The sequence below is a fragment of the Bos indicus genome, chromosome 23 (assembly GCF_029378745.1).
Source record: "Bos indicus isolate NIAB-ARS_2022 breed Sahiwal x Tharparkar chromosome 23, NIAB-ARS_B.indTharparkar_mat_pri_1.0, whole genome shotgun sequence".
Classification (NCBI taxonomy): Eukaryota; Metazoa; Chordata; class Mammalia; order Artiodactyla; family Bovidae; genus Bos; species Bos indicus.
The window spans coordinates 16,469,236-16,572,026 of NC_091782.1; the positions used below are offsets into that span (position 1 = coordinate 16,469,236).

At 42.5% G+C, this 102,791-nt stretch overlaps 4 protein-coding genes across 27 annotated transcripts; 3 read left to right on the forward strand and 1 right to left on the reverse strand.

The window, feature by feature from the left end:
* Nucleotides 1-9,199: 9,199 nt before the first annotated feature.
* Nucleotides 9,200-22,004, forward strand: APOBEC2 (apolipoprotein B mRNA editing enzyme catalytic subunit 2). The gene is made up of 3 exons (XM_019985693.2): nt 9,200-9,484; nt 18,218-18,781; nt 21,602-22,004. The coding sequence occupies exons 1-2, from the start codon at nt 9,354-9,356 to the stop codon at nt 18,759-18,761; spliced, it is 675 nt and encodes a 224-aa protein (XP_019841252.1). The 5' UTR covers nt 9,200-9,353; the 3' UTR covers nt 18,762-18,781; nt 21,602-22,004.
* A 2,072-nt stretch (nt 22,005-24,076) lies between these two features.
* On the reverse strand, nt 24,077-29,974 carry OARD1 (O-acyl-ADP-ribose deacylase 1). 7 transcript variants are annotated; one of them, XM_019985700.2, is made up of 6 exons: nt 29,774-29,974; nt 28,881-28,960; nt 28,396-28,540; nt 27,297-27,355; nt 26,204-26,316; nt 24,077-24,694 (listed from the first exon to the last, which is right to left on the reverse strand). In XM_019985700.2, exons 2-6 carry the CDS (start codon nt 28,917-28,919, stop codon nt 24,592-24,594), a joined length of 459 nt encoding a protein of 152 aa, XP_019841259.1. In that variant the 5' UTR covers nt 28,920-28,960; nt 29,774-29,974; the 3' UTR covers nt 24,077-24,591. The 7 variants fall into 7 exon arrangements, with proteins under 7 accessions (XP_019841259.1, XP_019841254.1, XP_019841253.1 ...); XM_019985695.2 differs by having other exon boundaries at nt 29,709-29,974; XM_019985694.2 differs by lacking the exon at nt 29,774-29,974 and adding an exon at nt 29,589-29,727.
* A 190-nt stretch (nt 29,975-30,164) lies between these two features.
* Nucleotides 30,165-54,283, forward strand: NFYA (nuclear transcription factor Y subunit alpha). 10 transcript variants are annotated; one of them, XM_070777946.1, is made up of 11 exons: nt 30,398-30,705; nt 36,267-36,354; nt 37,441-37,588; nt 39,182-39,268; nt 42,007-42,153; nt 47,087-47,218; nt 47,425-47,530; nt 48,652-48,818; nt 50,142-50,315; nt 51,316-51,417; nt 53,686-54,283. In XM_070777946.1, exons 3-11 carry the CDS (start codon nt 37,514-37,516, stop codon nt 53,737-53,739), a joined length of 1,044 nt encoding a protein of 347 aa, XP_070634047.1. In that variant the 5' UTR covers nt 30,398-30,705; nt 36,267-36,354; nt 37,441-37,513; the 3' UTR covers nt 53,740-54,283. The 10 variants fall into 10 exon arrangements, with proteins under 10 accessions (XP_019841248.1, XP_070634049.1, XP_019841247.1 ...); XM_019985689.2 differs by lacking the exons at nt 30,398-30,705; nt 36,267-36,354 and adding an exon at nt 30,165-30,328 and having other exon boundaries at nt 39,182-39,265; XM_070777948.1 differs by lacking the exons at nt 30,398-30,705; nt 36,267-36,354 and adding an exon at nt 30,165-30,328 and having other exon boundaries at nt 39,185-39,265.
* A 2,861-nt stretch (nt 54,284-57,144) lies between these two features.
* On the forward strand, nt 57,145-96,500 carry LOC109577377 (adenylate cyclase type 10-like). Of its 9 annotated transcripts, none has more exons than XM_019986293.2 (32): nt 57,145-57,442; nt 58,696-58,800; nt 61,361-61,399; nt 62,191-62,334; nt 65,293-65,498; nt 65,776-65,866; nt 65,963-66,051; nt 66,799-66,990; nt 67,375-67,496; nt 70,453-70,529; nt 70,633-70,822; nt 71,316-71,371; nt 72,091-72,244; nt 72,405-72,594; nt 73,777-73,863; nt 75,619-75,890; nt 76,444-76,580; nt 77,470-77,595; nt 79,788-80,054; nt 81,143-81,472; nt 85,258-85,321; nt 86,852-87,071; nt 87,411-87,536; nt 89,610-89,782; nt 90,363-90,519; nt 92,765-92,969; nt 93,057-93,153; nt 93,622-93,740; nt 94,005-94,122; nt 94,563-94,761; nt 95,260-95,464; nt 95,975-96,500. In XM_019986293.2, exons 1-32 carry the CDS (start codon nt 57,160-57,162, stop codon nt 96,037-96,039), a joined length of 4,905 nt encoding a protein of 1,634 aa, XP_019841852.2. In that variant the 5' UTR covers nt 57,145-57,159; the 3' UTR covers nt 96,040-96,500. The 9 variants fall into 9 exon arrangements, with proteins under 9 accessions (XP_019841852.2, XP_070634038.1, XP_070634041.1 ...); XM_070777937.1 differs by having other exon boundaries at nt 87,480-87,536; XM_070777942.1 differs by having other exon boundaries at nt 57,434-57,543.
* Nucleotides 96,501-102,791: the final 6,291 nt, after the last annotated feature.

Below are 102,791 nucleotides of genomic sequence, written 5' to 3' on the forward strand. Positions count from 1 at the left end.
TAATTACACTGTAATATAATATATAATAATTATATGATACAATATGCATTAGATATGTCATACTACTCTTTCCATTTCTATAATTAATCTTAATTAATTATATTAATTACACCAATAACAATATAATATATACTACAGTAATACAATACATTATGCATTATATATGTCATACTAAGACCTTAAGTCATTATATCTGATAAGATTATAGATCTTTTTTATTTTTGCCTTCTTATACTATTAGGTTTTACATCAATTAATCATTATTAATAAGAAAACATGTTGAAAAAAGATGTAAGCCTCAGTGCTGACCAGTGAATTGAGGAGGAGTTTTTTGTCCAGCCTTGTCTCTTACTTCTCTTTCTAAACCTTCCTAATGGCTTTTTAAAATTTTCCTCTCTTCCGTCCTCTTGCTTTCTTCCCCTGTTGTCTCAAAGCCCTGATGGTGGCAAGAAGTGACGGCCCCAGGGCTGCCTCCCTAAATCTTAAACAAGGCCAGCTGGAAGGCCCAGGTGCCTTGTGTAAGGAGCTTTTAAAAATATCAACCAGACTCTCTAGGGATGCGCCTGGGCACTGGTGTTTTTAAAACTGCCAGGACTTCCTCATGTGTAGCCCACCTGAGAACCACCACTGAGGGTGTTCCAGAGCCACCTGGAAGCTTATTAAAAATGCCTAGGGACTTCCCTGGTGGTCCAGTGGTTAAGACTCCATGCTCCCAATGCAGAGGGCATGGGTTCAATCCCTGGTCAGGGAACTAAGATCCCACATGCAGCCAAAAGATAAAAAAATAAAAATGCTCAGCACTTCTATCAGCTGCTCACCAAAATTAGAGAGCTCCAAGCACGGATGGTCTTTCAGGGCTCTCTTTACTGTGACAACCTTAGATCCTGAGAGTTGAGTTCTGGGTCTGGGACAAAATGTATCCCCTTGGTGGGGGCCAAGGACCACACAGGGGGAACGTTTTGTCCTCCGGACCACAATGGCGGAGGACATTATCATTTGAGAAGGAGACAGGCTGTTCCTGGAGCTCACCAAGGAAGGACAAGCGAGAAGGAATCTCCTCCTCCCCGCCTCCTCTGGGCATGCTCTGCCCAGCGAGGCCCGTGGGTCGCCTGTGTTCCACCCGCCCTTGTGTCCCCAGCCCCAGTGTGGCACAGGACACAGAGAAGGCATTCATTTATCTTTGATTGATTAATTGATTAAGTAAAGGAACACATTGTCCCATTAAAAGATAATGCTGACCAGCCCCCCACCAACACCTGCCCCTGACCCTGGACCAACTGAAAAAGCCTCTCTTTGCCGGGAGGGAATGGCATTCATTGGAGAAGGGCATGGCAATCCACTCCAGTATTCTTGCCTGGAGAACCCCATGGATAGAGGAGCCTGGTGGGCTATGGTCTACACAGTCACAAAGAGTCGGACACGACTAAAGCAACTTAGCACGCACAAAGGCATTCATAGCTGTTGAAACTTCTCAGGTGGTTCTAATGTGCGAGCAGATTGAGAACAGCTGCTGTGGGGGCGTTGCCTCTCAAAGTGCAGCCTAGTGACCTCCTGGAGCCCTGGTTGATGGCCTGGACTCCAGCCTTGCTCCAGACTCACGGACTCAGATCAACTTGAGAAATGAGGGCCCACAGATAGGGTGCAGTGGTTTGCAGGTCCGACCTTGGAGACAGATCAACCTGGGCTTGAGCACTGGCTCTGTCATTCATTAACTGATAATCCGGTACAACTTACTGCATTGTCTATGCTTCATTTTCTTCATCTGTAAAATGGGGACCTCAGAGAATCTGAGGAAAGAGTGAATGCATCTGGCACAGAGGAAATGTTGCCCTAAGAGGAGACCCCGGGAGGCCACCTGTTTAGTGAGCACCTGTGGTTCTGACTCACATGCCAATGGGGACCCACTCTGCCCTGAGACCCCCGAAGTATTTCCCAGACTTCCTAAGTGCTGGGAGGCTGAGTGACCTTCCCCACGGGTCTGTGGACCAGCCTGACCGGTGCTACACGCACAAAATAGTGAACTCTTTATTGCACAAATGTGTGCAATAAATGTGACACATGGATTTTGACTTCACCTCAAACAGATTTTTTTAAAAGCTGCTTTTAGTTGAATTGAAAACTCCATCGATCCAGGTAACTATTTAAATTTATCAATGATCAAAGACATGCTCAGGGGCCACACTGCATGGGCTCTTACCCGTTTCAACATATGGACCTTCCAGAGATATTTGTCATTGTCTTTACCATCACCATCTCATGTAGGCATTATAGATACTTGCTACCAACTGTATTGATGTTGCCAACTAATTCTAGAAATTAAACTGGTTCTCTAAGAAGATGCACCATGCTGCTCATGTGACTCTAACCACCCCAGAACAAGTGGACACCGCAAGCCCAGAGGTCTAGATGCCTCCAGTTTTGGATTTTGGTCCTAGAAGAAAGCTCAACTTGGGCAGTGTCCCAAGCCCTGGAATAGCCTGACTGCCTGGCAAGCCATGAGCCAAATAAAGGGCTTCCTGGCTTTGTGCAAAAACAGCCAGAAGGGGCAGGATCTCCAACCTCAAACTTATCCTCTGACCCAAAGTTGTCCTTAATATCCTCCTCAGCACTAGCTCCTTCATTTCTGAACGGGAGTTCTGATCCCTGCCGCCCCCCTCACCTCCCCACCTGCCTGGCCTCTCGCCCTTCCTCTACCCTGCCTTCCAGTTCTGAGAACAGCCTGGAATACACACTGCCCTTGGCCCCTCCTCTCTCGTTACCTAGAGTTGTGCCTAAATAGAGTCGGAGTTGTTTTCTCCCTTTGGCAGATGTGTCCCGGGATTCCGCGGTCCGACCCACGTGTGTGTGCTTCTGTGTCCTTGGGCAGTGTTTTCCCATTTGCCTCTGAGCAGAACATGGTGTCTGAAAATGATTCACTTGGTGGGTGGGGGAGAGACAAGCCTTTCACCAATGTCTGGAGAGGTGGGGAGCAGCTCCTGGTGAAATGGCAACCCCAGGAGGCAGGGCGATCTCTCACTCTGCTGTATCTTCATCCTTTCTTTGCTCCCCAGTCCCTTTCTCCTTCCTCCCTTTGCCAATGTCTGCAGAATGGGGATACACAGTGGCAGGTGAGGTGGGCAGGCTGGTAGGTGTATGTTCAGTGGACAAATGTTGGTCCTGTCCTACGGGCAGGTAGAGGTGATGCTCTAGTGGAGGCCTAAGGCCCTCAAGTACGGTCAATATCAGGCCAGGGCTCCAAAGTCTTGCTTCCTTTGTGCTCCACCCATTCTATCTCCCAGGGTTCCCATGTTTCAGAGTCTTTCCAGAGTTCCCTTTTCTTGTAGTTTCAGAAAACAAGCACAAGATATTTTTGTTTTAAAGCTTTCTTGCTGATCTTCATCAGTGACGAAGTTACTCATCCAAACAAAGCCTGACTTTGGCAGGCATCAACTCAAATCTGGACCGCCGACCTCCACCCTCATGCAGAGTCCAACGAGACCCCTTCCCCCAACCTAGCTTTCAAGGACCCTTCATAACAAAGGCCCCCTCTTCTAGCCTGCAAGCTAGGAGAAGCCCTGTTTGTCAAACCAGGAGCCTCGGGGGTGTCTGTCAGCCTCTTTTGGCCCTCTGGTGTCTGTATCCCTGAGGTCCCCTCAGCCTGCCCAGAAATGACCTGTGTGGAGAAGCACCCAGGGAGCTCCTTCCTGCCCCACCTGCACCTACTCCAGCACATTTCCAAGGGCGGAAAGTCTCCTCTGAGAAGTTGATTGTTAAGTTTATCACTTTCTCCCAGTAGGTTTTGTGGCCCTGCAAACACCCTTTCAAAGGGGAATACTATTAGTCACCTAATGGGCACGATTCTAATCAGATCGCTCTCCTCAAAGACTCAAAGAGCCAGCCAGCCCTGGGGGCCGGGTGGTGCCGGGAGTGGCCGCTGCAGTGGAAGACCGAGGTGACCAGGACTAAAGTCCCAGTTGTCACCATTTTTCCCCAGGGCCATGCGTCCTGCATGGCCAGCCAAGCATGGTGTCCTGCCCAGGAGAAGACTGGAAACTCCATCCTGCCCTGTGTGATTTGAGTTCCTCCTCCCTTCCCAGGGAGCCTCAGACTCTGGGAGACTGGGGCCCCCTCGCTGTACCCCGCCAAGGCTCCGGACACCCCCTGTTGTTTATGTCAACAGAGCAGTTGCCAGCGGGGGCAGGCTCCTGCCCACCAGGGGGTGCCTCGTGCCCGTGGCCCGTTGTTTGTATAGCTCGTCTCGGTAGTGACCGAGGGGCGGGCACACCCAGGCTGCGTCTCTGGGGCAACGCGCTGTTGGGGTGCCAGCTGTCTCTGCACATAAAGCATCCATTCCATCAGCGGACTCCCGAGGTATCTGCTTTCACAGAGTGAGAATTTAAACCTTCCCCTGGTGAGGTGGCTATTTTCCATTAGCCCCCTCGCGGCCTCTCTACTCCCTTCCCAGTGAGGGCAGCTCGGCTTCTGGCCGAGACCCGAGGAAGAGCCGTGCCTGACCCTGCTACCTCCTCCTCAGCGCCTCCTAGGACCTCAGAAGGTTTCCTGAAACGACCATGGGAAATAGGGCCAAAGAGGCAGGCCCGGGGCCTAACCCAGCTCCTCCCAGACACGGGGGTGGGGCTGGGTCTCAAGACAGCGTGGGAGAATTCCCTCGGGGGTTTCCATTCCCACTCACCTGCTGTCTGCTGTCTCTATACCTATACCCCCTACACACTCACACACACACACACACACACACACACACACACACACACACACCTCATACACAAGTTGCTCCCAGAGCTCAGTCTCCCTCCAAGAACACCTTCTCCCCCTGGTCCCCTCTTGCCCCTCCTCCCTCAGACCCTGGCCTCAGGGGTCCTGGTAGCAGTTGGGACTGAAAGGTGAAGGACTTAAGACTCTAGAAGCCCAAAGCTCTGTTCTCACTAGCTGTGTGACTTTGGGCAAGTCACTTAACCTCTCTGATCTCAATTTCCCCCCCTCCCAATAAAATGAAAGAAATACTAGTAGCTACCCCAACATCCTTAGGAGGAGTAAATGAGTTCATTTATGTGACCTGCTTAGAACCCCATCAAGCCCCAGGGAGGGTTGGGCTGGTGTCAGCTCTCACACGACTGAATTCCAGGCTGCATAACATGGTGGGAAAAGCTTGGAACTTGGAGGCTGACAGACTTGAGTTCAAGTCCCAACACCCTGCTGACACCACTGAAATAAATACTCGTTTCTCATTTTCCTCCTCTACAGAAGCGGTTTATTGATAGAAACATACCCAAGAGTGCTAACACGGGGGAGTTGGGGGAGTGCCCACACTAAAAAGAGGACAGTGGCAGCTGCAGGAGGAGGGGTCCGGCCCCTGGCACCCGACCCCCCAGATTAACTGCTGTACTCTGGGGCCAGCCAGGGAAACTGGACTAGCTTGGAAAGGAAAGCCAGGGACAAGGCAGGAATGTGGGCCCCTAGGAGGTGCCATAAATAGCCAGAGGGAGTCAGAGGGCCTCCAGGGAAGGGGGTGCGGGGGAAGGAGCAGTGGGAAAGGAAACTGTCAGTCATCAGTCCAGGGAGGTCCAGGGCACTCTCCCCAGTGTATAGATATGGCAGGGGTGAGGGATCGCGTCTTCAGAGAGGAACACGGACCACCTCCTAACATCACTCAGAAAATTTCCACCACACGTTCATCCCCACACTACAGGTCTTTGGGAGCAGCCCTGATTCCACATTTTCATCCCTTTGGCCATCCTGGAATACGAGCAATAACTCAGCCTTTGTCACAGGCGGGGACACTGAGGACCATCCAGAGATGCTAAGTGATTTGGCCAACATCATCACACAGTGAATCAAGGTCTGAGACGGGGATATAAACGTGGATCTTCCCCTCTCCCAATCTAGGACATACATGCGTGCGTGCGTGTGTGCTAAGTCGCTTCAGACATGTCTGACTCTTTGCAACCCTATGAACTGTAGCTCGCCAGGTTCCTCTGTCCATGGGATTCTCCCAGCAAGAATGCTGGAGTGGCTTGCCATGCCCTCCTCCAGGGGATCTTCCCAGCCCAGGGACTGAACCTATGTCTCTTAGGCCTCCTGTATTGACAGGCAGGTTCTTTACCACTAGTGCCTGCTGGGAAGCCCCTAGGACATACACTACAGCCAAAATATAAGATGATAGCTCATCAGTTGGTAAAGAATCCACCCGCAATGCATGAGACCCCAGTTCGATTCTTGGGTCAGGAAGATCTGCTAGAAAAGGGATAGGCTACCCTCTCCAGTATTCTTGGGCTTTCCTTTTGGCTCAGCTAGTAAAGAATCCGCCTGCAATGCGGGAGACCTGGGTTCAATCCCTGCGTTGGGAAGATCCCCTGGAGAAGGGAAAGGCTACCCACTCCAGTATTCTGGCCTAGAGAATGCATGGACTATACAGTCCTGGGGTCTCAAAGAGTCAGACACGACTGAGTGACTTTTACTTTCACTTTCACCCTCAGGAAGGAAGTCTTTCCCACAAGGGAACAGCGAGCTGAAAGGATCCCTCTCCCCACCTTCCCTGCTGCAAGACATTTTACTCTTCCTTAGTCCAGTAGCTGCAGCCAGAAGTGGGAGATGATGCTTTAGAGATGTATCCATCAGAGCTAGCTGGGCGCGGCCCTGGAAATAAGAACATAAGCTCAGAAGACCTGGACTTATCCTCGTGTGATCTTATACAAATCACCTTTCTGAGCTACAGGGCTCTAACCTGCAAAATGAAGACAATAATACACACCCCTGTGAGACAGGCATGAGGACCAAAGGTGATCATGAGAGCCTGAGTGCCCGAATGCCCCCAAAGCTATTAAGACTGGGAGCCGCCCCTCGTGGGGCAGTACCTCATTCATGTCCGTATTCTTGGTGTTTACTCCAGGAGTGTCTGGCTCTTAGAAGCCCTCAATAATTGCTGATCAAATAAAAGGACGAAGTGATCTCTTTGCATTTAAATGTTGGTTGTTTGTGCGATGCTAATTATAATAATAACGTGTGTTTGTTATTTATCAGCTATCACCGCCTTTTCTCTGAGGACACTCGCACTACTATCACTATCCTGTGCCTTACATCCCCTGGAAAAATGCCTGAAAGAAAAATAATAACTTCTGTACAAGAATGCCAGAATTAGTAACAAGCCTAATAAGGAAGGTGACCAAATAGTCTCTGTACTGGGGCACTTTGGGAGTGACTGGGGAGCCAGTAACAATTATACCTGGACAACAGATATAAACTATGACAGATCAAAATGCTTGGGCCTCTTACTCATAGGGTGCCATGCTGCCCAGAACTCTCTGGAGGAGAGAGCCCCAGATCCTCCCAACCATGCTGACTCCTATCCTCTAATTAGACCATGGAAAGGGTCCCCCACCTTCTCATCACCACCCCGCACTAGCTCCGGGAGCTATGTTCAGACTAGTTCCCCAACATTCTTAGGTTCCTCATTTTCAGCCTCTTGGTGACTCTGACCCTCACCTTCTGTTGCCCTGAGAATGTTTGCACTCCCCTAGACACAAAAACCCATGGCCCCAGCTCAGCACCCACCATGTGCGGATCAAAATTCATCCAGTCCCTCCTGACACTGCTCCAGCTCAGGGGCTGCTCCAGGGGCCCCAGTCAGCTTTCATTAGTTTCAATAGGCTTCTAACAAGTCCTTCTGCTTCTGCTCTTTCTCACCTTTGCTCTGTTCTCAACAAAGCTGCCTGGGTGAGCCTACAAATATCTGTCAGACCATGTGACTCATCTGTTCAAAGACAATATCTTCCTATCTCACTCAGAAAAAGCCAAGGTCCTTAGAACAGCCCCTAAGGCCCCAACGTACTTGTTCAGTCGCTAAGTCGGAGCTGACTCTCTGTGGCCCCATGGACTGCAGTACACCAGGCTTCCCTGTCCTACACTATCTCCTGGAGCTTGCTCAAATTTGTGCGCATTGAGTCGGTGATGCCAGCCTACTTAGCCTTTGTTTATCTCTCTGGCCTCACCTCCTAAGACTCCCAAGCCACACAAATGTCCTTACTTGGTCCTGAAACACACCAGGAATGCTCCCACCTGAGGACCTTTGCATCTGCTCTTCTGCTCCTTGGAACACTTCCCCCTTAGATATCCCTAGAATTATTTCCCTCAGCCTTTTCAGATCTTTTCTCAATTATTTCCTTTTCAAAGTTGTTCTCTGGCCATCCTATAAAAAAAGTGTCACTCTGTCCCCCTTCTCTGCCTTTTCTTCCTAGCACTACCAAATAGACCATGTATATTACTTACCCTGTATATTGGCCAACCCCCTCACTCCATGAGGGCAAGGATTTTCCTTTGTTCTGTTCTTTGCCATGCCCCAGTAACTGAATCAGCCCTTGGCATATAATAGATGCTCAATAAATATTTATTAAACAAATAAAGGACCAAATGAGAGGGAACACACACAGCAATTGAATGTTTGGCCTCAGGAACAAAAAGTCCTCATTTTAATCCTGGCCCTGCCGCTTTGGGGCTGATGACCCCAAACAGGGCCCTTAACCTTTCTGTGTAAAATGGGGATAATCCACATGACCTCCTAGGATGGTTGAGCGCATTAAGTCCGATGTCACACAGAAAACACTAAAGTCACTGCCTGGGCTATTTCCAGAACTCTAAGCTTAGTCAATGGCAATATAGTTATTTCTGGAGGCTCCCAGTGGATGTGATGTTGCATTAGGCATCATTATAGGCAAATCAGCATGCACTCCCTTTGGGTAACAGTTCACAGTGTCTTCCCCATTGGCAGTACTTATCCCCCTCACCCCATCTCAGGACCCTCCTTCCCTGAACCCAAGTCCCCCCAGTCAGGCTGGCCTGGGTCCCTTTCGACACAAGCCTTGTCCCGCTTAAACCTCTGAGAGAGCTCCCCTTTGAAAACTCACCCACCCTAGGTCCCTTCCGCAATCTCCCCAGGCGAGCTGGGTTGGGGAGAAAGAAGAGAAAACGGTTAGGGAGAAGAGAAAGAGAATGTGAAGACCTGTGTAAGCCGGTGCAGGGGGCAGGGGTGCAGGCCAAGCCATCCCCACCTGCCAGCTTCCTGTCTCTGACTTCTGATAAATAGGGGACACCGATGGCCAGATTTTCCATTCCCCCCCATCCCCTCACCCGCCGTCACTCAATTAAAAAAAGACAGAGCGAGAGAAGCTGGGGGAGGGGCCTCTGGCTATAAAGCCTGCGGGCCAGGGGCTGAGCGCACTCGCCTGGCCTGCCCCATCCTTTTCCCATCACCCCAGGCAGATTTAGCTGCTGACAGCTGCTTGGGACTCTGCCGCCAGGCCTTGGCCCAGACCCGCCGCCTCTCCCCTCTTTCTCATTGACTCCAGAGCCTCAGCCCCTCCATGGCTCAGAAAGAAGAGGCCGCGGCGGCCGCGGAGCCCGCCTCCCAGAATGGCGAGGAGGTGGAGAACCTAGAGGACCCCGAAAAGCTGAAGGAGCTGATTGAGCTGCCGCCCTTTGAGATCGTCACCGGGTGAGAGCTGGGCCTGGGCTGGGCTCCTGCTCCCTGGCACGAAGCAGGCGGGACAGGCTGGGGGGCCTAGGATGGTAATAGTAGGGGTCAGGGTCACCACAGCCTTGAGAGCCCACTGGTGTGCACCACGCGGGAAGCAGAAGCAACACGCTCTGGGCTTCTCAGAGTGACACCTCCGATCAGCGGAGGTAAAACTCGGGAATCGAGGACCCTGAGAAGGAAACCAGCCCTGGGGCTTCCTGGTGTTGAGGCGTCACCTTCCTCTCTGGGTAAAAGCAGTTTAGTCCCGGCGAATTTGGTGAGATCATGGGATACCGCCAGCACGTTTCAATACGGTCCCAGAGAACCTCCTCCTTCAACTTCTGTCCCTGCTTCTGAGTGGGCCTCTCCTCTGCCCATATGTCTCTCTCTCTTTCTTTACAGCTTCTCCCTGAAGTAGAAGAGCCTAAGGCAGGAAAGACAGATCCATCCTTTCCCAAGCTAGAGTGAGAAGCAGTCTGTTTTTCTTGCTGCATCATCTCTGAATCTCCCCAGGGGCTGAGATTCGCATCCACCCCCAGGGAAAAAGAGAGGTTACAGGCCAGGCAACACAGGCCAGGCCGGAGCTTCTGGGCAGGGGAGGTGTTCCTTCGCCCTCCACCACAGCCTGGAGGGAGCAGGACCTAGAGCAGAGAATGCTGAGGCTCCAAAGAGGGTCCCCCTGCCTTGTCTAGATGATGCCACCTCCAGGAATGAAACAAGGCAGTCAGCCTCCTCTTCTCTCCCTGTCCTTTTGGCAGAAGATTCTGCTAAATTCCTGAACAAAGACTAAGAAGGGAATTTGTTGTTGTTGTTGTTGTTGTTTAGTCATTAAGTCATGTCCGAGTCTTTGCGACCCCATGGACTGTAGCCCACCAGGCTCCTCTGTTCATGGGATTCTCCCGGCAAGAATACTGGAGTGGGTTGCCATTTCCTCCTCCAGGGGATCGTCCTGACCCAGGGACTGAGTATGTGGGGGCATAAGGATTCTTTCATGGGAGTCTCCAGCAATGCCCACAGGCAGAGGAGGGGTCACAGGAAGAGAAATTCCAGGAAGAATGGAGGCATGATGCCTTCAAGGGCAGAAGGAACCCTGGAGGTGATTGGGACTTGCTGTTTGAAGCTGGGCTAGTGTTTTTCCAGTCCTGGCCTGGCTGCAGTTTTTTCATTTGGAACCTTAGGAAGTTGTGCTACTTGATTCCCAAGTCCCCTTCCGGCTGAGACATTTTCCGGTTTCTAAGAGAACCTGAGGGAAATGTATCCTAGTTCCTGAGGCAAGGCTTCAGGGAAGAGCCCCTGAACTTGCTCTTGTCCGTGGCCAACCGAGTAATGTCACCCTCATCCCAGGATTAAAGGAGCCACAGGGCACAGATTAATATAGACACAGGGAGAGCTTAGGGGCCGCCAGGCCAGGAGAGTCCTCCATTCCAGTGGCTTTTTATGGAAAGAGATCCTTTTTCTAACAGCTAAGTATGCTGGCCCATGCTGGCCTTGGTCTGTCTCTCTCACACACACAGAGGCACACCCACTCTGTGCTGTGCTGTAATCTCCCCGGCACAGGGGCAGGGGCAGTTCAGAAGAGAATTAGAGTATGTTTGCTGAGTTGAACATGCTTTGGGAGCTCAGGGTAGTGGGTTTTGAGAGATTAAATCCTCTGATGTCACGGACAAGCGTCCGGGGGTTTATGATGCCAGCACACCCGAGCTCATTCCAGCCTCACTGTGAGGCTGAGAGGAGCTGTATCACCATCACACTACAGCTGGAGAGAGTCAGGGAGGCCCAGGCACGCTCCGAGACCACAGAACTGTAAGAGGCACGCTTTCTGACTCCAGCCTAGCGTCCTTCTCACTGGTCTCCCGAACAGAGCTCCCACCTGTCTCCATCCTCCAGGTGGTGAGGTGCAAAGGCTTCCTGAGCCAAGGCTCCCTAGTGAGGCACAGGAGGCCACTTTCTGGACACTCTGAGAGCAGTTCAGGAGGGAGGTGGAGCCCTTCATATTTCCCGGACACAAGGAACAGCTGTGATGATCTGTCTCCTGGGCCCCTGCGGGTAAACAGACAACTTAAAATAGCCCTGAGGTGCGGCTGTGTCTGTGAGGGGACAGGCCGAGGGAAAGCTCTCCTCTCCTCCGCTCTCCAGGTGTCCTGGCATCAAAGGGCCAGCAGAGCCCAGCCTCCCCGGGGGAGGGTCTCATCACACTGCTCTTTAGAACAGGGCCCCAGACTAGAACAGCAGACGGCTTTTGAGCAAACAGTCTGAGAGCAGGGGCACTACCAGGTACGAATAAGGAGAAATGTGCCCACTTGTCATGATTCTGGTGGGAATAGGGCACTTGGGATAGAAAGCAGGGAATTCCCAGGTGGCCCAGGGGTTAGGGCTGGGCACTTTCCCTCCCGAGGGCCCAGGTTTAATCCATGGTCAGGGAACTAAGATCCTACAGGCTGCGTGACTCGGTCAGAAAAAAAAGAAAGAAAGCAGACTTAAGAACATTAAAAATGATGTGATAGAAAATGCTAGCAAAAGGCCTATAGCAGCAGTGGTGTGCCCAGGCCTGTTCATGCCTCAGCTGAGAGCCCGTTGGACTCATCTCTTACCACATCTGTGTCCACTGACTTCCTGTTGGTTTCTTGAAATCTCCACAGTGGGTGTGTATACGGGAAAGCAGCAAATGTTAGAAATCAGGGCTTTACAAAAAAAAAAAAAAAAACACTGAGAGAGAGAACCCTCTGAACAGGAATGGAAGGGCAGAGGAGGGATGTGCTTAAAAGGGGAAGAACTGAGGCCCAGAGAAGGCACCATCCTTCAGTACCAGGTTTAATTTTCAAAAGTCGACCATTGTCCAAAGAGAGGTGAGATTACTCAGTCTGTCTTTTGGATAAGGAAACCAAACTTCAGAGGGAGAGATAATTTGCCCAAAGCTAGTAGGTGAAGTCAGGCTTCCCAGGTGGCACTAGTGGTAAAGAACCTGCCTGCCAATGCAGGAGATGCAAGAGACTTGAGTTCGATCCCTGGGTTGGGAAGATCCCCTGGAGGAGGGCATGGCAACCCACTCCAGTATTCTTGCCTGGAGAATTCATGGACAGAGGAGCCTGGTGGGCTACAGTCCATGGGATTGTAAAGAGTCGGACACAACTGAATGGCTGTCACCTCATAGCTGATTAACAATGTTGTGAGTTTCAGGTGGACAGCAAAGGGACTCAGCCATACATACACATGTATCCATGGTCCCTCAACCCCCCTCCCATCCAGGCTGCCACATAACACTGAGCAGAGTTCCCTGTGCTATACTGTAGGTCCTTGTTGATTATCCATTTTAAATATAGCAGTGTGTACACATCGACCCCAAACTCCCTAACCATCAGGGAGAGCTTCTTGAGGGGAGAAGTTCCAGATATATTAGTAATATATATACAAAGATCCAACAGCACTAGGCTCACAAGAGAATTCCTCTGGTTCTCTTTTGCTTCTGAACTCAGCTTGCTTGAGGGAAGCTCTGGGGCACCTGAATGGGTCGGTTCCCCATCCCTCCATCTCAGCTGCAGCTCTGCCTGGCAGCACCCCTTGCTGTGTGTTTGTCTTTATCTCTAGTTATGTTCTGTATGATTTTACATGAAGCTGAACCTGCTATCAAAGGGGTTATTCTGGAACAGAGATAAATGGCACAGGCAGTGAGTCTCCTTTCAACCACTTCTTTAGCCATCAGTCGTTTACTCCACCCACGTGAGGAGAGAGAGGAGAAGCAGGGTTCAGAGAAGGGCTGGGCCAGGAGTCGGGGGCCTTCAATGCCACTATTAATGCTGTGACTGCTCGCCCCTCACCTGGACTCCTGAGCAGACTGCAAAGGCTTGTTTCATAAAGGACAGAAGATGGTCACGGACTCTGGTCTCCTCTGAGGGTCAAGGGAAGGTGGAAGCCTATGTGCAGGATGGCATTCCTCTGAGAAACAGGACGGACCCAAGAAAAAGGGCGGGCCCAGGGCTTGCGGAATCCCGTCCAGAACTGCCAGTCAGGAGCCAGCAGCCCATCAAACACCTTCTTAGCTCCAGGAAGTCTGGCTGTTAGAACTCTGTTTCCCCACATTCCTCCTTCTGACGATGCCTGCTCTGTAGCATCCACTTCGAAAAGTGGTCTGAGAAAGGGGAAAGGAAACTCAGATTGGCAATTCTGCCTCTTTCAAGTAGGTCATGAAAAGGTCTAGTGAGCAAAGTGGAAATGAGTCATCACTTAATTACTTGTGAGTAGGTTTACTGCTCCATGGATTATTTGGGGGGCAAATGTCTAATCTCAGAGGAGCTTCCACTGCCCTCCAAGTTGCTTGCCTTCACTGTCTAGATTTAGGAAATGCAAATGTTTTTTAATGTAAAAGTGAGGGGGAAAAAAATAATATATATATATATTACATTGAGTCACATATCTTCTCCATCAAGCAGTTGTCCCTCTTTTTCTAGATATAAGGATTCTTGGTTTCCAGCCTAGAGAACTGCAATGTCCAGAAACCCAAGTCTAAGGAGATGAAGTGTGAATAGTCTTGTTTGCAGAAAGTATGAGGAAATGGTTCCTAAGGAGGTGCTGAAGTTGGCAGGAGGGAGTAGGAGTTATGCTGTTAGTTTCTGTGCTTGAAGAAGGGACTGGGCCCAGGTGAAGAAATCTATTATCAGCATCTGTCTCCTGGCCACCACTCCAACATACACTCACACACACACACACTCAAACACACATACAGACTCACACTTCAGCAGGAAAATATCTGCTGGGATTGATAGCAAAGAAGTATATGTAAATATGGTACTGGAGCATGTCATGCTACTAGGAAATAAAAGATGTGTGTGATTATCTACAAAGTCACTGTCACTATTTCTGTCTTTCCACTAGTGGGTATAAGGTTATTTAGTCACTCTGTCATGTCCGACTCTTTTGCGACCTCATGGACTGTAGCCCGCCAAGCTCCTCTGTCCATCGGATTTCACAAGCAAGAACACTGGAATGGGTTGCCATTTCCTTCTCCAGGGGATCTTCCTGACCCAGGGATCGAACCCATGTCTCCTGCTTTGGCAGATGGATTCTTTACTATTGAGCCACCAGGGAAGCCTAGTGGGCATAATAGTGTTGACTTACTTTGTGATTCTATAACATAACCCAAGATGACCACGTTGGCTAGCTCTCTGGAGAAATTTCAGACCACTTCTGCTCTCCTGGTGGCCCTCCAGGACCTGGCTGTTGCAGTCTGAAAAGCCCAAAGAACCTCATTCAACCTGTATGCTCCTTCTAGAAAAACCAAGAATTCCACTGAGAAGCCAAGCAGGCTCAGTCTCTGAACAAATCCCAAGAAAGACTGGGAGCCGAGATCTTCCATGACTTTCCTTTGCCCCTTAAATGCACTTCCCTTTCTGAGGTACTGGGTCCAGAAAGCCCTGCTGAGTGACAGGGCAGACCATGAGGCTGCTGGCCCCAGGAGCTGGAAACCGATATTTATGGAGAGGTGAATGTTCTTCCTCTCCATTGGCCTTCCCATTTCTCTGGGTCCTTTCCTCTTGCCTAAAGAAGAGGAGGACAGACTGAGAGAAGCATCAATTGTAGACCATCCAGCCAACATGCAACCTCACACTGGGCCACACATGTCTTCTTGACTGGGCTGTACTTGGCAAAGTTGGAGCAATACTTTTCAGTTTCTGAAAGGAAACCTAAGGGACCACATAGGAAGCTACTGCTGAAGCCCCCAAGCCAACCAAGCAGCTATGAATCCTTCCAAAACCTTTACCTGTGAATCCATCCTACAGGTGGCTCTGGATTGGACTTGGGGATGGTTAGGAAGGGTGGGGGTGGGGTTGGGGGTGGTCTGGCACTGATTAGAGAGGGGGAAAAAAAACGTTTCAGCAAGAAAGGTAGGCTCCGTGCTTCTCAGGAGGAAAAAAAGCCACTCTAGGAAGTGAAAGGATCATTTAGCAACTTGCTAAGTTGAGGAGTGGCCTTCTGGGGTGAGTTTACCGGGGAAGAGCTCAGTGTAAGTGACTTCCCAGCAGGGACTGAAAGAGGAGAGGGGAATCATCAGGCCATCCTTTCTCCCCAAATGTTAAGTAAATAATAAACACATTCAACCAGGGACAGAGGGACTTAAGAGAGCTAAAGATAGTACCCGAAGGAATCCCGGGGCTGGGGCCCCAAACACATCCATCTCCACAGTGGAAACTTAACCTGACAGCAAGGCACATGGAAACCTGGGTGGGGAAAATTTGGTGATGGGGGAGGGGACAGCTGCAGGGAAACAGCTCACATTTACTCAGCTCTTTGGCACCTGCTACTTATCACTAAGAAGCCAAGGCCCTGGGATACCAGGGATCCCCCTGCAGCCCAGGGAGTTGGGTGACCTCTCTGGGGGGAGGGAAGGAGTGTAGGGAAGAAAGAGCAGAGCTACTAGTTGGGGATCCTCTGGGGCAACCACAGAGATCACATTTTTAAAAGGTTTTTGTTTTATTTTTGTCTGCACTGGGTCTTCATCAATGCATGTGGGCTTTCTCTAGTTGCAGCAAGCAGGGCTTCTCATTTCGGAGGCTTCTCTTGTTGTGGAGCACAGGCTCTAGGGAGCAGGGCACAATAGTCACATCATGAGGGCTTAGCTGCTCCTCAGCATGTGGAATCTTCCTGGAGCAGGGATCGAACCCATGTCCTCTGCATTGGAAGGCTGATTCTTAACTGGTAGACCACCAGGAAATCTGAGATTACATTTTTTAAAAGAAAACATTCAGCCTCTCCAGCTGGTACTCATCCCCTCCTCTCCTTCTGACCTTTTCAGTCTCTCTTCTTACAGCCTCTTCATTCTCCTTGGCCTTCAGTTCAGTTCAGTTCAGTTCAGTCACTCAGTCGTGTCCGACTCTGCGACCCCATGAATCACAGCATGCCAGGCCTCCCTGTCCATCACCAACTCCCAGAATTTACCCAAACTCATGTCCATCGAGTTGGTGATGCCATCCAGCCATCTCATCCTCTGTCATCCCCTTCTTCTCCTGCCCCCAATCCCTCCCAGGATCAGGGTCTTTTCCAATGAGTCAACTCTTCGCATGAGGTGGACAAAGTATTGGAGTTTCAGCTTTAGTATCAGTCCTTCCAAAGAACACCCAGGACTGATCTCCTTTAGGATAGACTGGTTGGATCTCCTTGCAGTCCAAGGGACTCTCAAGAGTCTTCTCCAGCACCACAGTTGAAAGGCATCAATTCTTTGGTGCTCAGCTTTCTTCACAGTCCAACTCTCACATCCATACATGACCACTGGAAAAACCATAGCCTTGACTAGACAGACCTTTGTTGGCAAAGTAATGTCTCTGCTTTTGAATATGCTATCTAGGTTGGTCATAACTTTCCTTCCAAGGAGTAAGCGTCTTTTAATTTCATGGCTGAAATCACCATCTGGCTTTCAAACCTGCACAAATCTTCCCTATTTTAGAAAAATATGCATATACAAACAAGACAATCTTCAATTCTGATGCTTGCTTCTTTAGCTTCTCTCCTTTTTTTCTTACTTTATTATTACCAAACTTTTTGAAACACCTGGCCTTTTTCTGCTGCTTTCATTTGCTAATCATCCACCTCCCCTGGAAGCCACTGGACATATTCCTCACCAAGTCTGGTGCCCTAAGTCATCAAGTGGGCTTCCCAAATTTCAGACTTTTCCCCAGCTTCACTCTCTCTCCCTAAAGTCACCCCTGTAACTCTTCCATGGACCTGTTTCCTTATACTTTTCTTTCCTCAGGAACCTGTAACAATGGTCTATTGACTTCCGAGTCAAGGCTAAACTTTCAAGAAACTTCACCATGGGTCCTTACTCCACCTCGTCATTTTCAGCAGTCTTCTACTGTTCTCAGCTGTCTTATTTACACCTTTTCTTCCCAGCTAGAATCTAGCTGGTAGATTATAAGCATCTAAAGGACAGAGGCTAAGTCTTTTATGGTTTTGAAATGTGTCAATACTACACAAGTTAATTCATATCCAAGTACCCTGAGATAGCCTAGCCTCAAAAATAAACCTTCTTGGACACTTACATGACAACCATTCTTTCACCTGAGGGAAAAGATGACATGAGAAAGTCCTTGGGAAAGCCTGGGACCGCACATTTTAGGCCACCCCTTACCTGAGATGCAATATCCCTGAGTGACAAGGAGAGATTATGAAAGCATGAAATACTCTGCACAATCTTTGCCTTGCTCTGTCATGAGAATTTTTACATGCTTGCTCCTTTGTAATACTATTTGGACACTGCTTTTCAAACCTGGCTACTTATTTGAATCATCTGGAGCATTTTTTTTCAATACTGATGCCCAGGCCTCCTCCACATGTTCTCATTTATTGGTGTGAGGCACCAGCATGGCATTTGTAGCTCCTCCAGTGGATTCTAATGTACAGTCAGGTTAGAGAGTCACTGATTTAGAACTCTGAACATATGCCGTGTGTTGGGAGTGAAGGTGTGTTTGAAGATCTGTGCTAGTGTGGTGTCCAGGATGCACACCTCACTCCACATTCTCTCTTCTCCTTTAGATACACCATTTGAATTCTTTCATGCCTTTGTCACCACCATTAGCATATAGGCAAGGCCCGTTTCAGTGGGGAGAATGAACCTGTCCCCGGGGGGATTGATCTTGGAAAGCCACCTACTCCAGGCGAGTCCTAGAACAAGAACTCATTACCCACTCTCTTTCCCTGTGCCTTTGTCTCCTTGACCCATAGGGAGCGACTGCCTGCCCACTACTTTAAGTTTCAGTTCCGGAATGTGGAGTACAGCTCCGGCAGGAACAAGACCTTCCTCTGCTATGTGGTGGAAGCGCAGAGCAAGGGAGGCCAAGTGCAGGCCTCTCGGGGGTACCTGGAGGATGAGCACGCCACTAACCACGCGGAGGAAGCCTTCTTCAACAGCATCATGCCGACCTTCGACCCCGCCCTGCGCTACATGGTCACCTGGTACGTGTCCTCCAGTCCCTGCGCGGCCTGCGCGGACCGCATCGTCAAGACCCTCAATAAGACCAAGAACCTGCGCCTGCTCATCCTGGTGGGGCGGCTGTTCATGTGGGAAGAGCCTGAGATACAGGCCGCTCTCAGGAAGCTGAAGGAAGCCGGCTGCAGACTTCGCATCATGAAGCCCCAGGACTTCGAGTACATCTGGCAGAATTTCGTGGAGCAAGAAGAGGGTGAATCCAAGGCCTTTGAGCCCTGGGAGGACATTCAGGAGAACTTCCTGTACTATGAGGAGAAGTTGGCGGACATCCTGAAGTAGGCAGCTAGGTTCAGCCTCACGTGAGTCTGTTCACTGTCAACTTGGGTAGGTCAGGTGGAATGAGTGGTCTCTTTGATTTTCCTTTGAAAGGATTTCATTTTTTTGGTTTTTTTTTCTGGTTGGTGATAACATTCTTAGATCCTTCCTTTTCTCTTTCCTCTAAATTCCTCTTCCTAAATCCTTTCTCTCCTACCCTTTTATATCAAACTGACTTTCTCCATAACTTAGAGTGCTCAAGGGTGATAGAAATCCAAAAGCTTTTATTAGACTCAGTAACTTTCTAAGATGAGGATGGTACAAGAACCTGCACGTGTGTGTGTGCGCACGCGCACACACGCATGCTCAATCGCCTGGTCATGTCCACATCTTTGCGGCCCCATGGGCTGTAGCCTGTCAGGCTCCTCTGTGCATGGAATTTTCAGGTAAGAATACTGGAGCTGATTGCAATTTCCTACTCCAGGGGATCTTTCCAACACAAGGATCGAACCCTCGACGACTCTTGCATCTCCTGCATTTAGCAGGTGGATTCTTTACTACTTCACCAGCTGGGACGCCCACAAGGACCTGTTACTGAACAGCAAAGATATTTCAGTCCTCTGACAAGTCCCCATGTCCACCTGTCCAAACCTATAAACTCTAGACACCTTCTAGACACTCTGCCCCCACCCCATTTGCAATCTTACCATTCTATTTTTCCTTTAATGCTGGTTTTTCATTCCTACAGGGGCATTTTTTCCCCTCATTTTTGGTACTTTTGAATGTCCTTGAATGAATTTGTATTGAACTCTTTGTGAGGAGAAGGGAGGCAGAGAAACTCATGTTTTCAAACAAATGGTTCTGCTTCGAGGGAGACCAGGAATTGCTGTGTGAACATACAATGCAAGAACACTTCTCTTATGTTGAGAAGACCTCAGCAGAACTTGCAGAAAAACGATGAATTCAGGAATGGAGATAATAAAGCAGCAAGTTCTGCTATAAAGGAATGTTTAAAGGGTTAAAAAGATGTGTGCAAATTAGGCAACAGCTCAGAAGTAGCCTCCTAACAGGTATCAAGACGGGATAGAACTGGAAGTAAAGATTAGCTACTTAAGCAAATAATTAGGACACAATTAAGGCCAATTCGACCTCTTGCTGAGGGTAAATTAGACTCTTTGAGAGAAACAGGCCAATTGCCCTCAGGAAAAGAGGGTACAGGATCTCCTACTGTCTCCTTTTGAATTTGGTCTGATCTAGTTTGCTCCCACCGAAGTGCTATGTATGACTAAGTCCCTTTACAAGACCTGAGTTACTGATCAAAAATTTCCCTTACCAGAGAATAAAGGGTCTTCACACCCTCTTATCCAGCTTTAATTCTGGACACCTCACAGATTAATAAAACATGAAAGCAGCATGCTTCCATGAAGGTAGTGCCTCTCAGTCTTAATACAGAGATGTTGCTTCATGGACATGTTCTGGAAACATCAATGTTCCAGAGCCTGATGTTGGCAGGTCTGTGCACACAGGGTGTTGGACCATTCTCCAGCTGAGCATTCGCCAATCCATGAAGTCACAGTTCTCAGCCATTTCTTACAAAAAAAAGCAGGACCCATTCACTGAATTCAGTGAGACCAAGGTCAGACAGTGCCATGTGATACCTTGCTCACCTAAAATAAGACACCACTCAAGAGCGGTGGATAGTAATAATACAAAGATTTCTAAAGGTGACCTCTGAAAATACAAAAATTCCTTGAAGATTTTATTAGTGTAGGGACTAGCACTCATAAACCCTACATAAATTGTGTAGAATGACAACTGACAGCCTAATTTTAACTCTAGTATACTTTCTTCCTAAAGATCTTGTAGTCACAGGCCACTTTTTCCAGCTGCCAAACTAGCAAGACCTGAGATGAGTTTGTCTTACCTATTAAGTCAAATAATAGCTAAATCTGCTATAAAAATTAAGCATTTCAAGGATTAAAAAGCTTTTAATTTTGGATAATTGAGAGTTGCCTCTTATGCTGATCTAAATCAACATAAACAGATAAATCAGTTTGAGAGAAAAATCCACTTCTAAGTCAAATTATTTTTTAATAAAATATTACTGGACATGTTCCACATTCTAAGCCTCCTTCCATTAGTGTACATAATTGTATTATCTGGACCCATTAACATGCTTCCCTGTACTGTTTGAGTTGCTCATATTCCTGAAGGGAGAGGTTAAAATGTACCAAGTTTAAAAAAAAAAAAAAACACTGGCATGAAATCAAGTTGTCATCTAAAAGCCCCAAAGAACTTTGCTTAATTAAAATACTCTCAAGAAACGAGCATTTGTTAAAGAAAATGTGTCTGATATGTCTTCTTCCATCTTTTGAAAAAATGACAGAATAGGATTTAACCATATAGTTAAAGCAAGATAACATAGTTAAGCTTCCCAGGTGGCTCAGTGGTAAAGAAACCACCCACCAAGCAGGAGATATGGGTTCAATCCCTGGGTCAGGAAGATCCCCTGGAGAAGGAAATGGCAATCCACTCCAGGATTCTTGCCTGGGAAATCCCATGGACAGAGCAGCCTGGCTGGCTAGTCCATGGAGTTGCAAAGAGTCAGACACGACTTGATGACTAAACAGCAGCAGCTGCAACATAGCTGAAGCAGATCTCTTCTGGGGCTTTCTCTGTGTGAACCACACCAAAATATAAATGAAACAAATCCAATCCTGAGTAAAACAGAAATCACAGGTGACTATGGAGAAATTCAGGCATTCATTGAGGAAGGAACAAAGAAACCCTAACTCAAAAAGAACACTCTTCGTCGTTTGGGGCCAGCAGGGCTCTCAGTAACATTGCTTTGTTTCCTCACAAAGGTCTGCCTGCTGCCACCGAGAGACAGCAATGACACATGTGGTCATCTGGAACATGCCCGACTTCCTAATACCGCTTGGAGCTGGACAACATTTGACACCAACCAATCACACTGCCGAAGGCCCTCTGAGGACTCAAAATACACTTACGCTGTAAATCCCTTAAGCTGTACCTCTCTCTCTAAGGCTGCTCTTGGGAAACAAGAAAGTGAGTTGTGAAGAGAGAAGTGGCACCAGGCTCCATGGGACTGAAGGTCCATATTATTCCCCTAGTTGGGCTTAGGGCAGAGAGCCTCAGACCCAAAGTCTGAACAGATCTTTGAAACATGTCTAGAAATGCATCTCATGTTAAGTTGGGATTTTTTTTTTTTTAAACAGCAACATTAATAAAAGAGGTGGCATGGTCTTTCTGTGACCAGGTTTTTTAAGGAACTAGAACATTCAGAAATTATAGACGGTGAGCAAATTCCAGAAACAGGGATGTCCCAGGTTATGAACCAAGCCACGTTTTATAAAGTGGAAGAAAGGCTTAAACCAGAACTTGCCAGGGCTACACAGAATGTACCAACTCCCATGCAGACTTCACACATTTGTCTTGACCTTCAGAAAATACTGTCTCAAGATTACTTCTAAATGAGTGGCTTTTCTCTCCTCTGAAAACAAGGAGTATGGCAGAGGATGAAACAAAAGGCACAGGAAACCTGTTCCTAAGGAATATAAACATCCCAATTGCCAATCCATAAGCAATTAGCTCCTTGATTAAAGAGGAAAGGGCGAGAAGTAGGATTTAAATGTTTGGATACACATAATGTAGGGATAGTCTGTGCGTCATACTTGATGGCGAGGGCAGGATGGTGTCTGAAGTCTCATTTCTTGTCTGAGTCCTATGTAAAAGCAAAATTTCACATGTGAATTTCTGGGTGTTTGCCAAACTCTAACTAGGTTTCCAGGAATAATGTGTCCATTCTGATTATCAGGTCATACCTCCTTTCCCCAGGCTTCAAGTGTGATAAGTCATTGGAATCTGACCCCAAGACTATCTGCAAATGACAGGGCACTTTATCACATCCCTGCGGAATTCCACTTACAGCCAGACCTTCACAAGACTAGGTTTTGTTAAGAGAAATGTGAACGAGGCTCATACTCCATGAAACAAATTAACCCTAATCCTAGAAAACCAATGTTTCGACCCAGTGATAACATTTATTTGCAGAGTTAAGCAAAATACTTTAATTCTAAGTTTCCTCTTACCACCCCACTCTCCTTTTTTGTACATTTTCTTCCCTTTCAACCTCACTGTGTGTCTGTGGACAGAAACAAAGCTTCAAGAAAAACCTTAGTCTAAAAGTTTGACAGTGAACTTGCTCCCAGCACTGCCCCTACCCCAACAACATAGAGAACTTATCTGTTACACAGAGATACAGAAGAAGTCAAATACTTTTTGAAACTGCTGCCTCATATCAGGCTGCCACGCAATAACAACACAAGTCTAAAGTACAAAGATTACATTTAACCAGTGCTCTCCTGGTGTTTCAACAAGCCCCTTCTAAAATCCGGTTCTTTTACAATTGGGAAAGCATCAAGTCCTCTGACAGACCAAGAATTCATTCTATGAAGAAAATCAATAGGCCTGTCTGATCTCAATACCACAGTAAGAGAACAGAGGGTGGAAATAGTCTCCTTGTTTCCCCACACCTCTGATACTGCAAGTGAAGTCACTCAGTCGTGTCCGACTCTTTGCAACCCCGTGGACTGTAGCCCACCAGGCTCCTCCGTCCAAGGGATTCTCCAGGCAAGAATACTGGAGTGGGTTGCCATTTCCTTCTCCAAGGGATGTTCCCGACCCAGAGATCGAACCCAGGTCTCCCACATTGCAGGCAGACGCTTTAACCTCTGAGCCACCAGGGAAGCCTGATACTGAACCACTGGCTAAAATCCATGAGCCTTATTCTTCCACCATGGAAATCAAGAGTGGACATAGTGCTGCTCTGAACTTAGAAGGGAACAAATTTTCTCTTTTCCATCCTAGCTGGACACACGTCAGAATCCTCTGGAGCTCAAAAACACAAAACCGGCCATTCTCCCTCACCTCTACCTACCAAATTAGAATTCCTGTTTAAGAGGGAGTGGACCTTTATTTTAAAGTGATGTGTATGGATTTTGTTGATAACTGTAGATTGAGTCATTCATTAGTTCACACTAAGAACTTTGCCAGGTATTTCACGTATGTTATTCTGTTTTATGACTGAATTCAGACAGGTTTAGTCACAGAAACTATATGGTGGACAGGAGAGAAAGAGTTCAGCACAAGGAGATTCTAAAAGCCTGCCTTTCCAGTGTTCTTGCACATTCTGATGTCTTCTCACCTTGCCACTCTTCCTACTGGGCCCTCTTTCAGATTAAGTTACACGTGAATCCTCCATTAGCCAAGCACAGAACAACACAGACATGTGCAAAGAACCTCACTGGAGCTCCACCCCCGCTCAAAAAAAGATATTTATTTTTCCATTTTTGTCACCACAAATTCCTTGTAAACATAAAACTTTGGTAATTTAAACAAAAACCAAACCCATGATTCTCTCCTAGGATCAATTTGATGCCATAAGGATAATACTAAGTAAGTGCACAAATGACACAAGATGCAAAATTAACTGAAAACGGTCATCCTTCCAGAAATTTCTCTTAAAACAGCAGGGAAAAGCAATGCTGCCACCTAGTGGCAACCCAAACCAATCACATGGCATCCCCAGCAAAATGGGTCCTAGGCCCAACATTTGGTCCCTCCCCTTACCTTCCTGAAAAAGAAAAATTCCTAGCAACAAGAAACCCCTCCTCCAGAGTCCCATTCAATCCTGAGAATACAGCAACCCAGGTCTGGCCTGTAACACAGACTACTTCACAAGAAACGGTCCTCTGACCATTTTAAGGTCAGTTTGCTCAGTCCTGTGGCCCAGGTGATGCAGAAGGTAGACACATCCAAAATGCTCTTCTGTTCAGAGTGTGTACACAGTAATTCTGATGTCTGTTGCCTCAAAGACCTCCTCAATTATTGCGGATACATTTTCCCATTGCAGACGATCAAGACCACATCCGATCCTGAAAAAGACAAAATATCTCCACTGGTTGTGATTGAGGAAAAGGCTCCTTCCCTCTTTCCCTAGGCTGCATCCACCCAAAGCCAAAGATAGCATCTGGTCTCACACCTATAGGCAACTATGGTGGGAGTTTAGAAGTTAACGCCTATTGTGAGTCACCTAAGGCTGTTTCCTAGACGGCCCTAACATCCAATAGCTGTCACTTCTCTTTTGCCAAATAAAGTACCAATTCCCAGTTACTTCAGGGTACATTTAGAAATACGTGTAACTCTGCCGTGAGACAGAAGAACTCACTGTTTCTACTAGTGAAAACTAGCCGTGGGTGGATGGGAAAAGGTTGGTATTTTTAAACTGTGTTAGTCACTCAGTCGTGTTTGACCCTTTGTGACCCCATGGACTATAACCTGCCAGGCTCCTCTGTCCATGGGGATTCTCCAGGTAACAATATTGGAGTGGGTTGCCATGCCCTTCTCCAGAGGATCTTCCTGACCTAGGGATCGAGCCTGGGTCTCCCACACTGCAGGCAGATTCTTTGCCAACTGAGCCACCAGGAAAGCCCATTTTAAAAATACACTTATAATAACGGAATGTTAAGGAAGATAACTGGGAAATGCCAAGCTGATTGTAATTCCAATCTTCCTGACACCCTGGTGAGAAACCTCAATCTGCCCACAAAACTACTACCTGGCAGCTTTCTTCCAAGATGTTACTTTACTGATCCTCAATATCCACAGGGAAAAAATAAAGGCTTAAAATTGATAATTTTATATTAATGCGTTAAGTACCTGAAAAAACTGTGATTTAAAAAAAAAAAGTTTCTGGTACATAAGTCGTGAATATATTACAGACCAGTGTAAGATGAGGGATCAAGTAGCCACATTTCTAACTCAGAGCTTGGAATAAACCTGCATGCATGGTCAGTACTGACTCAGAACTAGTCTGTCAGGAAGAGAAGGAATCCCAAGCCTATTCCTGAAAAAGAAACAAAGAGGATACTGAACCCCCAACATCAGTCCCTTAAGTTCCCAATATCTAGGGTATAAGACGTTACATCAGCAACAGACCCTTTGGCTACTATCCATGCTGAACATAAATAAGCATGCAGTTTACAAAGCAGTGATAACCTACAACTTTGTTCACACAGAATGAGCAGGTTTGGGACACCTGAAGTGGCTCAGAGAGAAATCACAATTGCTCAGTCCTGATTCTTGAGCTGTACTAGAGGATGCCTAGAATTCAACAAATAGTGGTGAACAACAGTTCCTCCCTACTAGGCGGGCTGAGGAAGACCTGTGTTTTAATCATCCTGATTCATTCAGCCCAAGCTAAAAGATGGGCATGCCTTGAGCGAAGATCTGACAACTGGTTTACTGATGATTTTTAAATGTTTTGAAATTTGTCCACCTTTAAGACTACATTGGGTTAAGATAAGCTTTTAAGTCATTTCTCTTTGGGTAAGACAGTAAACCCCACCAATCAAGTCTTCATTTAGGGCCTTGGATTTCCTTGCCTTGGCATGGAAAGGTCGGTGACTCCATTCTTCAGACAATGGGACTTCATAGCCTCTAAACTCTTCCGTAAGTTTTCATAAGTTGGCTTGTGTGAAGCCCTTTTCTTTGTAATCTGAGTACGAAGAACAAATTCAAATTTCCATTAGACCAAAATGAGGGGCAAAAAACATCATCATGTTCTCCCAACATCACGATAATTAAAATAAATATACTTTTATAGACTAGTCTAGATAACAAATGTCATACAGTCTCTTCCAGTTATGGGAGCCCCTCAGGAATCCACTGAAGAGAGCCAGAGACCCAGACACTGCCTGTTCTCCTAAGAAACCCAGATTAGCAGGTGTGCCTATTGTCTATTGTTTTTAAGCAAGGTAGGTGAAAGTTCTTGTGCCACTTCCAAGAGATAAGCTATGTATCTGTAACAAGGAAGAACCCATAGCACCTAAAAATTTCCTGTTAGGCTTATTTATTTACAAACAGTGCTTGCTTTTTATTTCCCTATAAAAGCACAGAAACTGGTAGCATTCCAAACAAGACTGAAAGTCACAGTAGCCTTAAGGACAGCATCCCCACTTTGTGTGCTACCCAAATCAAGCTTGTAGTGAGTTGGCTCTAAGTCATCCAGCAGCATCACCAAGAAGCTGCACTCCTTCACAGGTCAAAGACCACTGGGACAATGGAAGAAATCCACATGGAGGAAGCAAGCAGGAGAGGAGCAGAATATTACCTGGCACTGCATTTGGTAAGGAAGGATGAGAGAAAAACTCTTTTGAGCAATCGTCTCTTGGGACTTTATTGTCTGTATTTCACTACAACAATGAAGGAATTAAAGCAAGGGAAGTATCCCTAACTTTCGCACATCATGTAACAGGTCTTTGGTAAATATCCAACTTTTTCCCACGGAGTTGGGATGCAGCCTCATGTTTCTAACCCAGTGCACCAAATAGCCACCACCTCTGGATCTGAGTCGGCATGAGGTCAGCTTTTGACATTTTTGGTTGTCTATAAAGAAACACTGTGATCAACATAAATGCAGCAAAGCCCATCTGTTTGCTAATACTTAAAACTTACTGAGAATTGGCCCCATCTTACCAGGTAATATATATATCGCCCATCTCTCTTCAGAACAGCCACTTCTCCAGACTTTTTCTCTAAGAAAAACAGTTATTTAATAGTAAAAAAAACAAATACCAAAACAGTGATCTTCATTCTTAGATTTTTAAAAGATCTTTATAGATCTGAGTCTACTTCATAACTGGAATTAATTTTCAACTCTGAAGAAACCTTTGATCCTTATCAGCCTTCTTAAATACCATATTCCTTAACTTCCAGTTTTCCTACTGTTTTAGGAAATCATGTTTTCAATCATGTTTTCCTCACATTCCACCTTCAATCCTGCTACATTTTCAAATATCCTTTCTTGTTCTCTTAAAAAATGTTAATGTCTACTGCCTTGAAATGTTTTACAATGTACAGCATTTTTCACTTGCCAAATGTGTATTTAATAATTATATTTTTACATACAAACAGCTAATGTGTTAAGCATTATGGGGGAACATAGATGTATTAACATTAAAAACTAAATTATTTAACAGTTTCCAGTCAGGAGAACTGTGTAGTGTTTTGAAACAAATACAATACAAAGCAGTAAGAAGTTGCTTTCTTTATGCTGGGAGTGGAATCACCAGTGGCGACTGATTCAGTAAGCCTGGACTGTGGTCTAAACAACTGTTTTCAGAAGCTCCACCTCTGATTCTGGTACACATTTCTGCTTTACAATCACTGGGAGCAAGCAACGGGAAGTGTTTGTAAGGAAAAGTTTTAAACTCTTTGAAGCATAAGCACAGTATGGGCTAACAGGGAAGCCTGAATGCCAGGCTAAAAGCTGTGGACTTTGCTAAGCATGCCAGAGTTATTAAAGGCTTCAGACAAATGGAGTCATATTATTAAGAAACATTTATGAAAGAGGGAGAAGAAATTTAAAACTTTTACAAGAACTCAGGTTTGGTGGGCCAACCCAAACTAGAGATCATCTCTGTAGCAGAAAAAACTTAATCTGCAGAGTTAAAAGGGCTCGGTAGTTAGGAACCCCATCTGTGCATATATATCCTGTTTAAATTATTAAGCTTAAAAGGAGCATCAAAAGATGGTCTAATCAAGGCACGTGAGTTCAGCTGCTTTCAAAACTCACGTTGATTCAACAGTTCCTGCACTCCTCCAAATTTCTTCTTGAAGAGGACAGCTATCCCAGCGCCCATTCGACAGTCCTCACTGATACAATGCACTAAAGAGTCTGTTTGGGGACATGCAAATAGGTCTCCTTTCACGTAAGTAATCTAAAATGTGCAAAGAGAAAGAAAACTTCTGTTACATATAGAAATATACTAAGCTACTTTTTTTCCTTTACTGTGCCCACCACCACCACTACCTCTCCCCCCCCATCCCTCCTTCATTTAGAAGACAAATTTTCAGAACTTAATGAGTTATCTAAAACGAATTAAAGCATGTACAAAGTAATGAGTGGGCTCTGCCTAAGATTGTATCAGCCTTTCTAAAATAAATCAACAGGAGAGAAAAAAAGACAATGCAATTACTAGTTTAATTAAAAAGTGTCTGTGCTTTGACCTCAATCATTCTTAATTTCAGTTCACCAATAAGTTAATAGTTGTTACGCACTCGGCTTCCTTCTGAATCTTCATTAGGGCTGCCAGCCATGATACTGGGTCGCTATTTCCAGAACTTAAGTGTTTCTTCAGCTATAAAAAGAGAGTAAAAATGCTTAGGCAGCCCAAATATATTACATTCACACTGCCCTGACCACCCACGTACTAACTTTTCCCCCCCACCGTTTATTACTGAGTGTGACTTCTCTAGAAAGGAACGCAAAAATCCTCGGGGCAAGGAGAGGAATAATGCCTGGGTTCGGAGGCGGCCGTGACCCGATTGCATTTCGCGCTTCCCAGGAGCGGAAGAAAGGCAGTCCTAGGACCCGCCTCCTCCTTTCCCCGAGCCCGCGCCGAGCAAGGCTGATTTAGGACAGTCTTTTCTCTGAAAGATGCAAGAGTACTTCCCCATTGGGTCTGGCCCAGGGACAAAAAGGTGGGACTTGGCCACAGTCAAGTCGCCAACTAGAGAGTGTACCGGTCAGGCGGAGTGTACTGCCAAGGCGCGGGCAGGGGTGACAGGAAGGCGGCCCCTTAAGGAAGGCTCACCCACATCTTTTTTGGGGGGTTGGGGGGACTAGGGGAAGAAGTAGAGAGGCCTCCCATTCTCTGTCTCCTACCCTAGGGGTGATCAGCCAGGGCGTAGGGCCTGTCCCGGGATCCCGTGGGAGGAAGCGAGGAGGCTCGCTCAAAGACCCAACGTACCCCCGTTACCCTTCACCTGGAAAGGAGTTGGCCGTTACGAGGTCCCGCCCCGCGGGGAAGGGCTCTGGTAGGTGGGTAACAGCGGACGAGCCCACGATACGAAGCCAATCCCACCACAGCCTTTAATTGCGCGTACCTAAGATGGCCGCCCACCATCCGGGAGCCGGGCGGAAACGAGCCCCTCTAGCTAGCTAGCCGAACCTGCACTCTTTGGTGATGGCCGCTGAACTTCCGGCGGTGAAGTCCGACCGCCGCCGCCGCCCGGGCATGCGTAACGAGACAGCCGAATGCAAGTTGGGTAGAGCGGCGCCTGCGCATTAAGTCCCAAGGGGTGTGTCTTCAGGGGCCGCAAAGAAGAGGGAGGGCAGTTGGCAAAGGAGTTACTTAGCGCCTGCGTGGTGCTAATGTTCAGGGCGGCGTTTGAGTGGAAGGGTCTGGCGCGCCTGGAAGGCGCCTGCGTATTCCTTTGGCCGGATGGGAGCCAATCAGGAAAGTGGGCGTGGCTAAGGCACACGCCTGCGCAGTGCTGCTTCTGCGGTGGTGGGGCGTCCCCAAAGCTCGGGGTAGGGGGCGTGGCCTAAGAGGCGCCTGCGCGGAGGCAGTTGGAGGGAGGCCCGATTCCCCTTTGTTCGACTTCGCCATTTTGCGAGGCAGCGGCAGTGGCGGCGGCAGCGGCGGCTGGAGCCTCTGATTGGGTTTCGGGGTCCGGTACTGGAGCCAATCAGCGCGGGCAGCGAACCGGGGGAGCGAGGCACGGTGAGTGTGAGGAGCCAATATCCAGCGGCCCAGAGCCGGCCCCAGCGCCCCGATTGGCGGGTCTTGCTGACCACTCAGGAGAGGCCCAGGCGCCTGTCGAGCCCCGGGAGTCGAGCTGAGTCTAGCCGAGCGGGGTGACCTGCTGCCCCGGACCAGAGCCTGCGAAGCTCTCCGGGGCACTCCCCACCGAGGCCTGCAGGGGGCCGCCCCGCGAAGGGATGGCGCCCTCGGGAGCAGGCATCTCGGGACCCAGACCCGCGCAGGGTGCCAGGGCCAGTTGGGGATGCGTCGCTGTTCTCCCCGACCCTTTGGCCCAGTTTCTCGGGCCCCAGACCAGGGGGTGTGGGGTTTACCTGCCACAAGGCCCCTACGTTCAGGTATACACCCACTCGGGCCTAGGCAGTTTCCTCCTGGTCTTTCTGGCCTCACAACTTAAACCTGCCCTTGCACTCAACACGCGGCGGCCCCCGGGACGGGAAGTCTTCCCCCCGCGGGGCCCGCGTACCCCTCCCCTCCGTGAGCGGGTCTGTCCTGTCTGCAACCCTCCTAGGTGGGGAAGGAGGACCGGGGAAGACGTGCGCCGTGGCCACCGGGCCCCGCGTGCAGCGCGGAGAGGGGACCGGTCCGCCCCCGCCTCGGCACTCTGCGGGCCCGCCCCCGCCGTCCCTCTGCCGGAGGGGTGGGGGGCGGGGAAGGGGTACGTTAGTGCGCCCCCTCCTCGGACCCCGCTGTGCCCCTCCTCCTAGCGCACTCCCGGGTCTCCGGTCCCGACGCCGTTACCACCCCCTTTTGGCTCGTCATTTCCTCTCTTCCCCGCCCCGATCGCCGGGCAGAACCGCACACCTCCGTCCTGGAGCCTATCCAGGCGGTGTCCCTTCCTTGCCCGGGCTGTAAGCCCCTGTCCTTTCGGTGCCTGGAACCTCGCTCTTAGAAGATTGCGAGCTCTGTGCATTCCTTTCCCCCGAGGCTGCACAATTTGCTTTCATTAGTCTTATCTGTTGTTGCTCATCTCGTGGATTCTGTAGGAATGTACAGTTTCTTTTCCTTTCACCTTTCTGTGTCATTTCGAACATGTCAGACTTCACTCGTTAGCTTGGTTCACAGCCATCTCTTGGTTTGTTTTTTTTCCCAGTATGTTGACGTTTTCTTGGGTATTTATAGAAACTTAACAGTCTTCTGGGGTTTTCATTAGGGTGAGAGGAAATCTCCTTTGACAGCCAAGTATCGAACAGTTTGTATAAACCAGGCGTCCATCTGCCGCGGGGAGAGTGATTAGCGGTCGATGAGAACCTTCCCAGCCTGGTGGAGATTGACAGGTGAACAGGTGATTCATCTGTCAGGGTTAGTGCTGTAACGGGGCCAAGTTCAATTCTGTGATGTGTGAGCTAACGACAGCCTCGGTGGAAGGCCAGCATTGCTACACTTTTAATTGGCCTTGAAGGATAATGGGATTTCTTTGGGGAGGAAAGAACGGAAGAGCATTGCTCACAAAGAGAAGAGCATGTGCTGAGGCGCCAAACTTTGCTGTGTGTTCGGGGGAAGAAGAAAGTATAGGGCAGTGGGCATTTGTGACAGTTCAGTAGGTTGGGAAACGCAGTTGGTAAAACCACTTGTATATTTTGCTAAGGGATTTTTCGGAAGCAGTTATTTTGTGGAGATTTCAGAAGAAGTCTAGAAGCACTTTTTTTTTCCCCCCAAGTTTGGAAAAATAAGTTACTGGCCTATGAGATTCTGCTCCACAATAACAACTGACTTTGGGGGGGAGGAAGGGAGATTTTTCTCCTAGGACTTTAAAATTTTTTACTCAGGTGAAGCACAGTACGGCAGTCCTTGTTACATACAGTCAGCCTTTAGTATATGATGCCTATTTTTATAATCACATTTACTGAAGTCATATAACTGGTAAGTTTCAGAAAGCTACTTTAGTGCTTTTTCCACTACTAAAAAATTGGGGACACTTTTGTTTTCATTTTTTGCCATGAATTTTTTATTGTTGAACTCATTTAAAAAATTGATTTGTAAAATATCTGATAGATGGGGCACTATGATTTAGATATTTTTTTTAGAACGTTTACATTTGCCTTTGGAGAGGATAAATACCTTGGGACTTAAAAATGGTAGTATGTGTCACTTTAAAACCAGCAAACATTTTTGCTAGACTTCTTTCTAATAGACAGTTATTGTCTGGTCATATTATTGCTAAACCCCTCTAGAAACCCTACTTATTTGTAAAAGAACTTCCTTGCCTGGAATTTTGAGTACAGTAATCTGACCTTTAGCTTCTCTTGACATGTGGCCTTTTAGCCTGCTGTTTTATATGTGGAAATTTTTCTCTTTGTTTTTATGGTATGTCTTCATTTGGAGCACTCCATTTCCTTCCACTTGGTCACGTGTAGATCGTACTTGTGCTTAAGACCAGGTCTGATGCCACATTTTTTTAAAGACTTCATGTCTGTCCCCAATTTCTGTCCTTTAAATTCTTTTGTTCGTTTTTTTCCTTTAGGGATTGCGTACAGATTTTTACTCCTTTACTAAATTTAAAGACTATCTGAAGTTAAAAACATATAGTTTTCCTTTTATTTCTAAAACCTTCAAGACAGTGTTTGACAGGTGGTCCATCATTAGTGGAGATTACGCAAATTCGGAACTGCAATCCAGAAACCTTTTGGATGATGGGGATACCAGATAGCTCTTTGTTCTCTAGTCTTCTATCAAACATAGATCAGGACCTGTTTGTTGTGAAGTCAATTTAGTGGACCAATGCTGGTAATTTTTTATAGTAGAATAGAGAATACCACCATTCATCTTAAGTTATACTTACAAAGATCAGTCATGAAACTTTTAGTTACTTTTTTAAAGTATGTTCTAAGTGCATTTGTGATAGAAAATGTGTTTCTTACTGTGAGCTGTCAAAAAGTTTAAAAACTGCTCTTCCAGTCTTTGCCTGGTAGTGATGATCAAATATGATAATTCTGCAGGATTTTTCACTTGTTTATTAAGATTGAGTTTCTGGTTGAGTTAAAATGTGTGTTGGTCCAAAACAAATGGATTTCTAAGTAGTTCGCTGCGTTTCAGGTTCTGTACCTTGAAGTGAGGAGGAAGAGATTTTCTTGCTAACCAGAATAAACGTATGTTCTTTCTGTCTTTGAGGAAAAGACATTCAAACTTTGAATTAGGAGCAAGAACTAGACAGACTAAATCCGGCTGACTTAATTCTGTCAGAATGTGGGCAGAAAAGCACTTCAGGAAAGACGATGTCAGTTATATTGCAGTTCTGCTAACTGAAGCCCACAATAATGGGAACATATGGCTTCACAGAAGCTGGTGGCGACCGTTCTTCACCATTGGCAGTCTAAATATCATGCTCCAAGCTGAATCACTCCCTCATTAATATATGACAAGAAATTGCTGTTAAGCTTGAAACCCCTTCTGTTTTGACCCATCAAAGTATAGTGGATTTAAATGTTTTTAAGTTGTAGCATTTGTATTATGAGGATAAACTAGTTAAAAAGAAAACCTGCATGACATTTTATCAATCATTTCTTTGCACTTCCAGTATGATGTAAATTTCTGGAAATTAGGGGTCAAGGGAAAAAATCTCACACAGGAAGGGGACTGAAGGTGGAGTGGGTTGTTAAAATACAGAGGACATTGCTTCCTGATCCTTATTTTATTAATCAACTCTTTTGAGATATAGTTTAGACATAAAGGATAATCATTTTAAGTGTACGTTTTGATGGATTTTGATAAATTTATACACAAATGCAACCACCACCATAATGAAAATATAAAACATTTTATCACCCCAGAAAGTTCCACATTCTCTATCCCAGTCAACTTCCCTCTTCCACCTTTTCCATTTCCAGGAAACTACTGATCTGCCTTCCGTCTCTGGATTACTGTTACCATCTCAGGGTTTCATATAAATGAAATCACACTACTCATGACCTTTAATTTTTAATTTTATTAGTTTAGAAACATAAATGCATTGTGTATATTGCAGTTAGAGACAAGATAGAATTTAGGAAAGACCATTCACTTCCCTGGAAAAGCCACTTAATCTGGCTGAAATTCTGGTTTTCTGTTCTGTTTCCAGAATCTCTGAGGAGCCAACTCAGTCAACCAGTTTAGAAGAGACATATAAAAACCAGAAGGCCGATTTGTCCATATGCAGTGAGAATTAACTGTTAGGTTTATTTGTGTTACTGATCATATCTGCTCCCTGTTGGCTACTGTATATGAATCCAAATTAAAGCTAGATGCGTGTTTGGTGAGCATTCCATTAGAGCAGGGGTGGTGAGATGAAGAACCACATGGCCATATATACTGTGGGGCTCAGTGGCATGGTCACCCTGCCACTCACTCACGGCTCTTACACTCTTTATACTCTGTACCGATTTGTTATAAGTAATAGACTTGATTGAGTTTTATTAGGTTTTCCTCCCAACATTTAGTATAAAATGTTTTAGATATACAGTGAAGTTGAGTTTTATAATAAACACCTGTGTGCCCGTCATCTAGAATCTGCTCTTAATGTACTGTACTTGCCTTTTTAGAGAGGTATCTGTATATATCTATGTTTAAACTTAACTTCACCCATCAGTGCACTTCTTCCTAAGTATTTGGGCGTTCACAAATACTGAGCCACTTAACAATCATGGTGGGTAATTCATCTCATCCACCATGTGTGGATTTGTGGGGAGAGGTACATTGCTTTGCTGCTATGATGTGCAGCTCATGTAATTCAATGTAACTCAAGTGTAACTGTCACTCAAATTTTAGAATTTATGGAGGCCTGGAGAAAAGTTTGGGAGAAGATTTAAAGTTTTTAAATCAAGCCTTTATTCAGGGTTCTCATTATTACTTCAGTTTATTTAATCGTGTCCTTATTTCAAAAAGGAGCTTTCAGCTGTTAAAGTGTATGAGAAGAGTAAATGTGGGCCTTGACTGCATATTTAATGATATTTGTTGCTGTTATTCAGTCGCTAAGTCATTTCCAACTCTGTGACTCCATGAACTGCAGCACGCCAGGCTTTCTTGACCTTCACTATTTTCCTGAGTTTGCTCAGCTCCTGTCCATTGAATCAGTGATGCCATCCAACCATCTCATCGTCTATTGCCACCTCTTGCCCTCAGTCTTTCCCAGCATCAGTCTTTTCCAGCGAGTCATTTCTTCATATCAGGTGGCCAAAGTATTGGAGCTTCAGCTTTAGCACCAGTCCTTCCAATGAATATTCAGGGTTGACTTCCTTAAGGATTGACTGTTTGGATCTCTTTGCAGTCCAAGGGACTCTCAAGAGTTTTCTCCAACACCACAGTTCAAAAGCGTCAATTCTTCAGTGTTCAGCCTTCCTTATGGTCCAACTCTCATATCAATACATGACTGCTGGAAAACCCAAAGCTGGCTTATATGGACCTTTGTTGGCAAAGTGATGTCTCTGCTTTTTAATTCACTGTCTCGGTTTGTCATAGCTGTTATTCCCAGGAGCCACTGTCTCAATTTTGTGGCTGCAGTCACCGTCCACAATGATTATGGAGCCCAAGAAAATGAAACATGACACTGTCTCCACATTTTCCCGGTCTGTTTGTCATGAAGTGATAGGACCAGATGCCATGATCTTCGTGTTTTGAATGTTGAGCTTTAAGCCAGCTTTTTCACTCTCCTCTTTCACCTTCATCAAGAGGCTCTTTAGATCCTATTCACTTTCTGCCATTAAAGTGGTATCATGGGCATATTGGAGATTGTCGATATTTCTCCCGGCAGTCTTGATTCCAGCTTGTTCTTTAGCCAGTCAGGCATTTCACATGATATGTACTCTGTATATAAGTTAAAGAAGCAGGGTGACAATACACAGCCTTGACATACTCCTTTCCCAATTTTGAACCAGTCCATTTTTCCATGTCCAGTTCTAACTGTTGCTTCTTGTCCTGCATACAGGTTTCTCAGAAGACAGGTAATGTGGTCTGGTATTCCTGTCTCATTAAGAATATTCCACAGTTGTGATCCAAACAAAGACTCTAGCGTGGTCAGTGAAGCAGATGTAGATTTTTTTTTTTTTTTTTTTTTTGGTTGGGGGGGGGGGGGCGGGGAATGGGGCGGAATTCTCTTGCTTTTTTTTTACAAAATTTTTAATGTTTGAAGTAATTGTAGAGACACAGTATCATTGTGATAAAATGATAAAGACAAAAGAATCCTTACTCTTTGGAGGCAGATGCTGAAGTATTTATGGAGCTATGAAGTAATAAGGTGTCTGGGATTTGCTTCAAAATATTGCAGTCCATGGGGTCACGAAGAGTCAGACTCTCAACTTGACGACTGAACAACAGCAATGCAGAGGGAGGGTGGGTGGAAAAATAGATGAGATATATGTGAAATAAGATTGACCATGGGTTGAAAATTGTTGAAGCTGGGTGATTGCTATGGGGAGTAGGTGGAACATTATAGTGTTCTCACTATTTGGGGTATATATTTGAAAATTTTCATTAAAAAAAGTTAAAAGTAACAAAGGGTGGGGTATTATCAGGCATTCAGATTCATGGCTGAGGAAAACGTAGATTCTTTTCAGAGAAAATAATACCCTTGATACGTAAAATTTTTTTCTTTAATCTGCAAATAGCATTTATGCCATTTCTATAATTCCTTTTTATTTATTGCTCTGGATTAAAGCCCAAACTCCTAAACCTTCTCTGTGTCTTTCTTACTTAACACTGATAAGCAATCTGTTGGACTTCAGATCTGGGTAATTACGAACTAACTAATAAATTCTAAAATTTTAGATTGCATATCACATGTAGTACAAATGTGTTACAAATTAAAAGCACAGTTCTCTAAAGTACATGTGCAGGCCTGAAGTCTGTGTTAAATGGGCCTTGTAAGAAAGTGATACTGTAGCTTAATGAGAATTTCTAAGGTGCAAGTGTTGCTCTAGTAGTACTGAAAGGGAAAGTTGCTGATGAGTAATGACTAAGCATTTTTAAATATGTTAAATAGCATTATCAAGATGCTATTTAACATATTAAATGTTAATATGTTAATGCATATTAACGATGGAATATCTCGGAGACCTTAACTAACACTCTCACTCTACTTTCTTTTCTTCCCTCTCTAATAGGAGTGCATCTGGCAGTCCTCTAGGGTCTCCAGAGTGACGCTGACTGTGGACAGGACTCTGATTTGGAGGGGCCATGGAACAGTATGCAGCAAACAGCAACAGTTCAGCAGAGCAGATTGTTGTACAGGCTGGACAGATTCAGCAGCAGGTATGGAAGTAAAACTGCTTTAAACAAAATGACAGCAATGGAGGTGATGATAACACTTCTCAGTTCTAGATTTGAGAGGCATCGGATCTTCTAGTGGGTCTGGTGATTTGTGCTGAAGTACTTTTTGAAGATTGGATTTATTGATATTTCTCTGATTTTCTCTGTTCAGAAGTCTATCCAGTCCATAACTACTTAGAATTTGATGTCATGGGTTCCCGGTTTAATAAACTGCCCCCTTTTATCTTAGTAGAAATCAAAAATACTTAGTCTGTTTTCAGATGGAGCTTTGAAGGGTGGTTTTGTTTTCCTGGATTAAATTTGGTTGTTTCTCTTATTGATTAAGCCAACTTGTGGTCTGGTAAGGCTTTGGCCTTACCAGATAGACAAACCAAGATAGCTTCTAAGAAATGCAGTATTTAATTTGATCCATCACAGTGTTTATTTTGAAAACTTTTAGTTCAGTATGAGGATAATAGGTATCCACACTTAAGGATAAGCACATATTAGAAAGGATTTCTGCTGCTGCTTTATTCCTAATTCAGATAGGTTGCTTTCTTGAATTTATACACAGATTACATTTTCTGATTATATATACCTGGGTTTGTTTTAGGAAAACTTCTCTTGTTTTTTCTCCCTAGAAGAAAATAAATTGATTGTGCATTGATTTGGCCTGTAGGCCAAAATTGGAAATGTTTTGTTTCCAAAATGGGACCTAGATAATATAGAAAAGTCATTAGTCGGGGGGAGGGAGTAGGTGGGCAGTGGTGGTTTTGATGGTGAGTTGTTCTATCTAATGACCAAAGGAAGGAGCTACTTTTTATTAAAAGAGATTAATTGTCAAAATTCCTTTGCTGGCTTTTCCTTCCACAAAACTACAGCTTCTTTCAGCTGCCTTGATAGAAAGGGAGATTCCACAGAGAACCCTCCATTCATTCATACCAGTGCCCTAGTGAGTGAATTCTTGGTCTGTCTGAAGTTACTACTAGGGGTAATAAAAATTAAGTTGAGTCTATGAATACATTGCTTCTAAGGTAGTCCAACTGAGTAGGAGTAATCCTAGTTTGGGGACATGAGAGCAGTGACCTCATGAAGATGTTTTTGTCTCATAGTGATTGCTTTATTCTTCCTTTCTGGTGATTGCATTCAAGTTCCAGAAGTTCTTCATTGTAGCTTCTAGGCTGCTAAAACCGGATGAACTATTTTGTTCTTGTGAACTCATTTGAGGAAATAAAAAGAACGTTAAAATAACTGCATGCAAAAGGATCAAATGCTTAATTTTGGAGGGAAGGACTGCATTAAAAATTTTTTGTTAATAATGTCAGGTACATCGATGTTTTTGAGTCATGGAAGTGTATTTGAGTTCTGCTCTGGAGACAGAAGACTGTAATCTGTAATTTATAAGACAGAAGTCTGTAATCTGTTACCTTCAACAAAAAGCTTCAGTATAGGGAGTCTCCAGTTTGAAAGTCCTGTGTAGGGTGGGGCTATTGAAAGAAGACCCTTCCTCTCCCACAAGAGGTAAGGTGATCTCATGTCTTGAACTATACATTTCCTTCCTGACACATTTCAAGCTCTTCCTGTTCCTGTTCTCAGCAGCAGGGTGGTGTCACTGCTGTCCAGTTGCAGACTGAGGCCCAGGTGGCATCCGCCTCAGGCCAGCAAGTCCAGACCCTGCAGGTAGTGGTGCTCTCTCTGACTCTCTGTAAGCACTGCATGGACTTCTCTCCTCGTGTCTGGTGCTGTTTGTCGTCGGATCTCACGGAGGGACGGCAAAGCCAGTTGCATGACTTTGATGCTGCTAACTTGTCCTTGAGGCTTATAAGATGCCAGTATCCTAATGTGTTGTGCTAAATCATGTAGTGACGCTGTATCAGTTTTCTGAAAAGTGCCATCTGGCTAGTATGTTTTGGGGGGATACCTGAGAACAAATCAGTGAAGAAATTCTTACAAGTGGCATTAGAACTGATTTAGAGCTCAGATTCTCTAATAAGATTGCATGGTAAATTTTCTTTGTATTACCATAATAGAGAAGAAAATGTATACATTTTACTAGGCTAGATTGTGCATTGTTAAAAGGACAACTCAGATATAAAATAATGATTGCATTTGACAAGATTGATCTAATCACTGAATCTTGTTAATCTCTGCTATCCTCTCTACTTTTCTTGGGGAAGTCGTGACCTTATTATTGGATCTGCAGAGATTGCCCCATAGCTCTTGGTTGGACAAAAGAGAGATACGCTGTCTGTAAATCTTAGGTATTATAGCCACTGTAAGAATTCCTGCTTAAACAATGCAGTTTCTTAACATTATGTATGACCAAGTTAAATACCTAAATTGGGATTAAATTTGGGCCAGTTCTATGTAAACAGAAGAAGCAAAACTCTTTTCTGTATTTATTAGGTTACTTTAACTAAAATGACCATATTTTTGAGAACATGGCAAAGTTCAAGTAGCCTGCCTTTTTTCCTCCTCTGAATGGAAATGAGTAGGACCTAGAATGTAGAACTGGCATCTCACTTTACTGTTAGTGCTGCTTAGCAAGCATCCTGCAGTGAACTCCCTTTTGTAGTCATTTCACTTTACCCTTTCAGCCCTACTCCCACGCCTGCCACTCTTAATGTTTGATGATATACAGCCAATTCTAAACATAAATTAAGCTGAAATAAGCTGAGTTTGTAGGTATTCCCAAACTATTCAAATCTCAGAGTTCAGCAGCTTGATACTCATGTTTTTCATGCTTGCTTCATCTTATTGATACATGAAACAGTATTGTCGTTAACCACTTGTGGCATGGGAATGTGACATGCTCCTAACTGTATGGCTTCTTGTCTGATGCATGTATCCTTGTGTCATCATATGTTGTAAGAACAGCAGGTTCCTTGGAGTCTCACATGGTTCATCATGTGCATATGTAGCCTGTCAGTGAAGGGAAAAGTGAAGATGATGGATAGCCAGAAGATTACAAAATAATTGCCTTAAAACTTGTTTCCTTCTTATGCAGATTTTAAAGAAATGGAAGCACTTTATGGAGATAATGGAAACCTTTCCTCTAGGGCTCTGATTATTTGTGGAGAACTTTAAATACTTCTTTCAGTTAGTTATGCAATAAATATTTTTAAAAATCTTTCCTAATAGAGCATGTAGAAGCATTAGTATAGCAAAGGGAATTTGATTTGGGATGGGGAAGTGAGGGGAGAAAAGCAGAGGAGAATCAGATTGTAAAGTCTTTAAAAAGTAAAGTGGAATTTGTCAAGGAGCAGTTTAACAAAACACAGAATTTGAATGTTCCTAAAGATTCCAATACGCTCATAGGGGTGGGGAGGGCTTAATATCTAATCTACTAATCTAGGACAGATTGATCTTTTAACTAATTACTGTTATTTGAACACACTTTCACTGACATTGAGAATGATTATTTCAGATATACAAATTTTATTTTGATCTGTTACAAATAGTTCCTCAAAACAAAGATAGAATCTGAAAGTTTTGGATTTTCAGCGATTCTGTTGAACATTTCAATTCACATCTAAAGTGGTTGGGTTTTGACTTTCAGAATGCATTCAGATAGCTAGACATTTTTATATTGGGACTCAAGATGTTACAGCACTTTCAGTGCCCTGGGTTTTAGAATGATCCATTTACTCATTAGAGATTGAAAGTTGAGAGTTTTTTGGTACTGTTGAAAATCTGTATAATTTTCATGCTTTTTAAAGCTAAAAGAACTATGCAGATACTGCAGGGTCCAGTGTGAGCAGTCCCGCCGCAAAAATTGTAAATTGACCAATATATTTCTAGGCATTTATACTAGTAGGCTCCTTAAACAACCACAGGACAAGAATTATCAGTGGTGAGGTAGAGGGTAAAAGGTATGTGTTTCATTTGTGCTTGAGAAACTGTAAGGAGGAAGGGTATTCTATATAAGCTTTTGGAGCTGCTTGATACCTCACCTGAAGTCATTGCCAGGTACAGTTTGATTTACTCCTTCCAAATTACTAAGAATTTGCAGTCCAACCACCATCAGCCCTCCCTTTCATTGCCTACTCTCCAGTCTTCACCTGAGACTATTCCTGGATATTGGACTAAAAAGGCAAATAGTCTTGATGATTTGATTAAATACTTCTCATGAGTTTAGCCTATAGTTGATGATAAACACTTTGTATCTATTGAGACTTCCCAAAGACTCTGCTTATACCCCATTTTATCTGACTTTTAAGTATTCAGCTTGGCACTTAGTTACAGATACTGTATTTTTGAAGAAGACTGCTTGAGGATGAGGACCTGAAATTATTTTCTTAGTGTCTCTCCTACTTTTTCCTCCTCTAGAAAGACAGCAGAGTAGTTGCAGTGATTGTCTTTAGGTAAAAATCATTTTGTGTCTTATGTTATTTCATTGTTCTTATTTTACTTTATTCTAGGTCCAGGGGCAGCCATTAATGGTACAGGTCAGTGGAGGTCAGTTAATCACATCAACTGGCCAACCCATCATGGTCCAGGCTGTTCCTGGTGGACAAGGTCAAACCATCATGCAAGTACCTGTATCTGGGACACAGGGTTTGCAGCAGGTGAGTGGTATTAAAAAACAAAAAAAAAGAATTTTAGAATATCAGGATAGAAGTTTTAAGAAATAAGTTGTTACAAATTGAAAATTGATATTGTATTTAATTGCTTCTTAACCTTCCTTTTGCATTTAGTTGCATTTAGTCAGTTTCCCACCTTTGTAGTGTCAGTAATAGAAAGCACAGCCATGGAGAAATAGGACGTTTCTGGTAAGGACTAAGTATTAGACATGATCTTGAATCAATGTAGGTAATATAAAAAGAGAGCTTGCTAAGTCATTTCAGTCAAGTCCAGCTCTGCAACCCTAAGGACTGTAGCCCCCCAGACTCCTCTGTCCATGGGTTTCTCCAGGCATCAGTACTGGGGTGGGTTTGTTACCAAAAGAGTATGGAGGGTCTGGCTGCTCACTACTCAAAAGCCAGTAAACAGGCCAGGTTGCTGGAAGGGACACAGGGAAGTTTGCTTTGTTTCAGATGCTGGCAACCAGGGAGGGGAAGGGTGGTGGACATCTGTCCAAAGTCCGACTTTCTCCCCACCTCCCTGCCAGTGGCAACCAGTGAGGCAAGAGCTTTTATAAACAGGAGGGGTCTACATGCAGGAACAGCACAGTCAGCTCTGACAGTCATCTTCAGATTGCTCTTCAGTGGCCCAACCACCATCATCTTCGTTGTTTTAGGTGTAGTTAATCTTCAGCTCCAGGGTCTTTGTTCCCATTTCTTTGTGGCCAATTCTTAGAATTGTGGCAGCTCATATCCTGGTTACAGTCTGGTCATCATGTAGTTAACTTCTCCACCTGGTGTTTTATTGTCTATAAGACAGCTCACAGGATATAGCTCAGAATATTACCTGTAGACCTTGAGAAAGAACAAAAGGTCCTTGACTATGCTTAATGACTACATTGCTATTATTAGTCTCCTTTGACTGTTTTCCTTTGTTTCCTCATTTCTCACTTCTCTGTTTAAACTTACTGTTTGACTCAAGTTTTCCACAGACAACAGGCAGGCAGAGGACATGGGTAGGGGCAAGGACTATGGAGTCCTGTTCCATTTCAGGTTGCCATGCCCTCCTCTAGGGCATCTTCCCAACCCGGGATCAAACCCACATCTCTTATATCTTCTGCATTGGCAGTCAGGACCTTTACTAGTGCCATCTGGGAAGCACTTACAAAAAGAGTATCTAGTTTAATAAAAGTCATCATCAATGTGTTCTTTGTTGGCTCTTCTGGGCACTGAGGGGGGAAATGTATAGTCTGCTTTGGAGATTGTTGTTTTGGGTCAGAAATATTATCCTTTTCATTTCCTTCCATGTTATTTATAACTTATCTAGCCAAGTGATGAAAATATTTCAGTCTAAGCCTATCACATACACCTCAAGCTATACTTACAGCAAAATTTATAACCTTGAATATTTTAAAAGAACTGGAAATAAATAATAATTTTTTTTTTTTTTTTTAGGAAGTTAGGACAAGAAGAAAATGAGCAAAAGATAGGTTAAAATTAATGAAGTAGAAAACAAAAATGTAAAAACTAAGTAAAAGCTGATTCTTTAAACAGACATGTAAAGTAGTTAGGTAAATTCACTGGAAAGACTGATTCAGAAACAGAAAACAAAAGTAAAATTACAGGCATTTTTATCTCATTGGCAGAAATTTAAAACACTGATTATATCCAGTGCTAGAATGGGTGTAAAGAAAATGAAGTACATTATTTTTGTTGATTTTCGAATTGTAAAGTCCTTTTGGAAGGTATCTCGCGCTTGAATATTTAAGCCTTTTGATGTACCTGTCCCACTTAGGAGAATCTATTCTGTAGGAAGAAAATATAAATATGTAGGAAGAAATATACAGAGACATTTATTGCAGCATTATACTAGCAAAAAAAAAATTGTAGCCTGAGTGTCTGTTGGTAAAGAATCGATTGAGTACATCATACTGTATTCATATGGTGTATTATGTCCTTGAACTTCCTCGGTGGCTCAGTGGTCAAGAATCTGCCTGCGATACAGGAGGCACAGTAGACTCGGGTTCAGTCCCTGGGTTGGGAAGATCCCCTGGAGAAGGGAATAGCTATCCACCCCAGTGTTTTTGCCTGGAGAATCTCACGGACAGAGGAGCCTGGTGGGCTACAGTCCATAGGGTCACAAAGAGTCGGATACGACTGAAGTGACTCAGCACACATTATGTCCTTGTTAAAAAGGATGAACTGTTGACTTTGGGGGAAGGGTTAATAATGAAGTATTTTTAGTGAGAAATAATTTACAGAGAAGTATATGCTTAAGTCATATCACCTTTGTGTTAATAACTAATAGCCAGATCCCAGTGAGTGTGTGTTTGTATATATATATATATGTTAATGACTTTTTACTAAAATTTTCTAAAGCTGCTTATATCTTCTGTGATTTCATTAATATCTTCATTTTTCTGGAGTAATGTAATATGAAGTGAAGTGAAGTTGCTCAGGCATATCTGACTCTTTGTGACCCCATGGACTGTAGCCTACCGGGCTCCTCCATCCATGGGATTTTCCAGGCAAGAGTACTGGAGTGGGGTGCCATTTCCTTCTCCAGAGGATCTTCCCCACTCAGGGATCGAACCCAGGTCTCCCACATTATAGGCAGACTGTCTGAGCCACTAGTTGAAAAAAAATTGAGCCATGCTTGATAACCAAACTTTTAAGTTTCGCATATTCCCTTGTAGTTTTGTGCACACCTCTTGGGCATAGTTGTATACAAGCATATAGTTTTATTGTTGTATTTTTGTTTTACTTCCTTTTATTTTTAAATTCCTTCATAATAGTCATTTTGATGAATCAGAATTCGTAATTTTCACTGTGTACTTAGAGATTTTTTGTGGTTTTTTTGCTTTTTGCTTTTATAGGTAAGGTTACTATAAATGTATTTGAATTTTATAGCTTTATTTTTTTCACTTGAATTTAATCTTAGGGGAATATTTTTGGGAGTGGAGGAATTGGTTGGGCAAAGGGTAAGGTCATTTTTAAGGCTATTAGCATATTTTTGCCAAGATAGAGTTGTAGTCAGGATTAAAAATAGTTTCTACATTTCTCCATGCATAAATGTATGAGTCTTTAAATACACTTCAGCGTGCGTGCTTGCCTCAATTTCACACTGCTATTTCATTTCTGTCCTTCCTCTCAGTGCCTCCTCTCCAGTCCCCCCACTTGGCATGCCGTCTTCTCTGTTGAATAGAAACAGTGGAATACAGAGCTAGGAAGACTGTATCAGGAATGCAGTGCCCTGAATTCATTTGCAGGTCTGCCATTAGACAGACTTTTTGCTCTCGGCCAAGTTCTTTGATTGTTGGTTTTCTCATTTGAAAAATGCAGTTTATATCAGGTGATTGCTAGTGTTCGTTTCAGCTGTAAATTCTGTGGATTTTGTAGGATTTTTGGCCTTTAAGAGAAGACATTGAAAAGATTATCTTATTCTCCTCACTCCAGGCAGCACTGTTAACTAATCAAACCATCTTGGAAAAATTATTTTCTGTTAATGTTGCATGACATGGCTCTAGGTATGATTCCATAGCCTTCCATAAAACACTTAAAATTTCAATCCATTTTTATTAGAGGTTACTTTAGTGTGTGTTTTTTTGAATAACCATGTCTTTTAGAAGTGTACTTCACCTTTTTTTGAATTGTACCTTCTGTTTTAGAATTCCAGTTAAACCTAGGCTCTCTCCTTAGATTAAGATCCATGGCGTGATATAGACAATGGAGTAGAGAGCCAAGTAATGGGAGTAGAGAGCCAAGAAATAGATGTAGGAATATTGGAAATTGGTATATAACAAAAATAATATAAAGTTTCAGTGAAGAAATGGTTCAAGAATGGTATCAAAAAGGAAAGTTGATCTCTACCTCATACTATATCAAAAATACTTGCTAGATAGATTACAGATCTAACTATAAAAAAAGCATACTTGGAAACTTATATTCTGTTCATAGGAATATTTTCTTTATGATGTGGGGTAGAGAAGAATTTCTTAAAAACCAAAAAAAAAAAAAACCCATAAAATTTTGTAACTTAAAAATTTGGTGTATGTCAAAATATATGGTAAAATAAAGGTAGAAGACATAATTTGGAGAAGATATTTTTAACATTTAATGGGGTTTGTGTCCAGAATACATTTTTTAAAATTCTTTATATGTGTTGATATGAAAGTTACGGTGGAATAGAAAAATGGGCAAAGAATATGAGTAGATAGAAGAGGAAACCCTATTGACCAATAATAGGTATTCCTTGCTATCCAAAATAGGTAGAAATAGATCTAGATAACCAGAGAAATTTCTTGTTTGTTTATTTACCAACATTTTCTAATTTAGTTTGTTAAATTTAAGTGTTGACTGCAGAGGTATGTAATACGATAATACCCCTTTCTGTACAAAATCTTTTAAGGATTTTATGTGTGTGTGTATTTATAGAATTCCAGCTGGAAAGTTTAAAAGTTACTTAATAATTTTTTTCAATATTTTGTTATAAAAAACATCAGACATAGACACAAGCAAAGAGAATGATACGGTGAATCCTCATCACCCATTTTAACACACAAACTAGTATTTTACTGTTTAAATCTATTTTCATCTATTTTCCCTGACTCAAGGATTATTTTGAATATATACATTACCATTTCATCTATCAAAAATACTTCAGGGTGTATTTTTAAGTGAATAAGCTTTTAGAAATATATTCCCAATGCCAGCAATATCATCTTTAATATCATCCAGTATCCAGACAGTGATCAAAATTCCCCAGTTTCATAAATGGAAAACAAGCTCTCTCTAATTCATAAGAGAGCAGAACAGGACTTGTGTTTTTTTTCCTCTCCAGAGCAATTCCTGCCTTCTAGATGAATTTGAGTAACTAACACTCCAGGACCAATGGAGACCAGTGTCAGCAGGGCGCTAATCTTGGTGTTCTCTTCTGCAGATACAGTTGGTCCCACCGGGACAGATCCAGATCCAGGGTGGGCAGGCCGTGCAAGTGCAGGGCCAGCAGGGCCAGACCCAGCAGATCATCATCCAGCAGCCCCAGACAGCCGTCACTGCTGGCCAGACGCAGGTAACTCCACTGTCTCTCCACGGCATCAACAGAGGAGCACAGCTGCTTTGGGAGGGTCAGACAACTGGGTAGAATATTTCACATGTAGTAGAAATGGGGAAGAAAACTATCACAAAAATGCCTTTTTCTTAAAAAGCACTGCGTGGTCCTTTTTTCTTGTGGTGTCTTTGGAATTATTAAATTGTGTCATGATTTGTTTCCTCCAGACACAGCAGCAGATTGCTGTCCAGGGGCAGCAAGTGGCACAGACTGCTGAAGGGCAAACCATCGTCTATCAGCCAGTTAATGCAGATGGCACCATTCTCCAGCAAGGTACGAATGCCCCGCATTTCTGTTGGACTTTTGGGGGCATCCTGTTCATCTTGAGCAAATGACTGCTTTAGAAATTTTGTGGTGACCTCTATACAACGTACTTTTAAAACAACAACAAAAATGATTTCCTTTAAGTGTCCGTTGATAGTTAGTTCCTTGTCACCAATATGTGACCAGTGTTGACTCCATCTGTAGGAGAAAACTACAGTAGCTGTTAAAGGCAGCCACTATGACCCTAGGGATTATATAAGATTTTTATTCTTTCTAATAACTGTTCTCTAAATGGAAGATTAGAAATACGGAGTTTCTTTCGTGGTAGAGAATATATCACTGCTGCTTTTTTTGTTTTTCCCCCTGGCCACTTCATTATTAATTTATTCCAGAAGACTTATATGACCACTGTGTATGTAGCACATTACTGAAAACAGTTTTCTTCTCAAAGACACTCTAGTCTAGTAAGCGAGACATGAATGTGACCAAATAAATACCGTGCAGAACCCTTGTTAGTGGTATGTCTTCTGTGACTGCAGGTTTGACTTGGGATTAAAATTTGGCAGTAGACAAAATCCAGTGAGTGCAGGCAGTGTGCTGTCCTATGACCAGAGAGAGCCAGAACAGGGATCGCTCAGAGAATGATAGACACATCCTCAAGTGCTGCTGTTGAAGTCTGGGGGCTTGGCATGCCTGGTTTAATTTTAAGATTTAGTCCTGTAGCTGTCTGACTCATTGTCAGTTTAGAGTAAACAGTTTTTTAAAAATCTGCATCCTGAAGCAGGTCATTTATAAAAGAACAGTGGCTATAGCTGAAGTCAGACTGACTTACAGAAAAGGAAGCCTCCAAAATATTTGGTCACCCATTGAAAACTTTTTCAACTCTGTATGAGTAGTTTTATCAGAACTAGAACCCATATAGTTACTAACATCTCTAAACTTGTGATTACTTGGATTATATACAGCAAGCAAGGCAGAGAATGGAAGAGTGCCTTTTCTCCCCTTGTGCTAAAAGCCCATGTTTTTCCAGGATTAATACATGTGTGCCAGATAGAAGAGGGACTAACTTTGTTCCCTTCTTTCTGTATACCTGTTTTTGTTTGTTTGTTTTATGTTTTATTTTCTTAAAGTTACAGTCCCTGTTTCAGGCATGATCACCATCCCCGCAGCCAGTCTGGCAGGAGCACAGATTGTTCAGACGGGAGCCAACACCAACACAACCAGCAGCGGCCAGGGGACGGTCACTGTGACGCTGCCAGTGGCAGGCAACGTGGTCAATTCAGGCGGGATGGTCATGGTAAGAAAACTGCTTTTTCATTTCATTGTCTGTAGTTTATTTTTCCACGTATCTTTGTCTTTGAAAATTTCTTCAGCTTGTATTTTAAAATCTCTCATGAAGCTCATGTATAATCCTGACCTCTTAAGACTGAGATTCTTAAGACACAGTGGTCTACTTTTACAATAAACATTACAGTAAACCATAACTCATTCTGTGCACCTACTGTGTGCCAGAGACTGTTCTACGTGCTAGAGATATAGCAGAAGAAAAGCAGATGTAAACATTCACTTTTCTGAAATCTTATTCATAAGTGAAATGAAGAGAGTTGTAGACTGCTAATCTTTGGGAAGTAGAAAATATACGGCCCAAAGTGGGTGAAACAACGTTCAGAATTAGAAAGGTGTAGTCAATGGAGAAGGCAGTGGCACCCCACTCCAGTACTCTTGCCTGGAAAATCCCATGGACGGAGGAGCCTGGTGGGCTGCAATCCATGGGGTCGCTAAGAGTTGGACACGACTGAGCGACTTCACTTTGACTTTTCACTTTCATGCATTGGAGAACGAAATGGCAACCCACTCCAGTGTTCTTGCCTGGAGAATCCCAGGGATGGGGGAGCCTGGTGGGCTGCTGTCTATGGGGTCACACAGAGTCGGACACGACTGAAGCGACTTAGCAGCAGTCAATAGAGAAACCAAAAAAAAGGTATGATGTAAATATATTGGGAAGAGGGGAAGGAGAGTTGACTGTAAACTCATATGTCAAAATAGTGTGTCAGTGAACAGTACCTAAAATGGGTAAGCTAAGAAAGAACAAGTATTAGAAACCTACACACAAGTGGAGGAGTCCACTAGAAGAAACCATGTAACCATGTAAAGTTGTTGTTATTGGGAAGGTAGTGGAACCGGATTTGTTCCGGAAAATGTGGGTTGAATTGTATAGTAAGTTAACAATTATGTAACTAAACGCTGCTAGCATCACTGGGTGGATTTGAACCTACCTTCCTTTGTGTTCCCTTGTGCTCTTTTACTGCCTGTGATTACTGTTCATGACCATTAGATGGCAGCAGACATTCTTAGAAAATGGAGCTGTGCGTGAACAAAAACCTGGACAGGGTTATATTGTTTCTCAGTGTGGGTCCTTGGCCCCCTATTACAGAATCATCTGGAACATTTGTTTAAAATGCAGGCCTTAAGTGTAAATGTTCTCCAGGAATCTGCATTCAACAAGTACCCTATAAAGGTACTCGTCATAGCATTCAGAAGAACAGGGACCAAGAAATTGTTTCCCATGTCCATACTTCATGTTACTACTTAACAAGCTCTGATTTTGCTCTTCACACAGATGGTACCTGGTGCTGGCTCTGTGCCTGCAATCCAGAGAATCCCTCTCCCTGGGGCGGAGATGCTTGAAGAAGAGCCTCTCTATGTCAATGCCAAACAGTACCACCGTATACTTAAGAGGAGACAAGCTCGGGCTAAATTAGAAGCAGAAGGGAAAATTCCAAAGGAAAGAAGGGTATGTATAACACTGGGACGGATACAGGATGAGAACAGCAGGGTTCTACTTTTGAAATAACCTTTTATGTGGTTAGTTTCCTGGAGTACCTTCCAGACTTTGACATAAGATAGCTGTTACCTTTTGTAATGGTACTTATTATTGCTATATGGAGCTGCAACTATAACATTTAAAAAATAACTACAACATAAATAGCATTTTATTGTTGTTGTTGTTGTTTTTAATCTTCCGTAAAGTCCAGATGTGGACTTTCTGTCCTGGTGGCTCAGACAGTAAAGAATCCGCCTCCAGTACAGGAGACCCAGGTTTGACCTCTGGGTTGGGAAGATCCCCTGGAGAAGGAAAAAGTGGTTACCCACTCCAGTATTCTTGCGTGGAGAATTCCATAGACTGAGGAGCCTGGTGGGCTACAGTCTGTGAGGTTGCAAAGAGTTAGACATGACTGAGTGACCAACACAAAGTGCAGAGACTGTTGTCCTGGGCTGTGGCAACCCTCAGGAGCATTCCCCTCCCATCTTACTGTGTTGATTGCTTAGTGTGCTGTCCGTAGTCCAAGATGACCACTGGGCTCTAGCCAAGGAGCAAAAGGAATAAGGAGACTTTCTTTCAGGGAAACATTCAAAAAGTTCCATAATCACATTAGCCAAAATTTAATTACATGGCCACACTTAACCTGAAAATAAGGCTAGGAAATGCCGTCTCTTTAATGAGACTGTACCAGCTAAAATTTGGTTTGTTACTGAAGCAAAAGGGAGGATATGTATTGGGGGGTAGGTGGTGATCACTGCTATATCTTTGGGGAATCTATTTAGTTATTACTCATTTGGCATTTACATTCTTGTGATAGTTACGATTAGCTGCTGTTTGTGTTTTCTCCAAGATTTCTCCATAATACAAGGTCATAATTGCCCCTGGTGGCTTTGATCACAGCCATTCTAAACTTTTGAGCATTGGAGAGCTCTGCTGCTTTTAGCTAGTAACTTGGTTTTTCTTGTTTTAGAAATACTTGCATGAGTCTCGGCACCGTCATGCCATGGCACGGAAGCGTGGTGAAGGCGGACGATTTTTCTCTCCAAAAGAAAAAGATAGTCCTCATATGCAGGTAAGAGGATTTATACCTTTTATTCTTAGCTTTGTTGCCTTGACTCTTCTTGGGTGGAAGCCTTCACAGTGTCCTCTTGCTATTTTCACACTAGGGTCTAACCAGTCTGTAAACTAGATGCAACATTGTGTATCTTAAAGTCCCTTTGTTTTTAAAAGAACTAAGGTCTTTGATCCAGTGGCCTTTTTCCTCTGTCTTTTCCAGTTACTACTATTAATTCCTTCTTGAAATTCTCACTTTTTTTGATTTTCAGAGAACAAGTTTATTCCCTAGTGTAGTAGTAGCAGCAGCTAACACTTAACTGCTGTGTGCCAGCCATTATGTTAAGCACTTTCATAAGCATTTTATCATTGAATCTTTACAACAGCCTTGACCCCCATGAGGTAAGAATTATAGTTTCTGTTTTACATTTGAATCTGAGGTTTAGAGGGGTTAAGTCATTTGCCTACAGTAAAATAGCTAATAAAATGGTACAACTGAAATTCATACCTAGGCTGTGTAATTCCAGAACTTAGTCTATAGCCATACTGGTTCTTACATCTAATTTCACTGATTGTATCTTATTGGCATTTCTAGTCAGTGTGTCCAAAGTAGAACTCTTGGTTTTTATTTTATTTTTAAACCTAAACCAGACATTCCTCTCAATAAGTCGCACGTCCCTTCACCCAATTATTAAAGCTAGAGTTGTCCACTTTTGAAGTCCTCTTGGTTTTAACTCTGTTCTCTGAATCAGCTTACTTTTTCCCTCCCAACTGCGGTCAGGCTAGTCTAACCCTCTCTGCTTCAGTGAAGGCAACAGCTGTCTGGTCTCCCTTCTTCCCCTCTGGTGCCCCCTCTAGTTCACTCTCCACATCTTAGTGTATGTATCACATCACATCACCAGCCTGCTGCCTTGCACGCCTGCCCTTTTCCATTTGCACGTACTGAAATCCAAAGTGCTTACCATGGCCAGCCCGGCCCTCCCTGTAGGACCTAGCTCCCGCCCACCTTTGGCTTTATTTCCTCCTGCTTCTCGGTCTTCATGCTCTTGCTCTACTGTTCAAGAACCTCTGTCTTTAAAATAGCTTGTCTGTAAAGCTTTTCATGCCATCCTTTTGCATGACTGTCTCCATATCTTTTACGTCTTGGTTTCAATCTGAGGCTGTATCCAGAGGTCTCTTCTACTCCATTATTTTCTCACATCTTCCTTTTGAGTGTAGTAATAATCATTTTATTTGTGTAACTGTGCAGTGGTTGTCTACTCTAGACTATAAGCTGTGTAGAGAGTCAAGAATTGTTGTTCCCCATTGTATTTAGCATAATACCCATTCAAGAATGAGCACCAGTAAAGTTTTGTTGACTAGGCTCCTCCCATTATTCTGTTCCTCCCATACAGAAGCTTTATTCTGAAGACCCATCACATTCCAGCTTTACTGTTGTCCAGTCCGTCTTTATAAGATAGTGCTTTTTTAATCTCAGTGCTTAGTGCATGGTGAGAACTCAGTAAATGTTGGTTATTGGTCTTCCTCTTTGATCAAGACTCAGCCTTTTGTCCTACCACCCCTAGAAATGTTTCAGCTTTTTCTTGGATCATGCCAGTTGAGGCTTCAGAGCCTCGGTGTGGAGGAACTGAAGGTGGTTGTTATGTAGTGGGTTTTTGTGTACATGGTAGCACTGCATGGCTTGCAGGATCTTAGTTCCCCGACCAGGGAGTGAATGTAAGCCACAGCAGTGAAAGCACCAGACCCACCACTGGACTGCCAGTGAACTCCCAAGGACTGATCTTCGTCTTGACGGTGCAGGTTTTTTGTAAAGGGCAGGCAGCAGGCAGACTTTAGTGGAAAGAAGATTAAGTCGGAGCCAAGAGATTTGAGAATTAATTCTTGCTGGGCTTGTCACTAACTTTTTTATTCTAGTCCAGGCTTCAGATTTATCTGCAAAATGAGTAGATTAAAGTAAATAAAATCCAATGTCCTTTCCAGCCCTGCCAAGGGCTCAGTATTTAAATAATAAAAATATACAATATCACTTGGTTTCTCTAGGTCTTTTAGCCACCTAGGGATCCTTAATCCTTAAGTGTGTAGAGCACAGCACAGGTGTTAAAAAAGTGAGATACTCTTCAACTCTGGAGTGTTCTGTCATGGAGTGCCAGGCCAGACTTGAAATCTTTTTCTAAGAATAAGTATGCAGACATAGTGTTTGTGTACTTCCCCTTGGTGATAAGTAGTGAGAGCCATGAATTCCCAGTTGCTTTTGCAAAGGACTTTTTTACTGTGCTTTCTTTTGTAGGATCCAAATCAAGCCGATGAAGAAGCTATGACACAGATCATCCGAGTGTCCTAACCCCAGGCCATGTGATGGAGCTGATCAAGGCCATATTCCTCACAGTTTCCCACTGTTCCAGGGAAAATGATCAACTCGCCGATGGGACACTGACGATCACATTCTGCCCTTTTCTACAGGACAGAAACCACTTAGTTTTTAATAAGTGGCTCAGTATTATAATTGCAAGGATGTCTGGCAAACTGAAGTTGCAAGCCTTGTCTCACCCTTTCAGTCAGGACTTATCTCAGACTGTTGCTGACATTGACATTTCATGGATTGGGATGATGCAAGGGACTCATGCCAGCCCAGCAGCACACGCACAGCACTTGTGTTGACTGGTGACGCCAGCCAGCCATCTGAGCAGAGGAGAGCAACCTTCTCAACCTAACTGCAACTGGGGAAGCTGCAGCCCATTACTTCCCACAGATTCTGAACAGTACCCATCCCTCTAATGGGGGATCTCAAGCTGACTGATGGACCTTTTCTATTCAGAGATGGTTTCCAGGCAAGGAAGCTCCATCTCATGATATGGAAACAATAAATTCTGAGATAATTCATCTAATCTGTGGTAATAATAAGAATCTCTTCTACCCAGATGATAGATTGGGATTTTTGGACTCCCGCCAAGAAAAAGCTAACTCTGGGGATAGATTGATAAAAGATTCAAGCACTAAAAACATAAATTGCTGGATCTCTTAGCTTTCACAAGGTGTGGTCTACTTGTCTGTCTGGTGACAGGTCATATCGACCATAGTTCTTGCTGAGGCTACTTGTAAGATGATTTTGAGGGTGCTGGACCTTGAAACTGCCTTTCCTTAGTAGAAAACAAAATTATACAACTTCTGTGCTGAAGTACTGAGGACATGTACAGTAACTCCAAAACAGCAAAACTAGAGATTTTCAATCATAGGCTTTGTGACAGCATTTGGGGAATAGAAAGGTTCGTATGTGTTTCAGTCCAGAAGGACAAAGAGTAGTATATATCCCTTGTGATGTCATATAGCATGATTCGCCAGTGGATGGATGCCTGGGATGGATCATTATAATGAAGAGAAGAATTTACATTTATGCTATAACCTTTTAACAAGCATGGAAAGGGAAGTCTGAGATTTGACCCTTGACAACTTCTGGAAAGCACTGTTCAGTCAAGCTAGCTGGGACATAATCCAGGTTGCCTGCTAGAGTGTGAGGTGGATGTTGGCTTCACTCCTGCTGTGCTTTGTGCTGGCCCAAGAGAGTGAACATTCTCATTCTTCCCGTGGCAGCTGATTCTTTGGTACCAGTTTCCGTTCGTTTCCCCTTTTCTCCATAGGTCTTGTGCAGAAAGGCTTTCACTTTGCATCCATGTTCTGGGGGTAAAGTACAGATTGGAGATAGAGATTCCTGCAGGGTCAGGAGCAGGGCTGAAGTCCCCAAAGTAGGCTGTGCCTCAGAAAAAAAAAATGTTTCTTTTCTAGATGTGGAACCCTGGGAGAACTAAGGTGATTTCAGAAGAGTTTTTGGGTTTTGTTTTTTTTGTTTTTTGGTTTTTTTTTTTTAGAAACAAGGAAAACTTTGTAATTCTTTCCAAGAACATTTGGTTTCAATTTCAATACCAAGACTAGGGATTGGCTCTTCCTTTGATATCACTCTAGCTGTATTAAGAGGGAAAAGAAATTAAACCCACCAAAGAAAACATCACAAAAGGAAATCAATGTAATGGTACAAAACAGAGGTACAGAGCTGTGCAGAGAAAGCAGGAAGTGAAGTATCTCCCTACTCCCTTGAGTCTACTCATCTGACCCTTTGGTGTTGACTTCATTTGGTAAGCCCCATCTTCAGATGACAGATTACTAAAAACAATGAGGAGTTTTTATCCTTTGGTTTTGTTTAGGAGTCTTCAAGATGCAGAGTTCAGAAGAAATTCCTCAGAACTAATTTCTAGTACTTAAGCCAACAACAGTTCTAAAATGCTATTTATTTGTGTCTGTAAGATTGTACATATACTACCAACCTCATACTGTTGTGGATTATTTTCTCACAAATTTGGGTTTGTTTTTTTTTTGAATGCTTCAGTTGTCATTTTGTCATTGCATTTCAGACAGCTCATGACCCTTTTATTGTCATTTTAGCACATAATAACCCATAAAGTTGGGGTGAGGTTTGGATTTTTTTCTTTGTTACTAGAAGTTTTTTTTTTTTTTTTAATCCTCTCCCACCTCTCCCCCCACCCACACCCCTCAGATACTCTAGAAGTTCTTTTATTCATTTGTCCTTGTGACTGTAGTGATGCAAAAAGAGTGAATGGATGAGTGAATAATTGGTTTAATACATAGTTATTTTAAGTGCTTTTTTTGGCAGGATAATTGTAAATGTATATATTTTAATTGCACTGGTACATTGAACATGTCAGTGTCTATACCACTGGACCAAAAGAGCATTTTTAGAGCATTCTTCTGGCTAATGGATGTCTGGTAATAATGTCTTGATTTTCCTTCGGGACTCAACTACATAGGAGGATTTGGGTTTTTTTCCCCCTCAGCAGTGGAAGAAGCACAGGTGATGGATCATTGATGTCATTTCAGTTGTTACTTTTTAAAATAAATATAAAAATGCTAAAAAGTGTCTTGAATTTTGAGGAGTCTACATCCCATAGGTTCTGGATTGTGTTTATTATGTATTGCAATCTTTGTAAACACATGTGCTCCGTGGACAGTGTGAAACCAGGAGCTGTGTGTTGCCCCTTCACCTCTTTTTCTGCCCTTTGGCCCTCCCACTCTACTGAGGAGATACTGCTGTCCCCTGTGGTTGATCATTTATTTGATATTCTCACTGGACGTGTTCATTAAGAGGCAGTAATTCCATGAGTAAAACTAGCCCTTTGTCACCAAAACAGCATTGACACATGTAGAACTAAACAGTGAAGATGTGGTTTTTAATTTCTTTATGCAGGAAAACAGATGCATTTCTGTGATTGTTAAAAATCTATAATATACTCATCCTTTTATTGCTTAGTATTTTAACAAATACGACCCACAGACCGGTAACCTCAAAAGTACCTTTTCACACAAAAGTGCGAGAGAAACAGCTCGGGAAATACTCCCATGATACCGAATGACCTGGCAGACAACAAAAACGGAAGAAAAGGACTGCCTGTGTTAAACAGCCTTAGTCTAACGGTATTAAAAAACCATTCTGAGTTTGCTTTCGTCAGATGCCAAATGGAATTCGTCCTTAGAAACTAAGATGACCCAACTTTCAATGCCGGTGAAATGAAAAGGACCGCCCTTTCGATACTTGTCCCAGTTGATCAGTTTTATTGTAGAAGCATTTTCATGTTTCAAACATTTTAAAACGTCAAGTTTTGCTCCTTCGAAGACACCGCCCAGTCCGCCTTCCGCTCCGCCTTCCCGCCCACCGGAAGCCGGAGCTAGCGCTAAAGCGCTGAAAAACTAGGGAATGGCCCCAAGTGAGTCCGCACTGATTGGTTGGTGGGAGGGACCAGTCAGGGCCGTCGTTGAGGATTGGCTACTACGCGGAGGGACCCCCGTTTCCGGTAACTCGACGGGCAAGCCCGCCGCCGCCATGGCAACCGCCAAGCGGCTGGCGGCGCCGCCTCTATGGCCAGTAGAGGCCAGGTTGGCGGCGCTGCTTCCCGACCTACTGGTCTTCAGGAATCCCAGGGGATCTGAACCCGAGCTCGCCACGGCCCAGGGCGTCCTCCTTGGCGTCCACGTGACGGGTGAGGGCGAAGGGAGACGCGTCGCTCTCCCGACCTGCTGGAGGAGTAGCCGTTAGGCTTCAGCTCGTCTGGGCCGCGGCGGTTACGGGCGTGGCCGCGGGGTGAGCTAAGGCGGAGTGTGTCTACACTTCTCGCCGCCTCCGCCGAAAACTAGAGGGCCATTTGCAGAGCAGGAGGACGCCTTTTCGGACGACCTGGCGTAGCCCTGGAATTCACTTCAGCGACGATGTAATTGAGACACAGAAAGGGGAAAGGATTTTTCAGGGTCATATGGCAGGCTTTGAACCCAAGTTATTCCCAACCTTGAGCATTTTCCATTAAACATTCTACTTCATCCAGTGATTCTATTTGCTCAGTTAATTCCTATTTTGAGTCTGTAAGTAAGTGCCCGCCATTGTTCTAGGAGTTAAGACCCAGCAGAGGGGATTCGCAGGTGGCGTTAGTGGTACAGCTTGCCAATGCAGGAGATATAAGAGACCTTAGTTTGATCCCTGGGTGGGAAAGATACGTATGAGGAGGGCATGGCAACCCACTCCAGTGTTGTTGCCTGGAGAAGCCCATGGACAGAGGAGCCTGGCGGGCTGTAGCCCATAGGGTTACAAAGAGCTGGACAGGACTGAAGTGACTTCATATGCGTGCACAACTGCTATGAGAGTCATTTATTTATATCATATTTATGGAGCTAAGTGTGTCACTGATATGAAAATGAGTGATTCGGGTGTCTGTCCTAGAAAAGCTCTCCATGAGTTTTCCATAAGGCTTTAATCCATTCTCCTTGTCAGTGGTTTCTCTGTCCCTCACGTGGGGCAGGGGGGAATGCCACAGTTTCCCTGGGCCAGGGAGCCTTAAGAAGGTGTAATGGGAAAGCACTAGCTGGATTTGGATGAGTCTTCACCATGGGCAGCTCCTGTAAACATGGGGGAGGGTGGCCCTCTGGACTCCCAGAGGGAGCAGCAACCAGTCTGGCCTTGAGTACTTGCTAAGCAACATCATGTTAAAAGATAATGAAATGACTCATCTTGAAGAGAAGGAAATGGCAACCCACTCCAGTACTCTTGCCTGGAAAATCCCATGGACCGAGGAGCTTAGTAGGCTACAGTCCATGGGGTCGCAAAGAGTTGGACACGACTGAGCGACTTCACTTCACTTCATCTTGAAGAGACCTTCGGTTTTACTGGCCTGATGTGTGGAGGGAATAGAGCCTAAAAGTTAGGATTTGCAGCTAACATAGTGATTTTTGCTTTGGTGGTCAGGGTTTACAGCATTAATGGACAGGTTCAGCCTGAGCTGCAAGTTGGAACATGACATGGACAGACTGGCCCACATCTTCAGTTATTACATTAGTGACATCGTGGAGCGTGAGTGACTATTGTGGGGGAGGAAAGAGGTGTGGTGCTGGGCCCCTGAGGGTTTGTAACAGAAGGGGACCTGGGGTACTTTAAAATGCACACTAAAAGTGACATCCTTTTAGTGTCATTCATCCTTAATATCTTTTGGTTAATATCTTAATATCTTTTTGCCACTCATGAGCTAGATCTTTGCCTGTATCTGCCATTATACCCAGTTTCACATCATGTTGACTCATCCTGTTCAGAAAGGGGAGGAAAGTGCTGCTTTTTACTTTATATATTTGTATTTTATTTCAAAATAAAGTATTCCTCAGGTTGTCTCTTCAAACTGTAATATGTATCTCATGTGTATATCAGATAAAACATACAGAACACCTTCCTATTCTGTTATTGCATTTTGATCTGTTGAAGTAGGAATGAGTGTTTACTTTCTGCCGTTTATTAAGTTTGTGGATATTTGCCTAATCTGGAAGGCAGAGGGACTTTTCATTTGTACAATAAATATGTTCTGAGTACCATCTCTGTGACATACGTTGTAATAAGTGCAGGGCATGCAAAAATCTACTCTTCAAAGAGCTTTGAGTCTAATTAGGTCTACCTAACATAAATTACTCTGGCCCTATACCCTTTAGTACTAATATAACATTGCCTTCCTTTACTGACAGAATCCTGTTGAGTTATATCATTATTCTGAGATTCACCAGAATAATTACTTTGTGGCATTTCCTTTAGCCATGTAAAGTGACTATTTGACTGCCCCTGTACCCCTGAGGAACAAGTATAAAAGATTTTTAGAGAATTCCCTGGTAATCCAGTGGTTAGGACTCCATGCTTCCAATACTGGAGTCCGGGTTCAATCCCTGGTCCAGGAACTAAGATCCTGCAAGCTGTGGGGTGTGGCCAAAATTTTTTTTTAATTTAAAAATAAAGTCTTTCAGTTGATTTCTTCAAGTTTGGACGAAAGGAGGAGATGGAAATCATGTATCATGTTTGTATTATAAGCAAGAACTGCTGGGTATTGGAAACAGATGGGAAAATAAAAAAGCTGCAGTACCTGCCTACCCCCCGTGGAGATTGTATTATTGGGAACTAATGGAGGATAGGTGTTAAGAATGGAAGCTGGAAGAGGCATTTGGAGCAGTTGCAGCAAGATAATGGAGATTTTATCTAGGTTAGTGTTTCTCAACCTTGGCAGCACATTGGATGCCACTTAGGAAGCTTTTAAAAATCCTGTCTAGACTTCACCCCAGACCAGTTAAATTAGAATGTCTTGGGTGAGGCCCATGAATGAGGATTTTTAAAGTTTCACAGGCAAGTTCAGTATGCGGTAAAAGTTGAAACCATTGGTCTAGATATATGGCAATGAAGGGAGCTATATGGAGATGATTTGAAATACAAATATTTCGCAGTTCAGCAGACAGGATTTTCTAATGTATCAGATTTCAGTGGGAAGCAGTGAGGAAACGGATTCTCAAGTTTTCTGACTTTTGTAACTGAGTTATATGGTGGAATCACTGAATCGTGATGGGAAAGATGGCTTTGAGAAGGAAAATTAAGGCCTCTGTTTTAATAGATTGAGTTTAAAGATGTTAATAAGTTAATAAGTCAGTCATTCAAGGGGAGAAATGAAGTTAGTAGCTGTGATTGAGATGGAGCTCAGAGAATAGATCTGTTAGAGTTGAAAAGTGAATTGATGGCATGAAGATATTACAGTTAATAAATGATTGAGTCTGCATGGGGCGAGTGTAAATAAAGAGCCTAAGACTAAGCCTTAAGGAATTCCAGGGGAGGATTTTGATAACCGAGAAAGAACCTACAAAAGAGACTGTAAATCAGCCAGTCAGGTAGGATTTTGTGGTATTTCTGAAGACTAAGTGGAAGTAATGTCTCTAGAAGAGGGCCGTTCTAGCTGGGTTGAAAATGAAAGGGTATCAAGTGCAACGATGTCAGAAAAGTAGTGAATTTAGCAAGATGAATGCTGTTGATGATAATTTTAGTGAATTGGTGGAAATGGCCAAATTGGAATAAACTGAGAAGAGAATGGTAAAGAAAATAAGCATGATTAGGATAGGAGGAAAAACTTGTGTATCACCAGTCTCTTGAGAATTGTTTTGCTGGGAATATAACAAAAATGAGCTAATAACTAGAGAAGAAAACAGCCAAGAATACATGGGTTAATTTTGTTGTGCTTTGGTGTTTGTTTTTTTTTAATATATATTAATGGGAATGATGAAGTAGAGAGAAGATAAGAAAGGGAGTGAAGTTTTTAAGAAGGTGAAAGGGACTAGGATCCAGAGAACAAATAGAATGGCTTTGAAGATAACTTCAAAGGGTTTTTGAGGAGGACATTCCCGTTTTTAGAGACTACGGATATAGGAACCACGGATTTGCGGGAGAATTTAGAGGAAAGAAAGAAGGAGTCTGAGCTTTAGAGAGAATAAATTAACCAGAAAAAAATTGGAGGAAAAACTCAGTAGGCCATTCTTTTCATCATATATGACTCTGCCCGTGATCTGGTATATCTCTGATTTATGACTCGTTTTCCTCTCTCTCCCTTACTTGATTTCAGATGTGCTCTGTTTTGGAGGAGATATCCTAAATATCACAGGTATTTTTCAGTTTGTTTTTTAGTATTTACAGCACTGTAAGTTAAGAAGACAATATTTAGATGGAATTTGGCATATAGCATTGTTTGGTTATTTAACATGTACTGGGCCCTGGGAAAGCAAAGATGAGGAAGGCACAGTCTCTGCCTCGGAGGATCTCTCAATTTAATGGAAAAGCCGTGTCGGTAGTAAGCTCCCATGTCCTTTACATTTTGTTCAGATTGAATGACAGAAAAATAAGTACCTATAACGCATTCATGAGAAAACTGACGAAAAACTTGGTCACTAATAGCAGAATCTAAGTATACGATAGGGAGAGAAGTCTAGCTTGTCTCTCCTTTCTGGAGAACTCTTAGGATCATTAACAGCTATCTGCCACAGAGTTGGCCTATCCTTTCACTTAAATTTAAAAAAACCGCTTAAAAACTTAGAATTCAACTTGAATGTAATCCTACATTTTATGAACTTGTTAGCTAGTACCTCTCCTCTTTCTGTTAATGTACTGATGGAAAAAAGAGAAAGGGTTACCAGAAATAGCCTTATGTACTGATGGAAAAAAGAGAAAGGGTTACCAGAAATAGCCTTAGTTTTAAGAACATTTCAGCTTCTACCTAGTAATGTTTTTATATGCTGATTAGTTTTGAGGATCTAAAGCAGTATTTTAACCTGGCATGATAAATAGGGCCGAGAAACCTTGTCTAACACCTTGCATGACATCTGCATTACTGTGGGTTTGCCCTGGCGAGTGAATTCGGGTATTTGATCTCTGTCAGCCTATTTTTTATCTCTGCAGGGAATGTGCTCCTAGCACTCTGGACAGTGGAACAAAATCAACTGAGTGACATCATTACTCTGGTGGCAAAATGCAGTCTGGAGATACAGGAGAAATTTGGGATCTACCATACCAGAGAAGGCCAGGACCTGCAGCTAAAGATAGGTAATAGCTACTAGAAGAGTGATCAGTTAAAAATAATAAACCACTATAAAAATTCAAAAGATAAATGACAACCTAGAGAAAAAACATTTGCAACTTATGTAGACAGGTGAATTTTTCTAATATAGAAAAAACACATAAAAATCAAGAAAAGACTAACATTCTAAGAGAGAAATGAGCAAAGAACAAGTAGAACATAAAGAAAACATCCCTAGTAACTTGTAGAAAACTGGTCAACTTCATAATAAGAAAAATACCAACTGAAAGTACCAATTTAGATCATTTCTTATCTCTAGATATGGAAAAGTTCAGATGCTGAGCACACTGTTGATGAGGTTGTGAAGAGTAAACCTCACACAGTGCTGATGAGAGTCAGCAGTGGTACAGCTTCCATGGAGGCTGATTCAGTAATCTCTACCAAGATTGCAAATGCATTTTTTTCTTCAATCCAGCAATCCTAACATTTATCCTTCAACCATACCATTTATCCTATAGGTACATCTGAATATTTATAAAATATCATATGTGTAAAATGATTGGCTGCAATATAAATTGTGATAAAAGTGTGAAAATAATACATCTATGGAAGACGAGTTAAATAAACAATAACATGTCTACCTACTGAGATTCTCTGCAACTTTAAAAAAAGATGTTTTGCTATAGCAATAGCTCCAAAATATAGGTGAGAAAAAGCAAGATGCAGAGCACTGTGTTTAGTATGCTACCTTTTGAGTAAGGAGGAAAAGTTAAGAATTTTTATTTGTTTATATTTGTATAAAGAAACACTAGAAAGATAGAAACTAATAAAAGTTTCCTATTGGGGGAAAATAGTATAGATAGATATATAAGTTGGAATCGAGACTTTAATGTATATGTTTGGTTTAATGTTTGGTTTTTGAACTATGTTACTGTATTACATTATCAAAAATATAATACAATGCCCTCGAATTTAAAAACTGAACACAGGCCACAGTTGCAACAGTGGCAGAGTCAAGGCTGAAGGGGAAGCTCTATACGAAAAACTGCCTCACAGGAGTCCACAACCTCCAAGGGTTTCTGAAGTAAGGGCAAAGGTTGGCTCCAGCTATTCATTGGTATTTTGAGGAGCAGAAGTGAAGAATGATATTCTGAGTTATATGGCGTCTCTCCTACCATCCTTTTTTTGTTCTTCTGGTTTTTGTTTTATTGGTAGATAATTCATAATTGATACTGTACATAGACATATGTATATACTTTTGAAACCATGACTACAATCAAAATAATGAACATATTCAGCACTCACTAAAGTTTTCTGTGCCCCTTTATAAGCTTTCCCTCCCTTCTCTCCCCATCCCCAAACAATCACAGATCTCCTTTCTATCTTAGAGTTTATTTTTAATTTTTAAATAATGTTATATAAGTGGTATCATACGGTATGTACTTTTTGGCTACTTTAATTCAGCATAATTTGAGATTCATCATTCAGTGTTATCCATTTGGGGCTATTACAAGTAAAGCTGTCATGAACATCTCTGTACAAGTCTTTGTATGGACATTTGCATTTACTTCTCTTGGTTAAATACGTAGGAGTGAAAGGGCTGGGTCATAATGGTAGATGCATGTTTACCTTCTTCAGAAATTGTTAATTTTTTTTTTTACCAAAGTGGTTGTACCATTTTACATTTCCGCCAGCAATGTATGAAAGTTCCAATTTCTCCATGTCCTAATCAACCTTTTTTATTGTCTGTTTGAGGTTGAAGAACTTCCTTTAACATTTCTCATAGTATGGGTTTGCTGTAGATATGTTTTTGTGTCTGCAAAAAAAAAAAAAAAAATACTTCACCTCTGTTTTCGAAGGGTATTTCCCCTGGGTATAGAATTCTAGATCGACAGAGTTTTCCCCTCTTACATGAAAGCTGTTCTGCTGTCTTCTAGCTTGCAGTGTTTCCAACAAAAAATCTACTTTCAGCTTTATTTTTGTTTCTTTGTATATATTGTGTCTCCTCTTCCACTTCAGCTGCTTTTAATATATTTTCTTTATCACTGGTTTTAGGTAATCTGATAATGATGTACCTTGGTACAGTTTTCTTAATTTTTCTTTTGCTTGGGAATCTGAGATTCTTGGTTCTATAGGTTTCTAGTTTTTGTAACATTTAGAAAATGTTCTGCCATTATTTCTTCAAATAACTTTTAACTCTTCCTCTGTCCAGTTATATACCTACGAGACTACTTGAAATTGTCCCACAGCTTGCTGTTGCTATGTTCATTGTTTCTTTTTTCCTCCCTGTATTTCATTTTAGATGGTTTGCATTGCTGTGTTTTCAAATTTACAGACATTTGTAAAAACCAAAATTGTATACCAAAAGTATATACCTCTGTCGTTCTTTTAAAATTGCTTTTCCCTTGTTGGATTGGGTGACTTACCTAAGGGCATACTTCTCGTGGTTATAGTCATATCTTTCCTGGCAAGCAAGCCAGTTTTTCAGGTGTTATTAACAATAAAAAAAATCCTCCAGAGCAAGAAAAACAGGAGGCAGAAAAAAAGGGTATGGCAAAGCCCATTCGTGGTAAATACTGATTGTCTGCTCTCTCAGTCCTGGTCACGTATGAGGAGAGCTGGTGTGGTTACAGAGTGGCCAAGTTCCTTAGCATAACCATTTGGTCTCTGCCATCAGGACCTAGCTATCTATTAGAAGAACAATTTAGAGAGAAGATTCTTGGACGCCTAGGATCCAAGAGTTTCTTCCCTCATACAACACAGGCTTGTTTGAATGTCTGCCTGTAGGTGTATTTAACACAGAAGGAAATCTGGGGCAAGGTATAATTTTTGAGGGTGAGCTCACCTAATACTTCTGCAGCTGTGGGCAATGAGTTTGGTATGATGTATAAAGCAATGTGAGGATTCCAACCCCACCCCCACTCTTTGCATAGTTTGCCGGCTGAGTTTGTCTGGACATCAGTTGTCTTCTTTTCTCTGGATAGGTCTATCTGCAGGTCGGATTTCCCAGGTTATTGTTGGAGATGAGCAGCGCCAGTACCTCTTGGTGATTGGCCGGGATGTAGATGGTGTGCAGTTAGCTCAACGGTTGGCTCAAGCAAATGAGATTGTCCTGTCCTGGAACTGCTGGAAGCTCTGTGAGCAGTACATGTTTGAAGTGGAAATCATGCGGGAGGATGAAGCTGTGAAGGTAGGAGGCTGGTCACATCCACTGAAAGTCCTGAAAAGGACTTCCTGCTGTGCAGGGTAGTACTCTGGCTGTGCTCAACACCAGGCCAACCCAGTAGCCACTGAACTTTTATTTTGGAGGGAGGTGAGGGATACTCTCCCAGGAAAATAAGGCAGAATAGTAAGGCGGAAAAGATAAGCAATAAACAAGGGAAATGCCATCCTCAGCCCTCTATTAAAGAACCAAAGGTAATCCAGTTGGTGGGTGGACACCGAATTGAGCAGTTCCCTTTCTATAGTTAAGAGATATGCGGATCATTGACCCATTTGATTTTGATGAGCATTTTTACAAGTGCCTCGATTATCTGCCACATTACCGGACAAGTGCTGGTAAGTGACTTTGTCCTTTATTATACTACCCATGCCCATTTCAAAGATTAATTTTCTGCATGGCTGGAGACGTTTTGTTTGTTTTCCTTCTCTCAGACATTCTAAGAGCCGCCCTGGAGTTGGATCCAGATTCTGCACTTGAGCAAACCCTGCGGAAGCACATAATGAAAAACCTTTTGAAGAAGGTTGTTTCCTAGTTCTTGAGTCATTGTGTGTAGGCTGTGTGTGTGTTTATATAAATAAGTGTACATGTACATATGTGACAACCATTCATATTGATCCAGTTCATCTCCTCCCTATAGTAATACCAGCAGATTTTCCCATCTGCACCAATTACTGACAGGTCTTATGAGTTTAGATTTCTCAGTCCTGGAAAGTAGAAACCATATTTGGTTTTTGTTTGTCCCTCTGGAAACTAATACTCTGTAAATAAAGTATAGAGTGTATGCTTGGTAAATATGTGTTGATTGATTCTGTATATGTGAATCCTGTAGTAAGTGATATAAAGACTAATAGATATATCAAACTGTGTCTTAGAGAGGAAAATAGAAAAGCTTGGCAAATTTCATCAGTAAGTTAGATTTAAAGTCAAATGATTTTAACTCCAAGTGCACTAGTTGGTACATGCTCTATGCCTCTTGACTGGATGGCATCACTGACTCGATGGACGTGAGTTTGAGTGAACTCTGGGAGTTGGTGAGGGACAGGGAGGCCTGGCGTGCTGCGATTCATGGGGTCACAAAGAGTCGGACACAACTGAGTGACTGATCTGATCTGATCTGATCTGATGCCTCTTGAATCTGAATTTTAAGTTTTTTGTCTGATATCCGAAAGTTATTTTCTCATGTTTACCATGGAATATAGAACTTAAATGCCTAACCATGATACTGAAAGTTGAAGATACAGCAAGGTGACTCACCGTGTCTTTGTAGATTGATGAAGGCCAGCCTATGGAGTATATATCCGAATTCCGCACTGTGACTATGGTTTTGGTCAGCCTCGAGTTCCACAAGACAGCATGGGTGTTGCATTTGTGCCATCTTATCCAGGAGGCTGCGTTATACATCTCCACAGTGATAGAGACAGGGGGTGGCCAGCTGAGCCGGATCTTTATGTTTGAGACAGTAAGTACAAGGGAACTTGACATATCAACATTAATGGTGAGTAAGGAATAATAGTCTTATGACCAGTTTCTCTCTCACTGATAGACACTCTCTCTCAAAAATAGAGACTAGAAATTGAATTTTTGAAAGTTCTTAACATATTTCTCTGGTGTTTTAAATTTCAGTTCTTTATATAGTTAAATGAAGTTTTTCTATTCTTTCTTTAACAATTTCCATGTTGATGTGACCTAGGATCCTAGAATCCTAGATCCTAGACTCCTTCATGTCTAATAGAAAACCCAGCCATGAAGGTCTGGCTTCACTCAGGGAAGCTGGTTCAGTTGAGGCAAGCTATATTTCTTCCCCTGGTCAATTTCCCTTTTCTTTCTTTGTCACCTGTCTCAGGGCTGCATGTTCCTCTGTGTTTTCGGCCTACCTGGGGATAAGAAGCCAGACGAGTGTGCACATGCCCTGGAGAGCTCCTTCAGCATCTTCAGCTTCTGCTGGGAGAATCTTGCTGAGACCAAGTGAGGAGGAAGGTGGGGCAGAGAGGAGCTTCACAGACCCAGTGGGGTTCTGCAGGCAGGGTAGGAGGTGGTAACAAGTAGCAGGGGTTGAGAGCATCCAGAGTCGGCCTAAAGGGGAGGGAGCATGCTAAGGGAAGTCAGAAGACAAGATATGTTAAGAAATCACTAGATACAGAACTGTGTGCTCGATTCCCAGGGGAAATGGGTGTAAGTTTTCATCCAGTAGGGTGGGAGAGGGGAAGGTGCAGAGTATGCATAGCAAGATGCTAGAACACTGCAAAGGGACAACCAATGTGTAAATTAATACACAACTAATATATCTGTATGTGAAGAGATGGCTGCCTGTCTTTGGGGAGAGGAGGGGAAGGAAGAGAAGTTGTGGAGCAATTACCTCGATAAGAAGGGACCACAGCTGGTCAACGCTCTTCTTCTTGGCTTTCACTCTTGGTCTTTCCCAGTCCTGTTGATTTTTCTGGAATTCACACTGAATTGATCTCCTGCCTCCATATCCACACCACTCTCCCACCTACAAAAGCCTAGTCCTAATGAAGTTGTGCAACTATGACATGATTGGTTAGAATTTTTCAAATGACCGTTTTGGGTTTGTTTTTTGTTTTTTTTTTCCCACTAGAAAGCTATAAGGAAAGTGCGTACATGAATAGATTTGAAAAACAGTCGTTCCTAATGTCAACATTGAGTCAAAGATTTGTTCGCTTGCCATACTTATTCAAGATGAATAAAAATTATATCACATACTTTCATAATATTTTAACATTTTTAAAATACTTTAGTATGTGGTAGCAGTGTGAACATTTGTATCCTTTTACACATGAGGAAACTGAGGCCCCAGAAGAGGGGTTACTAGCATGTAGAAGAACTGGTAATGACACCCAGATCTTCTGTCCTCAAACCTGTGTTATTTTCATTACCTCATAGCTGCCTCTTACAAAATACAAATATTCCCTTTTCATACTGAAACAGAACTTAGAGATTGTCTCATTCAACTTCTTACTGGGTTGGCCAAAAGGTTCATTCAGGCTTATCAATAAGATGTAACAGAAAAATCCAAACAAACCTTTTGGCCAACCTGGTATTTTATAGATAAGATGCTACAGTTGCTTCATAGATACTCAGTGAAAAGTGAAAGTGTTAGTCACTCAGTTGTGTCCAATTCTTTGGGATCCCATGGACTGTAATCCACCAGGCTCCTCTGTCCATGCAATTCTCAAAGCAAGAACACTGGAGTAGGTAGCCACTCCCTTCTCCAGGGGATCTTCCTGACCCAGGGATCAAACCTTGGTCTCCTGCATTGCAGGCAGATTCTTTACCATCTGAGCCACCAGGTATGTGATGGCAGTTTTTTCAGGCTTGTTGAGATCCACAGATACTACAGCCTACTTGTCAGTCGTACCTCCAGTATGAGTATGCTAAGCCATTCCTTCCAGTGCGGTCTATTCTGTTTCCAAATTTTGCACTGACTTCTGGTCTTCAAGGCTCCTGCTGTTAGCCCTTCCTGTTGAATAAGATAGTCATTTCTTTGGTCATTAGAGACCATCTTACAATGCCTTTAAGCATGCCTTCTGTGACTCTTAGACCATAATTTGGTCCTTTCAGTCTTTTTTAGTTTAGAACCTTGTAGATGTTGAGATGAGCTCTCCAGATCTTGTCTAGCTCTTGGTTCGATCCTGGTTTGATCCTTGGTTTGATCCTTAGTTCGACCTGGGTTCAATCCCTGGGTTGGGAAGATACACTGGAGAAGGGAAAGGCTACCCACTCCAGTATTCTGGCCTGGAGAATTCCATGGGATCGCAAAGAGTCGGATGTGACTGAGTGACTTTCACTTTCATTTTCATTGTAGATGTTAAGAGCTAGACAAGATCTTAGAGTTCATCTCATTTGGCCTCCTTAACTTAAGTAAACTAAGACCCATAGGTCATGTTAGAAAGCCAAGTAATTTGACAGTGATAGATTCTAAAATCTAGTTTCCAGGTCAGTGTTTTTTGTTTTTTTTTTTCCTTAAAGATAATTACTGATTCAGTAATTTCCTAAAGTGTGTTTGGTAGAACATTAGTCCTTATAAAAATACTGAAAGAAAATATCTTCATGGTCATGTATGTTGGGAATTGATGCAACTATATTTCCTTCTTGAAGGTTCACAATATACATTAACATCAAGGTTTCTGAGTAGTCTCACAATGAAGATATTTGCTGTATTTTGTTTTATTCAACATTTCCCAAATTTACTTGATCACCAAACACCAAGACATATAAAAACCCAGAAGGATGAATGTTCTAAGGAGTATATTTTGGGAAATGCTTCCATCAGCAGCCTGATGTTCTGAGTATTCCTTTTCTCTCACATTCTAGCATTATTTGTTCCATTAATCCTGTATAGTTCTATTGATCTACTTTTCAGTTTGGGATTTTATGTGAAGTAGTGCGGTGTAGTGGAAATAACATTGGTCTGGGAGTCAGGAGGCCTGGATTCTCATTCTGATTCTAACATTAACTCGTACAACTCTGGGAAAGTTAATTAATGGGTTCAGTTTTGTTTTTTTTTTTTCTTCTGTCAAATGGATTTTAAATATTTGCCCTGCATGCCTCACATGTTTGTTGCTAATTATCCCTCAAAGGATCAGATGAGATAATGAATTTGAAAGTACTTCAAAGAGCACACATAAAGTATCTGATAGATACAAGGTATTTTTAGTGTTTTTACTACTAATAGCTCTTCAACTGCCATTCCTGAGAAGGAGAAACATTTTGTTCCTTTTGACTATTTCCCCAATATTCAGTACTTTGTACCCACCATGTGGTGCTGTCTGACAGCAGCCTCTGGCCCTGTGCATTCTGAGCTCTAAAACTAGACTTCTGGATCTAGGGGAGTGGCAGTCTGGTGCCTGAAGCAGAGGCTTCTGAGTGCATAGTTACCAACTATTATTTTTCTCATCCCCAGGCTTGTTTCCATCAGTATCACCAATGGACCAGTATTCTGTGGCATGGTTGGGGCAGTTTCAAGACACGAATATACAGGTAGGAAAGGATATTGGACTGTTAGGTCTGTGATTTAGAGGGCAAAGATGGAGGAGGTGATCAAAAAGTCTCCATCCTTTTTTTTATTGTCTCTGCAATACAGTTATTGGCCCAAAAGTAAGCCTCGTGGCAAGAATGATAACTGCTTATCCAGGTTTGGTGTCCTGTGATGAGGTAACATATCTGAGATCTATGCTACCTGCTTACAACTTCAAGAAACTCCCAGAGAAAATGATGAAAAATATCTCTAACCCAGGGAAGATGTATGAATACGTTGGCCATAGAAGATGTATGTGAGTGTCATTATGCGATAATTCACTCCCATCTGTTTTATAGAATCAGGGCATAGAAATAATCAGTGCTTGATTGTATGAAATTAGAGAGAACGATGCTTCTAATACTGGCCTGATGGAATAAGAGACATAAGAGGAGGGTTTCTGCGATCTTTAGCTTTTATGTTTAGCTCTTAGCTCGTTCCTCAGTGAACTTCTTCTGTCCAACATGAAGAGAACAGTAGTAGCAGGTCACTAGTCTAGATGTTCTTTTTTCTTTGTGTACTTTCACTGTTTACTTCCCTAAGCCTGGAAAAATTAATAGTTTTTCTCCCCTTCCAAATGTTTTTAGTTTTTTAAAAACATTTATACAGAACTCTGGACCTCTTTGACGGTTTGAAAATATTTGTTTATAAGAACAACTTGTCCTCTATTTTTTTTTCTCTATTTAAAAGTATATTGTCTATCTCAATCTGTTTTTAATCAACACATTTCCCTTTGCCCTTTTCCCCAGAATGTTTGGGAAGAGACATTTGGCCACAGAGAGAAATAAAAATCACTCTTTGCTAGGTAAGTTTCCCTTTTTACCTTAAGTCATAATTTTGTAGGTGGTTAAATGTGATTTAAAAAGCAAAATGTGATTTAAGAAGCAAAAAGAGACTAAATGCACCTAAACTTGTAATAGAAAATAGAGAGCAACCTTCTTAGTGAATTTATGTTAATTTTGAGGCGGACTTGCCATTTCTTTTCCATGCTGGATGTTTACATTTCAAGTTCCAACATTTAGTAAGAATCTTTGTAAGGATTCTCATCTTTAGAGAGGAATCTTTCGAGGGAAATTCCTCATCCTGAGATAGTGACGATAGCACCAAGACTGTTTCACCCATACTGTGTATTCCCTGTCTTTGTATCTGTTTTATCTATATCCACTAGACCATTATTTTCACATAGCAGTGACAGAGTCTGAACACTCAATAGTTATAATGGAAATTTTTTTTTTTACAAAAAGCTGAGAAGATATAGTAGCTCCCATGTCCATATGGTGCCTCGTTGTCCTCAATATTATTACTTAGGCTCTGGAGCAAGCTTGTAAGCCCAACACACATTTATATATAGTCCAGAGTTGATTTTCTGGAAAAAAAGATCTGAAGGTTTATCAAGTAATGGAATTCTGTCAAGGATTCTGGGGCAAAAAGCCATTCTGAGAATTACCTTCACAAATTAATTCAAATAAATAAGTATCTGCTGAGAAGTACAGGTATGTTATGTGCTCCTTGTCTCTTTAACAGACCGGGAGAAAGAACTGGAAGCTTTCCGAATGGCACAGCAGGAATGTTTGCACCAGAAGAAGGGACAGGCAGTTCTATATGAAGGTGGAAAAGGCAGTGGAAAAAGTCAGCTCTTGGCTGAAATAAACTTCCTGGCCCAGAAGGAAGGGCACAGGTAAAGAGTCTTGATTTCTGAGTTAGCGTGTATTTCTCTTGGGGCTCCTTTCCCTCGCTGGTGAGACTCTTGTATCATTAGATTCAGCGTCCTTGGGCTGCTGGAGTGAGGCCTCTCTGTGCGTCAGGGGACTCCCAGTGACCACAGTAACGTTCACCAGGGTGTTGCCGTTGAAGCTGAAGAAAGCGGATTCCAAGCAGTGCTTCTACGCCGTCCAGACCCTCATGGCCATCTTCTTCGAGATTGATACATGCCCAGCCCATTACCGGCAAGAGCGCCTCCACAGACAGCTCAGTGGAATAGTGGAGGAGCCACTTCACTGCCTTTTTAATGACCTCTTCTTTGTGAAGGTAACGAAGGCGATAGCTGTGTGAACTGGATGACTGATATTACTGATATTTTTGGTGGATAATTGGACCCAGTATTGTCTTCTAATCTAAAACCCTTTAGCCATATGTACATATATGTACATATATCCTAAGGACACAGAGTTAGCAATGGCAGGATTGAGATTTGAAAAGTCTTTGACACCAGAACCCAGACTTTTTCCTTTTTGAGGAGAATGGATTCTAGGACCAACTCTGAAATGTGCTAGTTGTATGTCTTGGCACAAATCACTTAGCCTTTCTGACCCTCAGTTTTTGCACCTGCAAAATGACAGTTGTAGTACTTTATGTGGTTTTTGTATGAATTTTAGAGGATGTGGAGTACATTATAAATGTGAAAGTGCTAAAAAGGTGATACTGACCAGTTGAGGATACCCAGCAATTGTATCCATGTGTTCTTGAGTTGGTTGCAGCATCTTGTTCTTTAACTTTCCCTTTCCATTCCTGCGTCAGGGAGTATGTCACTTGAACCAGCATCTGAATCTCAAAAGCTTCCAGTGATCTAGGATTTATGTAGTACCCAATAGCAAGTAGACTAAGAATTCCCTGGTCCACAATTCCATTTATTCATCCTCCATCACTTCTCCTAATCTACCCAGCATGCAGGGCATTGTATCTAATGAAAAATAGAGAAAACAAAAGTCTTTCCAGTCCCTCAGCAGACTGCTGTCTTAAGACAGGCCTTGCCTGAAGTCGTCAAGGAGCAGTCTCACTTGGGCTCTCGGGCCCATGGTAGCTTGGTAGCTCATGTGCTTCAGCCTAGCACAATGTTGAGGATGTCCATTGCAAGTCTTTCTCACAGGTCTCATGCTACATTCATTTTGGTATATTTAGAATAACCGGGGTACTAGAATTGTCCAGAGTGGTATTGCTAAGTCTGACCTGTCACTTTATTCCTCAGTCTTGATCCTTTAAGGGTTTGCCAAAGGTCAGCATGAAAAGGAAATGTCTTTCTCCAACCACCAGTGAACTTTCGGTCTCACCCTCTGAACTATATATTGATTGGTATTTGTAACCCTATGCCCACTCCTGTAGAAACCCATTCTCACTCAAAATAGAATCATTTTCTCTTTGCTTTTGAGAACCTGTATATTTTTATTAGATTGTCATTTTGAATGATAATATATGGTTAATTTTCCTGGTCAGTTTCCCTTATCCTTCAAAGTTTCACGCATGGATGACCTGGCCAGACAACAGAAGATTAAAGCATGTTTTTTTGAAGTGCTTGAGAAGGTGGGTATTTTTGCTACATACCATTAATTTTAATAGGTGGAAATGGTTTATACTCATTTTAATCTATCCACATATTACCTGGACTTAGACATTTCTTGGCCTACATATGTATTGATATCTTCATTGTTATATTTATTTTAACATTGAATCCATCCTACAGCACAGCATACAAGAAAAGGTGTTTGCTCTTTCCTGATCCTGTTTCTTAATGAAATTTTAGTAACTTAAAACAGTGATTTCTAGATGCAGGTGGATAGCTACTTTACCTCCTATTTATCAAAAATACAGATACTCAGTCCCCAGTCTAGGATTCCAGAGTCAAGGATCTGTATAAGAAGAAACTGATATATCCATTCTGGAAAGCTATGTTGAAGTAACCAAATTTTTAATAAAACCATCGTCTATACCCAGCAGTTCTACTTCTGGATATAAATCCCAGGTAGCTGGTTCATTACAGTGTTTTGTTTGTGATGGTTAGGGAGGTGTTGGCATGAATTTACAGATGAAACTTGGAGTATATATAGTGCCGATATTAGAAGTAAGGCAGAAAGTGAAAACATAGCAACACAGAGTGATCTAAAAATAATCCTGAATATTTTATCTTTTCTTATGGCTGAGTGTGTATATATACATATACGTATTTATACACCACATATTCTTCATCCATTTATCCATCGGCCAGCACTTCAGTTGTTTCTGCATCTTGGCTATCGTAAGTAATGCTGCAGTGAACATAGGGATGCATGTATCTATCCAAATTAGTGTTTTATATTCTTCAGATGAATATCCAGAAGTGGAATGGCTGAATAAAAAAGATAATTTCTTGCCATTTCTGACAACATGGATGGAACTTGAGGGCACCATACTAAGTGAAATAAATCAGATGGAGAAAGACAAATACCATATAACTTCATTCATGTTGAATATTAATAAATGAGCAAAAGCAAACACAGAGATACAGAGAACTGAGTATTGGTTACCAGAGGGTAGGAGGTCAACTATATGGTGATGGATGGAAACTATACCTTCGGTGGTGAGCACGGTGTGGTGTGTACAGAAGTTAAAATATAATATTGTACACATAAAACATATAATGTTATAAACCAGTTTTTGAAATCCTGAGTAAAAAGAGAAATAATGAGACCTGTAATACAGTACCATTTACATAAAAACACTTTACTTGACAAAACAGCAATGCACATTTTATAGGAATGCAGTACAAGCAGAAGGTGGTATGATAAGTATACTAGCGTGATTACCTGTGGCAGTGGGGAATGGAAGGTGGGCTGAGAATGTGGATTAAAGAGAATACTTTTTTAAAAGTCTACATGAGTGGAACATGATAATTGGTGGTTTTAGCTAGCACTCCCAGGTAATTCTGATGTGCAGCCTGGCTTGGAAGTTACTGTATAAAAAATACTATGCATTCCCACACAGTTTGAAGCTTTTGCCAAAATGAAATATTTGAAAGCTTCAGGTTTGATTTGGAGAACATTTAGATGTTTGTTTCATATTTCAATTAGAGTATTTTCATGTTCAAAGAAGCTCAGTACATTTCTTTAGGAATTAGATATACAGGCTCTATTTTATATTTATAAAGTAAAATATTACCTGGGCTTAGTTTACATTTTACTCTGAAAATACCAGCCTGTACTGACATTTAAGGTGTTGATGGGAAGTTCATGATAGATTTGAAAATCAGGTGACTTCATTTCTAATCAGAGGTTATCATTGTTTCTCTACTGTTATTTCCAGGCAGTAAGGGAAACACCACTGATTTTCCTCATTGACGAGGCCCAGTATATGGATGCAGCTTCCTGGGAATTTTTGGGAACATTGCTCTCCGGTGTGCCTATCATCACGGTGATGACGTTGACCACTACCTCCACCCTGTGTGGCCAGGCCCAGCACTTCCTGCAGAGCCCTCCAGCTGTCCTGGTGCCCATTTCAAAGTTGGCAGCGACCTCACTGTTGAGAATGGCATGTTGGGAACTGGGGGTGGTGAGCATCCCCCAAGAGCTGCAGATGTGAGTGGCTAGGACTAGCTGGGCACTTGATTAAGGGCGGAGCCAGTGCCATAATATAAGAGAAGGCTCAGGTCTCACACCAGAGTTGGGGGAGAGAAGGGCATTAGAAACCATGATGAAGCCCAAAAGTGGATTTAAGAGTAGACAGTCTCCTAGTAACCCAGTAAAAGGGCTACCTCCCCAAACCATTCACCCAGGTTTTCATAGGACAGTTAGGACTTGGATGGCTTGCTTAATTTTTCCATTATGTGTGGCCAGGCCAATTTCTTCCAGACCCTTCAGCAAGGGGATATTAGTTCCTTTTCAACAAAATAGCTAAGCAAGCAAAGTATTTCAAGCAAAATAGTTGAGAGAAAAGTTACTGCCCAAATACATTACAAAACCAGTCAGAAACGTCTTTTTACATTTCTGTGCTGCTGCTTCCCTCTGTTAGTGTATATCATCAGGGACTGACTTTAACAAAAGAAGTATTTCTCGTTATGAAATACCATTATGCTTGGCTCGCTTCAAGTGGGCCTCTTTAGTCAGCAATCCCCTGCTTACCTCTCTACAGCTACCTTCTCCGCAGGTGCTTTGGAAACCCCCTTTATTGTGAGGTCTTATGCCAGGATCTTCTCTCTAAAAACGTATTGTGCTTTCATGACCTCCAAAAGGAGGAAGTGGAGAACAGCAAGTGGGAGACCCTCTCAGGTAAGCTGAGCTTCCCAAGATTCTACCCTGGTCCCGCTGCTGGAGTTCATTTCTGAACATGGCATCACCTGGCCCTTATTAGGCATATGCCTATTCCCTGCTGACATTATGAACTGGATTAGGCCTTCCTGGCTAAGTGAACCATACAAATAATATGCAGCTATGTTTACCGCCTGGTGGCTGAGACCGTAAAGAATCTGTCTGCAATGCAGGAGACCTGGGTTCCACCCCTGAGTCAGGAAGATCTCCTGGAGAAGGGAAGGGCTACCCACTGCAGTGTTCTTGCCTGGAGAATTCCATGGACAGGGAAGCCTGGCGGGCTACAGTCCATGGGGCCACAAAGAGTCGGATACAACTGAGCAACTAACACTTCTTCTACTTTTCATGTTGAAAACACTGAATACCTGCCTCAGATAAAGTAATTGAGTCCATCTACTTTAGTTCTTTTTTTGAGCAGAAGTGGGGATTTAAAAATAGGATTTATAAACATCAAAGAGGATTGATAAATATGAGAGTCTAGTAGAGAATTGCACATTAGTGATGAGAAGGATGACTTGAGGGTTTGAATGGAGAATGGGAGAAGGGAAAAAGAAAGAGGTATAAATCCAGAAAGGCATCCTCAAGCTGTAATGCAGTAGCAGAGAGGGATGTTGGGAGGTAAACAGGAAGCGTAAGAATGTTAGGTATTGTGTATTACAGAAAGTGTTGTTAGTTTCTAAGAGAAAATGAGAGAGCAGGCAGGATGGGTGGGGTAAACCACTTTAAAGGTGTGTTGCTTCATTCACCCAAACCTTTCAGTGTCTTGAGTACATTCTTGTAATCTTGTGTCTTTAAAACTACAGCGACCGAGCGTGGCATTTTCCTCAATCATAGTCTTCTTTCCCTACAGCCAATGCCATGAAATCCACCATGTACAGTATTTCTCCTGCCAGCTCTGAAGACCAGGAACTTTATGTCTGCACAGTCAAGGATGATGTGAACTTGGATACAGTGCTTCTTCCACCGTTATTAAAAGGCAGGTCCCTTGAAGACCTCATGTGAATCAATTATGGATGTCATTGCACTTAGTAATTTGGTGGGTGATTGAGTATAGAACCCTCATTATCACACTAGCTTCATTTCTTCCAAAAGGAAACCTGCCTTTCAGAAATAAATTCTGGCACTGCCCGAAGAGTTGTTAAAGACTTGTAATGCTACTTGAGTTATGTTTTACATAACTGAGCCCACTGTTCTCTTTGAGGCTGACTTGGAAAAGTTTTCTAGTTATTTAATAAAAATTATGACCTGAGTTTCCCTTTGTGCATATTTCTATGCTGGAGGAGACAGTAATCAAAGGAGAAAATGTTGCTGAGGTTTAAGAAAATCCATGGTGCTAGTGAATAGACAGTGTTAGGGACCTAGCAGGAGTTTAACAAAAAGAGTGCAAAGTATAAGGTTATAATGACTGATGAGATGAAGAATAAAGCCCTCAGAATTGGGTAGGCATAATTAGGCAGGGAGTGCTCTTTTTATACATGAAGGTTTTAAAGTTCTATTCAAAAGTATAGTGGCCAGGGTACTTTATTAACCCCTTTTCAGGAATATTATGATTAAGCATACCTTCAAGTCAACTATGGTCTTACTGAGAATATAGACAGGTATGTGAAACAGCAATACAGAATGGCTTGGTAATTAAGAGCCAGGACTCTGGCATCAGAAAAACCTGGGTACCATTGGTTCCCCCACTTACTGGATGTGAAATGTTAGATAAACTTATCTAAGCCTTAGTCTTCTCATCAGTCAAGAGAGGATAATAATAGTCCCAACCTTATGGGGTTAGGTGAAGATTAAATGAAATAAATCATGGTATATAATAAACAGTCAGTGACTATTAGCTGTCATAAGCTGTTCACTCTGGTGGTTTTAGGTTCATCTGGACAGTTCATATTCCTCCAACTGTGATGGGCCACACTTAGCTTTGGCTTTACTAACTGAGAAGCATACAGGTCAGGAAACACAGCACTCTAGGAGAACATAGCCAGTGGTTTCCTTCAGTGGGGATCCTCACAACAGTTCCTACTGCTATCCTCTGGAACCTCAGGGAATAACTTAGATATGATGGAATGAGACTATGATGGATGGGTCCTTAGATGCCCCATTTCCCAACAAGAAACTGATATCTCTTAGAATAGTCCTGTAGGCATAGCTTCTAGGCACTGTGACCCTATTACAGGAATCACTACACCCAAGGAACCCCCACAAAGCTGTGGCTTACCACCAGGTAGCTATAGCTTATTCACAGTTTTCCTAGTCCAAATTCAGTTTCCAGTCAAGGATCACTCTTTGCATAAGCAGTGTTACCTGGCAACTCAGCTGACACTCTAATTTTATGGGGATCCTAGGCAATGGCTAGAAAGTTAACCCAAGGTCAGTATTGTCCACAGGGAAGGAAAAAGGATTTGTTAACTCATAAGCTAAAATGAATAGTTCAGTCAGCAAGTCTAAATGAAAAGCCAAAGCTGCATTGTAAAAAGCCATATAAATTATAAAAATATTTAAGAAGGGGGCTGACATTATATTTGTACTTTAAGTGTACAGTTCTACCACTAGTTAATGTGTTATTGGGATAAGAAGAGAAGAGAAGACTGGTGATGTTCAAAATGGTAGTACAGTGATCCAGGTGAAAATGACTACTTAGACTAGAATTGTTTGGAAGGAAATACACTCAAGAACTTTCAGAAAGAGAATGAGTGGGTGGCCAGTTGGTTGTGAGAGAGAGGAAAAAGTTGAAAATTATTCCAAGATTTGGGGTTTGGTAATATAATTGGTTTAATACCAACTGCTTTAATATATAGATCAGAATTTGGAGAGATTTACTAAAATGCTTGGAGTTTTGAGCTCTTTACACTAATTGGAGTTCTGGGACCAGGAAGCCCAGCTTTCATGTTTAGTTGAGAAAGTAAAAACAAAACGGGTCTACCAGCAAAAGGTTTTGGTGACCGCAAGAAATAGCTTCAGTGTCGTGGTGAAAACCCGATTGTTGGATAAATAATGAATGAGCAACGGGGACAAAAGAAGACATGGAGATAAGGTTCTTTCAAGAGATTTAGCTGAGTGGAGAACAGATGAAAGAAAAAGCAAGCCTTTTTTTTTTAATGAGCAGATTATTAACATGGTGTATTCTGTGTTGGTAGAAAACTCATTCATTGCTCATTTCTTTTTCTTCAGAAATAGCAGTGAACCAAATAGATCAACTGAGCCCAGAGGAACAGTCGCTGGTTAAATGTGCTGCAGTCATTGGTCACTTCTTCCACATAGATCTGCTGCAGCACCTCCTGCCTGGCTGGAGTAAGAATAAGCTACTTGAGGTACTGAAGGATCTTGTGGATATGCACGTGCTCTGCTGGTGCAATAAGGGCCAAGAGCTTCCTGCTGAGCCAATATTAGTGCCTTCCTCTGTCGAGACTGAGCATACCAAAGAGACGACAAAGTCAGGTGAGCTGGTGCCTTGTTCTCAGGCCCAAATAGAGAGCTTTGGGAGAAGGTGTGTTTGTTCAAAAAGAACATCAATATCGTGTCATGGGCCCCAGTCTCTTAAAGCTTATGTCTAAAGAATTGGGGAAATTATTGTTTTAATCATGGAAGAACCATGTTTATAGTGAATGAATAGCTTTTATTTTTCAAAATTGTCTTAATTTGAAGAATTCTAGCTCCATGTTAAACCCCGTGCATTAAGTATTTGTATCTTGATTTTTGGTTTAGAAAATATTGCTGTAGTCTTTTATTGGCTTCTTGGGATAAATAAGAAGAAAAGTGGGTAAATTATTTCTGATTTTAGAAATTCACAAGGGAGTTAAGCATGATATTGAAACAGACATGAACAAAGCAAGATATGCATTAAATAGCTGCAGTCTCATATTCTCCACATGAAAGAATAAAATTGTGACATAGGCTACCCAAAGCACTGCTGCTGCTGCTAAGTCGCTTCAGTCGTGTCTGACTCTGTGCAACCCCATAGACGGCAGCCCACCAGGCTCCCCTGTCCCTGGGATTCTCCAGGTAAGAACACTGGAGTGGGTTGCCATTTCCTTCTCCAATGCATGAAAGTGAAAAGTGAAAGTGAAGTCGCTCAGTCGTGTCCGACCCTTAGCGACCCCATGGACTGCAGCCTACCAGGCTCTTCTGTCCATGGGATTTTCCAGGCAAGAGTACTGGAGTGGGGTGCCATTGTCTTCTCCGTACCCAAAGCACATATAATCCACAAATAGTTTCCCTTTGACTTTGAGTTGAGTTTTATATTTGAGCAGAGGCTTTCTGGTTACTTGATGTTTATAATAATTTATATTAATAGTAAAAAAGCTCAATTTAGGAGGAATAACTAAGAAATCTGTCTCCTGATCATTTATTCCCTGTTGTACTTTATCCTAAATATGGTCAATATCACTGGTATACAATTCTTTATACAAAGGAAGCAATAATACCAAACAAGAATTATCAATAAAATTTTCTTATAAACGAGTAGCATGTGCTTGGGAGTTTACTACCTTAAGGGAGGCTCTCATTTAGCATTTCCTATGTTTCAGATGCTGACTCTCCTCTAAAGCTACAAGAGGAACTATCCCTACCTCAGATGGAGGTGCTTGAATTTGGAGTGCCTCTTTTGCGGGAAGGGGCTTGGGAGCTGTGGCCCAAGGCACAGCAAACAGCCCTACACCTTGAATGTGCCTGCTTTCTTCGAGATCTGGCCTGCCGCTGTGGGAGCTGTCATGGGGGAGACTTTGTCCCCTTCCACCGTTTCGCCATCTGTTCCACTAAGAGCTCCAGCAGGACCTCCCGATTCTGTAGCTACAAAGACACTGGCTCGATACTAACACAAGTGATCACAGACAGATTGCAGCTGCCTTCTCCCCAAGGTAAATCAGGGAGCAGAAAGAAGATATGTGGGCATCACTTCTCTTTATTTGTGTACTTGGAACTCTTCATTCAAAAGATGAAATTAGATTAAGAGAGAAAAATAGGTGGAGAGTCATTTATCACTGAAGTACCAGAAATTAAAAAAAAAAAAAAAGTGTGATCTCAGAGTTAAAAGGAACTTTAGAGGTCATACTTGTTTTGGTTGGCAATATTGGGCAAGCTGTGGGTGTGTGCTCAGTTGCTCAGTCATGTCCGACCCTCTTGCAAACCCAGGGACTCCTGCTAAGCTTCTCTGTTCATGGGATTCTCCAGGCAAGAACACTGGAGTGGATTGCCATTTCCTCTGCCAGGGGATCTTCCTGACCCAAAGATCAAAGTCTCCTATGTCTCCTTGCATTGGCAGGAAGATTCTTTATCACTGAGCCACTTGGGGAAGCCCCTTGGGCAAGTTACTTAACCTCAGTTAACTAAAGAAAATAACAGTATACATTTCATAGGGTAGTTGTGAGGATTAAGTGAGTTAAAATATATAATGTGCTTTGAATAGTACCAGGCATATGGTTAGTGCTCAATACATTTAATTATTGTTTTTATTATTATAAATTTTCAGTTCAGTACACATATACAGAGTCCTTATGTGTATCAGATGTTTCAAGTAAGTGTTAAGAATACAAAGTGAAATTATCAGGTTTTCTGGGGGGTGGTGGTTCAGTTCAGTTCAGTTCAGTCGCTCAGTCGTGTCCAGCTCTTTGCAACCCCATGAATCGCAGCACGCCAGGCCTCCCTGTCCATCACCAACTCCCGGAGTTCACTCAGACTCACGTGCATCGAGTCAGTGATGCCATCCAGCCATCTCATCCTCCGTCGTTCCCTTCTCCTCCTGCCCCCAATCCCTCCCAGCATCAGAGTCTTTTCCAATGAGTCAACTCTTCACATGAGGTGGCCAGAGTACTGGAGTTTCAGCTTCAGCATCATTCCCTCCAAAGAAATCCCAGGGCTGATCTCCTTTAGAGTGGACTGGTTGGATCTCCTTGCAGTCCAAGGGACTCTCAAGAGTCTTCTCCAACACCTCAGTTCAAAAGCATCAATTCTTCAGCACTCAGCTTTATTCACAGTCCAACTCTCACATCCATACATCACCACAGGAAAAAACCATAGCCTTGACTAGACGGACATTTGTTGGCAAAAGTAATGTCTCTGCTTTTCAATATGCTATCTAGGATGGTCATAACTTTTCTTCCAAAGAGTAAGCATCTTTTAATTTCATGGCTGCAGTCACCATCTGCAGTGATTTTGGAGCCCCAAAAATAAAGTCTGACACTGTTTCCACTGTTTCCCCATCTATTTCCCATGAAGTGATGGGACCGGATGCCATGATCTTTGTTTTCTGAATGTTGAGCTGTAAGCCAACTTTTTCACTCTCCACTTTAACTTTCATCAAGAGGCGTTTTAGTTCCTCTTCACTTTCTGCCATAAGGGTGGTGTCATCTGCATATCTGAGGTTATTGATATTTCTCCCAGCAGTCTTGATTCCAGCTTGTGCTTCTTCCAGCCCAGCGTTTCTCATGATGTACTCTGCATAGAAGTTAAATAAGCAGGGTGACAATATACAGCCTTGACGTACTCCTTTTCCTATCTGGAACCAGTCTGTTGTTCCACGTCCATTTCTAACTGTTGCTTCCTGACCTACATATAGGTTTCTCAAGAGGCAGGTCAGGTGGTCTGGTATTCCCATCTCTTTCAGAATTTTCCACAGTTTATTGTGATCCACACAGTCAAAGGCTTTGGCATAGTCACAGGCATATAAATAGAGAATTCCAGTATGGCCTGGTAAAGGTGATAAAATGGACTACCTAGGGGTTTGGGTACCTAGAGAAATGGCTATTAGCCCAGCCTGAGAAATGAATAAGGTTTTTCCTTGAAGGAGATAATTCCAGAAGTGAGATCTGAGCGTTATGTAGGAGTTAGCTACTTAAAGAAGTTTTAGTGGATAGATGTTCCCCCAAACCTATAGCCCTCTACCACAACCCAGATAAGAGTTCACCCTTGGAATTCTCTGGTGGTCCAGTGGTTAGGACTCTGAGATTTCACTGCAGAGGGCCCACAATTCACCCTCTTTGTTTTAACATTTTCAGTTAGCTTGCCTTGTAGGACAGCTCATTTCATTCTCAGTAGCTGTTAGAAAACTTCTCTCACCCAGGTGAACTCTACCTTCCTGCAAATTTTTCACTCATTTTTCAGCTTTGTGCCTTCTTTCATATTTGAAGACAGCTGTCAAGACCCAGGAGTATCTTCTTTTTCTCTACTTTAATAAAAGAGAAGTTGGTGTTGGTATTGGCGGGGGAAAGGGATATGGCGAATTGGTGGTGGTAAAAGACTAAAATGAAGATTTTGATCTATGATCTTAATACCTCCTTTGGCTGTAACATTCTTATGACTCTGAAGGTGGACCAGTGACTTGGAGAAATTGGTCTCTGGCTGATGAGGTCTATGGTAATTTGCAGTTTTGTACTTGCTGAGGGGAAGAGGAAAAAAAACAGGGAATGTCCTGGTTGGTATTATGGAAAAATCACACTATCATTCGTAATTGCTTTTCAGCCTTTTGTTTTTGAGAGGTCAGTATTGACCTTTAGATGAGGCAGTTTGGTCAATCTAGGCGTGAGCAAGGCTCAGGACCTTTCCAGCACAGCCAAGCTCTTACAGAGGCTTCCCAGACCCTGGGTCTCTGTGCACAGACATGCAGAACAAAGCGTGCTGCTCTCTCAGGCTGCAATCCGGTGGTGCCTGAGAACTGTGCATCACAGCAGTGCTGCCAAATTCCAGTTTCCTTAGACCTACTTTACCTTATATGACATCATTAAATAATCAGCGAGCCAGTCCTTTTACTTGACACAAACCCTCCCTGTAATCGTTCCCTTAGACTCCTTTTCAATCCCACCACCTGTGCTCCTGAGCCCAAATAGGTAACATCTCCACAGCATTTTCAAGTCTTTGCCTTTTGAGCAGAAGACAGCTGCAGAGGAAGAGGCAAATCTGGAGGATAGAGGTTATTTAGGATCAACCAGGTCACCCCACTCCAATACTCTTGCCTGGAAAATCCCATGGACGGAGGAGCCTGGTGGGCTGCAATCCATGGGGTCGCTAAGAGTCAGACACGACTTCACTTGCACTTTTCACTTTCATGCATTGGAGAAGGAAATGGCAACCCACTCCAGTGTTCTTGCCTGGAGAATCCCAGGGATGGGGGAGCCTGGTGGGCTGCCGTCTATAGGGTCGCACAGAGTCGGACACGACTGAAGCAACTTAGCAGCAGCAGCAGCAGCAGCAGAATCAACCAGGTAAAGCTGAAAACCTCTTCTGGCTATTGTGACCCTGGTGGGATGTGACATCTTGTGCCCTCATGTTTTCCTTCACTAGGTCACTTCTTCTGTGTTCTCTCCCATCTAGTTATAAATCTCATCCAGATATGTTCATAGATTTCTACTATCAGAATTAGTCATCAAACCAGAGGGACATTCTTTATTCATTTCTTTAGCAAACAGAATTAGGAATTGGTTTGGGAGGTTTGAGAATGAAAGGAATTACTATTTAAATCACAAGTAATTGCGTTTAAGGAAAAAAGAATTAGTACCCTAATCTTGCATGTAAGGTTACTATTAAACCTAAATTTACCATTTTTATAATGGGGGAAGCAATTTTCATGAAAGGTAGTCAGGAATTTTTAAATGTTCTCAGTTAATACAAACACAGACGATTAAGGACAGTCATCTTTTCCTCCCTACAGACACTTTTCAGTTCCAGACAGAATCATCCAGAAGTCAGGAGGCCTTCACAAGGGAATACTGCAGGTAGGTGGAGATGCTGAGAGTGGACGTGGAGGGGGTCAGAAAGTAAGACACAGCTGATCATTAAACTAGGACACTCACCTTACCTACAGACAAGGAAGGCATCCGACCACCCAGGAATAGTGACTTCTGTTCTCAGCCCAAAATGCAAGTTAACAGTGAATCGAAAAGGTTTTGTTTGATTGTTTATAGGGAAATTATTTCTTAGTGATTAAGAAAAACTTTATTTAATTTCTCTCAAAGGTATTATACACATAACAGATTTTTTTCAGCTATAAATTTGCCTGCTCAATTACTTTTGAACCCAGATGATATTAAAATGATTTTATATTTCATAACCATGTACTTCCTGGCTTTCTAATGTGTATCTTACCAATTTTGCAAGTTCCTACCTTGAATTCACCAGCAACTCTCAAGTTTCCTATCATTTATTCAGCCTGATTTCCTACAGTTTTCAAACAAAAATCTATATTCTACATTAATCACCCCCATCCTTAATGTGTCTTTGCTCACACAATTCTCCCTTTTAAAACTACTCAGTGATGTCTACCTCCTTCTACTTATCAGAATGTTCACTATCCAAAGCCATCCTCAGTTCTCACTTTTTCAGTCATTCTGTCTCAGAGAAATCAGAACTCTTTTGAACTTGTGGTGCCTGTGAAAAATGCACTGGACTAGTAGTTCAGAAAGGTGAACTCTAATTTTGGTTTTACTTAGAAGCTCAGAATCTGCCGGCGCTGGAGGAGACCCTAGTTCGATTCCTGGGTTGGGAAGATCCCCTGGAGAAGGGATAGGCTATCCACTCCAGTATTCTTGGGCCTCCCTGGTGGCTCAGATGGTAAAGAAGCCACCTGTAATGTGAGAGACCTGGGTTCGATCCCTGGGTTGGAAGACCCCCTGGAGGAGGGCATGGCAACCCACTCCAGTATTCCTGCCTGGAGAATTCCAGAGGATTCTGGGGGGCTACAATCCATGGGGTCACGAAGAGTTGGACATGACTGAGTGACTAAGCACAGCACACACATCAGTAGCTGCGAGGTCATATGTAAGTCATTTAACCTCCCAGAGCTTCAATTTCTTCATCTGTAAAAGGGAGGTAATTTTGCCTACCTGAATGGCAGGGTTTTTATGGAATAAGATGGTGTTATTTCATAAAATATATTCACATGTGCCATGATAGAGTTCAAATGGGCTGATAGATAAATTTATTATTACTTATTGCTTTGTATCATTTTTATGTTTTCATGGAGCACAGTGTTAGTTTACTCTTGAGATGTGGTCTTTTCCCCATTTCATTTGTGAGGTACTTAGTTTGGCTTTAGGTTTTTAAAACTCCCTAATAGGGCTTTGCCATTAAGAACAAAGTCCCTGTCTTTCAAAACCTTGTGGATCAGTGGAGGAGAAGGATTGACATAGGATTAATGAATCATAAAGGAAAGCCTCCCAGACAAAGTGGCTTTCGGACCTGGTAATGCCTCAGCAAAAGTTGGTGCTGTATGGCCACTGTTAGCTCTTCGTCTTCTCTCCACAAAGAACAGAGGAAGAGTTCCTGGATAAAGTGAACAGGAAACTGGCTCAGACCAACCCCAAGAAAGGCATGTTGACCACGAAGCCCTGCCACTGTAGGGAAGTCCTGAAGTTAGTGCTCTCGCCCCTCACCCAGCACTGCCTGGTCATTGGAGAAACCACGTGTGCATTTTATTACCTGCTGGAATCTGCCACTGCCTCCTTGGATCTGTCAGATAATTACATGGTAAGCAAGCTCCGCTCTCTACCCCTGAGCTGAGCCCTATGACTTGGGGGGATTTGATTGGGATTTCTTACCACAAGTATGAAAAAATGGAGGAAAGTGGGAGAGAGGAAGGAGCTGTAAGGGGTCTAGGAGAGAGCTCGAAGTGGAAGCGTGGCGGGGAAGAGCACTGTGTGCTGCCGAAGCTGCCTCGACACCTCCCGCCAGTCCAGCTCCCCGTTTCCAGTTAAATCCTGCCACAGTTCAGATTCTTCATAGCCTTGGTCCAGCCACCGTCCTAATCACACACTTAGCAGCATCCGAATCCTAATCCAGTTTCTCCTCCCCTTCTCTTGTTTGGAGGCCTTCTTTTATTTGAGGAAGGCAAGCAGTCTTCTGGGCCAACCCTCCGCATTCTCGTTTTTTAAAAAGCACAAGGTGAAGATCTGTCAGTTTGAAGAAGCCACTTTCTGTCGTCTCCAGTCAGAGGTGAGGGCAGGGATTAACCTTGAACTTTGCGGTGTTTCTCCTTAAGGATTACCCTATTATTTCCTTTAAAGTCTCTTTGCCTTTTGTGAGCAATTATAAATGTGATTTAAATTCAAAACATAGAAATACATGTAGAAAGTGAAAGAGCACTTCCTAATCCCTTGTCACCCCCAGCATAGTTCATAAGTTGGTGAAAGTGATCAAAAGATATAAACTTCCAGTTATAAGTCCTGGAAATGTGATGTACAGCTTGTGACTGTAGTTAACAATACTGTACTGTATATTTGAAAGTTGCTAAGAGAGTAGATCTTAAAAGTTCTTATCACAAGAAAAAAAATTGTAATTATATGTGGTGATAAATGTTAAACTTGTTGTAGTGATCATTTCCCAATGTATACATATATTGAAACATTATACTGTACACCTAAAACTAACATTATATGTCACTGTCCTTCAATTAAAGAAATCATCACGTTGTACACCTTAAACTAACACAATGTTATGTGTGAAAGACATTTCAATAAAGCTAGAAGGAAAAGAGTGTACTTTTCAAACTCTCCCCGCTCAACCCTATACCACTCAGCTGCTGGGTCCCCCCTCCAGTGTTATATATCTGTATGTATTTTGCCAGAGGGGCTCAGCATACGTAAATATATACAATCTACCCACTTCCTTTGTTAAATACAAATAGGAGCTCTCTGTACTCCATTGCACATCTTGCTTTAACAGTAAATAAAACCTCCCTGGTGGTCCAGTGGTTAAGGCTCCACGCTTCCACTCCAGAGGCAAGTGGGCGGGAGGGTTTTCAGCCCCTGGTCAGGAAACTAAGATCTTTGGCTGTACTGCAGCCAAAAAATAAATAAATAATGTACCTTGTAGATCATTCTGTATCATTTATGACAAATTTTCCTGAAGGAATAAGATTCGTATGACAAATAAAAACTCCGGGGAAAGCACGGCATGAGACATTCCATTGTCAAATGACAAATAGGAGTAAACCTATTTATTCTGTATGAATAACTCAGGACAGCTCAGCAACTTCTTCCAGCCTCCTTGCTATTAAATCCAACAGAACAAAATGTGTTGGAATTATTATCAGTTTATAAATAATGACTCCGTAAAACTATGGGGGATTTTTGTTGGAGAGCCAAAGTTTAAAATTTTTAAAAAGTAAGTAAAAATTAATTTCAGTGTAAACCTTAAGATACTTTGGTTAGGAGAATAATCCTAATGTGGATAAAGCCTTTGAACACCAAAGGGAATATTATAGTAGTCCACAGTGTTGTATTATTTGTGTTTCAACCAAAAGATCTTTGAAAGTGTTAGTCTCTCAGTCATGTCCAACTCTTTCAGACCCCATGGACTGTAGCCTGCCAGGCTGCTCTGTCCATGGGATTCTCCAGGCAAGAATACTGGAGTGGGTTGCCATGTCCTCCTCCAGGGCATCTTCCTGACCCAGGGATCAAACCCAGGTCTCCTGCACCACAGGCAGATTCTTTACCATCTGAGCCACCAGGGAAGCAAAGTTTTAAATAATTATTTCTTTCCATTTCTTTCCATTGTGCAGTCTTAACATTGTTCAGAGATTACCATAGACTTGATCCCTTTCTTAGCCATAGATTTAGCCACAGAGCATGAAGGTATATGATAACCTCAGGGTAGTTCCTCAGCTCCTATCCTCGTACACTGTGGTGGTACAACTTGTTTATGAAGAGAATGATGAGATTTGGTGATATCGCAGATGCTTTCCATGGCATCTGAAGCTAAAGACAGTCCCATGTGAGTCTCCCAGCATTGCTTTGTAAATCACAGTCTTTCTCTACTACTGACAAACGTGTGGGAGATGAGAAAGGAGAGTGCTTTCTCCATAATTACATTTTCTCACTTCTTTGCTTGCTCATGGCCCTACGGGTGCTTGTTAGTGTGGCCAGGCTCTGCTCTAACTCTGCTCCCTCTGGCACCTCGGGCCCCAGGTTCTCATTCCAAAATAAGAGCCGGTGTGTTGCATCCAGAACCTTGTCCTTAGTACTCTTCTCATGTTTACATTACTGTTTCTCACTTTACTGTCTCCAGGTCTGTTTCAACATGGGACAGATCACCCTGGCCAAAAAACTGGCTAGGCGAGCCCTTCGTCTGCTGAAAAGGAGTTTTCCCTGGACCTGGCTTGGTGTCATTTTCCAAACATTTCTAGAAAAATGCTGGTATTCCTGTTCCCTGAGTCAACCTCAAAACAACCCTAGTGAGAAGTGAGAAGCTTTGCCAACTTGTCCTGGTTCCATTTAGGGTCACAGAGAGCTAAAGTTGGACCTAGGCTGGAGTTTTGCCTATTTGACTCTAAGGCTCCTCTTTTCAAGCATATGAACAGTTCTCATTCATTTACCTTACTCTGGGCCAATTCAGTGTAGCAGAATGAGTACATCTTTTGTCTTTGAAGTATGGTATTATCCTGTCTTTTTCAAATAAAGATACATGTATGTGCACTGTGTGTCCACATACACATATATGGAATTTAATGTTATTTCTCTGATAGATATACACATAATATTAAACACTGCCTAGTTATCGAGCTGTAATCATTTATAGGAAATCTGTTCAACCAAAAGAACAATTCAAAGAATGAACCTTTTTTAAAAAACCTCTCTGAAAACTTCTTTTTGGTCAAGAGGGATGAATTTGAAAAGCATATGAGGTTAGAAGTAGTGGGCTCCCAGGAATCTTTCTGAGTCTGGAAGTCTATGGGTGAGTAGACTCCGATTTCTTTTGGGGAAGGCTGGTGGACAGTGGTAAAGGATAAGGGCGTGCTAACCACCCTTTGCTTCACACCAGGAAGAAGAAGCTGGCAGTCCTGCAACAGCAGATGCACTGTCTCTCCCTGCTCCGGCAGCTCTACAGCCTGGAGGCCACAGCCAGCAGCCGCAGATTTGCCTGCCTGGCCACTCTTATGCAGAAGAATTCAGTCAAGGAGTTTCCTGGTGAAGCCCAGGTAGGCAAGCCCTTGCTTTATCTCTGGACCTCACTCAGAAACCTAAGATGCTCAGGGGAGAGACCCTGTCAAGTCCCTGGTGAAGCATGGTTCCACGGTAACCCAGACTTAACAGGACGTTGCTGATTGTGTGTTTGAGCAGGGTTCTCATTTTGCAGTTTATAGGGAGGCTTTCATGTATGATACTATCTGTGTACCCTCTGAACTGAATGTTGACCTTAGTGTGTATTTGTGTGTACAAAAGAGTATTTAAGGAGTGATCAGAAGTAGGGAAGGGGTCATAGCTTCCATCAGATTCTCAAGCCAGTCGTCCACAAATAAGGATAAGATTTGCTGACTTAGGGAAAAAGAAGAAAGGGAAATATGTCTTCCTAATTTTAGTGTCTATATATATATACACCCATTTGCTCAACAAATATTTGATGAACACCTATTCTATACCAGATTTCCCTGATAGCTCAGTTGGTAAAGAACCCGCCTGCAATGTGGGTTCAATCCCTGGGTTGGGAAGATCCCCTGGAGAAGGGAAAGGCTACCCGCTTCAGTATTCTGGACTAGAGAATTCATGGACTGTATAGTCCGTGGGGTCACAAAGAGTCAAACACAACTGAACGACTTTTACTTACTCTGTACCAGACACTGGATCTTAGTTCCAGGGAAACATAAGTGAAATATTTAATATGTTCAGTTCAGTTCAGTTCAGTCGCTCAGTCGTGTCCGACTCTTTGCGACCCCATGAATCACAGCACGGCAGGCCTCCCTGTCTATCACCAACTCCCAGAGTTCACTCAGACTCACGTCCATCGAGTCAGTGATGCCATCCAGCCATCTCATCCTCTGTCATCCCCTTTTCCTCCTGCCCCCAATCCCTCCTAGTATCAGAGTCTTTTCCAATGAGTCAACTCTTCGCATGAGGTGGCCAAAGTACTAGAGTTTCAGCTTTAGTATCATTCCTTCCAAAGAACACCCAGGACTGATCTCCTTTAGAATGGACTGGTTGGATCTCCTTGCAGTCCAAGGGACTCTCAAGAGTCTTCTCCAACACCATAGTTCAAAAGCATCAATTCTTCAGTGTTCAGCTCTCTTCACGGTCCAACTCTCACATCCATACATGACCACTGGAAAAACCATAGCCTTGACTAGACGGACCTTTGTTGGCAAAGTAATGTCTCTGCTTTTGAATATGCTATCTAGGTTGGTCATAACTTTCCTTCCAAGGACTAAGCATCTTTTAATTTCATGGCTGCAGTCACCATCTGCAGTGATTTTGGAGCTCAAAAAGATAAAGTCTGACACTGTTTCCACTGTTTCCCCATCTATTTCCCATGAAGTGATGGGACCGGATGCCATGATCTTCGTTTTCTGAATGTTGAGCTTTAAGTATGTTAGGTGATAATAAATGCAATGAAATAAATTAAGCAGAGGCCAGAGGACATAGAGTTCTGGGAACTAGGGGTGCAGTTTTAATAAGGTTGTAGGGAAAGCCTCACCGAGCGGGTAGCATTTGGGCAACTATCTTAAGGAGATGAGAAAGTAGGCCACGTGGGAGAAGAGGCCACCTGGGAGAAGAGTGGGCAGGAGGAAGGCAGAGTGAATGCATAAGGCCTGCCCTCTGTGTTGAGGAGTAGTGCAGGGGCCAGTGTGACTGGAGGGAAGTGAGAAGAGAAAGAGCCAGGAGGTGAGTAAGAGAGGCCAGGGAGGGGGTGGCAGATGGTGCAGGCCTTGTGGCCACTGTGGGAGTTTTGGTTTTTACTCCAAAGAAGATGAGAAGCTGTTGGAAAATTCTTAGAAGAGGAGTGACAGAGTCTACTTGGAAGAGTGTCATCAAATTATGTTAAATACACAACTGATGACAGAGATCTAGGCAGCAGTTCTGTAGAGTTCTAAGGAGCAATTAGAGGCTTTGTTTAGAGAAAACAGAAGAGGTGCAGTCTGAGCAGCATTTTGAAGGGGAAAGTCTAGGATTGGGGAAAAGAAAAGGGGCAGATGGAGGAAGCTGTTTAAAGAACAAGCAGTGACAATGGTCAAATCAAAAATGTAGGGGTAAAAAAAAAAAAAAAAAAAAAACGTAGGGGTGAGAAGGAGCGTGTTTTCACAGCTGGAGTTGAGGTGAGCAGTGGCTCCCAGGAGTGCTACACAGAGTGAATAGCAGGCACGCGGGGGCTCTTAACCAGAAAAGGGACGAGCTGGAGCTGCAGCCTGACTGTGCAGTCTGGATATTCACCCCATGTTTGTTGTCCCACAGGTTGTCTCTACCTATGTGGCCCTCTCCCAGTTCTCCCAGAACGTGGGTGACAAGGAGAAGTGGCTGTACCATGAGCAGCTGGCCATTCAGAAAAGCAGCCTGTGCTGGTTCTCCAGGGAGGGACTGTTGGCCACAGCCCAGCTCATGCAGGCCTTGGCCTACACCAAACTCTGCCTTGGGCATCTCGACTTCTCCATCAAGCTGGGTAATGGGGCCTGGGGCTGGTGGGCCTGGGGCTTTTAGAGAGGCCAGGCGCACCTCTAGACCTCACGATGCTCTTTAACCTCCTTAGGTTTTCAAGCTCATGAGATATGCAGACACCTCAAGAAACCAGCTCTGGAGAACCTGGTTCTCTCAGTTCTCTTCAGATCTGCATTTCTGAAGAAGAAGTATTAAGATCCTTTTCTGTCCTTTGTAGTTGTTGCCTCAGAGGGGAGATTATGACCTACCAGAGCAGTTTAGAGTGGAGAAGGAGAAGCTGTCTTGTCTCCACAGCCAGGACTGTCTCTGGTAGTCCTCCAGAAACATTGTCTTAAGTTTGAGGGGTCAGGAGTAGAAATTCAGAGTCTGGGCACTAGATATTCCACCCGCTTCCCTCCATCCCCCGCATGCGTTTTACTGCAGGGAGGTCGGTAATTGCAATAGCTCAAGACCGTGGGAGTTGTTTCAGAGTCATTTTCCCACTTCCTTTGCTTAGAGATAGGTCTGATCCCAGGCACAGATGCTCTCTATATAAATAGAATTACGGGATGGAGATCTAGGGGCTGTTAGGCCACCTTGAAGGTGTAAGATCCCTTCCTCTCCTGTACAGCCCTTCCCATTCTCCAGCTGGTCCCAGTGGCTCTGTCTCTCGGCAGGTTTGATCTGTGTGTCCACGTGCTGGAGAGTCAGTGGGTGCTCATTTCCCAGAGTCATGATGTCCTTGGCCGGGCCTTCTTCTATTCTGCTTGCTTAGATCTGCTGCTCTACGGAAAAGGTAAATCTTGTGCAGGGCTCTGCTGTATTCCTGAGGGATTCAGACCTCAGGTGGGGCCCTGGGTTTGGCACACAGGCACTCATGGGCCTGTCCTTTGGGCATGGCCTCTGCTCCTGACCCTTGTTCCTTAAAGTCTAGGAACTACATTGTGATTCAGGGTGCCTGCTTTTGAGGTGGTGTCTCCTCCCCTGGACCACGCACCTTATATACCACTTTATAGTTGACAACTTATACTACTAGCCTGGTTACTCTCTCTGTCCACAGGATGGCTGTGTCGGCCCTTTGGGGAATGTCTGCATTTCATTCAACGCTATGAGCACAGCTGCATTCTAAATTCTCAGAGCAGTGTCATGCTAGGGGTCCACTCCTCTCTGGCCATGTGGTAATGTAGCGTATCAGAGTCTTACTCAGGGCTGTGGGAAAGGGTAAGTTTGAAGACACCATGAACTCATTTAAGCTATTGCCTTTGCCTTACAAGGCAGGATGGTTCCACATCTCCAACCCATTTCTAAAGACCATTCACCTCCCATTTCCCCCCACATTATTGGAAGGGTTGTTCTTGTCCCTTAAGAGGTTTGGGTTCACAGATTAAGGGTTCAGTTTAGAGTTACATTTAAGTGTGAGATAATCCATGGCAAAGCTGTATATCATTGGTTTTCTTTTGAACCTCCTTACACATGAGTTGTGTAGCCTTGGCCCCTTACCAGAATCACAAATCTGACTGAAGGAGGTCTTAGAGCCTTAGAGTAGTGACGGTTCTGTGGAGGACCCATAGTGGGCAGTTAGGGGAGATAGCTGAGAGCTGTGGTTCTTTCCCTTCAGGTTTGCCCAGGACTTACAGTGGAATCAGTTTCAGTACCACTTCTCCAAGGCTCGCCAGTTGGTGAAAAGAACCAATGCCTCACTATTTGGTTCCCATGGCTTTGTCCGATTCCTAGAGTGCCAGGTGCTAATTTTACAGAAAATGCCAGAAGATGTCTTCCTGCAAACTCTCGCGGAGACTCGCCGCCAAACCCTCACGGTACCTGTCTCCGTTATCCTCAACTAACACCTAAGGCATGGTACTCTTTCTGCCACCTGCCTCTCTCCCTTACTCTTCTCCTTGCTGCCTTGGTCTCTTTTTCCTCCTTGAACCCAGGTGTGGACTCTGTACACCTATCTCATGTATCCTCCCAGATATTCTTGCATGTAGATCAGGACTGGATTTCTTACTGGATTTGCAAAAGCTACTACCCAATGCCATTAAAATGTTGACACTTAGCCCTTCTCAGTAGATCACTCTGGCTTTGTCTATAGTTTGACACATTTCCCTACATCCTTTCCTTCTGAATCTAAAACATTCCAGGTCCTCTGTATCTGAGAACAGACTTTCTGGCCCTCCTTGACCATCAGTAACTCCTTCCTGTTCCCCCAGCCCTGAGTGAGTGTGCTGAGTGGGAACTGCAGTAAGTTCTGATGGAGTGGAGTGGAGGAAAGAAAGTACTAATCCCTGAGCTAATGGACCTTCCTTTCCTTTCAGTACTTTAAGGAGTTTTTCTCTCGATGTGTGACCTGCCCTGTCTATCACCAGTGGGTCTCTGAGCTTAAAGCCTTTGTAATGAGAAATGGAAAGATGTCCTTGACCAACATCATCAGACCTTTTGACACCTGCCTGACAAGGATTTGGATAGAGGGAGAATTCCTGGAGGAAAATAACTCCTTTGAACAAAATTTGGAAATACAGAGTAAGCATTCCTTTCTGGAACTCTTGTCTGAGAGACATAAAGAACAGTCTCAGATTCTTACTCATAAGCAGTTAAAAGCCATGTCCAAATAAGAAGGGACATGCAGATATGAGGATTAGTCCTTGCTTTAGAGGTAGTTGTCATTCTCTCACTGTGCCAGCCTCCGCCTCAACAGAGACCCCTTTATATAAGGCGTGTAAGAGCCTCTGTCAGCCCTTTGCTTCAGCATCTGTAACTCTTAGGCATAGGAAATTCCCCTTTGGTCCAAGCGCAAACAAATAAGTTGTTTCCGTGGAGTAGCTGGATGATCACTAAAGGAGAAAGAAGGCCTTAGAAATCACAATGTAATGTCTATGAAGATGAATGATAAGAAATGAGCAAGAAAAAGGAGAGAATATAGTTTCTTACTTTAGGACCCAGCAAATCTCCTTTTTCCAGGCCATGAGTTAAATTTGTAATAGCCAAGGAAATTCTTTGTGTTTGTATTACTCTTTATGTTCCTATTTTCAGGATTTGTCAGAGAGGCTGATGTCAACAAGAAGGATAAAGAAGAAATTCAAGAATGTATCTGTTAATCAAACAAAAATCCTCTGAAGGGACCATGATTCTTTTATAACATGTAACACAAAGATATGCCACCAAGTCTCCTTTTTAAGATGCTATATATGTACATATTAAATATGCTAGCCTTTTACATTCGCCACTATCTGTATATCTTCATAAAAATAAAAGCATGTGTTTCTAAAGCATGAAATTTAGATCTTTCTTAACTCTCTTCATTAATGCAACTGGGGCAGAAATTATTACTAGAACCAGAGCTAGGCCAGAGGCTAGAGAAGCTTTGGGATTAAGCTGATTCCATCTTATATAAGGTGAGTCTATTAACAGGTAATTCTTCCGTGCTGCAGCATTTCCTTTTGTGGCCGGATAACATTCCATTATATGGACATGCCACATTTTGCTTATCTGTTCATGCACTAATGGATATTGGCTTGGTTCTGCTTTTTGGTTATTATGAATAAAGCCACTATAAACATTTGTGTGCAGGTTTTGGTTTAAACATATGTTTCAGTTCTTTTCGGTATATACCCAGGAAAGGAATTGTTAGGTCATGCAGATGCTCTCTGTTTAGCTCTTCAAGGAACTGTCATATTTTCTCCTAAGTTGCTATACCACTTATATTTCCAGCAACAATGTGTAAGGGTTCCAGTTTTTCACATCTTCACAAACAATTGTTATTTGCTTGTTTTTTTATATAGCCATTCTTGTGATTGTGAAGTGATATCTCATTGTGGTGTTGAGTTGCATTTCCTTAATGACTAATGATGTTCATTTTTTATAAGCTTATTGGCCATTTGTATGTCTTCTTGGAGAAATGTCTATTCAGATCCTCTGCCCATTTGTTATTGGAATATTTGCCTTTTTATCATTGAGCTTGAAGAATTTCTTATATATTCTGGATGCTAAACCCTTATCAGATTTGATTTATAAATATTTTCTCTTATTCTGTAAGTTGTCTTTTCACATTCATGGTGGTATTGTTTTATAGCACAAGAGTGTTTTGTTTTGATGAAGTCCAATTTATCTATTTTTGGTTTTTGGCTGCTTGTGGGCTGCCGTCTCTGGGGTCGCACAGAGTCGGACACGACTGAAGCGACTTAGCAGCAGCAGCAGCAGCAGCAGCTTTGGTGTCATATCTTAGAAACCATTGCTCATCTTAAGTCACAAAGATTTTTTCCTCTGTTTTCTTCTAAGAGTTTTATAGTTCTAGCTTTTATTTAGGTCTTTGATTATTTTGAGTTCATTTTTGCATATAGTGAAAGTGAAGTTTCCCTCATTCTTTTGCATGTGGATATACACTATCTCAGCTGCTGCATTTGTTAAAAAGCACCATTTGTTAAAAAGACTATTCCTCCCCCATTTAAGTAAATACTGTCATTTTTATGTTTTAATAAGATTTATTTATTGGTTTTGTTTTGGCTGCACTGCATGGCATGGCAGGGATCTTTAGTTCCCTGACCAGGGTTCAAACCCAGGTCCCCTGCTGTGGAAGCTTAGAGTCTTAACCACTGGATCACCAGGGGAGTCCCCAAGTACTCTTGTTGATGTATGGTTTTATTAGACATATGGGTTTATTTCTGAACTCTCAATTCTGTTGCACTGGCCTATATAGCTATCCTTATGGCAAGCCACACAGTCCTGATTATTGCAGCTTTGTAGTAAGTTTTAAAATCAGGAAATGTGAGTCTTCCAACTTTATTATTCTTTTTCAAGATTGTTTTGACTGTTCTGGGTCCCTTGTATTTCCATATCACTATCAGCTTGCCAGTTTCTACAAAAAGGACAGCTGTAATTTTGATAGAATATGTTGACTCTGTAAATCAATTTGCAGAGAACTGCTATCAGCATTATTAAGTTTTCTTTTTAAAAATTTTACTTATTTGATTGTAAGATAATTACTTTACAATATTGTGGTGGTTTTTGCCATACATCAACATGAATCAGCCATGGCTGCACATGTGTCCCCACCATCCTGAATCCCCCCTCCCTCTCACCCCATCCCTCCGGGTTGTCCCAGAGCACTGGTTTTGAGTGCCCTGCTTCATGCATCAAACTTGCAGTGGTCATCTATTTCACATATGGTAATATACATGTTTCAATGCTATTCTCTCAAATCATCCCACCCTTACCTTCTCCCACAGAGTCCGAAAGTCTGTTCTTTACATCTGTGTCTCTTTTGCTGTCTTGCTTATAGGATCATTGTCACCATAAATTCCATATATAAGCATAATATACTGTATTGGTGTTTCTTTCTCTGGCTTACTTCACTCTGTATAATAGGCTCCAGTTTCATCCACCTCATTAGAACTGACTCAAATGTGTTCTTCTTTATAGCTGAGTAATATTCCATTGTGTATACGTACCACAGCTTCCTTTTCCATTTGTCTGCCAATGGACATCTAGTTTGCTTCCATGTCCTAGCTATTGTAAACAGTGCTGCAATGAACATTGTGGTACATGTGTGTCTTTCAATTCTGCTTTCCTTGGTGTGTATGCTCAGCAGTGAAATTGCTGGGTCGTATGGCAGTTCTATTTCCAGTTTTTTAAGGAATCTCCACACTGTTCTCCATTCCCACCAACAGTGTAAGAAGGTCCCCTTTTCTCCACACCCTCTCCAGCATTTATTGTTTATAGATTTTTTGATGGTGGTCATTCTGACCAGTGTGAGATGGTACCTCATTGTGGTTTTGATTTGCATTTCCCTGATAATGAGTGATGTTGAGCATCTTTTCATGTGTTTATTAGCCATCTGTATGTCTTCTTTGGAAAAATGTCTGTTTAGTTCTTGGGCTGACTTTTTGATTGGGTTCATTTTTCTGGTATTGTGCTGCATAAGCTACTTGTATATTTTGGAGATTAATTCTTTGTCAGTTGCTTCATTTGCTATTATTTTCTACCATTCTGAAGGCTGCCATTTCGCCTTGCTTATTGTTTCCTTCACTGTGCAAAAGCTTTTAAGTTTAATTATGTCCCGTTTATTTTTGTTTTTATTTCTGTTACTCTGGAAGGTGGATCATAGAGGATCTTGCTGTGCTTTATGTCATAGAGCATTCTGCGTATGTTTTCATTTAAGAGTTTTATAGTTTCTGGTCTTACATTTAGATCTTTAATCCATTTTGAGTTTATTTTTGTGTATGGTGTTAAAACGTGTTCTAGTTTCATTCTTTTACATGTGGTTGACCAGTTTTCCCAGCACCACTTGTTAAAGAGATTGTGTTTTCTCCATTGTATATTTTTGCCTCCTTTGTCAAAGATAAGGTGTCCATAGGTGCATGGATTTATCCCGGGGCTTTTTTTGTTCCATTGATCTATATTTCTGTCTTTGTGCCAGTACCATACTGTCTGGATGACTGCAGCTTTGTAGTAGAATCTGAAGTCAGGAAGGTTGTTTCCTCCAGTTCCATTCTTTCTCAAGATTGCTTTGGCTATTTGAGTTTTTTGTGTGTGTTTCCATACACATTGTGAAATGATTTGTTATAGTTCTGTGAAAAATACCATTGGTAGGTTGCTAGGGATTGCGTTGAATCTATAGATTGCTTTGGGTAGTGTACTCATTTTCATTATATTGATTCTTCCAATCCACAAACACGTGTTTCTCCATCTATTTGTGTCATCTTTGATTTCTTTCATCAGTGTTTTATAGTTTTCTCTATATATGGGTCTTTTGTTTCTTTACGTAAATTTATTCCTAAGCATTTTATTCTTTTCATTGCGACAGTGAATGGGATTGTTTCCTTAATTTCTCCTTCTGTCTTTTCATTATTAGTGTATAGGAATGCAAGGGATTTCTGTGTATTAATTTTATATCCTGAAACTTTACTATGTTCATTAATTAGCTCTAGTAATTTTCTGGTGGTGTCTTTAGGGTTTTCTATGTAGAGGATCATGTCATCTGTAGATAGAATTTTACTTCTTCATTTCCAATCTGGATTCCTTTTATTTCTTTTTCTTCTGATTGCTGTGACTGGGACTTCCAAAACTATGTTGAATAGAAGTGGTGAGAGTGGGCACCAAGTTTTCTAATCCATGAAAGTGACATATCTTTTCCATATATTCCTTAATTTCTTCCTTAATTTCTTTCAGTAATGTTTTGTAGTTTTTAATGCACCAGCCTTACTCCTATTTTGTGAAATTTATGCCTAAATAATTTTATTATTCTTGATACTATTGTATATAGAGTTGTTTTCTTAATTTCATTTTGAGTTGTTCATTGCTAGAATATAGAGATAAAACTGATTTTCACGTATTGGTTTTATATCCTGAAACTTTTTTTCAGGGTACAAATTTGCTGAACTAATTTGTTAACTCTAAATTTTTGGGGGGTGAGTGGATTTCTTAGCCTTTTTTATATACAAGATCATGTCATCTGCAAATGGAGATAATTTTACTTCTTCCTTTCCAATCTAGATGGCTTTTATTTTTCTTGTTTAACTGCACTTGCTAGAACCTATAGTATAATGTTGAATAAAAGTGACAAGAGAGGACATCTTTGTCTTGTTCTCAACTATTGGGGAAAACTTTTTAGTTTTTCACCTTTAAGTATGATGTTAGCTGTGAATTATTTATAGATGTTCTTTATCAGGTTGATGAAGTCCTGTGCTATTCCTAGTTTGTTGAGTGTTTTTATCATGATAGAGTGTTGGGTTTTATCAAACACTTTTTCTGTCACCCATTGAAATGATCATGTGGTTTGGCAGAAGGAGTTTCTATTAATATGATGTATCATACTGATTTTCAAATGTAGAACCAACCTGGCATTCACTTCTAGAATAAGTCTTGCTTTGTCATGGTCTGTAATCCTTTCTATTTGTTCCCAGGTCCTACCTGCCACTGTTTCACTGAAGATTTTTTGCATCTACATTCATAAATAATGTTGGCCTATAGTTTTCTTGTAATCTCTTTGTCTGGTTTTTGTATATAAGTAAAACTGCTCTCATAGAAATGAATTGGTAAGTATTCCTTCCTCTCTTCGTTTTTTTTTTTTTTTTGAAGAGTTTGTGAAGGATTGGTTTTAAAATTCATTCAGTATTTGATCGAACTCACCAGAAAAGCCATCTGGTCCTAAGCATCTCTTTGTGGGAAGTTTTTTGATTACTAATTAAACCTCTTTACATGGTATAGATTTTCTATTTCTCTTTAAGTCATTTTCAGTAGTTTACATCTTTCTAGGAATTTGTCCATTTCATCTAAGTTATCTAAGGTATGCAATTGTTCATAATATTTCTTATCCTTTTTATTTCATAAGGTCAGTAGTTCTTCCCTTTTCATTTCTGATTTAGTAATTTGAGTCATCTTCCCTTTATTTCTTATCCAGTCTAACCAAGATTTGTCAATTTTGGTGATCTGGTCAAAGAACCAACTTTTGGTTTTGTTGATTTTTTTTCTGTTGTTTTTCTATTCTCCATTTCATTTATTTCTGCTCTGAGTTTTGTTATTTTCTTCCTTCTGCTTGCTTTGAGTTTAGTTTGCTCTTTTATTTATAGTTTCTTCAGGTGGAAAATTAGGTTATTAATTTGAAATCTTCTCTTTTTTTTTCTAACATAGGTGTTTACAACTATAAATTTCCCTCTAAGCACTGTCTTTGTTGAATCACCTAACTTTTGGTATGTTGCGTAATTATATTCATTCATTTCAAAGCATTCATTCATTTCTAATTTCTGTTGTGATTTCTTCTTTTTTCCTATTTGTTATTTAGGAGTGAGTGAGTTGTTTGATTTCCACATATTTGTGACTTTCCAAATTTTGCTTCTGTTATTGACTTCTAGTTTCAAACCATTATGGTCAGAAAAAATACTTTATATAATTTCAGTCCTTCTAAATTTATTTAGACTTAATTATGGTCAAGCATGTGGTCTATCCTAGAGACTGTTGCATGTATATTTGAGGAGAATGTGTATTCTGCTTTGTTGGGTGGTGTGTTCTGCAGATATCTGAGAGGTCCTATTGGTTTATAGTGTTACTCATGTCTACTCTTTTGTTGTTGCTCTTCCACCTCCTTGCTGTATTGTTTTTGAAAGTAGAATATTGAAGTCTACAACCATTACAATTTATTTATCCCTTCAGTTCTGTCAGTTTTTGCCTCAGGTATTTTGAAACTCTGTTGTTAGGTACACATATATTTATAATTGTTATATCTTCTTAGTGGATTTATTCTTTTATCATTATAAAATGTCCTTTGTCACTAGTAACAATTTTTGCCCTAAAGCCTATTTTGTCTGATATTAGTATAGCTACTCTAGTGCTCTGTAACTAGTTTGCATGATATGCTTTTCCATTCTTTTACTTTCAGCAGACTTGTGTTTTTCAATCTAACATTTGTCTTCTAGAAGCAGCATATAGTGGAGTCATATATTTTTTAAATCAATTTTGCCAATATCTGCCTTTTAATTAGGATGTTTAATCTATTTACATTCAGTATAGTTACTGATAAGGTAAGATTTATGTCTTCCAGTTTGTTATTTGTTTTCTACTTGTTTTATGTCTTTTTTCTCCTTTATTTCACCACTGTCTTTTGTCATATTAGATAATTTAATTCCCTTGTCATTTCTTTTACTGTATAATTTTGCACTATTTCTTACTGTAGAAATTATAGTTAGCATTTTAATTTAAAATAATCTAGTTCAGATTAATATAACTTAATTTCAATAATATATTAATACAAAAATTTGATTCTATATAGCCCCATTCCTTCTTTCTCCCTCTTCATATTGTTACTGTCATAAAAGTTACATCTTAATAAATGGTATGCCCATCAGCACAGGTATGT

Bases quoted from the DNA above. Each gene is read 5' to 3' on its own strand.
- NFYA (XM_019985685.2), top strand. From the start codon at position 37,514: ATGGAACAGTATGCAGCAAACAGCAACAGTTCAGCAGAGCAGATTGTT. The intron at 48,819-50,141 runs GTAAGAAAACTG...CTCTTCACACAG, and splicing joins ATTCAGGCGGGATGGTCATG to ATGGTACCTGGTGCTGGCTC. The intron at 50,316-51,315 runs GTATGTATAACA...TTCTTGTTTTAG, and splicing joins AAATTCCAAAGGAAAGAAGG to AAATACTTGCATGAGTCTCG.
- APOBEC2 (XM_019985693.2), top strand. From the start codon at position 9,354: ATGGCTCAGAAAGAAGAGGCCGCGGCGGCCGCGGAGCCCGCCTCCCAG. The intron at 9,485-18,217 runs GTGAGAGCTGGG...CTTGACCCATAG, and splicing joins CCCTTTGAGATCGTCACCGG to GGAGCGACTGCCTGCCCACT.
- OARD1 (XM_019985700.2), bottom strand. From the start codon at position 28,919: ATGGCTGGCAGCCCTAATGAAGATTCAGAAGGAAGCCGA. The intron at 27,356-28,395 runs GTGAGTTTTGAA...TGTTTTTCTTAG, and splicing joins GCAGGAACTGTTGAATCAAC to AGAAAAAGTCTGGAGAAGTG. The intron at 24,695-26,203 runs GCAAGGAAATCC...TGTCTTTTTCAG, and splicing joins ACCGACCTTTCCATGCCAAG to GATCGGATGTGGTCTTGATC.
- LOC109577377 (XM_019986293.2), top strand. From the start codon at position 57,160: ATGGCCCCAAGTGAGTCCGCACTGATTGGTTGGTGGGAGGGACCAGTC. The intron at 77,596-79,787 runs GCAGGTCCCTTG...CTTTTTCTTCAG, and splicing joins TCTTCCACCGTTATTAAAAG to AAATAGCAGTGAACCAAATA. The intron at 90,520-92,764 runs GTAGGCAAGCCC...GTTGTCCCACAG, and splicing joins AGTTTCCTGGTGAAGCCCAG to GTTGTCTCTACCTATGTGGC.